The sequence below is a fragment of the Malus domestica genome, chromosome 15 (genome assembly GCF_042453785.1).
Source record: "Malus domestica chromosome 15, GDT2T_hap1".
Classification (NCBI taxonomy): domain Eukaryota; kingdom Viridiplantae; phylum Streptophyta; class Magnoliopsida; order Rosales; family Rosaceae; genus Malus; species Malus domestica.
The window spans coordinates 7,314,401-7,436,197 of NC_091675.1; the positions used below are offsets into that span (position 1 = coordinate 7,314,401).

General features: G+C 39.2%; 14 protein-coding genes, 5 long non-coding RNA genes and 1 other non-coding gene across 35 annotated transcripts; 11 read left to right on the top strand and 9 right to left on the bottom strand.

Annotated features, from left to right (window-relative positions):
- Positions 1-3,803: 3,803 nt before the first annotated feature.
- LOC139192605 (uncharacterized) lies at positions 3,804-5,087 on the top strand. The gene is made up of 6 exons (XR_011576820.1): positions 3,804-3,930; positions 4,230-4,332; positions 4,416-4,513; positions 4,597-4,694; positions 4,778-4,875; positions 5,051-5,087. It is a non-coding gene; the product is annotated as an uncharacterized lncRNA (long non-coding RNA).
- Positions 5,088-15,004: 9,917 nt separating this feature from the next.
- LOC103410755 (uncharacterized) lies at positions 15,005-18,001 on the bottom strand. The gene is made up of 2 exons (XM_029093289.2): positions 17,716-18,001; positions 15,005-15,910 (listed from the first exon to the last, which is right to left on the bottom strand). The coding sequence occupies exons 1-2, from the start codon at positions 17,881-17,883 to the stop codon at positions 15,368-15,370; spliced, it is 711 nt and encodes a 236-aa protein (XP_028949122.1). The 5' UTR covers positions 17,884-18,001; the 3' UTR covers positions 15,005-15,367.
- A 10,548-nt stretch (positions 18,002-28,549) lies between these two features.
- LOC103431331 (protein SMALL AUXIN UP-REGULATED RNA 51-like) lies at positions 28,550-29,404 on the top strand. Its single transcript, XM_008369481.4, has one exon. The coding sequence runs from the start codon at positions 28,715-28,717 to the stop codon at positions 29,231-29,233; it is 519 nt and encodes a 172-aa protein (XP_008367703.3). The 5' UTR covers positions 28,550-28,714; the 3' UTR covers positions 29,234-29,404.
- A 10,342-nt stretch (positions 29,405-39,746) lies between these two features.
- Positions 39,747-40,847, bottom strand: LOC103424723 (uncharacterized). Of its 2 annotated transcripts, XR_011576200.1 has the most exons (4): positions 40,648-40,847; positions 40,514-40,565; positions 40,423-40,467; positions 39,747-40,061 (listed from the first exon to the last, which is right to left on the bottom strand). It is a non-coding gene; the product is annotated as an uncharacterized lncRNA (long non-coding RNA). The 2 variants fall into 2 exon arrangements; XR_011576199.1 differs by lacking the exons at positions 40,514-40,565; positions 40,648-40,847 and having other exon boundaries at positions 39,874-40,061; positions 40,370-40,511.
- A 168-nt stretch (positions 40,848-41,015) lies between these two features.
- On the top strand, positions 41,016-42,800 carry LOC103456068 (uncharacterized). Its single transcript, XM_008395697.4, has 3 exons — positions 41,016-41,266; positions 41,532-41,775; positions 42,178-42,800. The coding sequence occupies exons 1-3, from the start codon at positions 41,198-41,200 to the stop codon at positions 42,519-42,521; spliced, it is 657 nt and encodes a 218-aa protein (XP_008393919.3). The 5' UTR covers positions 41,016-41,197; the 3' UTR covers positions 42,522-42,800.
- Positions 42,801-43,057: 257 nt separating this feature from the next.
- LOC114821899 (small nucleolar RNA snoR77) lies at positions 43,058-43,183 on the bottom strand. The gene has a single exon (XR_003769736.2). It is a non-coding gene; the product is annotated as a small nucleolar RNA snoR77 (small nucleolar RNA).
- A 1,194-nt stretch (positions 43,184-44,377) lies between these two features.
- Positions 44,378-58,965, top strand: LOC103456069 (L-arabinokinase-like). Its single transcript, XM_008395698.4, has 29 exons — positions 44,378-44,844; positions 44,937-45,044; positions 45,394-45,462; positions 45,612-45,695; positions 45,840-45,916; positions 46,075-46,141; positions 53,168-53,225; positions 53,342-53,409; positions 53,494-53,556; positions 53,652-53,705; positions 53,797-53,899; positions 53,983-54,092; positions 54,496-54,615; positions 54,702-54,758; positions 55,029-55,195; positions 55,280-55,442; positions 55,638-55,721; positions 55,943-56,068; positions 56,324-56,454; positions 56,528-56,609; positions 56,746-56,833; positions 57,003-57,046; positions 57,143-57,238; positions 57,335-57,411; positions 57,543-57,740; positions 57,892-58,057; positions 58,156-58,227; positions 58,434-58,637; positions 58,710-58,965. The coding sequence occupies exons 1-29, from the start codon at positions 44,737-44,739 to the stop codon at positions 58,833-58,835; spliced, it is 2,970 nt and encodes a 989-aa protein (XP_008393920.3). The 5' UTR covers positions 44,378-44,736; the 3' UTR covers positions 58,836-58,965.
- Positions 58,853-60,572, bottom strand: LOC103400209 (AIG2-like protein D). Its single transcript, XM_017323117.3, has 5 exons — positions 60,161-60,572; positions 59,986-60,058; positions 59,806-59,898; positions 59,470-59,553; positions 58,853-59,221 (listed from the first exon to the last, which is right to left on the bottom strand). The coding sequence occupies exons 1-5, from the start codon at positions 60,316-60,318 to the stop codon at positions 59,078-59,080; spliced, it is 552 nt and encodes a 183-aa protein (XP_017178606.3). The 5' UTR covers positions 60,319-60,572; the 3' UTR covers positions 58,853-59,077.
- Positions 60,573-60,779: 207 nt separating this feature from the next.
- LOC103456070 (proteasome subunit beta type-6) lies at positions 60,780-63,134 on the bottom strand. The gene is given in 8 exon segments (XM_008395700.4): positions 60,780-61,109; positions 61,238-61,312; positions 61,640-61,713; positions 62,257-62,368; positions 62,462-62,534; positions 62,625-62,680; positions 62,779-62,855; positions 62,944-63,134. Coding segments are annotated over 8 exon segments (714 nt in total). The 5' UTR covers positions 63,056-63,134; the 3' UTR covers positions 60,780-60,974.
- Positions 63,135-63,595: 461 nt separating this feature from the next.
- On the bottom strand, positions 63,596-71,567 carry LOC108169300 (transcriptional corepressor LEUNIG-like). 2 transcript variants are annotated; one of them, XM_070813743.1, is made up of 13 exons: positions 71,445-71,567; positions 70,622-71,205; positions 67,610-67,714; positions 67,202-67,435; positions 66,823-66,912; positions 66,535-66,703; positions 66,020-66,137; positions 65,355-65,464; positions 65,012-65,161; positions 64,584-64,739; positions 64,363-64,479; positions 64,037-64,243; positions 63,596-63,852 (listed from the first exon to the last, which is right to left on the bottom strand). In XM_070813743.1, exons 2-13 carry the CDS (start codon positions 71,194-71,196, stop codon positions 63,709-63,711), a joined length of 2,175 nt encoding a protein of 724 aa, XP_070669844.1. In that variant the 5' UTR covers positions 71,197-71,205; positions 71,445-71,567; the 3' UTR covers positions 63,596-63,708. The 2 variants fall into 2 exon arrangements, with proteins under 2 accessions (XP_070669844.1, XP_070669845.1); XM_070813744.1 differs by lacking the exon at positions 71,445-71,567 and having other exon boundaries at positions 70,618-70,813.
- Positions 69,807-70,102, top strand: LOC139192184 (uncharacterized). The gene is made up of 2 exons (XR_011576116.1): positions 69,807-69,946; positions 69,978-70,102. It is a non-coding gene; the product is annotated as an uncharacterized lncRNA (long non-coding RNA).
- Positions 71,568-71,616: 49 nt separating the features above from the next.
- LOC103415480 (disease resistance protein RUN1-like) lies at positions 71,617-76,101 on the top strand. The gene is made up of 5 exons (XM_008353807.4): positions 71,617-72,282; positions 73,077-74,169; positions 74,361-74,636; positions 74,750-75,313; positions 75,398-76,101. Exons 1-5 carry the CDS (start codon positions 71,765-71,767, stop codon positions 75,821-75,823), a joined length of 2,877 nt encoding a protein of 958 aa, XP_008352029.3. The 5' UTR covers positions 71,617-71,764; the 3' UTR covers positions 75,824-76,101.
- A 460-nt stretch (positions 76,102-76,561) lies between these two features.
- Positions 76,562-80,122, bottom strand: LOC139192183 (uncharacterized). The gene is made up of 3 exons (XR_011576115.1): positions 80,022-80,122; positions 77,416-77,465; positions 76,562-76,738 (listed from the first exon to the last, which is right to left on the bottom strand). It is a non-coding gene; the product is annotated as an uncharacterized lncRNA (long non-coding RNA).
- Positions 80,123-81,344: 1,222 nt separating this feature from the next.
- On the bottom strand, positions 81,345-83,996 carry LOC103424725 (gamma-glutamylcyclotransferase 2-1-like). The gene is made up of 9 exons (XM_008362821.4): positions 83,714-83,996; positions 83,067-83,190; positions 82,875-82,951; positions 82,701-82,757; positions 82,429-82,485; positions 82,262-82,308; positions 82,070-82,141; positions 81,870-81,949; positions 81,345-81,734 (listed from the first exon to the last, which is right to left on the bottom strand). The coding sequence occupies exons 2-9, from the start codon at positions 83,173-83,175 to the stop codon at positions 81,556-81,558; spliced, it is 678 nt and encodes a 225-aa protein (XP_008361043.3). The 5' UTR covers positions 83,176-83,190; positions 83,714-83,996; the 3' UTR covers positions 81,345-81,555.
- A 3,704-nt stretch (positions 83,997-87,700) lies between these two features.
- Positions 87,701-90,414, top strand: LOC103456072 (trihelix transcription factor ASR3). Its single transcript, XM_008395702.4, has 2 exons — positions 87,701-88,791; positions 89,826-90,414. Exons 1-2 carry the CDS (start codon positions 88,299-88,301, stop codon positions 90,302-90,304), a joined length of 972 nt encoding a protein of 323 aa, XP_008393924.3. The 5' UTR covers positions 87,701-88,298; the 3' UTR covers positions 90,305-90,414.
- Positions 90,415-90,978: 564 nt separating this feature from the next.
- LOC103456071 (uncharacterized) lies at positions 90,979-93,580 on the top strand. The gene is made up of 3 exons (XM_008395701.4): positions 90,979-91,981; positions 92,308-92,740; positions 93,084-93,580. The coding sequence occupies exons 1-3, from the start codon at positions 91,235-91,237 to the stop codon at positions 93,218-93,220; spliced, it is 1,317 nt and encodes a 438-aa protein (XP_008393923.3). The 5' UTR covers positions 90,979-91,234; the 3' UTR covers positions 93,221-93,580.
- A 2,011-nt stretch (positions 93,581-95,591) lies between these two features.
- LOC103400212 (uncharacterized) lies at positions 95,592-97,698 on the top strand. The gene is made up of 2 exons (XM_070812647.1): positions 95,592-96,479; positions 97,393-97,698. Exons 1-2 carry the CDS (start codon positions 95,754-95,756, stop codon positions 97,696-97,698), a joined length of 1,032 nt encoding a protein of 343 aa, XP_070668748.1. The 5' UTR covers positions 95,592-95,753.
- A 5,479-nt stretch (positions 97,699-103,177) lies between these two features.
- On the top strand, positions 103,178-106,918 carry LOC103456074 (probable LRR receptor-like serine/threonine-protein kinase At4g31250). The gene is made up of 4 exons (XM_017323030.3): positions 103,178-103,853; positions 104,616-105,209; positions 105,564-106,272; positions 106,450-106,918. Exons 1-3 carry the CDS (start codon positions 103,178-103,180, stop codon positions 106,232-106,234), a joined length of 1,941 nt encoding a protein of 646 aa, XP_017178519.3. The 3' UTR covers positions 106,235-106,272; positions 106,450-106,918.
- A 666-nt stretch (positions 106,919-107,584) lies between these two features.
- Positions 107,585-116,957, bottom strand: LOC103424734 (uncharacterized). 12 transcript variants are annotated; one of them, XR_011576127.1, is made up of 11 exons: positions 116,459-116,957; positions 116,032-116,117; positions 115,286-115,343; positions 114,893-114,951; positions 114,578-114,699; positions 114,299-114,409; positions 113,924-114,102; positions 113,597-113,708; positions 108,379-108,625; positions 108,088-108,222; positions 107,585-108,008 (listed from the first exon to the last, which is right to left on the bottom strand). It is a non-coding gene; the product is annotated as an uncharacterized lncRNA (long non-coding RNA). The 12 variants fall into 12 exon arrangements; XR_011576118.1 differs by having other exon boundaries at positions 113,924-114,126; XR_011576120.1 differs by lacking the exon at positions 115,286-115,343 and having other exon boundaries at positions 113,924-114,126.
- A 515-nt stretch (positions 116,958-117,472) lies between these two features.
- LOC103424733 (uncharacterized) lies at positions 117,473-120,567 on the top strand. Of its 3 annotated transcripts, none has more exons than XR_011576129.1 (10): positions 117,473-117,725; positions 117,815-117,874; positions 117,957-118,058; positions 118,170-118,246; positions 118,368-118,491; positions 118,798-118,862; positions 119,444-119,524; positions 119,656-119,731; positions 119,873-119,966; positions 120,238-120,567. XR_011576129.1 is itself a non-coding variant. In XM_008362830.4 (10 exons), the coding sequence occupies exons 1-10, from the start codon at positions 117,677-117,679 to the stop codon at positions 120,361-120,363; spliced, it is 843 nt and encodes a 280-aa protein (XP_008361052.3). In that variant the 5' UTR covers positions 117,473-117,676; the 3' UTR covers positions 120,364-120,567. The 3 variants fall into 3 exon arrangements, 1 of the variants encoding a protein (XP_008361052.3); XM_008362830.4 differs by having other exon boundaries at positions 119,444-119,513; XR_011576130.1 differs by lacking the exons at positions 119,444-119,524; positions 120,238-120,567 and having other exon boundaries at positions 119,873-119,967.
- Positions 120,568-121,797: the final 1,230 nt, after the last annotated feature.

Consider the following 121,797-nt stretch of genomic DNA (forward strand, 5'->3'; position numbering starts at 1 on the left):
CATGCTAACAACTGAGTTGGTTAGACTCGACATTATAGGCTGTGATAATGAATATACTGCACAACTGCTCAGTTAACACCTGAACACTCGCTCCAGTAACCTTTGCTGAATCTAATAAACACGCATTGCTGCTTGTTTCTCTGCTTTGCCCCGGCACACTGTTTTGCCTAAGATGCACTGTGTTGATGCACAAAATCAGCGAAGACTTTGGTACAACAGAAAGTGTCAGGTTTTGTGACCTTCGCTTGGTTGCTTGGTTGCTTCAGTCACTAGTGAGGATAAGTACGTAAATGAATAGAGACAGAGAAGCAAACACAGGATGTACGTGGTTCACCCAGATTGGCTACGTCCACGGAGTAGAGGAGTTCTTATTAGTAGTGAAGGGCTTACACAAGTACAAAGGATCAAGCTCTCAATTTAGTGAGTTCTTGTGAATGATTTAACACAAAATGGCATTAGGCCATATTGTGGGGGAATGACCCCTATTTATAGAAAAACTTGTAGCTTTGTCACATTGACATGTGTCATGTTATGATTGGTTCTTGATGTTGACACGTGCTGCGCTCTGATTGGCTTCTAATCTTGACACGTGTCGAGTAGTGATTGGCCTCCTGGTCGGAGGGGAACTCTTCTGGGTTCTTGACAGTATAGCGTTGGCCGGTGCTCGGTAGTTTCGGGATTGGTCAAGTATGGTACAAACAGTGCTCCCCTAAGTTCCCGAGTGAGGGAAACTCCTCGGTTGGGGACTTGCAAGATCCAATCCCTTGAGTAATCACGAAACTTCTAAGTACCGAAGTGTGGTCTGATCTTCATCTGCCCTTCTCTGGAAGTACTTTTCCTCCATCCGGGAATGGTGTATTTAGCTGATGTTGACGCACAAGGTAATGTATCAATTTCACTTGAAGCTTAGTTGTAGTTTCGGGCTTAGTCAAGTGTGATACAAACCCTATAGTAGGAGTCCCCCAAGTCGCCGAGCTAGGAGATCTGCCGAAAGAGGTGACAGACAAGGTAAGCAGTCAAACTTCCAAGTAAGCAACCCAGGATCAGAGGTTTGACTTCGGCTTCCGGTTGATTGTTCTCATTCTCCTTGTCTCTCATTCAACTGCCAGGATAAGGAGAAGCAAATGGATAAGAGATGATATGAGATACTTTTGCTTTTGAAGAAGTAACTTTCCACAGGCTTATTCTTGAACTGTGCTGGAGGGTTTTCTGGTGCCCTTCAGAGTATAAGGCCGACTCAAAAATTTGAGGGTCAAAACAAGTCCATCAAATCTAGAGTACGTTCGACCTTGATGATATGGGATACTTTTGCTGTTGACGGAATAATGAATGTGGTATGGAAAGGTGTCGTGCTGTAGTGATCTGTTTCAGCTCACCGTTGAACCTTCTGCTTCAATCTTTTGCATGGCAGAAGTGGTGTGCAACCTTTGCATTTAAATGGTCCTTCAGAACATTCCTTCATAGTGACTCATCCACGCTTGGCAGCTTCAGTGTAAAGAGCCAATATCTGATCAACTGTCATGAGGTATTTGCCGGTGGAATTCGTGACCTTGACAGCAGTTGAGGATGAGTACTCGAGAGCAATGCTAAGTAAGCAACCAGGCAAAGGCTCCAGGCAGTCAGTTCCAAATTGGAGGTTTGATTTCAGGTTCCGACTGACTGCTCTCTTTCTCCTTGTCCTGCAGGTGTGGACAAGGACAAAGACAAAGATAGGGAGAAAGCATGATATGGGATACTCTTGCTTTCGACCCTGATGATATGAGATACTCTTGTTCTTGGTGTGGCTTATTTGCTGAGGTATTATCGGGGGGAAATAAAGCTGAGTATTTCGAGAGGTTATGTTGAGGGTGCCTTTTCGAATGCGAGAAAGGGTTGAGCATTTTTGCAGGTTTGCCTGTCCGTTGAGGAGGGAGGTCAATGTATATAGGGATTTCCCAATAACAAGTAGTAATGCTATTCCTTTACCCTTCTTGGTCACAGCAATGTAGTGGGAGCTGCCAGCTTCACGTGTTTTAATTTTGTCAGAGCACTTTGAAAAAGTGGTATGTGGTATCTGGAAAGCTGATGTTACGTGTGAAGATTACAGACAAGCTTTATCTAAGGAAATCTGGCTCTCGAAGTTCTGAGAGTTGTGCCTCTTCGGTTTTCGAACAAGCAATCCCGTCGAGGATCTGACTCTCGAGATTCGGAAAGCGGTGCTACTCCGGTTTTTTAGAAAGTAATTATGTTGGGAGTCTTTTCTCGAATGTGAGTAAAGGTTGGACGTTCTTGCCAACCTGTCTTGCCGCAAAACCCGGAGGTCGACACACATAGGGACTTTCCAGTTGTCAAGCAGTGGTGCTGTTCCTTTACCCTTATGGGTAATAGTAGGGTAGCTGGAACTTCGAAATTCTCGTGCCTAAACTTTGTCAGAGATCTTTGACAAAGTTATATGTGGTACCCGAGGAGTTGATGGTGCATATGGAGAGCGGTGATTGAACAGTAAGATTCACGTGCTTTCTACTTCACCAGAAATCTTCGACAGATTGCCCGTAATTTCCGCAAAGCTGAGTGTGCATGTGACAGGTGCTGACGAGGCTGAAAAAGCAGGTGCTTCTTCGATTTCTGAGATCGGCCCTCGTGGTCTCTGAGCAGCCCAGCTTTTGAGAAAGCAAACGCCTCTTCGATTTCTGAGATCGGCCCTCGTGGTCTCTGAGCAGCCCAGCTTTTGAGAAAGCAAACGCCTCTTCGATTTCTGAAGCTCCGTCGAGTGCAGATTTTTATAGAGGCTGGCATTAAGTTCCACAGCACACTTGAATCTCTACCAGTAGAAGCTCATTTCTTGCACTTCTAAGATCTTGATTTGTCTGACCTCTTCCTTCTTCAACACATTTGAAAATGTCTGGACCCTCCGACCGTCGTTTTGACTTGAACCTTGGAGAAGAGACAGCCACGCCTTCTCCAGACAACATATGGCGCCCATCCTTCATATCCCCTACTGGTCCTCTTACCGTTGGGGATTCTGTGATGAAGAATGATATGACCGCTGCAGTGGTGGCCAGGAACGTTCTCACTCCCAAAGATAATAGACTACTTTCCAAACGGTCTGATGAGTTGGCTGTTAAGGACTCTCTGGCTCTTAGTGTTCAGTGTGCAGGTTCTGTGTCTAATATGGCCCAACGCCTATTTGCTAGAACCCGCCAAGTTGAATCATTGGCTGCTGAAGTGATGAGTCTCAAACAGGAGATTAGAGGGCTCAAGCATGAGAATAAGCAGTTGCACCGGCTCGCCCATGACTATGCTACAAACATGAAGAGGAAGCTTGACCAGATGAAGGAATCTGATGGTAAGGTTTTACTTGATCATCAGCGGTTTGTGGGTTTGTTCCAAAGGCATTTATTGCCTTCGTCCTCTGGGGCTGTACCTGGTAATGAAGCTTCAAATGATGAACCTCCAATGCCTCCTCCTTCTGGGGTTTTGTCAAGTACTGAGGCTCCGGATAACCACCCTCCGGTGCTTTCTCTTTCTGGGGCTCTACCGACTGCTGAGACTTCCCCTAAGCAACCTTTGTGAAGGCTCCCTTTTGTTTGTTTATTTTGACTCATGTATATGTACATATTTGTGGCTTATCGAAAATATTAATAAATAAGCTTTGCTTCATTTCAACATATTGTGTTAAATACACCAAAGCCTTCTTCATAAAGCTCTTTGAATTTTTGCTTTTGTTGAAACCTGTATTGTTGAAGCTTTGTGAGTGAAGCATGTAGTTTGAGGTAGTGTTCCCTTAATTTCCCGAGTGAGGAAAACTTCTCGGTTGGAGACTTGAAAAATCCAAGTCACTGAGTAGTCACGAACTTTTGAGTACCAAGGCGTAGTAGCATATGGTGGGAGTCCCCCAAGTCTCTAGTCGAGGGAGTTGACGAATGAGGTGTCTTGCTAATAGTCCATGTCGTAAGTACCAAAACTTCATTCTTTTGTTTTCTAAGTGGTAGCCCCAGACTTTTTCTTCATAGATTTTGTTTATGAAGGTTGCTAGGCCCGAATAAGTGGAATTGCAGAAGGTGTAACCGTTGGTGCATTAACATCATAATGGAAGCATCACAATGATGGAAGCATCACAATGATGAAAGCATCATAATGATGAAAACACCATAATGATGAAACATCATAATGATGTTTCTTTGGTGGAATTGTTTTTCATTTCCCCTAACAACCGGAATTGTTTTTCAACATAACACCATCATCTGTAGGTCGAATCACAAAGTTGTCTTCATGAAAGTTGTTCGTTAATTCCTTAACTACAACATATCCAAATTGGAGAGCCATCGGAGCAGTACAACTCCAGAAATCCAGGTATGATGAGTGACTGTTTATCATTTGTCTGTCAACCCGTCAGATTTGTTGTGAGCTTTGAAACTCTATTTTCTCTTGCTCAGATCAGCATGCTTTCTTCATTGAAGTTGTTCCTCAGCTTGTGAACTACAACATATCCAAATTTGAGATCCCTCGGAGCTGTATAACTCAAGAAACTCAGGTATGATGAATGACTGGTTATTATTTTTCTGTCAACCCGTCAGATTTGTTGTGAGCTTCGAAACTCCATTTTCTCTTGTTCAGATCGGTATGATTTCTTCATTGAAGTTGTTCCTCAGCTTGTGAACTACAACATATCCAAATTTGAGATCCCTCGGAGCTGTATAACTCAAGAAACTCAGGTATGATGAATGACTGGTTATTATTTTTCTGTCAACCCGTCAGATTTGTTGTGAGCTTCGAAACTCCATTTTCTCTTGTTCAGATCGGTATGCTTTCTTCATTGAAGTTGTTCCTCAGCTTGTGAACTACAACATATCCAAATTTGAGATCCCTCGGAGCTGTATAACTCAAGAAATTCAGGTATGATGAATGACTGGTTATTATTTGTCTGTCAACCCGTCAGATTTGTTGTGAGCTTCGAAACTCCATTTTCTCTTGTTCAGATCGGTATGCTTTCTTCATTGAAGTTGTTCCTCATCGACTCTTTCATAACATATCAAAAATTCAGGATGAACTAACGGTTAAATATTTCCAGATCTTCGAAACATCACAACAGCTTCGAAATCTGCAAGAATCCGACTGTCATGTTTGGAGCTTCAACACTTTAATTTCCGTCGCTCAAACAGAAATGGTTCCTTCTTGAAAGTTGTTCATATGCTCAAGAACTATAGGGTGTCCAAAATTCAGCTCCATTGGAGAAGAGCAGAGGTTGCAGAAATTTGATAGATGAAAGGAGGCGGAAGAGGGAGAGAGAGAAAAAGTCTCTTGGGTTGGATTTCTATTTTGGGGCAGATTCCAATTTTTGTAGCACCTTCATTATTGATGAATTGCTTGTACTTTTGTCCATTATGAAACTTGGGACTTTGGCTTGTTGTTGGATCTATTATAATATGTTTGGGAACATATATAAGTGAATAAATAAGAAGGAAAATTTTGGGCCCTTGTGGGTGTAAAACAAAAAATGTTTATGTTTACCCAAGTGTTTTTGTACAAGTTCAAGGGCATCTTGGGTTTTGTGAACAAAATTTGTTTATTTGGAGCAAGGTTTTGTGTTGAAGCTTTGTAGGTGAAGCTTTGGTGTTGAAGCTTTGTAGATGAAGCTTTCGAGGTGAAGCTTTGATGGTGAAGCTTTGTAGATGAAGCTTTCTGGGTGAAGCTTTGATGGTGAAGCTTTGTAGATGAAAGTATGTAGAGGGAGCTTTCTAGGTGAAGATTTTTTAGGTGAAGCTTTGTAGGTGAAGCTTTTTTAAGTGAAGCTTTTCGGGTGAAGTTTTTTTTTGGGTGAAGCTTTGTGGGTGAAGCTTTTTAGGTGAAGCTTTGTGGGTGAAGCTTTGGAGGTGAAGCTTTTCGTGTGAAGCTTTTTGGGTGAAGCTTTTTAGGTGAAGCTTTGTGGGTGAAGCTTTGGAGGTGAAGCTTTTCGTGTGAAGCTTTTTGGGTGAAGCTTTTTAGGTGAAGCTTTGTGGGTGAAGCTTTGGAGGTGAAGCTTTTCGGGTGAAGCTTTTTGGATGAAGCTGTTTTTTTTTTTTTTTTTTTTTTTTTTGGCGCTTGACACGTTCTTCATTTGCTTGTTTTGTAATGACTGTGGAAGACGGATTGCTTTCTGATTGAGAAGGGTTCCGGCATCGCTTGCTATGAATGTAAAAGAGTGAGGGCTGAGTTGGCTAAATTACCTCTTTATTGAATTCATTGCCAAATGGCCTTCATTACATAGGATGCCAAACGGCTATAGCTCAACACTTGTACATCGTGAGTCTATTTGTAGTAGTTCTTCAAGTGATCAGCGTTCCATGGATGGCCAAGGGTCTTGCCATCAGAGCTTCTAAGTGTGTAAGAGCCAGGGCGACTGATGCCAATGACTTCATACGGTCCATCCCAGTTTGGACTAAGTGTGCCTTCACTCGGGACTCTGTCGCAGAGTAATCTTTTCTTTAAGACCCAGTCTCCTATTTTGAAAGAACGAGGCTTGACCCTAGAGTCATAATAGTTGGAGATGCGCTGCTTGTAGGCGACATTCCTCAAGTGAGCTTGGTTTCTGTGTTCCTCGACTAAATCCAAGTTGAGGGTGAGTTGTTTGTCATTTTCACTTTGAATGTAGTTCTGGACTCGGAATGTTGCTTGCTCGAGCTCAACAGGGACAACCGCCTCTGTGCCAAAGGCAAGTGAGAATGGAGTTTCTCCTGTTGAAGTCCGATATGAAGTGCGATATGACCAAAGAACTTGGGGTACAAATTCTGGCCAACAGCCTTTAGCTTTGTCCAAGCTGGTTTTCAAAGTGCGCTTGATTATTTTGTTGATGGCCTCAACTTGTCTATTAGACTGGGGATGAGCTGGAGAGGCAAAGCATAAGTTGATGTTGAACTTAGAGCAGAACAACCTGAACTTCTTGTTGTCGAACTGTCGCCCATTGTCAGTGACTATCGCATTGGGAATGCCGAATCTACAAAGGATGTTCTTCCATACGAAGTCTTCTATCTTTGCCTCAGTAATGGTTGCCAAGGGTTCTACTTCGGCCCACTTTGTGAAGTAGTCCACTGCAACGACTGCGTAACAGACTTTGCCCTTCCCTGCCGGCATTGGGCCGATCAAATCAAGTCCCCACTGGGCGAAGGGCCAAGGGCTGATCATAGGAGTAAGAGGCTCTGGAGGGGAATGAGGAATAGCCGCATATCGTTGACATTTGTCACATGAGCGGGATACTTTGATGGCATCCTGGTGGAGTGTTGGCCAGTAATATCCTTGGCGAAAAGTCTTGTGTGCTAGGGACCGAGATCCAGCATGATCTCCACAGACTCCCTCATGTATTTCCCGAAGGACGATTTCCGCCTCGGCAGGCGTAAGACACCTTAAGTATGGCAGGCTAAAACCTCGCTTATAGAGTTGATCATTGATGATCAGGTAGCGGGTAGACTTGTATCGAATTTGCTTAGCCTGGACTTTATCATTTGGGAGGGTGCCATGAGCAAGGAAATTATAGATCGGGGTGATCCAACTATCCCCCTGTTGTAAGTTGCATACTTCTGCGGCCATGGTGCTTGGTGTTGCCAACAGTTCGACATGAATTTTTCTTCCAATCTTGTCTTCCACAGCCGAGGCGAGGCGAGCCAGGGCGTCTGCATGACTGTTTGCCGCTCGAGGAACTTGGGTGATCTGGTAGTGGAAGTGCTTGAGCAAAAGTTGTGTTTGCGCAAGATATGCTGCCATGGAGCTGTCCTTAGCATCAAAGTTGTTGGTAACCTGGTTGACCACCAATTGGGAGTCACTGAAAATATCAATTTGTTTAACCCCGAGGTGTTTGGCCAAACGTAATCCTGCTAGAAGGGCTTCATACTCGGCCTCATTATTTGATGCCTTGAATTTGAAACGAAGAGCATACTCCATTGCTACTTTGTCGGGTGTAGTCAAGACTAGTCCCGCTCCACAGCCCTGTTGGTTGGATGAGCCATCAACATACAGACTCCATGCTGGGGTTGTTGGTTCTATCTTCTGAGCTTCCGGGGGTAATGAAGCCACTGCTTCAGGTGTAGAAGCAATGTCAACCGGATATGTGAAGTCGGCAATGAAGTCTGCCACTGCTTGGCCCTTCTCAGCTGGCTTTGGTTGGTAGGAGATGTCAAACTCACCCAACGCTATTGCCCATTTGATCATTCGCCCTGAAGTGTCAGGACTTTGGAGTATCTGTCGAAGAGGATAATTGGTAAGCACGATGATGGAGTGCGCTTGGAAGTACGGGCGGAGTTTTCGAGCAGACATGACCAATGCCAGAGCCAATTTCTCAATGTTAGAGTACCGTGTTTCCGCATCTTGTAAGGCTTTGCTAGCGTAGTAGACAGGTCGCTCAATATTCCCATCCTTTCGAATGAGAACGGAACTTACGGCTGAAGCTGATACCGATAGGTAGATAATGAGAATGTCTCCTACCTCGGGCTTGGAGAGTAGAGGGGCTTTACTCATGTACTCCTTGAGGTTTTTGAATGCCTCGGCACATTCATCAGTCCATGTAATGTACTTCCTACTTCCCTTAAGTGCTTTAAAAAAGGGAGCACATTTGTCTGTGGCCTTAGAAATGAACCTGGTTAAGGCTGCCACCTTGCCAGTAAGGCTCTGGATGTCCTTTGAAGTTACCGGTTCCTTCATGTCGAGGATTGCTTTGATCTTCTCGGGATTAGCTTCAATGCCTCGTTGGCTAATCATGAAACCTAAGAATTTGCCAGAGCCTACGCCGAAGGCACATTTGTTGGGGTTTAACCTCATTCGATACCTCTTCAAAATAGTGAAAGTTTCAGATAGGTTGGTGATGTGTTGGTCAGCATGTTTGCTCTTGACTAACATATCATCAACGTAAACTTCCATGCTCTTCCCAATCTGCTCGGCGAACATTGAGTTGACTAGTCTCTGATAAGTCGCTCCTGCATTCTTTAGGCCGAAAGGCATGACTTTATAGCAGTATAGTCCTCTGTCGGTAGTGAAGGCTGTGTGTTCTTGATCCGAATGGTTCATGAGGATTTGGTTGTATCCTGAGTAAGCATCCATGAAGCTCAGGAGTTCACACCCGGCCGTAGAGTCTATAAGTCTGTCAATAAGAGGAAGAGGGAAGCTATCTTTCGGACACCCTTTGTTTAGGTCGGTGTAGTCAACACACATTCTCCACAAGACCTTTTGAAGCAAAAGACTTTCTTTGGTCGGATTTTTCTTAACAAGGACCACATTTGCTACCCATGTCGGGTAATTGACTTCGCGGACAAAGCCTATGCCTTTGAGTTTTTCAACTTCTGCTTTCATTGCCTCGTATCGTTCAGCGTCATAAGATCTTCGCTTCTGTCTCACCGGCTTGATCTTGGGGTCAATACTCAAACGATGACAGATGACATCGGGAGAGATGCCTGGCATGTCCTCGTATGACCAGGCGAAGACTTCAGTGTTCTCTTTCAAAAAAGATATCAATGCTAACCGAAGGGGTGGTGACAATGTGGTGCCAATCTTCACCATGCGATCTGGATAATCTCTTGAGATAGGTACCTTCTCCAACTCTTCAGCAGGTTGGGCTTGCTGGGTGAAAGAGTCATCTCGAGGATCATCGGGTTGATTGTTGCTATCAGGAAGATCCAAGTTCGCTTCATCTAGGCTGGTCTTTGTGACTTGGTCATGTACAGACAGGGTTTCCTTGGGTCCGGGCAAGTGTTGTTGCTTAACTGAAGTGTTGTAACATGATCGTGCACTAAGCTGATCTCCTCTGATGTAGCCGTTGCCATGGGGGGTTGGAAATTTCATCAACAGCATATGCGTGGATACCATAGCCTTGAGATCATTGATGCCTGTGCGCCCAAATATGACATTGTATGCCGTTGGGCAGTCAACCACTAGGAAGTTAGTGGTAATGGTAGCCGTGTAAGGGCCTGTACCAATAGTAAAGGGTAAATGTATGCTCCCTAAGGGTTGCACGATATCACCGGAGAAGCTTATCAGAGGAGAAATCGAGCGATCGAGCAAGTGTTCAGCTACACTGAGTGCCCTGAAAGCTTCGGCAAACATGATATTGACCGAAGCCCCTGTGTCTACGAGGATTCGTCGAACATCAAAGTTGGCTATGTGAGCCTCCACGATCAATGGGTCGTTATGAGGGTAGATGATGCCTCTTTCTTCCTCAGGGTAGAAACATATCGGATCCCAGTTAGGCTTTTGATACTTCCCTCCCCTGATGTCTTCCACGTGAAACACTTGGTGACCAGGCCTCAGAATTCGTTCACTGTTTTTCATGGCCCTATTGGAAGATTCAGATATGGGTGTGCCGCCGCTTATGGAATATATGACATTCACCTGGCGTTGGTTACGGTTATCCCTTTGAGGGTGAAGGAGGAATTGATCAATTTTTCCTTCTCGTGCCAAAGCTTCAATACGATCACGGAGGATGATACATTTCTCGCTATCATGGCCGTTATGCTCATGGTAGCAACAAAACATGCCCGCGTTATTCGGGGGCGTGTAATCTGGGTGCCTCGGCTTTGGCTTTGGTATCAGGTGAGCTATGCTGGGGTAAATGGCCGCGCATGTGGCATTCAAGGGCGTGTATGTCTCATACCTTGGGGTAGGGGGTATCTTGACGCGGGTTTGACCCACTGCATTGACTGCCTGGGGGCGAGCGTTATTGTGGCGATACCCTTGGTTATCGGGATAGTGTCCCTTACTCTTTTTACTGAAAGGAGAGTGGTGAGGATGGAAATCCTTCCTCTTGCCTTGAAATTGATATGTCTGTTGATTCGGTGAAGCATTATGCAAGGCATGGGGAGGTGCCACTGCTGTTTGGAAAGTAGAGGTCTTCTCATTTAGGTGAGTCTGGCTTCCACCTCCCACTTGTTGATAAAGGATGGTTGTAGGGGGTTTCTCCTGATATGTCTTTGCCTCGGCGGAGGCATGGTTATAAGCCTGCGCCATCACCTCAGAGTAAGTCTTCCAAGTATTGGCATTGATCATGTATTTAAAGAAACAATCACGTAGGCCTGCCGTGAAGGCTTTGAGGGCAGTCTTGTCGTCTGCCTCGGCACACCGGGAGTATTCATGGCTGAAGCGGCCAGCATACATACGTAATGACTCGTCTGGCTTCTGGCGGATAGTGTACAAGTCATCTGCAGAGTGCAAGCGATCGGTTTGGAAAATGTGTTGGGAAACAAATAGTTTCCTCAATTCCTCAAATGAGTCTACCGTCTCAGGTGTAAGACGACAATACCAATTTAGAGTTCCACTAGAGAGGGTGGAGGGGAAGAGAAGACATCGCTCTTCGTCGGTGTGCATCCGGTATGCCATGGTGGACTCAAAGAGGTTAAGGTGCTCAATCGGGTCCTCTTTTCCAGTATAAAGTTGCAAGCCAAGCTTTTGCTTTGTCTTTGCTTGAAGGGGGGTGTTGAGGATCCTCCTTGTAAGAGGGCCAGGCCTGGGTTGGTTCCAGTCAGGTATTTCAGCCTGACGTTCAGCCTTCAACTTGTTTACTTCCTCAAGAAGTTGTAGGACAAGGGGGTCCTGAGCGGAGTTATGTGTCACTGGAGCTTTCTTTCGTAAATCTCCATCTCCTATTGGAATTAGGAAGGTTTGATCAAGGGCATGTGATTTTTCCCTGGACTCGCTGTACTGGCTTCCAGAGTATGTCTGTCGGAACACCTCTGAGTCCCCTGTACCCTCATGTCTCTCTAGGACTTGTTGCCCCTTCCCCAAATTGGTGGCCGGCTTGGGCCGTGGCAGGGGACCGAGTCTCTCAGAAATCCTTGGGTCATTGATCTTTGAGCTTATATGGATGGAATTCTCTCGACGTTGCTTCAGGAAATCCCGACAATCGCGAAAGACGGCTTTCGATCCTTCTGCCCCTTCAGCAAAGAGGTGTCTCCCTCCACTTCTCATGGTTCGGGTCGAAGCAACTGGGTTAAGAGAAGCCTCATGTTGATTATCAAGTCGAGGGGTAATCTGTTCCCTATCAGGGATATCTATGTCGAATGCATGTGACCCTCCATGTTGGAGGGCACCCAATTGATGGTTGACTTCCACGGGGGCAACAAGCTCTCCCACGGGGGCAATAAGCTCGCGTGTCTGAGCTTGCCTAGCTTTGTGGAGTGTCTCGAAGAGCTTCTCATATTGCTCCTGGAGGACCTCATTCCTCATTGCTATCTTGTTGTTCTGAGCTTCCAACTCATCGACTTTAGCTTGAAGAAGAACTCGTTTTCCTTCCTTCTTTCGTTGTTTCGCACTATGTGCAAGGGGGGTGTCATTCTGTGTGCTGTGGCTTCCTTCGCTTCCCATGTTGGAGAGGGATGCCTGATCAAAAGAAAGTGTACGAATGATAGAAACCAGCTTGACACAGCTGAAGAGAGTAGGAATAAGTGTCGTTTCCCACAGACGGCGCCAAATGTTGATGCACAAAATCAGCGAAGACTTTGGTACAACAGAAAGTGTCAGGTTTTGTGACATTCGCTTGGTTGCTTGGTTGCTTCAGTCACTAGTGAGGATAAGTACGTAAATGAATAGAGACAGAGAAGCAAACACAGGATGTACGTGGTTCACCCAGATTGGCTACGTCCACGGAGTAAAGGAGTTCTTATTAGTAGTGAAGGGCTTACACAAGTACAAAGGATCAAGCTCTCAATTTAGTGAGTTCTTGTGAATGATTTAACACAAAATGGCATTAGGCCATATTGTGGGGGAATGACCCCTATTTATAGAAAAACTTGTAGCTTTGTCACATTGACATGTGTCATGTTATGATTGGTTCTTGATGTTGACACGTGCTGCGCTCTGATTGGCTTCTAATCTTGACACGTGTCGAGTAGTGATTGGCCTCCTGGTCGGAGGGGAACTCTTCTGGGTCCTTGACAGTATAGCGTTGGCCGGTGCTCGGTAGTTTCGGGATTGGTCAAGTATGGTACAAACACACTGAAATGGGACTACCAGTTTCAGGAGAGTTTCCTTGTCCATTTCTTGCAACATCACTCCACTCACAAAGATCGGAAACAATGGCAAGCTGCTGAGAATTGAAACCAGCACCTTGCAACCCATATATGTGGAGATAAGAATTTTCTGAACAAGAAATTACACTTCTCATTTTTGTACAAACCATAAACTTGGCTATGCCAGAATGCAAGAATGCACACCCACACATTCTCATGCATCGTCGTCTTCTTCCCAAAGTCTCAACCTTTTACAAGAATTAGTACCCTAACAAACTCCCCTGATCAGGCACATGACTCTGCGGGGTCAACTGTTGCAATGGAGACTTAGTCCCACATATTATGGATTGAGATTCACAAACACTCATCAGCATAACTCAGCAAATTAACCTGGACGGAATCGATCTCCAAGACATCGTGCACCAAATCAAATATCCCAAATATCACAAACACTAATCTTGAAGTAATGACCAATCTTGAGTCAAAATATCCCAAATATCGCACTAATATCCCAGGAAAGATTCACAAGAAAGATGAACACCTGATAAGAACTTCAATCTTGACCCAAATAACGCTAAGGAAGCAAACCAATCAATCTACCGACCAGCAGCAACCATGGCTTCCCACCAAAGAATTCAGACAATGATTTGAGCAAACCACCAAGAAGAAAGAACCAAATCTCCAGATCTCCGATCTCCTCGCGGCATTTAGTTTCATTTAGACATTTTCACAAACAACAAGCAGAACCCCAAATTCGATATTGTACAATGTAGTTGGCAAAAGAAGATTAACCCAACAATCGCCGAAAAATCAACCCAAGAACAATCGCGGAAGCACCGAAAAAGTAATGGAAATTTCTGAAGAAAATCTGAAGAGAAAATAAAACTAGAAAAACCATGAAATCTAATGAAAAACGGAACCACCAGAATCCATGGCGCTGATACCATGTTAACTACATTGGAGAAGTAGCATAGATGAACAATTATAAAATCAAGAAATGAAGTTTTACAGAGAGAAGAGAATTGTGAGAAAGAAATGAATGAAGTTTTTGTATTAAACTCAATGAACTCACTTTACTATATATTTACAATAGCTATATATAGCTGACTAGAGAACTAACTAATTCTTTCAACTAACTATTACATCATCCAATCCTTTACAACTGTTTTGATGAGCTGGCAGAGATGAGTTGGCAGTGATATATTCAACACTCAACAGTCCTCAGGGAATTAAAGAAGCAATTCCAGAACAAAACCACGGAGGTGGAAAGGGAGACTGACACAACCAAGATTCGATCTCATGCGTCTTCTAGAATCCGCTATATATAAAGCTGCAACTTTTTTACATGGGATATACAAGCGTTAATTTTGTTCGGGTTCAGTAACAAGTTTATAGTTAAAGCTCATGCTAACTATTGATCTTTTGTTATCGGTTCGAGTTCTAGTGATGATTTATAAGAAGGGGTTTGCCTACGTTAACCGCAAACTGAAACATGATGAGACCATGTACGATTTGAAGAAGCTGGAAAGATAGCTCCCAAGGGTTAAGGGCGCCCTACATGGGATGAATTTGGTGGCTGGTGAAGATGAAGATGAAGATGAAGATGAAAATTTCTCAACTCTTCAAAAGTGGAAGCATGCCGGTCGTCATGTTAAGCTGTTTCTCTGTGATTTTGGCTTGAAAGCCTTCTTCGTCCTCGTGTGGGCCACTATATATGAGCAATTATATGTTCCATGAATGAAAAATGATAATGTCTTTTAATCTGTTGTGTAATGACTTCTCAGGATGCTAAATAGTTTAATTAAGGATGAATTATGTTTTCCTTTTAAGTTGGTTCTGCATATATCGTATCTGTGTGGATCAAAGTTTTTTTTTATGATTACACATGAAATCGTCCTCTGTCGCCATAACAATTGAGAAGTGATGGAAGACATGAGGCAATGGCTGGAAGGAAAGATCCAATGTCTCATCCTTTCGTTTTGAACTATTTTTAATAGTTACTTATGGTTGTCAACTTGTTCAGGCGAGAAAAACTTACATGTAACACATGTGTTAGAAATGCATTTCTGCAAGTAATCAATCTAAATTTATTTCCATCCCCAATCTAAACATATTGATTGATCATTCAGCTTTCCAAACCAAACATATGATAATTGATCATTTTATCAAATTTACGGAAGTATAACATATGTAAAACAACTTATAGTCCAAATTTTTTTGGAGTGGACCATCTCTCTCTCTTGCCCAGATGATGGCTTCCCTTCTCTCTATACCTCTCTTGCATGCCACGGCTGAGGACACGGCAAAGGGAGATGAAGTAAAGGAGGCGCCGACAAGGTGTTGACAACTCTTGGATTTAATTTGCACAATGTTTTCAGCCGTGATTGAATCACGCACCATCTTCACTTTGGACGACTATGCCCAATTCATACAAATGCATCCCCATTTTCATTACCAATATCCATTTTTGTCTTTTCAGTGCTACTGCTAGACACAAAGTCCAAATTGTAAAGCACAGGCACCATCGTGGCAGAACACAAAAACACCAAAACTGGTCCAAATATCCAAAGCACGAGAGGCAGTGCTCCATAAAACAACCTGTTCCCCGCAGTGTTTAACAAGTAACCCCTTTCCAAAAGCGCAGACACATACTCTGGAGTCACCAACGACGTGGGTTCTTGTGGACTGTTAATTAGGATGTTCACTTGGTTTATGAACCTGATTGAAAGCGAGTGACACATGAACGAGAAGAGGAAAATTGTGAGTAGGGTAACGTATTTTAAAGCAACCATGAATTCCCCGTGTGCCCCGTAAACGGTGTCATTGAGCGGTTTCTTCACACTGTATGTGCTGCTGATCACAGCTGCTAGGCCGGAGCATAGGAGGATTGATGTGGTGGCCATTAGGGTTGATCCCATGATCGTGTTACGAAGGGTTTGGACGGCCAGGATGTTCTTCTTTTCATTGTCCTGTCAAAGATAAGGGAAAAAAAAACATGTAATCATTTAGTCATCGACAAGTTAAAACTATTTACTACTCACTTATCTTACATATTATGTTAATACTATGGACTGTAAATCTGAAACCATATATCAATAAATAAGATTGACAATTAACGAATAATATCAGAATGTCTGCATAAGACCAACTTTATCAATATCTAAGTTGCAGCCACATAATATTAAAGGTTTGATATAAAAGATAAACATTTTTTTAATGATTAAAGCTTTATTCTACCAACAATATTTTATGCTAAATTTATTTAAGTTATGGCGAGAGAATTCAACTTAAGTGTAAAAGAAAGAACACAATGCTGGAGTTAACATGTGATGCAATATATAGGAGTTAAGTGGGTTCGTGAAGTGTAAGAAAGAATATATGCATGGTGGCATGCAATTAATCTCACTTATCCAACATAATGTTGTTGGTCACTTTGATCTCCTTAAATTACTGTGTAATATACTAATTCCGTAGCATAAAATAAAAGTGAAGCATGCGATGCGCAAGAAACCATTTCTAAATGGTTTTTATTATTTAAGATTTTACTCGTGGCTAAAAATGATAAACGAAAGATTAGGTCCCCACAAATAAGCCACCTTTTGTATGCTTGGCTTGTTACTTCTCACTTTAAAGCAATGAAATGTGCATATTCTTTACGTTTTGGTATCATTCTGTGCTTTGATAAACTGCATTAAGGAAACTACGTATATTTAATTTGGACGATCAAAGACTCAAATGGAACATTCTTTTTGAAGATCACTCTATAGATGGCAGACCACAGTTAATCATCTTTTATAACATACTAATGTACCTATTTATAATATGAAAGATATATATATATATATATATATATATATATATATATATATTATTTTTCATCTGGGAGAGCACACAAATAACACAGGTGTTTATTAATTGAGCTTTATAGTCGGAACCACATTGAACAAAATAATGCATCTATCTATATGTTAGAGTACTTGTTTAATGAGTTCGTTGTTTTCGTTTGATTTATTTAATTTGATGATCAGAAATGAAGATGTGTGTGTGAGAAACAAAAAAGGTGTGAGACAAATCATCTCCCTATATAATGCACCTACTATTTATCTATGGACCTAACTTTCTTGTTTATGATTAGCATAACTATTTTTCTTTAGCTAAAATGTATAGAAAAATTGTAATGAACAAATTACGTTAGTTTGTTTTACGTATAAAATAAAAATTGTTAAGATGTTAATGGGTAGGAAGTTATGATTGAAGAATTGCAGGGGCTAACATGTAACTAAACCTAATTAATCTGTTATGCTTTCATAGTGAAGATAGCTGCATAAGATAACATAGAGGTTGGAGGACTGTACCGTTCGTTCTCTTTTTTACTGTTTCTCATGTTACGACTGTCAACAACATGAACATCACAACTCGTACAACATATGTTTTTAAGTGATAATTAATTAACATTCTACACAGATAGGAATATCCGGTAAAATTAGAATATATTTATGAGAACTTTAACGAAAAGCTCCAGGTACTTTACACTAAAAAGTCAATATTGGTACTATTCACTTTACCATTTATTTTGTCCTTAAAACTCAAAGTTTTCAAGCCATTTTCATTAGTTTTCCTTATATTTAAATGCATGCACACAACTTGTAGATTTTTCTCTTTGTATCAACTATTGATTGGTTAAGATGATACGAACAATTTTAAAGCAAATTAAAATTCATCCGTCCTCTACGATAATTTAGCATAGTATGCAAGTTAATCGTGTTATACGTACCTTCATCATCGCCGAGACCCAGAATCGTCGTCCGCTGGTGTTTATGCCGATGATGGTAGATCGTGGGTCGGTCCGAACCTTATGCCATAACCAAGCATGATACGAAGCAGTCATGAGGAACCCTAGTGGTACAAGAATGACATCCAAGTAGCATTTTCTCCATTCCATCTCTTTCTCTCGTAGTTTTTCTCACTCTGTCTCTCTCTTTGCCTTTCTTTGTTGAGGGCTTTGGCTGCTCCTTAAGTAGATCTTATAATATTATTAACTCTCTCCACTCAGGTTCCTGACTCCTCAGCACTCAGCAGCTATATATAATAAGTTTACAGAAGGAAATGAATGTGGACTTGATTAAATGCGCAATACAGTGCACAATCTAAAAAATCCATGGGCAGCAAGGACAGAACGAACAATTAAAGTAGGGAAAGCAAATCACCCACTAAAATTTTAAATTACAGATATGAGCTTAATGTGGATGTGCGTTATTTTCCAATCTGCCAACCTTCTTTGTCCCATGTTTTTTTTTTGTTGACTTTTTTCTTTTTAATTTCCCGTAGAATTTTTTGCTTTTTTTTTTCCATGGAATTTTTGTCAGAACCCGATACGCCAGTTTGGTTTAGAATGTAAGCGATCTGGAGGGATGTATAGTCCAGATATGTTTCTTTGTTAGTTGCTCACAACTGGTGAGGTATGCGTAATCGGCATTTGGACGCAAATGCTGAATTGTCACAAAAGAAAGCTAAATGGGTTCTGAATTTGAAATTGTATAGTACTCAATCCTTGCATGTGTGACTGAATATATAGTAGTAACATACTAACATGGCTCAAATCCTTGCATAGTATCTTGTATGTTTTGCCTTTTGAAGTAATAAGTTCCCATATTGCTATGAGCACCAAGTATTCTTGGCATGCATCCCAATAAAAAATAACTAAGACTAATTAAAAGAATCAAGAGGGTTAAACAAAATTTGGGTTGTTAATATATTTCTAAGAAAACTAGGGCAACTCAACCACTTATAATGATGAAACTGCATATTCTTGGATACGTGTATAAAATTATCAAGTGGATTTTTGGTGTAATTGTCAATTAATTTTTGTTTCAAGTAATGCTATAAGTAGACTAATTAGATCACATTTGCAAATTATGTGATGTACATGCCACCAATAGGAAATAAGTACCTAATCAACACTGAAGTAATAATTCAATCATCAACAACTATATCATATAGTTTACAAAATATAGTTTAAAGTATGACCTAACATTACCCTTCTGTTACCACACAAATTAGAAGGTATTAATGGTATTTAGACCTAAATGGGATAACCTGAAAGAGTGGGAGGGGCAGCATGACATTGTGAGAGTCTGACAAGGCGCAGGAGAGAAAAAGAAATTATAAATGGTCAACTAACGAAGAAGGAAAGAGCACGCCTTCCTTCTTCATGAGTCATGATGAGGAACTGTGAACGCACTGCCCACTAATTTCAGGGATAGATTGTTATAAGAGCCCTTTCCATTCCTTCCAACTTTGATACGTATGGTCTACTTCTTAAACATGATCATAATCATATGCTAATTCACATCAAGGTTCATAACAAGTTAACAACTAACATTAGTCCTTTTCAAATCTATGCACGTGGATTGGTGAACTTTATACATACATATGAGTTTGATATGGTAAACTAGCTATTAATCAAGGGAACTTTAACGAAAAGCACCCGGTACTGTTCACTTTAACGAAAAACCATATTTTTACACTAAAAAGTCAATCATGGTACTATTCATTTTACCCTTCATTTTGTCCTTATCATTAAAACTCAAAGTTTTCAAGCCCTTTTCATTAGTTTTCCTTATTATTTATGCATGTCTTTCTATAGCGTGCAATATTAAGATTAGTATTTATCATTGATCATGCACCTAAATTTTTATTATATTTTGATTGATTACCAGTGGTCAAGAATTGCCAATTAGGATGGGTTCGAAATACCCAAAAAAAAAAAAAGGAACCAAAAAAATTGAAGGAAAATAAAACCCTAAACCGTAAATAAATTGGGCACCGGACATACATGCTGATGGGACAAGAAACAACATATAAAGATGGGAAGAATGGGGATAAAACTCAATACAACTTGTAAATAATGGTTTATGTTAATTATTCTAGCCGCGAAAGATTAGGAATGATCACCAATGTACATCTAATTTACAGGTTTTTAGTGGAGGACTAAAATTACTATTAGTTATATATAGTCTTTTAACACAATGGAGAGGTCCAAACTTGTGAGCAACACGCGACTTGTTTCAAATAAAGTCGAGATAAATATCACTTGATTAATAAGAAAACTAATGAAAAGGGTTTTTCGTTAAAGTGAACAGTACCGGGTGCTTTTCGTTAAAGTTCCCATAATAATATGCTGGGAAGAGGAGTGTTGCTAAAATATGATTAGGAAATTCCCAATTGCAATGTACTAGTCTAAATGGAAAAGGCTAGGTTGAATTGTTTACGAATGTCCTATTACATTTGGCGAACGAAGCTTAGCAAGGAGCTGTCCAAACGTTTGGTAGTGGGATATGAGCATGATTAACTTAGGAAAATAAAAAGAGATTCAAAAAGCATTGGCTGCATGCATAGACGTTCTTAGCCATCATCAAAATCAAAGCCTTTTAACTTGCCGCACGCACTTATAATTAGTGTTTGAAATTTCTTCAATACAGTCGATATTTCTGTAGAAGTATCGGAAAAATCAGATAAAGATATGAAAAAGCAGGGGTGAAGTCTAAACTTCGCCTCTATAAGAGAATAACTCTTAAATTTCGGCTAAAATCGACGGATTTCGTCAATATTTCCGATATATCGGTTAAATATCCAAAAAACTCTTATGTTTCGTATTAAGTGTTTGACATGCCTAAAGTTTCATTTTAAATTTCCTTATTTCCATCGAAAGCAACCGATATTGATATATCCATCAATATTTCCACAATTGCATATCGATATTTCTACATATACGGATATTTAAATATTACCTATAATATGAAACCTATACATTACAAAAATATAAATTGAAAACAATTCCATGTAGTGTAGATATGGAATTCATTTTCCAATGAAGACCAAGAAGATGTCAAATCAATAAAATATGTAATGGGGTGCCTTAAGTAGTGGGGGTGGCCAACAATACTTTGAAACTATTGGCTATGTGACTTATGTCATCCACATAAGACCACTGTATATGTCTAAGTAGTGCTCTCAGAAGACACAACATGGAAGAAGCAAATCTGCAGGTTCCTACAACACCCCTCGCATTGAAAAGAAGCTTAATAACATGGCCTTTTTGTTAATTTCTTCTCATAGTTATCTTTCCGTGGTTTGTACATGTGTAGATAACCATTAATATATTAGTGCTCCAATACATATTTTACCTAACTTGGAATGATGTTTGTCGGCGTGAGTTGATTAAATTTATTGTGTATTTTACTGACTCGATCGAGCAATGTTTGTCCGAAGTTATGTGCTTTGTTTATGTAATTAGGTTTCATTATATCTCTCTCTTTTTTTGCACATAATTGTAATCCTAGTTATATATAATTTAACTTTAGCAGTTTCTAGCTCCAAAGTTTCACGTGTGGCACCCATTTAAAAAGAATAATATGCTATTTGAATTTTTTTTTAAATATTCTTATTCACGAGTGGAATTTAAATTTCGAGAAGTTGAGTTTCTATGGGTTATATTCCAAAAGGGTTGTACTTGTGAAACAAGCTATGCCAGAATAGAATCCTGTATCTGAATTTTGAACTAATCCATGTAATCATGTCTTAGTTGTTGTTAGTATAACATATATGTAAAGAAGTTAATAAGATATGTATGCCTTGTGATGCTACCCAATATGCATACCAAATGTTCTTAGGCATCATTCATGACTATGACAATAGCTTTTTGCTGGTGATTCAGTTTCTCTGATACCTTTAATTAACTTTTATATTGGTTATTTATGCACAAGAGAGATAATCCAACTTTCTTGTCTTATAATCGTACGTCAATTGTGATGAGGTTTAAATTTAGAATATCTTCCAAAAAAAAAAAAGAAACAGAATATTACAAAACCAAATGGTTACTACTTGCTGGGCCAACGATCATCTTCCACTGAAGATTCAAGTATGCATGTCAACATGATTTGATTAGAAAAGTAACGCCACTGAGAATATATCTTGATTGCAAGAGGGAATTTCTTGTACCTAAGATGCCCTATTAGAACTTAAAACGTGGGCATTGTATGCATTGGCGAAGCTACAGAGGAGCAAGGAGGGGCGGGCACCCCTCCGGTCATTGGAAATTGCCACTAACAGTGAGAATTTCGCCCTTCCGATCTTCTAAACCTGCTGGTCTGGGTGCGTTTCGCTGCTGGGTTTTGGTTTCAAGGGAAGACGACCTGGTTTTGTTTAGACGGCGTCGTTCACCTTTTATAAAAGGGAGTTTTAATGAAAAGCTCAAGATACTGTTCACTTTAACGAAAAACCACAGTTTTACACTAAAAAGTCAAACCTGGTACTATTCACTTTACCCTTTATTTTGTCCTTATCGTTAAAACTCAAAGTTTTCAAGCCATTTTCATTAGTTTTCCTTTTATAAAACTCAATATTCCTTTATTGAAACGGTGCAGTTCGGTGGGCTCCCTTAGTTTCTTTTTAATTTTTAATTTTATCGATGTGGTTTTCTTTCCCAACCGCACTACCAACCCACCATTTTAATTCTCTTCATGCTCTCTCATTTGTTTAGACTATTCAAAAACAAGGGTTGACGTTTGTAATTGTTCTTTTTTAATTCTTGTTATTATTTCCGGTATTTAAAATTATTTCATCTTATTTTCTTTTAATTCTTGAGAAATGATGACTTTGAGGGCTTGTTTCAAATATACAAAAATTTTGTGAGGAAAATATCATTAGTGTTCCTATTATGTCAGAGTGTTTTTGATATTACTGAGAGATATGTTTACATTGCGAGAGATGTAACAGTTGTGTGATAGCTTGATTGTTTATGTTGAGAGGGATGTTTTTGTTTTTATTGACAATGAGTCTATTATACGATGTTTCATGACATGAAATCTTGCCAACAATAATTACAACTTGTTTGTATTGACAAACTGTGAACGACATTAAATATTGCCCACTATCTAAAATGATTTGATTGTCAACATTTTTGTAGAACCTATTACGCTTTTAAATTTTGCCATTTCTTCCGAAAATTCCTAACTTCGCCACTGATTGTACGACTTATTTTATATGTAAGTCTTCATCATACTACCGATCATTCTAATTTAATTACAAAATCATGCTACTACATCTACTCGCCATCTTCAACCAACGATTTGGCGAACTAAATATGTAACCTAATTGCTATGGTACATGCGTTTTATACAGTTTCCAGACCGAACTGTATTTTGGGCCGTACAAAGCTTTATCTGAGTTTTCAGCCCAAACTTCATGCTTTTATTAGGGTTTTATCTTTATAATTAAACTGAGATAGGGACGTGATTTGCTACCCATCTGTTAGGGTTTAAATCTAAATCATCCCGGAGAGGGCTTCCCGCACTTTTTTTCTTGGTTTGTTTGTTATATAATTGATCGAACACTTAAGCTATCATACTTTCACCTAACTTCCAGCCCTCTTTCACACTGGATATATTTATAGAGAACTGAGGTCATCTCCAACCGAAGGCTGGCCAGAGGGCTCGTTTGAGCCCTCTAGCCCTCCAAGATTCCCCAAGATATTAATATTTTAATGAACAGTACAGGGCCATATTTGCCTCCGTCTCCAACCGAGGGCCAAAGGGCTCGTTTTAGCCCTGTCACAAAAAACCGTCTCCAACCGAGGGCCAAATGGCCATAGGGCCAAACATAATTTATTATTTAAAAACTACAATTTAATGTTGTATAAATGGCCTAGGAAGTTATACGAAAAAAATAGAATTGAAAAAAAATATGAAACAAATCTTGTGAAATAAAAGTTATAGGAAAAAAAATATGAAACAAAATTTGATTCATATGAAAAGGAAAAAAAAAGGGAAAAAAGAAGTTTACATTCATTAAAAAAAAAGAAAAAAAAAGAAGTTTAAATTCATTAAAAAAAAAGAAAAAAAAAGAGGCCTAATAATACAACGGCTACTAGCCGTTATATTAAAAAACATTTCAAACTATTAAAAAAAAAAATAACTTTAATGCTGTCGGCTATAACCGACAGCAATAGGAAATCATTAAAAAAAAAATAGCCAGCCCGGGGCTGGTTGGCTGGCCGAAAGCAGCCAGCCCTCCAGCCCTCTCCGATCTCGTGGGGCCCTCCCAGATTCCAGAGCCCTCTGGCCTAGCCCTCGGTTGGAGACGGTTTTAGGGCTATTTTCGGCCCTCTGGCCCTCTGGACCCTTCGGTTGGAGATGACCTGAATATAGGACTTTGGACCTCAAAGTGTAGAGGGCTAGCTTATTCTTAACGACTTCAACTACAAGTCTTTTGTCCTTCATCGGACATTTGTTTGCAAAATCCATGTCGATTGCCAAAGTGTCGTTGGAGAACCAAGTTCCCAGAAGGCAGAACAAGCAAAATTACGGAGGGATGACCACGAGCAGAGCAGCATGAGCTCTCCAAGATTGGTTTTTTTTGTACAGTGGCACTAGCTGAACCAGCCAATATATAAATAAAACCATTAGATTGGTGAAACGTATGAAAATAAAATAATTTGATTGGATTGCTTAATGAGAAGCATGAAGCACGGCCCAGATGAGTGGGAGCAAAAAGATGAGCCACATGTGCCTGTAAATTGGATGCATTTAATTGAAACAGACATCTGAATCAGAAATGGAAGCTACAATTAATGACTTCTAAACCCCCAAGTTAATTATCTGATTAAATCGCTTATCCATATTTCTAATAATTATGATCGATAATAACAATAATAATTAAAAGTCTAAACGCAAAAATCTGAAAGTTAATGGGGAGAGGGATCTTATATTATTTCAAAAGAGCTTACATTCTTGGTGCAGTATGAAAATAAATTATATATAAAAATAAAAGTCAATATATTATGCTATGTAGCAGAAAGTTAAAAAAAAAAGGATTATATTATCCTAATTTGCAGATGCAGGTACATTCTAGGGTTCTAGAATATAGAAGCCAGCTAATTAGTAATTAACTATGGTTCAAGCCAGCTAATTAATTGGGTAGCTAGCTGGGTTAAATGGATTATAATGCACAGTTCTCTGAGAAAGGTCAAGAAGTTTTATAAAATTAATTAAATTGTGTATGTGTTAAAGGAAGACCCATGAAGACTTTGAAAAAAAAATATAAACAAAGATATGGAATACTTGAAACTAGCTAACGAAAAAATTAGCGTGAAACTGAGCGCAATGATGTTTTATGATTCATACAACTAACTCCACTTATTAGGATAAACTTGATTGTTGTTGTGTGCGTGACAGGAAAATTATCAGATGTCGGTTTTAATCATTGGATGCTATTATTCTTGGACTGATATGATTTAAGGAGGCCTTTATTTATACTGTGCATTCTGTTTAAAGTTGAATAACATAAAAGAAAAGAGACAACAGACGAATCTTTATAGAATTAAATTGTGAGAAACTGGTGAGTTGTTAATTTTTTTTGAATTCATCATATTGTTTTGAGTACTAACCCTAAGCTGGCTTTTTGAACCATCAGAAAGAATACGTGAGAGGAAATAAGTAGGTCGGCCAAACTTGGAGGGCACAAGGTTGACCATGGCAAATCAACTTCGTCATGCACTGAAAATCTAAGACTAAGAGTGCTACCATGTTGGGAAGATCATGTACATTCTGATTTGCGAGATTTTAGTTTTCAGTTTTCAATTTTTTTAAACTAACAAATTTTACTTTTTATGTTTCAAAAGGTGAAATAAAAATTGAAAACGAAATGATTATCTAATGAACTTTTAGTTTGTATAAGAAGCCAGAGCAACTGCATGTCTGTTTGTTACTCTTCTTGGATCCAATTTTTTGTTTAAGAAAATTATGAGTATAGAGTTAAATTCCTTAATACTCATTAATTGTAAAAACTGAAAAGTGGATCAAAGAAGGGTTATCAAACAATCCCTAGTATATACAGGGTTAGGATATGTGAACACACATTTTTGACACACAAATTGGCATCCATTTTCAGGGCTCAATTCATAATATATTTCAACGATCCAAATCGTCTATATTTTAATACATCATTCAAAGATTATCCTTGCAAAAAATTAGACAAAACCAAAACCATTTAAACATTCATTTATAGTGAAAAAAAATGGACGACTAGTATTTTACAAAGAAACACTAAACTTAATTCAATGATCATATGGTTTCGAATTTGAGTGATTCTTCGTAAAAATGATATATCAGGGAAGATCTAAACGATAAATGGCTCAGATCGTTGAAATACATTACAGAGAGTAAGTCCCACAAAAATGTGCGTCAAAAGCGCGTGTCCCTAAATCTTAACCCATGTACAGAGATATACATGTTGATGCTATACCTCCTTCGTATAAATGGTTTCAGAAAGGGTACCCTTCATTTTGTTTGTTTAGTTTCCTTACCTAAATAAAAAATGAGAAATTTGGAAAAGTGCTCTGTTTACTTAGAGGCTAGAAGGACTTTTGCTCCACTTTTGTAAATTTATTAGAATTTTATTATTTTTACGTGTGAAAAGACTTACCTAGCCCAAATTGTATTCAAATCTGTTGCCTAGTTCCGATTATATACTCGAGACCCTCTCGAGAACGACTAGTGCCAATCTCAACACATCTAGAGTAATACGACGTTAAAAAAATATAACACTCGAAGTAAGAGAGATGGCTCAACAAGCATTTGAGATGGAAGCAAGTTGTTCTCGAATTTAGCAATTATTGCAGATTATTAGTGGGGATCACATCATATTTTCCAATCATGATATGTACATATGCTTAATCCTACTATTTGTCACACTATATTTGTACCTTTCAATGATCACGCACCTTTGCTCCAACATGCGAATTACGCAATGTAATTAAAGCTCACGTACACTACGTAAGAAGAAAGTAGTTAAGAATCAAATACAAACTATTCGTTTGTTTGGTGTTATGTTTCTCTTTTCGACACTAAAAAAGATCATAAGCTCGTATTGAATTCTTTCTTTTTAGTTGTCAACAAATAACGCTTATTTTAAAGACGATTATTTCTCTAATGTTAAAAAATGTCACAAGATGGTCTAAGGCTAGTTGCAGTTCTTTTTTTTCATATTGAAAAAGGTCTCAAGTGTATCGAGTCGAATTCTCCTTCCTTATTAGTACAGAGAAAAATAAATTTAAAAAAAAAAAAAGGAAGCAGGGACAATGGCTGAACATCTTGTGAAATATTCTTCATCATTCATTTGAAAAGTGGAGCACTTAACTTAATCACGGTAATTACCTTCACTTCACATCACAGATAATGGCATTTTGCCTCTCACTTTCCTGGAACACAAGAAAATTATTAATAAAAATAATCACGTGATCTCGTCTTCAAGTCTTGATGTCTGAAATATAACTTAATTTGAGACCACCGCAACTGTAAATTCATAAGAAATAAATAAGTAAAAATATCTTAGCCAAAAAAGTAATTTTAACGTTACGAGTTCCCGTGAGTGTTGGTATTGGTCATTCTCATTCCGCACACTTTGATAAATTTCTATTTTTTACTCCTCATAATCAGTTACATTATATTTCTAATTTTAAAACTCAAACATGTATTGGTGCGGAACTGTAAACCCTAAAAGCTGCAATGGGGGACAAAGACAGAGATCAGTCTTCACGTATTTAACGGGTGTATATAATATAGGACCTGCAAAGTTATTATGTGGTATTCAAATAATGTCTTTGGGCCCTGACCACATCCTCACGATTTTGTTTATAAGAACTCACACGAGAACTTCCCAGTGGGTCACCCATCATGGAATTACTCTTCGCGCGAACTCGTTTAACTTCGGAGTTCCGATGGAACCGAAGCCAGTGAGCTCCTAAAAAGTCTCGTGCTAGGTAGATATGAGAATATACATATAAGGCTTACATGATCCACTCTCCTGGGTGATGTGGGATCCAACAATCCACCCCCCTTAGGGGGCTGACCTTGTCGGCACACATCTGGACAGAGATTGGCTCTGATACCAAATTGTCACATCCAGGCCCGGACCCCCACCACATCCCGGACTTGACTCCGCCGTTGAACGATATTGTCCGCTTTGGGCCCCGATCACGCCATCACGGTTTTGTTTATGGGAACTCACATGAGAATTCCCCAGTGGGTCACCACTCATGGGATTGCTCTCACGTGAACTCGCTTAACTTCGGAGTTCAGATGGAGCTGAAGCCAGTGAGCTCCCAAAATGCCTCGTGCTAGGTAGAGATAAGAATATACATATAAAGCTTTCATGATCCACTCCCTTGAGCAATGTGGGATCTAACAATAAGTTTGTATGTTATAATACGAGTGTATGAAGTTGTATTTTAGAATATAGTATTAATAAGAATCCATACGTATTGTTGGGACAAACAAGCTGATTATATGATGCGGCAGTGTTTAAAATAGTAACAAACATGTGGATTTAGTACTAAAAATATGAACTAATTATTAGTTTGTTTGAAAGTGTTTTGAAAATAGCTGAAATTGTTTTTGATGAATATATAATTGCATGAAACCATAATAGCCCATCTCAATCAGTCCCGAGACTTGGGCTTCTTTGTATATATATACGAATCTGTCAACCTTCTGATAGGTTTGTTACATAACTATATAATATATATACATCTAAAAAGATAAGAATATCTAATTAGTTTATATAGAAAAATGTACATTAAATATTCATAATCTTAAAGTCCTCAACCGCTATAAATTGAAAGCACCCATCTCAAATGAACAAAAAGGAAGCAATTTCACAAAGCACTTTCACAAAAAGCTAGCTATCTACATTGACAGTTTGGTTCAAGAGTAACAATGAACAACACCATGGATTCAAAGACATCAAACAAGATCAGAGACATTGTCAGGCTCCAACAGATTCTCAAAAAGTGGAGAAAGATTGCTAACTCATCAAAAGCAATATCCGCCGCCACCACTACCACCTCCACCAGCAAGAGCATCAAGTTTCTGAAGAGGACACTTTCTCTGTCTGAAAAAACAACCACTTCATGTGAAGCCTCAAACAATGCTGCTGTCCCAAAAGGCTACCTTGCTGTCTGTGTTGGGGAAGAGCTCAAGAGGTTTGTCATCCCAACCGACTACTTGGGTGGGCCAGCTTTCCACATTCTGTTGAGAGAGGCGGAGGAGGAGTTTGGGTTTCAGCAGACCGGCGTTTTGAGGATTCCATGTGAGGTTTCTGTGTTTGAAGGTATTCTGAAGATGGTGGAGGAAGACAAGGACTTGTTCTTCAATAATATGGTGGGAGATTGCTCAACAGCATCAGATGGCCAGCTCAACTTTTCTCACCACCCAGAAAACCCAATGTGCATATAGGGTTTTGATCTTCTTCTTTTTGTTTTTCCCTTTTCTTTACTCCTCAAGATCTTATCTTTCAGATGAGAAGGAGGTGAAAGAAATCTGAAGTTGAGTTACGTAAATTATCTTCTGATGCATTTTGTCAGGCATCCAATCCCAATTCAACATCTGATTTTCTGAGGCATCTAATCTACTATTTTGGTAGCAGAACTGCTACCATATAGTACTATACTTACAGCTTATATTAATAATACATTTATAGACTAGCACTAAGCGTTAATCAATTAGTAAGATAATACGATACTAATCACTCATACGGACATCCAATCGAAGCAGTCATAGTCAATAAGCTAAGATCATCCATTAGATTTAGAAATCAAAAGGTATCTGTGGAGTCAAAAATATTCACTAGGCGACACGTGGACTTTTGGACAAAAGAGGACAAAAATACCCTCGAGGCATACCGGGTTTCCTACACGCGAGCAATGGAGAATCATCCATCAACCAAGTCAGGAGTACCCAAAATGGGTAACGATTCAAAACCTATTTCATTCCATATATGTTTTTACCTCATTTTTTATTAGCCAATTATACAAAAAACCACCAAAACATTCATTTTATGTTTAATAGCCAAATAAATTGGCTAATTAAACCTAAATCAAACCCAAAAAACCCTAGCCACCTCCTATCCTTATAAATATACTCTCATTTCTCACCAAAAAGCCAATTCCAACACTTTGGCAAAAATCCCAAAATTCTCTAAACACTCTTTCTCTCTAAATTCTAACTTTGACATCGGAGGTTCTTCGGCCAAAGCCCCCCCCATTCATCGTGGGCGCGTGAGGCTCTTGGCCTTAACCTAAGGTGTTAATTGTTTTGTAGGTGCAAAATCGTCCAAGATCGAGAAGGAAGAAATTTGCATCCACAAATTGGTGCTTTCATTGAGAGTTGAAATCCATACTCGTAGAAGACTCTCGCACAAAAAAGGTTTTTTCTTTATTTTCTAGTCCATTTGAATATTTTTCATACGTTCTTATTATTAGAATTTTTTATTTGCAAAGGTTCTTTGATAAAACGTATAAGCAAAATATAATGGCTAGAAATTTAGAAAATTCCATAAGTGAAAATTCTAGTGTTCAAGAAATGGGAGTGCGGAGATCCGTGAGGCAAAATGCGACAATAAGGGGAGCGGCATCACCACCACGAGTTTCCACCATGGGAACCACCGCGGTGGCTACCTCGGTAGCCACCCACGGCGAGGTCCATGATGCCTTCACCACGGCCACCATGGGAACCACCGCAGTGGCTACTTCGGTAGCCATTCGTGGCGAGGTCCATGGAGCTTTCACCACGGCCCGAGCCGTGCCATCCAAGGCTCATGGTACCAAGACCATGACCCAAGCCGTGCCATCCAAGTTTACATGGACCCAAGCCCAAGCCTCGCATTCACATGCACCGCGCGTTGAGCAACCCACTCCCGTGGCCCAGCCTGCTCCTGCCAAGCAGCCTGCTCTCGTGACCCAGCCTGCTCCCGACGAGCAGCCCACTCCCGTGGTCCAGCCTGCTTTCGTCAAGCAGCCCACTCCCGTGGTCCAGCCTGCTTTCGTCAAGCAGCCCACTCCTGTGGTCCAGCCTGCTTCCGTCGAGCAGCTCACTCCCGTGGCCCAGCCTGCTCCTGCCAAGCAGCATGCTCTTGGGACCCAGCCTGCTCTCGACGAACAACTTACTCCCGTGGTCCAGCCTGCTTCCGTCGAGCAGCCCACTCCCGTGGCCCAGCCTGCTCCTGCCAAGCAGCCTGCTCTCGTGACCCAGCCTGCTCCCAACGAGCAGCCTGCTTCCGTCGAGCAGCCCACTCCCGTGGCCCAGCCTGTTCCTGCCAAGCAGCCTGCTCTCGTGACCCAGCCTGCTCCCGACGAGCAGCCCACTCCCGTGGTCCAGTCTGTTTCCGTCGAGCAGCCCACTCCTGTGGCCCAGCCTGCTCCTGCCAAGCAGCCTGCTCTCGTGACCCAGCCTGCTCCCGACGAGCAGCTCACTCCCGTGGTCCAGCCTGCTTCCGTCGAGCAGCCTACTCTCACGGCCCAACCTGCTCCTGCCGAGCAGCCCACTCTCACGGCCCATCCTGCTCCAGTGGCTTTCCAAGCAGCCCAAGTCGACCCAAGACTATCTCAACCATCCGGACCTACCATCGAGCCGGGGGCATTCTCACTACATTTTTTTCACGGATTTGACATTTCCCAATTCAAATCTCGCGCCCGGAGTCTACCACATTTCCAGGCGCATTCCTTCCAAGCTCTTCCAATCCAAATGGCGAACAACACTTGTCTCGACAAGTCATAGAGTTGACGAGCGCCCTTGCACAACAGACAACTTTGGTGAATCAATTTTTGCAACGCATTGGGATCCAACGTGCCCCGGACGAGGTATCCCGAAGTAGGACAAGGGCAGACAGACATTTCCAGCAGCGTCCCGGTAAGCAGCCACTCGACCAGCCACGAGCCGAACGTTTGGGCAGTGTACATTCTCGTCTTAGAGCGCGAAGGAGCATGCACTCTCGACTAGGCCCACGGAGGAGCATACATTCACGGTTGGGGTCATACTCCGATAGTCAACATGAGCAACCTTCCGGGCAAAGTGTCTATTCGCAGCTAAGCCCACAAGGAGCGTCATCCACCTCACATCAGAGTAGGCAGCACGACGGACGGAGAGAAGCAGTTACTCAATCCAGCTCAAGTTCAACCAGCAGCCTGCGAAGAACTCGCTCGCCTACTAGGAACGCACCACATGCACTGCATCTGCGGCATAGACGAGCCAAACACATGGAAGAGCAGCCTAGACCAGCAAGTCATGACTGGGGGCAGCCGAGAGCTCCGCTACCCCAACAAAGGCAAATTCAAGAAGAAGTAGAGAGACTCTTGACCAAGCGATTGCATGATTTCCAACGCAACGAGGTCACCGACGAGGCACTACGACGGAACATAACCAACATAAGCAGGTCACCCTTCACGGAGGAGATCGAGCAGGCAGAGCCTCCACGCAAGTTCAGCATGCCACATTTCACATCTTTCAAATGGGATGAAGACCAAGAGAGACACTTAAAACGTTACCAAAGTGCAATGATCCTTTATCGAAACAACGATGATCTCATGTGCAAGATATTCGCCATCACTCTACAAGGCGAGGCGCAAGATTGGTTCTACACCCTGCCGCCACAATCCATCCGGAATTTCTACGAACTTTCTTTGGTTTTCACCAAAGAATATTCATCCTCTCGCTCGATCAAAAAAAAGTCTGACCATTTGTTCGACGTCAAGAAGAACCCAAAGGAGTCGCTTCGCGACTATGTGAGGAGATTCAAAGTAGAGAAGGCAAAAATAGTCGGATGCAACGACTCGATATCTAGAGCAGCCTTCCAAAAAGGAGTTCCAGCAGACCACCCGCTATTCGGAAAATTGATCATGAAAGAAGATCTAACTCTGGCAGACTCTTTTGCTTTAGCAGAGAAGCATGCACTTTGGGATGAGGCTCGCCAATGCACATTAAAGGACTTGAAGAAGTACCCGACATCACCTCCATAGAAGCAGCGGAGGACTTATTCACATGTTTGACGGTATCTAAAGTAGCAATAAGCTTTACCATAATGCGAGAAGAGATGGGGGCCCGACTACCTGTATTCTACAGTTCAAAAGCTCTCCTCGATGCTATTAAAAATTCAAAAGCTAACTTTGGCAATAGTTGTTGCAACCCAGAAGCACAAGTTTTACTTTCAAACGCATGCAGTCATCCTCATGACGTACTATTCTGCCCAATCCAGACGCGCGATGATAAAGGCATAGACCCCGGCGGATGTAAAGTTTTCTGACGAACGCAACACTGGAAGGACACACTCAGAAGCAAGTTTTGTCCTCGTCACCCTAAAAGATTCTACATTGGAGCAACATGTACCGGCAGTTGAGTACCACTTCTTGCTGCACACCACACGGCCCTAGCCGACCCTTGCTCAATGATTCAACTCTAGAGTGGCCCAATACCGGCAGTTGTGCATCTCCTGCTGCGTATGACATGGCCTCATCTCCACAGCTCCCTACTGCGCCTTCACGCCGAGCCTAGGTGACACAATAGAGCGGCCCAACGATGCATCAGAAGTAGCCGAGCACACTCTAGTCGCGCCTACTCCACCCGATGGAAACTTCTGGCATTTGCATGTCGACGGCGCAGAAAAGCCCTCATCACTGCCTGCAGAGAAGGATCCAAAAAGACGAATCTCATCTGGGAAGGTTTGTACAAGATCAGCAGAGTAGGCGGTAAGAGTAATTACACCCTCGCCACCATGAAACGGTAAAAAGATTGAAAGGCAGTGGATGGCCTAAAATCTGAAGAAGTACCATGTGTGACCTCCCGCTACATCAAAACCCGAAGACTCAAGAAGCTCGACGGGCACCACCTCACAAGCTGAGGATTATCCAGTTGTTATGCAGTTCTTACCTTACAGCTAAAGTTATCGTTTGTTTCACTCGTTTTTTCAATGAGGAATTTAGAAGTAATCATAACTTGGCTTGGCTTGGCTGCATGCTTACAACAACTAATCACTCATGCACTTCAAAAGAAGACTGCCCCCTTCTTAGGGACTCATCGCAAGAATTGCGCCCCCCGAGGGACCAACCATGCTCTTCAGTGTGAGAGGGTAAACCAATTCCCCGACACCCATATGGGTTAGCTCTCCAAGATGGGAGGATAAACTTTACACTCCGAATATCCAGACGTGGATGAGCCTGGCTGCCCTAGTATAACTAGATGCACGATGGCTTGCACCGGGATTCCTAGAAGTAGTCGCAATGGTCTTTTTCAAGGCTTAGCTAATTGAAGGATTTTGGGTCTCCTGGCCTAATCTGTGGGGAATCGGGCCCTAGAGACGGAGATGGCACATTACGCAGTACATCCGATGGACGGCTGCCCTGGAATCCTAAAGCTGCTACCGAGTGCACTAAGGTAGCCTACGGATTCCGGAAGACTGCCTACGGCTTGCCCTTCGAGCAGTAAAGCCGTGTTAGACTTATACAACCGCACATTCTTGTGAAAGGTTAAACAAGCTAGCGCGCATATACGAAGTTTTATCCACTGCCGACATGCTACGTAGTCAATAAGCTTCACCTCTTCCAAGCGCGGAACAACCTACACCAAGTCTTAACGTGTTGTGATACTTGCTACGCAACCTACGGAATTGAAGAAAGTCAAGGTTAACAACCTATTGGTTACGCGGACTTGTCTGCTTCTGTAAGTAAGGCATCCAGCTGCCAACCTTATGGCTAACAACTTTGCAAAGTTCTACACCAACATCTTGTTGGAAATGTGCCCTAAAACCAATCATATGATGATACTTTACGGACATTTCAAATGTTAAACTAATCTAGTTTAACATATAAAGGGCAAAGATTATTGTTTGAGCCGTCTCATATAAATGTTATATGCTTAAACGATAAAGTCCAAGGAATATGTGATTGGGAGAATGCAATCTAATGAAGTTAGATTAATGAGACCATTCTTTCGTAGACACATCCTAAATGTTCCTGATCATAGGATTACCAATTGGGCATTGACAGTCCGTTAAGATCAGTACGTACTGTGTCTTCTCTTAGGGAGAGTGACTAGTCTCGAGTCATTGGTGTGTGTGACATCAAGACAAGTACGTAGGTGCTCAATAAGAGAATGAGTTCACTGAACGTGATCAACGAAGAGTTCTTATATTCCATGTCACATGAGAACTCATGGTTGGGATAATGCAAAGTAGTCCTTTGACCTGAGGCATCACAGTTGTCTTGTGGTTAAGTCCTTAATCTTTGATTATGTCTAATTCACCCCCTCGGGGTGTCACGGCATCGTTGGGGTTAAGCCACTTAGCTATGGAGACAAGTGAATGCGCAACAAGGGATCTCTAACCTTCAAACAGTTGAGGGAGAATACTCTATGATATGATTTGGAATCTCTGGCCAGAGTATGAATGAGATTGGGGAATGCGTTCCAAATCACATTCAAGGAAATCATATAAGCAAACGATTCACATTGGATAGTAGACATGAGTAAATAAACTATCATACCAAACAATGTGGTCAAGAGTATTAGATTAGAGAAGGACCGTATTGCATTTGTAATCCCGAACTGAATAGGTTCTCTAACCTCTTCTGATTAGCTTGGGTAACCATGACATGCTGCTAGGCGTCAACCATGGTTTGTGGAAGCCCTATACGTGTATAACCACTAAAGGGAGAATTGAAAATTGTTTCAATTCACAATCGATGTAAAATTGTTTTAATCGCCCACTGCCTCGATAAAAGGAACCTAATGGATCGCACACCATAAAAGGTAGAGATTGAAGATTAAACGGAAATGAGTAAGAATGATTAAATGGTTTAATCATTTATTTATGGCAAGGATTAATTAATATGTTAATTAATCAAACGAATAAGTTCGTTAAAGACTTCGGGATAGTTTTGGACCTTAAGGCCCAATGGGCTTCGAACGTCAAGCCCATTAACTTAAGTTGTATGACAATTTAATGAATAAAGATTCATTAAGGCCCAAAAGCCCAAAACTCCCTAAATGGCCGGCCATATGTGTATGAATTAGGGTTTTGGTTGTTTAGGTCACTTAAAGAAGTGACTATATAAATGACTTTATAGCCAAATATTCATTAATGTGATTAAGGGTTTATTTTGGGTGAAAATGGGTGAGAATTGTCTCTCCATTTTCTCTCTAAAGAAGCTAACACCTTGGAGGGTACATCTAGCAATACTACTACTCCAAGGTCACTCATTTCTTCTACAATCAAACCTTGGTGAAGAGACTTAGAGGTTCCCTATTTTGGGAACTTGGAGAAACCTATTCTTCCATCCAAATCCATGGATCTAAGAAGCAAGGAATGAAGGCCCCTATCTCTTTGGGTGATTAGCCTTTGCTTATGCAAAGAGGAATCTACAAAGGTATTAATTTCAACTCACTTTGTTTTGAGTTGATTATTGGTTCACCAATCTACTAGGCTTTGAATTTCATGGGTAATGTTTTGTTTTTGAATGCATACAAGCATGATTCCGCCTTTAATTTGTTAATTGCATGCCATATGATGTTATTCAAATGAACATGTTTTTCAAAATAAATCCTTCACATCTACGGCTGCATAGGCTACGCGAGTTTGTCTGCTTATAAAAAAGTAGCATGCCTGCCACTGGTCTATCAAGTCTAAAGGTTAGGGCATGAACAAAAGAAGTGAAGATGAATAAAAACGAAGGAAAACATGTTTATAAACAACTAGCAAAGGCCGAATGAGTTCAAGCAAAACAAGAGCTACAAGGAAAAACAAAGAAAATCCTAAAGGCTACCTAAAATACTACACTACAGCAGCTTGGACATCCCACGACTACTCGGTCGCCATACCTTCAACAGCCGTAACGCTCTTAGCAGCGGCATCATCCGGCGTTTCACCCCCGGCTGCCCTAGTCTGGGCACTAACTTCTCCAACTACTTCACCAATGGAAGCCTTAAAAGTAAAAGCAAGCAAGTCTTTCGGAGAAATAGAGAAGGTCTTAAAACCTCAAGCCCATCCTTCTCACCTTTCAGCTGCTCATTCTTCTTAAGCAGACTAACACAGACGCGCTGCAGCTCATCCACTCCCTTCTTAGCATAAGCAGCGAAACGAAGCTCAGAAATTGCAAGCTTAAGATCTTGAATCTGAGGCGAATCAATCTCAGCAGCAAATGGAGCAGGCTTTGGTGTCACTTTAGCAGCAGAGTCCACCTTACCACTCTTCATAATAGCAAGTCTCTACAAAGGTGAACCGGACTTGGCTCCCAAAGAACGTCCTGGTACAGACTTCAGCACTGGGGGCATGATAAAACCTTTACGCTGAGTAATCTTATCCACAATTGTACTAGCCATTCTCAACATGGAAGACGCCACATGCTCAGATCTAGCAGCCTTACATTTCTTCCCATTGGAAGAAGTCATGTCAATCACATACCTCTCAGTAGCAAGCGGACTCTCATGAGCAGCAGAAGAAGTCTTCAGTTTTTCTTAACTGGCATCTCATGAGCAGGCGGGGAAGATCTCTTCTTTCCATCTTCATTCATAGTAAGCTCCACGACAGCGATCAGACGAGCCAATGCATCCGCCTTGATCCTCTTTACCTCCTCGTTCCGGAGCAGCCCACATTTCTTTCAGCAAAGAGGACTAAGCAGCCAACGACATTCATGGTACTCAGCAGGGGAGCTCAACCCAGTATTCCAGCAGGCAGGAGGCCTGTATGCCCAACATTCCAGCAGCCCATGAGACCCGCAATCTCCTTATTTCTCTCAATCGCCAGCCTGGCCCGAGTCAGGTCCAAGAGCCCAAAGGATATGAGCCATGCGGCTCGCCTAGCACTGCGCCCCAGCGCCACAATCCGCGACCCTAGTTGCACAAGCTGCCTTTTGGCTCAAGCCAAGCCAAGCTGCCCAAGCAGTGGTCCCTGCCACGACATCTCCTCGACCCATGCCGAGCCAACTCCTGGCCCCTGCCAGCCGATGTGCCGCACCACCCCGACGGCTGCCCCGCAATAACACTATCCAAGAATAAGGCAAGAAAAATTAAATTTTTCTTACATCGGTGCGGCACGAAGAAGACGAAGAAAGCAACGAAAGACGGTCATTTGCACGGGCAAGATGTAGAAGATTGCTAGAGGAGGGAGAACAAATATCCTCTAAGCTATCTCTCTCTTGTAGGGTAGAATAAATCACTCTCCAAAGTTGATTTAATAACCCACTTAAGGTGGACTTAAATAGGCTTTGAGAGAAATTTATTTCCCTTTCCTAGAAGGATCTAATTTCCTATTAAAGAGAGAATCAACATCAAAATAGGAAGCAGTCTTAAGTTTCCTAAAGCAAGAAGATCTCTACACCTGCTGCCCTTTTCTGCGAGCAGCCCAACAGGTGTGGGGGCATTTGTGGAGCCAAAAATATTCACTAGGCGACACGTGGACTTTTGGACAAAAGAGGACAAAAATACCCTCGAGGCATACCGAGTTTCCTACACGCGAGCAGTGGAGAATCATCCATCAACCAAGTCAGGAGTACCCAAAATGGGTAACGATTCAAAACCTATTTCATTCCATATATGTTTTTACCTCATTTTTTCCTTATTTGATTAGCCAATTATACAAAAAACCACCAAAACATTCATTTTATGTTTAATAGCCAAATAAATTGGCTAATTAAACCTAAATCAAACCCAAAAAACCCTAGCCACCTCCTATCCTTATAAATATACTCTCATTTCTCACCAAAAAGCCAATTCCAACACTTTGGCAAAAATCCCAAAATTCTCTAAACACTCTTTCTCTCTAAATTCTAACTTTGGCATCGGAGGTTCTTCGGCCAAAGCCCCCCCCCCATTCATCGTGGGCGCGTGAGGCTCTTGGCCTTAACCTAAGGTGTTAATTGTTTTGTAGGTGCAAAATCGTCCAAGATCGAGGAGGAAGAAATTTGCATCCACAGTATCCAATTAAAAAAATGAAATGTTGGGAAAAAGAGACTGGTTCAATCAAAAGAAAAAAGAGGCTTGGTCAATATTTCTCCTGGTGACACCAATAAAAAAATGTTTAATCACGTCCGTCAGGACAGTTTCATGAACTTTGAAAAAGGATAATAGCAGGAGATTAAATTTGTAGATAAAATTTATAAATAAATAACTTGTCACCAATAAGAATGAGCACGTTTATCAATGCTTAAGTAATAATTCAATACTTTCACGTTATTTAATTTTCAAATTTAATTTCTCTATCATTACTTCTTTGAAAAATACCAATAGTACTAGCAAGTGCTATTAACACCGAAAGTGTTGTCAGATAGTAAGAGCCTCTAGATTTTCAATACTTGCATTCTACGTAAGTTTGTTGTCAGCAAACCACTCGTCTGAGTTTGTCACCTATATACTAAATTATAAGAAAATATTAACTCAAGTCATGTGTACGCATATGTAGATTAATTCAGATCGTTCATATTTGTGGAACTCATAAACCAATAACGGTCGTAACTAGACGTACAGAGATCGTAGCATGGTTTAAGTATTATTGTATATACCCTCTACAGTTGGTATCCTATGTCTTTGATGCAGAAAGTCGGAAACAAAATGCTTAGTTTAAAGACTTTTGGATGCGTAAAACAATACTATATTGCAGACATTTTGCACTTGCATCAAATAATAAACACCGAAAATCTAACATTGGCGGATTTTAGTTTCACAATTTGCTCGTTCATGTGCATTCTTCTGTTTCAAACTTGAGGAAGCAAAGCCATGTGTCAATGGTGACAATCAAGCCAAGGAAAATGTAAAATATGATGCAGTTTGGAGTTAAAAAAAATCCACAGTAAGATCCTGTAAAACGGGCTGAATTTTCATGAAAACCTGGGGTTAGAGTTGTTACTCCAATCAATCTCTTGAAAAACTTTGGAAAAAAAATTCTCTTACAAAACCATTTATCTCTGGACGAAGAAAGAATATGTATAAATTTACATGCACAACAAAAACCAGAAAATGGTTTTCTCATTTTTCACTTGTAAATTGCTTCCTCTCAAACAAAACTACACAAACATAAAACATGAGAACCTGAAAAATGAACATAAGCTGTACAAAAATTGGAGGAATTCGACAATCATATCACATTCATGTATTGGCGGAAGAAAGAATCAAACTCGAAATTTCGGGTGCAGCGTCTTTGATACAAGAAATTGGAGGCTTAAATAGACACCTTCTCACCATCATTGTAATTTGGGAATGTGACACATTTGAATGCCTTGCACTTTGAACACAACACCTGACCAATCTGCATTCACATAAAATATAGTTTATTAGATTAAAAAAACACCCCGACAACTTCAAGTTTTACACTGAAACACTTCAAGAAAGGAATTGAGGAAAACAGGTCGTCTATTCACGTATCATTCTCTAATTGATTATTAGTTGTTGAAACCTTTCTCCCTTATCAAGTTAGTCAGATTTTTTTTTTAAATTATTACGTTTGAAGTGTTTTTCTGAATTATAATTTTTCAAGCAGTACATGTAAAACAAAAAAACCTAAAAATAAAGCACCAAAAATCAAATATTTCTCTTCAAATTCCATAAAAATCAAACCTCTCAAACAAAAAATTATTGGGTTTTGTGAGGAGGAGGAGCTCAAAACTCACAGCTCCGCAAGATGGCCATCGAAGGTAGAATCAATTGGTCTCGGACTTCACATTCGTTTTCTGCCCTTTGCAAAAATCGCAAAGCAGCCACCCTATCCCGTCGCAATCTTCGCAGAGAATCGCCACCTCAGCCTTGCAAAAAACTGGAATCAAATCAGTCGGACTGTAACTAAGTATACACTTCTGCGGTTGCAGAAAACCGACTTGGAGTTTCAGTTTGCTTGCCTCTTGTTGTTGTTGGACGATAGGGCGAGCAATGCGGGGGCTCGAAGAAACGACTTGTCGCTGGCGGCGAGGAGGGAGAAGTACGTCGAGGAGTGAGGTTCCGGGCGGCGACGAAGGACGTCGTCGTCGTCTTCTTCGCCGCCATTGGGATTGACTTGCAGCTAATCTTCTCGATATCCGAATAGCAGAGGTGTAGTCTGACGTGGCTACTAAATTACAAGATTGCCACTCCACCAATGCAAATTTGAAGTGGTAATTCAAATTGTTTGACGATATCAATTTGGGCCTTTTCCGATACATGGGCTTTCATTGGGGCCATCGACTTGGGCCTTTTCCGTATATTATGGGCGGGAAGTGTTGTTATTAGTGAAAGAAAAGATATTGGAAGAAGGTTGGAGAAACCCCCAGAAGAAACCACCCACCATAACCAAAACCAAATAAATAAAAATAAAAATAAAATCCTAAAAACGAAAATCCAGACGGTGCGAAGCACGGGAAGCTGACGGAGAGAGAGAGAGAGAGATTGAATTAGGGTTTTTGAATTGCAGAGATGAAGCGCAAAGACTATGAAGAATTAGACGACGACTTCTTCTCTCCTTCCTCAAAATCCAGGAGACTGGTACGCTCTCTGCGCTCCCGATTTTTCCTTTTTTTATTTGTTTCAATTCCCAATTTCCCAGCAATTTAGGGTTTGTTCCCGCGCTTTTTCTTCACTTTTATTCAATTCTCAACAATTCGTTACCAAAATTTTATGTTATGGTTATGGACTATTAATTCGTTACCAAAATTTTATGATATGGTTATGGACTACTACCCACTTTCTGTTTCTCAAATTTGTTGCAGTTTTTTATGTAAGTATTGTTTTTTGTTGTGGAATTTTGAAGGATGCTGGGTTATTTGCAACTTTGAATGAAGACCAAAGTAGTGCAGCTCAGGTGTTTGATGAAAAGCCAGCACCAGAAACCAGCGTTGTGATGCAAACGGATGATTTGCCAACGGACCCTTTGCCTTCAGGGGATGAGAGGGCTCTTGTGCTCTATAACCCCACGAATACGCGGATTTTCAAAGCACCCGATTCGCAGGATTTCTCTGTCATTGTGAATTCGGACTTGATTCCGGGTTTAAGGGGTAAGCCTCTGGATATCTGTATTGCTGTTAGTGTTACTCTTTAAGATCTTTGTTTTAGATATGTGGCAAATCATTGTGGTTATATAATCTAATCTCAAGTTCCTATCATGTCAAATGTGTGTGTTATCTTTTTGCAATGTGTGTTGATATTATCAGTAACCTTTTGATGGAGATGACTAGGTGGCTGCTATGTTTTGTTTAAATCTGTTTTGTGTACCGTTGTAAGCGTATTCTTCGATGTAATCATATGTCAAAGTTCTCATGTTTACAATTCAGAAAAACATGAAAAAGGGCGATTTGTTTTCGGTTCTAGAGCGAACAGATATTTGTGGTATCCATCTGAGCTTTACTTGAAATTGATCGGTAAATCGTGCCTTTTACTAACTGAATTGTTTCTGGCAGATCATATTTATTCATGGGGATATTCAAAATCGCTAAAACCGGTAGAGGATCCTGGGTCCGATGAGGAAAACAAAGAAGTTTCAAATAGGTGTATGGCTGTTGTTCCCTGGGTGGCACCTAACTTCCCACCAGCATCAAGAGATGAGACACAGGCTGCAAGCCAGTCAGAATCCATGGAAGTTGAAATGATGGACACCGATGATAATGGTTACAATGGGGCGGAAGCATCGGGGTTTGGTGGAACAATGATGGAAGGACCCGGTGGGATACAATACTGGCAGCAACAGCAGTTACGTTGGATGGAGCCACAGCTCTTCCAAAACAATATTACTCCGGTCACTTAATATATAACTCACATCTTACAACTTTGGTTGAGCTGTGCTTTCTTTACTTCTTAGAAGACACCAAGTACCAGTCTAGTATTTTGTTCAAACTGAATGGTTATGCTGCTGATGAATTCTGCCACTTCAGGGGAAATTTTATAAATTTAATCCGTGGAAAGTCCGGGTTGCTTTCGGTTTCATCCCCAGTTTAGTTTTCGGGGATCCCCAGTTTTGAGATAAATCGTGTATTGTAGCTCAATTTCGGGATAAATCTCAATGTTAAAGTTAATTTCTGGACCAGATCCTGTTTCATTTGCCTTTGATTTATTCAATCGAAAGTATTAAAAGTGCGAAAATGACTTCTTATCGTAGAAATATTGGTGCTGTAAATACATGTTGAACGCCGAAAACAAAGAGGTATAGGTGCTGTAAATACATGTTGAACGCCGAAAACAAAGAGGTATAGGTGCTGTAAATACATGTTGAACGTCGAAAAAAAAAGTGCGATAATCACTTCTTATGGTAGAAATATTGGAAAATTTAGAAAACAATTATGAAATGTACTGATGCCTACTAGACAAGCTTCAAAGATGGAAATCTCAGCTAATCTGAAGAGCAAAAGCAAATCGATATACGAGCAGTTAAACGCCTCCCAAGCTATCGTCATCGCAAGGGGGCTGCCTGAATTACCACTCGATTCCAATACCAAAATCCATAAATTTGAATTTAAATAAATAAAAATGGGGAAAAATACCAAAATCCATGAATTTGAATTTAAATAAATACGGAAAAATGTATCAACCTCAACAGAAAAAATCGCCAGAGTAAATAAAAATCGTAGCGAAATTGGGTGAAAAGGTTGAGAGGTTGATGTAGGGAAGCTGCATTCATCTCTATGGCACTGTTGTAAATAAGCCAAAGAGCCAAACTCCAGCCCCATAAAAATCATAATTCAATTCGCCTAAATTTAAATTTCACAAAATCCAAGATGGAAAACATAAACCCAGAAACCCTAACCCTAAAACAGAGAAACAGGAGAAGCAATTAGGGATTCGGCTGAAAGGGAATTGTAGGGTTGTTCGAGCGGCCGGTATATAAAGGGAGGAGAAACCCTCGCGGGGATACGAAATTACAGATATGTACATTGAAATTTGGTTTCTTCCAAGGCCCAAACTAACTTCTTCCGTCAAAGTAGTGGTCCAAAGTTGCACTTGTCTTTCATTTTTCCTGGGCCCGGTTTGAATTTTGACAAGGACAAATGGACTTCACCCACAACAAAGGGCAAGAGTGGATTAGTGCGATGCATGCGAAAGAGAACATTGCATGTTAGGAGAAAGAAAAAATTCTTGTACATCAAGTAGTATGTTTTGCTATTTAGTACTACGGTCTAATAATATTCCTTTTCACTTGTAAGTAAAAGATCTTAGATTCGATATTTGCCAAAGGGAATTTGAACCATATTTTTACCAGCCCATTATGAGACTTTGTCCACTATGTCACCCCTTAGTGTAAATAATATCGTTTGATAAAAAAAGTAGCGTGTTTTAAAAGATTGGATGTTGAGATGAGATTATTTATCCGTTAATTTACTGGATTAATACAATGCAATTTGTTAAAATAAGTCAACAGGAACATAATAAATGTATTGCATTACTTTCATTAATACAATTGATAGTGTATCTGTATCATATAATTTCTTCATACAATTTACTACGAATATACAGTCATACATTCGATTCCAATCATGGATGGTTGCTTGAGATTCCTCCCAACAAATTGGGCCTCAATTCAGGAAACATTATTGTAAAAAAGTTATTCGAACAAACCCCCAACCAATTATCCCCTTTATCATCCTCTCTTCTCCGAAAGCCCAAATCATTGTTGCCCGGATTCTTCGGAAGACGGTGCTGTTTCGGATTGTACGACATCGGAAAGCGCGAAGATCGCCCATCCTAAACTGACGTGGCATTGACGTGGATTATTACCTAACTCTAGCCGCGGAGCTGAAGAAGGAAAGAAGAAGAGGATAAACATCAAATCAAAACCGGCAAAAACCCGCTCTCGATCCCTTCGTAATTATTCCAAAAACGACACCGTCTCTATCTTCTTATCCTTAATTACGTAATTACCCAAACGCTTCTTCTTCTTCCTCTATAACTGACATTCTCCTCTCCTCCTCCGCAGCAGCCACCAACTGCTATTTTCTAGAGAGAGAAAGAGGGGAGGGAGAGAGAGAATGAGGATTGACGAAGAGATCGAAGGAGTGTCGGCGTCGAGGAAACACCTGGTTTTCGCTTACTACGTCACTGGCCACGGCTTCGGCCACGCCACTCGCGTCGTCGAGGTCAATTTCTCACTCCGATCAGTCAAACTTTTCAAATTTTTTGTGTCGAGTTTCCATTGGCTGTTGATCAGCGCCGCATTCTGTGAGTGTAGGTTGCGCGGCACCTGATTCTCGCCGGCCACGATGTCCACGTCGTCACCGGAGCTCCAGACTTCGTCTTCACTTCCGAGATTCAATCGCCTCGCCTCTTCATTCGAAAGGTAACGCTTTTACAAATTCAGGCTCGCAATTTGCATGTCTGCCGATGATGATTATTCATCAAAATTACAAGTTTGTAGAATTATTTTATAATTTTTGATAATTTAAGCTTGCAATTAATAATGTAGCAGTGGAAACTCACTAATTTATGTAATGGTAAACAAAATTATGATAATTTATATGATTTTTGATATTTTAGCTTGAAATTAGTAGTTTTGCAGTGGAAATTTTAGTAATGTAATGTAATGGTAAACAAAATTGTGATCATTTATATGATTTTTGAAGATTTAGCCTGAAATTAGCGATGTAAAGTTGAAATTTTGGTAATTTATGGAATGGTGTGGATATTAGGTTCTTCTGGACTGTGGAGCTGTTCAGGCAGATGCTTTAACAGTTGATCGTCTTGCTTCCTTGGCGAAGGTAGCGACTAATTTCTATCTGCTGTTTTTTTAAATTGTATTTTTTATACCGGCAATGAAGTAATGTTGCTTTTCGATTTTGTTTTTCAGTTATTACTAAATTTTGGGTATTTTTGTTGTGTTTGCTTTTCTTTTGCTTGGCTGTGTTAGTATTCGGAGACGGCTGTGGCACCTCGGGCTTCAATCTTGAAAACGGAAGTGCAGTGGCTGACCTCCATCAAAGCTGATTTAGTGGTACTTAAAATGCTTCTTCTGTGGTTTGTTATTCATTGCTTTTTAGTCGGTTAAGCATGAATTGAAGGGAACTTGGATTTGTGTTAATATTTCCCTGATGATCTCGACTCTGATTGATATCTTGTTCTACTTGTACAAGAACAGGTCTCTGATGTTGTTCCAGTTGCGTGCCGTGCAGCAGCTGATGCAGGAATTCGATCTGTTTGTGTCACCAACTTCAGGTATCTTGCTATTACTAGCATTCGATTTTGCTCCAACTCTCATAATTTTGAAGTGTAAAAGCATATCTTGAAGTGATAGTTCCAGTTCTGACTTTTGATGATCTTGAGTTGTCCAACCATTTTTTGAAACTCTCTCTGCTCGTTCTTGCTCTATACAGTTGGGACTTTATCTATGCAGAGTATGTTATGGCTGCTGGAGATAATCATCGTTCAATCGTTTGGCAGGTGACCTTCCTGTGCTTTAGACTGAATTATTTACTTTAAGATTTTAGTCATTTGCGGCTTACGACGATATGTATAAACGACTAGATACCAAAGAAGGAGAGTTGGATATCTATAAACTATCTAGAGCAAGGGAAAAGAAGACAAGGGACCTAAACCAAGTGAGGTGCATCAAGGATGAGGATGGAAAGGTTCTTGCTACAGAGAACGCGGTTAAAGACAGATGGAGAGGTTATTTTCATAATCTTTTCAATGAAGGACATGAAATGAGTGCTTCTTTAGGGGAGTTGAGTAACTCAGAAGAGTGTAGAAACTACTCTTTTTATCGTCGAATCCGGAAGGAAGAAGTGATTGTAGCTTTGAAGAAGATGAAGCATAAAAAAGCAATAGGCCCAGACGATATACCAATCGAAGTGTGGAAACTTTTGGGAGAGACAGGTATAACATGGCTCACTGACCTTTTCAATAGGATTTTGAAAACGAAGAAGATGCCAAATGAGTGGCGAATGAGCACTTTGGTGCCTATCTACAAGAATAAGGGCGACGTACAAAATTGCATGAACTATAGGGGTATTAAGCTAATGAGTCATACAATGAAGCTCTGGGAGAGAGTCATTGAGCATAGATTGAGGCAAGAGACACGGGTTTCGGACAACCAATTCGGGTTCATGCCAGGGCGCTCAACCATGGAGGCAATCTATCTCTTACGAAGATTGATGGAAAGATATAGAGATGGGAAAAAGGATTTACACATGGTCTTTATAGATTTGGAAAAAGCGTATGATAGGGTCCCAAGAGACATTCTTTGGAGGATTTTAGAGAAGAAAGGAGTACGAGTAGCATATATCCAAGCTATAAAGGATATGTATGAAGGAGCAAAGACTGCCGTAAGAACTCATGAAGGACAAACCGAAAGCTTTCCCATAACTGTAGGATTACATCAAGGCTCATCCTTAAGTCCTTACCTTTTTGCGTTGGTAATGGATGAGTTAACACGACATATTCAAGATGATATTCCTTGGTGTATGCTTTTCGCAGACGATATAGTGTTGATAGATGAAACTCAGGAAGGGGTAAATGCAAAGCTTAACCTTTGGAGAGAAGTGTTGGAATCTAAAGGTCTTCGCCTAAGCCGATCAAAGACAGAATATATGGAGTGCAAGTTCAGTGCAAATGGAGGCCAAAACGAGTTAGGGGTGAGGATCGGAGATCAAGAAATACCAAAGAGCGACCGTTTTCGTTACCTAGGATCTATCTTGCAAAAGAACGGAGAATTAGATGGAGATCTCAACCATAGAATACAAGCTGGATGGATGAAGTGGAAGAGTGCATCCGGCGTGTTGTGTGACCGCCGTATGCCACTGAAGCTCAAGGGAAGATTTTATAGGACAGCAATAAGGCCGGCGATGCTGTATGGCACAGAATGTTGGGCGGTGAAACATCAACACGTACACAAAATGGGTGTAGCGGAGATGAGGATGCTTCGTTGGATGTGTGGGCACACGAGAAAGGATAAGATTAGGAATGAGGATATCCGGGGTAAAGTAGGAGTAGCCGAAATTGAAGGAAAGATGAGAGAAAATCGGTTACGGTGGTTTGGACATGTGCAAAGAAGGCCTACTGACGTTCCGATTAGAAGATGCGACTATGGGACAGAGGTTCAGGGCCGAAGGGGTAGAGGAAGACCTAGGAAAACTTTGGAAGAGACTCTAAGAAAAGACTTAGAGTACTTGGATCTAACGAAGGACATGACACAGGATCGAGCACAATGGCGTTCTAAGATTCATATAGCCGATCCCACTCAGTGACTTGGATTTTCCAAGTCTCCAACCGAGAAGTTTTCCTCACTCGGGAAATTAAGGGAACACTACCCCAACCTACATGCTCCACTCAGAAAGCTTCAACATACAAACTTTAACAAAAGAAAATTCAAAGAACTTAGCGAAGAAGGCTTTGGTGTATTTAACACAATACGTTGAAATGAAGGAAATCTTATTTATTGATATCCCCGATAAGCTACAAATATGTACATATACATGAGTCAAAATAAGCACACAAGAGGGAGCCTTCACAAAGGTTGCTTAGGAGAAGTCTCAGCAGTCGGTAGAGCCCCAGAAAGAGAAGGCACCGGAGGGGGATCATTTGGAGCCTCAGTACTGGACAGAACCCTAGAAGGAGGAGGCATCAGAGGTTGATCATTTGGAGCTTCATTACGCGGTACAGCCCCAGAAGACGAAGGCAATAAATGCCTTTGGAACAAACCCACAAATCTCTGATGATCAAGTAAAACCTGACCATCAGTTTCCTTCATCTGGTCAAGCTTCCTCTTCATGTTTGTAGCATAGTCATGTGCGAGCCGGTGCAACTGTTTATTCTCATGCTTGAGCCCTCTAACCTCCTGTTTGAGACTCATCACTTCAGCCGCCAATGATTCAACTTGGCGGGTTCGAGCAAATAGGCGTTGGGCCATATTAGACACAGAACCTGCACATTGAACACTGAGAGCCAGCGAATCCTTAACAGCTAACTCATCAGACCGTTTGGAAAGTAGTCTGTTATCTTTGGGAGTGAGAAGGTTCCTGGCCACCACCGCAGCGGTCATATCATTCTTCATCACGGAATCCCCAACGGTAAGAGGACCAGTAGGGGAGACGAAGGATGGGCGCCATATGTTGTCTGGAGAAGGCGGGGCTGCCTCTTCAACAAGGTTCAAGTCAAAACGACGGTCGGAGGGGCCAGACATTTTCAAAGGTGTTGAAGAGAGAAGAGGTCGGACAAATCAAAATCTTAGAAGTGCAAGAATGGAGCTTCTACTGGTGGAGATTCAAGTGTGCTTTGGAACTTAATGCCAGCCCCTATAAAAATCTGCACTCGACGAAGCTTCAGAAATCGAAGAGGCGCCTGCTCAGAAATCGAAGAGGCGTTTGCTTTCTCAAAAGCTGGGCTGCTTAGAGATCACGAGGGTTGATCTCAGAAATCGAAGAGGCGTTTGCTTTCTCAAAAGTTGGGCTGCTCAAAGACCACGAAGGCCGATCTCAAAAATCGAAGAGGCGCTCGCTTTCTCAAAAGTTGGGCTCCCCAGAGACCACGAGGGCCGATCTCAGAAATCGAAGAGGCACCTACTTTTCCAGCCTTTTCCAGCCTTGTCAGCACCTGTCACACGCACACTCAGTTTTGCGGAAATTATGGGCATTCTGTCAAAGACTTCTGGGGAAGTAGAAAACACATGAATCTTACTGTTCAATCACCCACTTCCCACACGCAACAATAGCTCATGGGTACCACAGATAACTTTGCCAAAGTTGAGCACGTGAAGCTTGCAGCTCCCACTACATCGCTCTGACCAAGAAGGGTAAAAGAATAGCAAAGAAACAGCACTAACAAAGTTTAGACCCATAAATTTTGAAGGTCTAGCTACCATATTATTACCCACAAGGGTAAAGGAACAGTACCACTGCTGGATAATTGGAAAGTCCCTGTGTGTCAACCTCTGTGCTTCGTGGCAAGGTAGACTAGCAAACATGCCCAACCTTTACTCACATTCGAGAAAACACTCCCAATAAGATTGCTTGCTCCAAAATCGAAGAGGCACCGTCCTCCGAATCTCGAGAGCCAGACTCCCAACATGACTACTTTCTTAAAAATCGAAGAGAGGGTAAAGGAACAGTACCATTGCTGGATAATTGGAAAGTCCCTGTGTGTCAACCTCTGTGCTTCGTGGCAAGGTAGACTAGCAAACATGCCCAACCTTTACTCACATTCGAGAAAACACTCCCAACAAGATTGCTTGCTCCAAAATCGAAGAGGCACCGCCCTCCGAATCTCGAGAGCCAGACTCCCAACATGATTACTTTCTCAAAAATCGAAGAGACACTGCTCCCCGAATCTCGAGAGCCAGACCCCCAGCATGATTGCTTTCTCAAAAATCGATGAGGCATCGTTCTCCGAATCAATCGAAGAGGCGCTCGCTTTCTCAAGAGCTGGGCTGCTCAGAGACCACGAGGGCCGATCTCAGAAATCGAAGAGGCACCTACTTTTCTAGCCTTGTCAGCACCTGTCACACGCACACTCAGCTTTGCAGAAATTATGGGCATTCTGTCGAAGACTTCTGGTGAAGTAGAAAGCACATGAATCTTACTGTTCAATCACCCACTTCCCACACGCAATAATAGCTCATGGGTACCACAAATAACTTTGCCAAAGTTCTCTGCCAAAGTTGAGCACGTGAAGCTTGCAGCTCCCACTACATCGCTCTGACCAAGAAAGGTAAAAGAATAGCAAAGAAACAGCACTAACAAAAGTTTAGACACATAAATTTTGAAGGTCTAGCTACCATATTATTACCCACAACTGTAAAGGAACAGTACCACTGCTGGATAATTGGAAAGTCCCTGTGGGTCAACCTCTGTGCTTCGTGGCAAGGTAGACTAGCAAACATGCCCAACCTTTACTCACATTCGAGAAAACACTCCCAATAAGATTGCTTGCTCCAAAATCGAAGAGGCACCGTCCTCCGAATCTCGAGAGCCAGACTCCCAACATGACTACTTTCTCAAAATCGAAGAGAGGGTAAAGGAACAGTACCATTGCTGGATAATTGGAAAGTCCCTGTGTGTCAACCTTTGTGCTTCGTGGCAAGGTAGACTAGCAAACATGCCCAACCTTTACTCACATTCGAGACAACACTCCCAACAAGATTGCTTGCTCCAAAATCGAAGAGGCACCGCCCTCCGAATCTCGAGAGCCAGACTCCCAACATGATTACTTCCTCAAAAATCGAAGAGACACTGCTCTCCGAATCTCGAGAGTCATACCCTCAGCATGATTGCTTTCTCAAAAATCGAAGAGGCATCGTTCTCCGAATCTCGAGAGCCAGATACCACAGACCACTTTTTCAAAGTGCTCTGACAGAGTTAAAACATGTGAAAATGGCAGCTCCCACTACCGTGCTATGACCAAGCAGGGTAAAGGAATAGCATTACTACTTGTTGTTAGGGAGACTCCTATATATGTCGACCTCCATCCCCAACGGACAGGCAGACCTGCAAAAATGCTCAACCCTTCATCATATCTGAGAGGGCACTCCCAACGAAGCCTTTCGAAATATTCAGCTTTCTTTCCCCCCGATAATACCTCTGCAAACAAGCTATACTAGAGCAAGAATATCTCATATCATCAGGGTTAAAAGCAAGAGTATCCCATATCATGCTTTTTCCCTGTCTTTTCTTTTGGCCTTGTTTTTACCTGCAAGACAAGGAGAAAGAGAGCAATCAGTCAGCACTTGGAATCAAGCTTCCAGCCAGGAACTGACTGCCTGGAACCCCTTACCTGATTACTTACCTGGCATTGCTCTCGAGTACTCATCTTCAACATCTTATGTTTCCAGGGAAGATTCCGCATCTGCTTGAGGAACAGATAGGGCAAGTGCGAAGGATACAAGGAAGTATGTGGAGACAAGCGTAACAGCACACGTGCCGATACATTCATTACTCTGTCAAAAGCAAAAGTATCCCATATCAGCAGGGTGGAACGTACTCTAGATTTGATGGACTTGTTTTGACCCTCAAATTCTTCAGTCGGCCTTATACTCTGGAGGAAACCAGAAAACCCTCCAGCTCAGTTCAAGAATAAGCCTGTGGAAAGTTACTTCTTCAAAAGCAAAAGTATCTCATATCATCTCTTCTCATTTTTCTTCTCTTTATCCTTCATGCTGTTGCAAGATGGGGAGAAGGTGAACAATCAGTCGGAGCTCTGATTGCTTACCTTGTCTGTCACCTCTTTCAGCAGACCCCCTAGCTCGGCGACTTGGGGGACTCCTACTACATGGTTTGTATCGCGCTTGACCAAGCCTGAAACTACAAGTAAGCCTCAAGTGAAATTGATACATTACCTTGTGCATCTCCACCAGTTAAAGATACCACCCCTGGATGGAGGAAGAGTACTTCCAGAGAAGATGCCACATCTACCTATGAGACAGATAAGGCAAGTCAAGACGACACCACACTCCGATACTTAGAAGTTTCGTGATTACGAGATCATTCTCCCACAATATTTTCTAATGTCATTTGTACTAAATCATTCACTTGTACTCACTAAATGAGAGCTTGAACCTATGTACTTGTGTAAACCCTTCACAATTAATGAGAACTCTTCTATTCCGTGGACGTAGCCAATCTGGGTGAACCACGTACATCTTGTGTTTGCTTTCCTATCTCTATCCATTTATATACTTATCCACACTAATGACCGGAGCAATCTAGCGAAGATCACAAAAAGCGATCGTTTTCGCTACCTAGGATCTATCTTGCAAGAGAACGGAGAATTAGATGGAGATCTCAACCATAGAATACGAGCTGGATGGAAAGAGTGCATTCGGCGTGTTGTGTGACCGTCGTAGGCCACTGAAGCTCAAGGGAAAATTTTATAGGACGGCAATAAGGCTAGCGATGTTGTATGGCACAGAATGTTGGGTGGTGAAGCATCAACACGTACACAAAATGGGTGTAGCGGAGATGAGGATGCTTCGTGGGATGTGTGGGCACACGAGAAAGGATAAGATTGGGAATGAGGATATCCGAGGTAAAGTAGGAGTAGCCGAAATTGTAGGAAATATGAGAGAAAATCTGCTCCGGTGATTTTGAACATGTGCAAAGAAGGCCGACTGACGCTCCGGTTCGAAGATGTGACTACGGGACAGAGGTTCAGGGCCGAAGGGGTAGAGGAAGACATAGGACAACTTTGGAAGAGACTCTAAGAAAAGACTTAGAGTACTTGGATCTAACGGAGGACATGACACAAAACCGAGCGCAATGGCGTTCTAGGATTCATATAGCCGACCCCACTTAGTGGGAAAAGGCTTTGTTGTTGTTGTTGTTGCTCATTGCTTCTCACCCACTCTCTCCATTTGATATGATCTGGTCTGTGTCTCTCTATATATCAATGTAGGATGTGAAACATACTTAAAAGTGATAATAAGTTCACTTATGGGTTCTTGATGTTCCTATGTAAATTTTCTCTGTGTCAATATAGATAGCAGAAGATTATTCCCACTGTGAGTTCCTCATCCGCCTCCCAGGATACTGCCCAAGTATGTTGCTTTCTACCCCAAGACAGTGGCTTCCTTGTCTTTATTTATCATCGTTCTCTTTTTGGTTCAGGGAATTGTTGATTAGTTTACCTCATATTGTTGTTATGACTTTGCAGTGCCTGCTTTCCGTGATGTAGTTGATGTACCTCTAGTTGTGAGGAGGTTTCGCAGATCCCGCAAAGAGGTTTTCATCCATATATCTTTAACAAATCACTTTCATTATTGATTAAATTGATCGCATTGATTTTTCATTCTTTTCCTGGTATAGGTGAGGGAGGAACTTGGAATTGGAGACGATGTAACTCTAGTCATCCTCAACTTCGGTGGACAGGTGAAATTGCTGTTTTAGTCATGTATTTGGTTTCACAAAGAAACCACTTTGTGAGTATGTCTATTCTTATTGTACTTGTATTTCTCTATCTGCAGCCAGCAGGCTGGATGTTGAAGGAAGAGTTTTTACCCCCTCGATGGCTGTGCCTGGTATTTTCATAGCATATGTCGTATGTTTTCGTTCTGTTTAATGGTGCTCAGATATTTTATAACAAAAAAAGGTTTTTGTTTTTCGATTCAGGTTTGTGGTGGTTCTGACACCCAGGAGCTTCCGTCAAATTTCATAAAGCTTGCAAAAGATGCTTATACACCTGATTTTATGGCAGCGTCTGACTGTATGCTTGGTAGAGTATGAAACTATTTTGGTGGGAAGCTTATGTTGAAGGGATAGAGATTGAAATTTTTTTTTCGGTTCATTTTATTTCAGGAAAAATTGGATATGGCACTGTGAGTGAAGCTCTTGCGTACAAGTTACCTTTTGTCTTCGTACGCAGAGATTATTTCAATGAAGAACCTTTCTTGAGAAATATGCTTGAGGTATGAATATGATCCCCTATCTTACAAAAGAATAATATTAATTTCATTTGTTGAACACATGTCATGTTGAACAATGATGTATACACAACACATGTCCTGTGCACAACGCATTTATGTTCAACAATGATACAAGTAATTTAGGGCTCGTTTAGTATCCTTCTTGGATTCAATTTTTTTGTTTTTAAATAATTGATGAATGCAGTTAAATTACTTAAGACCCATTTGTTTCAAAAACAAAAAATTTGTATCCAAGAAGGATACCAAACAACCCCTTATATTTTGTTGAAGTCTGTGACCCATTAATTTCCGATAGTAAGCATGATTAAGAATCTCTTTCTTTCCTCTCTTATATTCTTGTCAAGAATCTGATACTAGTTGGGTTTAAAATAATCTCTTATAACAGTATTATCAAGGTGGCGTTGAGATGATTAGGAGGGACTTGCTCACTGGTCACTGGAAACCTTACCTTGAGCGTGCAATCAGTTTGAAGCCATGCTATGAAGGAGGTATCAATGGTGGTGAGGTACCTTCGTTGTTTCTGGAATCGTATGATTAGTTATACACTTGTATTTTGCATCTGTGTGGTAATGTACAATTTGAAAATTATAGGTGGCAGCTCACATCCTGCAGGAGACTGCTATTGGGAAAAACTATGCATCAGATAAGGTAATTGAACTTTCAGAATTGGTAATTTTAAGAAAAAGAGTATAAAATCAACTCTTAGATTTCAGAACTCAATACCAAATAGTTTTATTACCACTATCAGTCTGACACAAATTCGTGTGGAAACTAATTAGCCAAACTGTGCAAAGCCAAAAATAAAAGGTCTAAGGTTGGTTGGCAGAAGACTCATTTGAACAATTTGTCAAAAAAACTACTATGTTTCAATGAAATAAACTCACATTTTGATTCCCCTTTTCTCATACTAAAATGTAGCTAAGTGGGGCAAGAAGATTGCGTGATGCCATAATTCTTGGGTATCAACTACAAAGGGTACCTGGACGAGATATGGCAATTCCTGAATGGTATGCAAATGCGGAAAGTGAACTTGGAATTGGATCACCTACTTGCGAAGTGAGCGAGAAGAGCTCCCTAATGAACTCGTGAGTTGCATCTTCTATCACTCTTGTTTTTATGCAAGAATTAATTGGATACTTCATATAACATCAATGCAACTCTATTTGTAGATGCACTGAAGACTTCGAGATTCTTCATGGAGATCTTCATGGTATTTCAGATACAATGACTTTTTTGAAGAGCTTGGCAGAACTAGATTCTGTTTATTACTCTGAAAAAACTACTGAGAAGCGCCGGGAGCGCAAGGCTGCAGCTGGACTCTTCAACTGGGAGGTCTCACTTGGTTCAACTAAAATCTCATAGGCTTTGTCTTAAGTTTTAAATTTTTTATAACCATATCAGCAATGCCAGTATTGTTTAGAAGTTTGGCTGAGGAAAATTGTAGATGTTTTTCATATTTTTTTTCAGAATCTGAACTGTTTTTACAATGATTTTTCTGAGTAATTGTAATTGATTTTTGGGACACAGGAAGAAATTTTTGTGGCAAGAGCACCTGGACGATTGGACGTAATGGGAGGGATTGCTGACTATTCAGGAAGCCTGGTCTTGCAGGTTTGTCTCTGTATTTGATGGATATTTGTTGTTCTGCCTGCTAAGCCTACTCTTGCCACTCGGTGCAGCGTACACATGTGTGCGCACTCTCACTGGCACGCAGACACACACATCTGTGTACACATATTGTTGAAAACAGAAACCTAGCATTCAAACTAGACTCATGGGACAAAAACCTTGTCTTTCCTCCTGACGGTTTCTTCTGATGTTTTCTCTCACAGATGCCGATAAAGGAAGCCTGCCATGTTGCTATACAACGAAATCATCCAAGTAAACATAGGCTCTGGAAACATGTCCTGGCCCGGCAGCAGGCAGAAGGACGAAACCCAACACCTGTCCTGCAAATTGTAAGTGTAAGCATTAAGAGTCAATATGTCTCTTAAGTATAGCAAGTAGGGTTGTCTTTATCTTTGGGAAGTGAGAAAGGTTTAGACTGTCGATATAGTTGCTCCTATTGACACAATAACATCTGGTTGTTAATTTTCAAAGTCATCCCAACAGCTTATGGAATGATGCCTGTGTGTAGGAAATACCTTATTTTAAAAATAGAAATAAATATAATTGTCATTACCATTACCATTTTCATATATTGGTTGTATCAGGTCTCATATGGTTCAGAGTTAAGCAACCGTAGCCCAACGTTTGACATGGATCTTTCTGATTTTATGGACGGAGATAAACCAATGTCATATGAGAAGGCAAAGAAATACTTTTCACAAGATCCATCCCAAAAGTGGGTCAATCATCCTTCTTCAATTTGTCTGTATCTGGAACTTTGTAAACTACTTACATGGTTTCAATTTCAGGTGGGCAGCATATGTTGCAGGTGTCATTCTGGTTTTGATGATAGAACTAGGTGTACATTTTGAGGACAGCATCAGTTTGCTGGTATGTGTAGGCATTTTTGTTTAGAATACGTTGATTGTTCAGTTGATATATAGCGTACTCTAAGGTTGCTTACAAATAGCTTACTGTCATATATTATGACCATAATGTTGCCATCTCCACTTGCAATAACATACAGGTTTCCTCCTCAGTCCCGGAAGGCAAAGGTGTCTCTTCTTCTGCTTCTGTGGAAGTCGCTACCATGTCTGCCATAGCTGCTGCCCATGGTATTTTCATTATTCAAATTAGCTTTTTTTAGCTATTCTAATTGTGTATTTAAAAACAACAGAAGCAGTCCTTTTTAGGTGCTTACATAATACTCATTATGTTTTAAAATTTATTATCATATAAAGCAATGGAAAACAAAATGACTGAAACCAACCCTGTGCTTTGTAGGATTAAGCATCAGTCCCAGAGATCTTGCTTTGCTTTGCCAAAAGGTTGAACCTTCAGCACAGTATATAATTAGCGTAGACTGTTTTTCTTTTGATATTTTCATTGTGTTCATAATTTTGATTATTCTAGTTGTATATTAGGTGGAGAATCATATTGTTGGAGCACCATGCGGTGTGATGGATCAGATGACATCTGCATGTGGTGAAGCAAACAAGCTTCTTGCGATGGTGTGCCAGGTATCCGCTATTGATGTTGCGGAGAACAACCATCTTGCTGCATTTCTAATATAGAGATATTATGTCATTTATTTTTTTGTTTGATTCTCCCTACAGCCTGCTGAGGTTCTTGGACTTGTAGAAATCCCTGGCCATGTTCGCTTTTGGGGAATTGATTCAGGAATAAGACACAGGTTGTCAATGACACATCGTCTTATATATATCAACTAAACTGTCTTTAACCTCATTACCAAAATCATACTTTTTGGCCCTAAAATCAAATAAGGAATTGTACTTGAGTCTTGCCGGTTTTCTTCTTGTATAGTGTTGGAGGTGCGGATTATGGATCTGTTAGAATAGGTGCCTTTATGGGTCGGAAGATGATAAAGTGCGCAGCATCTATGATTTTGTCTCGATCGTCATCAACTGCATATGGGACAATCAATGAATTGGAGGATGATGGTTATGAACTACTTGAAGCTGAGACTTCATTAAATTACTTGTGCAACCTGCCACCTCATAGGTAATATTCTCCACCAGGACTTTTAAGAAACTCGTTAAATATTAAGGTTCACTTACTGGCCAAAAAACAAGGGCGAAGTTTTTAGCTAAATACCTTACATCTGTATTAATCATGTAGAAGTTTATTTATATTTTCATAACTTGAATTTCAGATATGAGGCTCTTTATGTTAAGGTCCTTCCTGAAACTATACTTGGTGAAACTTTTCTTGAGAAGTATGATGATCACAACGATCCAGTTACAGTAATTGATCCAAATCGTAGCTACGTAGTGAGATCACCTGCTAGACATCCTATATATGAAAATTTCCGGGTTAAGGTTAGTACCGGAATATTATATGACGATACTTTTGTTTCTTGTTTTATGGACTACTATTCAATCATCTAAGTTATTTTTGGTATTTACTTGACGTGTAGACCTTCAAAGCACTGCTAACATCTGCAAATTCAGATGATCAGCTTACAGCTCTTGGAGAATTACTGTACCAGGTATGTACAAGTTTCTGATTTTGCAAGATGGTTGATGAAAACTTGGAAATTAATGCGCTAAAACAAGTTCTAGTTTGGGCGAGTTGAAAGATCATTTCTATATGCCAGTTACCTGCTCGTGAAATAAAGAAAGAACGAGATGCGCACCCATAAATCGGCTTGTACTAGTTAGCTAGCCAGTACCTGAACATAATCTTCTTTTGCAGTGTCACTACAGCTATAGTGCTTGCGGACTTGGCTCCGATGGAACAAATCGGCTTGTACGGTTGGTACAAGAGATGCAATATGCTAAATCATCTAAATCCGACGATGGGACGTTGTATGGAGCCAAGATTACAGGTGGAGGTTCCGGTGGAACGGTTTGTGTTGTTGGAAGGAACTGTCTGCAGAGCAGCCAACAAATTTTGGAGGTAATTCTATCAGGAAGAGATTTTGTTATTAGGATCATTACTGCAGTAGCTGATAGATTTTGACCTATGCAGATTCAGCAGAGGTACAAAGATGCAACAGGGTATCTGCCATTTATTTTCGAGGGCTCGTCGCCTGGTGCCGGCAAGTTCGGGTATCTAAGAATACGCCGCCGTGTCTCCCTCGATCCAAATGAGTAATGTATTGGAGTATAAAATGTCTTGTAATTTGCCTTAATTTAAGCCTTCCATTCAAGGATCACATTTGGTACAACTCTCTTGCGGACGTATAAGATTATTCCAAGTCCAAATAATAGTTGTTCTTGATCAATGCCTCAAACAAGTACAGAAACTTACTTCAATTATTACGATATACACTGAATACGGATCATAGAACGACAGATGATGTTTATACGGATTAGAATCTACAACTGAGTCTAGGATTATGACGCGGGCGGATTCTCGCGATCCTGCTGAAAGAACGACTCGTATGTTGCAACCCTTGGCTTTGCTTCGGGCAGCTCCAGCTTTTCCATAAAACCCGAAGTCATCTTGACGAAATCTTTCATGTGTAGTTGTTTCCATTCCTTCTCATTTTAAAAGGATCAAACCAACCAAGAAAGTCAGACAGAAGTAAAAGAGAGCGCTAATGCTAACCAAAATCGATAACATTAGAACGTTGTATATTAGGTTCTCTTAAGGGTCGTTTGATAACCATTTTGTTTTCAGTTTTCAATATCTATACACGAACTCGAACAGAAAAGTAACTTTGTTCCATTTCGTTTACTTATTTTGTTTCAATCCTCCTAAGAAGTAAGAAGAAAGAAGAGTTTACCTCGAAATCCCAGTCTCCGTACAAGTTCGGATCATTTTTGTTGCTCCAAACGTATGTTTGAACAAGCAAACTCTCAGAAGTATCCTGCAGAAAAAAAATTGCCGCCCTCCGTCAAATCCATATTTTTAGGACCAATTCTTAGTAAAAATGCAAGCGAAATAGCACTTTTAAGTGCTTTTGGAACCCAAAAACGTTTTCAGTCAATTTAAAAGCGTTTCCAAATGCCCTAAACCTTTCCCAAGCAGTGTCTTCAATCTGATATTCTCATAGCATTGTATTGTATGCAAGTAAATATTTACAATCGAGTAAAAAGTTGAAAAGTGAAAAAGCGAATACCATCAAAGAGACCTCAACAGTGCTTCTTTCATACTCAACATCCTCAAATTCATCTAAAATATGTAATTCAGGATCTGTGATGCCCAACAGCACCTGCAGAAAACACACACAAAAAACAAATTTTACCTTAATTATGTGATTAATTATGTCATCTAAACTTCATTAACAACGGTAACTTGCCTTGCCGGCAACTGCTGTATTCTCGACGGGTACAATCGCCGGATAAACTCTTCCTTTGATGCTGTACCTATGACTGCACGTTCATTTCCACATCAGAATCATATCATCTCATCGAATTATATTTATCTGAGAGAGAGAGAGAGAGAGAGAGAGAGAGGGAGAGAGAGAGACTGACTAGCCATTGAGGAGGGCAGGGGAGGATTGAGGGATGCGATTTAAGAGGACACGGCAGACATCCTCCGCCATGAGGCTGCCGTACACGAACACCTTGTGGAGGCTCTGCGACTGACCACCAACGTTCGCCACCACTGAACTCATCGCGCCACCACTCATCTCTCTCTCTCTCTCTCTCTCTCTCTCTCTCCCTCTCTCCCTCGAATATTGGAAGTGTGAAATTCAGGTGGTCAATTTTTCAGCTCATCATAATTATTCACCATAGCATATTACAACCACTATACGACAATGATATCATTAGTATTTTTATTTAAAATTTTTAGATGCCTTTTGAGAATAAATACGATTGGTCGTCATTTATATGATGATAATGATGTTTTCTACCAAAAGCATATGTTATATTCATATTCTTTAGGATCCGAGTCCCATAAACCCAAAATACAACCGTTAAATGTTACTAACCACTATGAGTCAATTGCGGATTACATAACATTTTTAATGTGATACTTTTATGTTTATGAGACAAGCGCGTTAAGACGCTTTTGGTACCGGAGATTCCATTGTCAATTTAAGTAGTTTCGTGAAAAAGGAAACGAAAGAAACAAAAGCGAACGAGACAATGCACGGACTACAATAGTTACAATTTAAGCATATGTAGGTCGAAAGGTCGAACCAACGTACAACAACTAAATAACAAAAGATGAGCAATTTTCCAAGATAGGAGTTGAACACCAGATTCCTCCTTGAAAACAAGAGTTTGATGAGTTAAAGAAACTAATGGAAAGTAGCCGGACTCCTATCGGTTAGCAAGATCTTCATTGTGTGTTCATCGGCTCAGGACTAGCGGAGTTCAAGATGTCCAACAACGAGTTTTGAGGCTCCAACTCCTCATGCCACAGTGGAAGTTTGTCACCAGGATAGTAGTTTCTAGTCACTCCCTCGGAATTGATCTGCAAAACCGCACAAATGAAACGGAAAGAAAGGGACTTAGCCAATATATGGTCTTGTATGTTCGAAACAAAAATGCTAATCTGATTGCCTAAGTCTCAAATAGAGTTGAGGGGGAAAAAGAACATACAACTACAGTACGGACAACACCCCCACTGGCACCATCTCGTGCAATGGCAAGAGAAACGGCCTTGACCACCAATTGCTGCAATGGTGCCACCAAAGATTCGTAAACAATAAAGCTCAAAACCAAACTTTACATAACGATAGCAATCCTTTTATTTGTCACAGGGAATGCCTGAATAATATCATCACCAACTACATATTATATATGATGGAGCCATAAAATGAAAATCCTAGTACTGATTTCCTTTCCAAGGGTAAAAGCTTGCTTGCAATATTGTAGCATTTAAGTTATTTATTGATGCAAAATAGCAACCAGGTCAAGTCCCATGGAAAATTAAAACTTTTCATGACCAATTTGTTCCCAAGTACTAAATTTTTGAATCTGCAAACATGAAGAAATACATACCTCGGCTTCATCCTTGGTCATTCCTTCTTTCCATGCTTGATCGAAAAATCCATACAATTAACTGGAGCCAGATCCTACAAAACGAAATATTATGTTAAGCCAAACTCTAGGGAAACACTATCAAACTGAACATCCTTGGAAGGCAAAATCACATTTAAAAGTTTAAAACTTCCAAACAGAAACTTCCAAGTTTTCAAGCTACAAAATATGATATGGAAACCAATCGCAATGATGTGGGGATAATAGGGATATCATATCTGAACATAACCCTTGTTTTGGCCGGTATATATATATGTTGTTGATCCCTCAAATTCCATTCATTGACCCCAAAATGAATTACTGAAATGTCATTGAGGCACATCCAGCATTACCAATCAGTTTCATTCTACTAAATCGAGTTTGATAATTGCCCAAAAAGTATCTCGATTATGCGTGTCCATAAGTATCAAAGAAGACTTCAAAGCCAAGTCATAAGTCACTAAAGATCCTATTTCAATCAAACAAATCCTATGACTTTCTTTTTTGTACAAGCGGTGCAATTTCATCCCACAACTATAGCAGCTCAGTTAGAAACACAAATTTGACACTCAGTTGGAAAAAAATCCAGCATAACATACCTCCAATGGCAAAGGGCAGCTCTAGCAGTGTGCCACCAAGAGGAATTCCATAAATCTTACCGCCTTCGTACTTGTCCCAGCCGCCAACAATCAACCCAGTTTCCAACATATTCTGCCAAATCCAAAACATCACAAGACTACAAACAAAATCTAACACAACAATACCAACAAACAAGGAACTAAAACAGTAAAATAAAAAACCAACCTTGTTGCCATAAGACAGCAGCCTGACGAGGTTTGCACAAACTTTCACAGTCGCAGGTTGGCCAAGCTGAATGCTGAGAAAACACAAACCCATCAGGAAAAAAAAATCAAAGGAGAATCATAAAAAGGAAAAGAATTGCAGAACAAAATAAGGAAACACTGACGTGTGCTGATGGAGGAAGTAGCGCACGTAGTCGGAAACAACTTGGGAATCGGCAGCCTGGGAAACCCAAAAGGGGAAAACGTTGGAATAGTCGAAAAAAATTAACAAATTGATGATATTGAACTGAAAGGAGTGAAATTTGACAATATGGGTACCGATCCAGAGCGGCAGACGTAGACATTGTCGGTGAGCTGGGTGATTTTGTCGGAGGCGCGATTGGCCACGTACACTCCTGCAAGAATCAAAAGGCGATTTGGGTGAGTGTTGAAAGTGAAAAATCAGCTTAGGGTTTTGGTGGAGGAGAGAGTGAGGAGATTTACCGGTGCTGGTACGAGAGTCGGCGGCGAGTACGACGCCCCGGTCGTAGGTGACGCCAATGATGGTGGTACCCATGGAGTGAGGGGCGTTGAGATCCATGTCGGAAGAAGCCATAACGAATCAAAGGTTGGGTTTTTCAGAGGAAATTGAATTTGCAGACTTAGTGCACAAGTTGTTTGGATTTTCAATATTATGTGGGTTTTGGGTCATTTGGCCCAACAGAATGTTACATTTGGGCTTCAATATCTTTATCGAGTCTCTCTACCTTTATGATCGCTTTATAAGTCCTCCGATCAGGTGAAGAATATATCTAGAAATTAACTCTGAATAACTCTCTGTGAATGCAGTTCCAATTTGAACTTTTTGGGTTTGTCATTGAACTGGTAAATTACAAAGATTGAACACCTTTTTTATTTAGAAGATTTAAACTTTTATTAGAAGCATGTATCAGCGGCTGGAATTGAATGTCATCAGCGAATCGATGATCAAAACTCTTGCTCGGTGAATATCTGGTTCCAGGCTCCAAATTAACCAAAATTTACAACTCCCTGGAATTTAACATTACATTATCTGTTTTGGTTTCAGATTTTTGTATACAACAAAGGAAAACGGAAGCATAAAAGTATCTGTATTTGAAGCGTTACAACAAGTCCATGAAGCATCAAAATAGATGTTTAATTAACTTTATTTTGTTATAAAGTAACAGGAATACAACAACAATAATAATACAAGTCAGTCAAAGTTCTTTGATCAGAGTAACAACCATTTCACTTCCAGATCTTGACAAACTTATCGTGACTAGCCGAAGCAATCAAACCTGTAACAGTTGACACCGCCAAAGAATCAATGAGTCCTTCATGTGCTTGTAGAGTCATTGTCTTGTTCTCTGTCATGTTCCATAACTCCAGTGTCTGCAATTATTTTCCCCAAATAAAAATCAAAATATGATATCTTGCAGCAACACTAGTACCAGTAAAGGATTGTTTCTCCCGTGTAAAATCGGAACAATTATCCGAACGGCTTAAGAGAGTAGTGGTCTCCAAGCAAAAAATGTAACAAACATTATATAAGAACAATAATGCATAATTGACTTGCCTGATAGCAGCCAATGACCAGCAGTGAAGTATACGTAGGATGGAAAACGCATGAATGAAATTTATTTCCGTTGCAGATCAACTCATGAACGCATTCCCCTTCGCCTCCCGCTCCAAGTGTCCAAACTCTTACAGAGTCCTCGCTGACAGATGCAAGGAATTCGCCAGAAGGATCCCAACACACAGAATGGATAGGCTTAGTATGCCCCTGCATTCAAATCCAAATTCCAAGTAATGCAGTTGAGAATTCACATGATAATATTACATGATCCGTTTAAATTACAACTATGAATGAAAAATTACAGTGAGACAAAATGTTAGACTGACCTGTAAAGAATGCCGACAAGTCTGAGTCTCAACATCCAGTATAGATACAACATTCTCTGCGGCTGCAGCAAGAAATCTTCCAAGACGGGGTTGAAATCTAATTTGTGCCATACCACCCTAATACGTTCAAGCATATCAGAATCACCAAAACGTAAATAATATGAAAACCACCACTACCCCACCCCCATCAACTTCCTGCATCCCAGAAGACAAGATTCTACCTTAAACACGCGCGACCAGCCGCCATAGTTAATACTCCAGTAGCGTATCTGACCTTCCCCGTCACAAGAACAGATGAGGTCATCTTTATTTGGGTGGAAATCTATTGACATAACAGAGGCCGAATGTCCCCTAAAGTTACGGAGAGAATAACCAGGCTGCAGAATAAAAACATAAAGAAGGCTTGATACAGCATGTCACAAAAGATAAATCATCTTTTTAAGAATAGAGGCACAAACTCAGCACCCGAGCAATGAAGCATATAGATGAACTCATAATGGCAAAGATTACAGAATGTATGATAGAAACCAAACTACAAGTATGTATACTTAGTTTGATTACTCAAACAAGTCTTCAAATCTCGAATCAATAGGTTAAAATCAGAGTATAAGCTAAGTAGATGATAAGGACAGAAGAATTTTTCACTAACATTGTCCGCATCCCAAATCCTGATAGTCTTGTCGAATGAAGACGTTGCAAGATATGGCTTGCTCGGACTAAAACGAACATCAGTTATCAAAGCTGAATGTTCTTCTAGCGTACTTTTTAGCTTTAATGTATCTGTGTACCACAATAGAGCCTGCATAATACACATGTCAAGAACACTCTAAATAAGTACAAGCATCAACCAACAAAGTAAACGTTTTTAAGAAGTAAACTAAACAAACAATTTCACATGTTAATGTTCGGGAAGAATCAATTAGCCAATATGTAGCAGCAGTTCTGAATCCTCCCACAGAAGTTATTAGCAATTTCAACATCCATTCACTCACCTTTTTATCATGGCCCCCACTAGCAAGAAGCTTCCCATCTGATGAGAAGTGACAGCTTGTAACCTTGCTTGCGCTTGCTTTAATAGAGTTTACTTCCGTAAATGTGAACCCTGCAGTCAAATTCAAATTCTGAGCCCTCGAAGTAAACAATAGTAGCTGCAAAGAACCAGTTTTACTTATTTTAATTATTTTAAAAAGAAAAAAAAAACTATGATGAACAAAATAACACTTACAAATGCAATTCCCTGAAACCAAGTACATGACCTAAAAGATGTAGTTGAAAAGTAAGGTTGCAGAAAAATTGGTTGACAGATTTTTTATTTGTTGACCGTATGCTAGTTACTTCCCATGATAAGTTACATCTACATTCTCTCTTTTGAATGTTCACGAAGATAAGAAGAACGAGTACACTGTTTGTGTGTTTGTGGACAACACAATTATATATGCGAGATAAAAATTGACAAAAGAAAAAAGACAAAGATCATTAATTGAGACTTGTGAGTCAATACCGATGACTTGCAGTGTCCTGGTTTTTATGAATGTATATATGTAATATTCAAGAAAATAGGAAAGAATTGCATTGTAGGTGAGAAAATACTGGCAGATACTACGTTCAGGATGATGTTAAACAAAGAATTCATTCAACTACATGGCCCCCACCGCACCTACATCCATACATCGACCAACAGCATCTCTACGGTGAAGCTGATGAAAGGGCTGGGGAGCTTGTATGAAAGCTTTCTGTTTCTTCTGGAGAAGTCCACGGTGAAGCTGCTCCAAACCCTAACAAGGAGAAAAACAGTTGCAGAGTATTAATGGGTGATACTCTAAGCTTCGGAAATGCAACCAAATAGACGATAGAGATTTTAAATTTAAACGAACATTGGTCGCTTCAAGATTCTAAACTTTAAAAAATAATGTAAATATTGTTTAATGTTTATTTTACGATAAAAGAAATTCATTTAAATTCGTCTAGGTGCATAGCTGTTAGGTCTAAGTTCAATGTTTGATTAGTGCCTAACATTTTATAGAATATAATTCTAGCCAATTTAAGCTTCTTACATTGGCTTTAATATACCGCTTACAACTATTTTGGTAAAGAAATTATTTTTTATTATGAATATTGACTCAAAACTTTGTATTTTTCAATATAAAAGCAACAGCTTCAATTGAACCTTACACTTATTTGAACTTTATCCCTCTCTTCGACAAATCCTGGCGTCGTCGCTCTGCACACGTGCCCCCCTCTGTACGATACGGTCAGCATCGCTGGGTCATCCGGGTCGCGATCCACCTGTTTTGTGGCCGTGCACCCCTGCGTGCCTCTGTATATGCACCTGTAATACGATCTGATAAACAAAAACAATTAAGCAAACATCAGATTCAATTCTCACCGTTGGATAATATCATTACAACCTCCTATTTTTCATTTGATTACAAATCTACGATTGAGATTTAAATTCAGTGCCTTGGATGTGACGAGCCGAGCACATCCTTTTGACCGTACTTGCGCCAGCTATACCCGTCTTCAGGACGATCCGCCGGCACCCGAACTTTGCTGAATTACCAAAAATCACAACAATTAATTACTATTCCAATGTGGAATTTCTAAAATACGCCATAGTCCGTCGACCCGAGACACGGACCGGGTCCATTAAGTAAAACCGAGTTGAATCGTTCGAGTCAACCCGCTTGCTGGGATAGTCGAACCAATTTTCATGGTTTGTTCATCGGGACTACGGAAAAACCAACAAAATTCTATCAACTCAGTAACCGTGAGAGAATGCGTATTTTAGCTGGGGAGAGGAATAGTAAGCTAAAATGCGCTGGTAGTGAATGACGCGTACCATATCTCTAAAAGCTTGCGTGAGGTACGGTCAGAGCGGTCGGGTTCGTGATGCGTCTTTTTCAACGGCGCCAAAGAGAAGGGAGAGTTGGCGCTAGACACGGAAGAAGCTATATCTGTGTGCTCGGTTGAATCGATATCTTGGAGCTTGGGAGAATCTAATCTTTGAAGCTCGGAAGAAGATGTTCCAACTGTGATCCCGGCAATGATTTCCCTTAGGAACGTTCCTTCGTACCTGGTAGGTAAATTTGAGAATGAAGCAAAAGTACGTAAGATTTATTAGCAACTACAAGATTAAATAAACTAAGGGCAAGCGACATCCACACTAAGGGCAGGGGTAAGGGTTTGAATCGTGAATCTAGTGAGTTGTTGAAGAAGGTCTCAACCACCATGGCAATTCACCACTTACCACTGACTATCTTGGAGCTTGGGAGAATCTAATCTTTGAAGCTCGGAAGAAGATATTCCAACTGTGATCCCGGCAATGATTTCCCTTATGAACGTTCCTTCGTACCTGGTAGGTAAATTTGAGAATGAAGCAAAAGTACGTAAGATTTATTAGCAACTACAAGATTAAATAAACTAAGGGCAAGCGACATCCACACTAAGGGCAGGGGTAAGGGTTTGAATCGTGAATCTAGTGAGTTGTTGAAGAAGGTCTCAACCACCATGGCAATTCACCACTTACCACTTACTATCTACTAATTTTTGTTTTCATTTTTTATGAAAATTGAAAACTTGTTTTGTAACTAAAAACTAAAAACGAAATAGTTATCAAATAACTCCTAAGTTTTGTACTACAGTGTTTAATATCAAAGATTTCAATCCATACTCACAATCATTTTATAGGTTATTCATGTGGGCAATTAACAACCTTCTTTTTTAACGTGAAATGTTAAGCAGTTTTATTAGAATCTTAAGGAAATGTACAAAATTCAAAGAGGTAATTTTGGCAATTGGTTTGTAACTTAGTTGGTTAACAACATTTGCCTTTGCACTCAAGGTCCATGTTGTGTGGTACAGTTCAAAATTAGAATGATGTAGAAATTAGTTTTGTGCTACCTATCTCATTTTGGTGTGCATTTGGGTTTGGATTTGACTTCTTGGTTGGATTTTCTATTTGGTAGAAAGATTTTGTTAATTACCTATTTGATTAGGATTTGGATTTACATCCAATTACGATTAAGATTCTCATTCTAACCTAAGTCCTATGCATTATAAATAGGACCTTAGGGTTTAGTTTATTTTGTGTGCCTTCACCATTGGTTTAGAGAATTTTCTCTAATTGGGTTTTGGGGTGGAGGTTAGCATTTGGAGTCATGAGTGCAGGCAAACGTCATGGCACATTCGTTTGGCAGTTCGTGAGAATCAATTTGCGAGTTAGAGAATGATTTGGGAGAATCTTCTCGGTTTGTTTTGGGTTCTCTACTCGTTTGGTTTAGGGTTTGTAATTTGTAAAATTTGGGTAGTGAGAGTTACACTCATTTGTAATCTTCGTTTTTTTAGTAAAATGATAAGCAATTTTATTATAATCTTAAGAAAATGTACAAAATTCAAAGAGGTAATTTTGGCAAGTGACTTGTAGCTCAATTGGTTAAGAGTATTTGCCCTTGCACTTGAGGTCTCATATTCAAATCCTCATTTTCGTAAAAGGTAATCCTGAAGTAAATTTAAAGGGTCCTCAAACAAAAAAGGCTTCAAAGAAAAAAAGAAGGTCAAATTGGCCAAACTAATGGCCACCATATTGGCATCAAATTTATAATACGACAAAGCACGACAAGCAACAAAAGAACACATTCATCACTCAAAAGTCAAAAGAACTTCAATCTTGGAAACTAAAAATTCAATCACGTTTTATACAACACACCACATTAGAGATTATGCACACAAAATCACCAACAAAATTAGCAAGGGAACACTCTTTGCATAAAAAAGCACCGACTCCAAATAGAAATGCAAAAGATACAAAAGATTCTTCACGCCCCTAACCGCCATTGAAACTACTGGTTACATCAGGTTAGAGTCAGACCGCACCAACACCAACATGAGATACTAACAAAAGACACAAGTCCAAAAGAGTAAAGACAAGCCGCACTAACATCTATAAAACTCAGACTACAAAAACCCAATCTTTTACTAAGCCCACACTACTAAACAACCAAAACCCTAAACAAATCTAAAAGTTAGGTCTCGTTTGACATCCCATATAAGGCATCGAATAGGATAAATAATACGTTCTGGGTGTTTGGTGTAATTGTGTACTAAATAGTACTCGTATAATTTCTACGGTTCCACTTTTTAGTCCAATTCACACCTTATTTATCTCTCGTTCTCTCTATTTCCTTCTCCAATTTGTCTCATGCGCATCAGAAACACGAATAATCAGCTACCCACCTACCTCGTAGGTGACGCTGAGAGCACCATCCTTTCCCTCTCCGTCAGCCTAAACCCAACTTCTCCCATCCCAAGATCCATTCTCGTCCTCACACATCGACATCGGCTATGAATTGAACCCATTCCTCCTCATCTTTCTGACTGTGTTCTTTCTCATCCGTCATTCATGCTGTTCTTGTCAACCCAGTCGCAACACTCCGACAAGAAATGTGGCTAGCGGGATTTCCTCTTTCAGATCTACTTTGAGTTTTGAGTTTCAATTCTTGGTAAAGATTGAGCAACTGCAATTTTTGGTTGTATTTGAGTGGAGATAGATGAGTTGGGTTTGAATTTGGTTGGGTGAAAAGCAAAGGTGTTTGAATTTGGTTGGGTGAAAAGCAAAGGTGCTGCGAGGAAGATGGATAATTTTTGGCTTTTCTGTGTGAAAAGCAAAGGTCTGGGCAAATCTGGAAGTATCATGGCAGAGTTTTTGTTTTGGATGAAATTAATCAAAGTTGAGGCACCCAAATTTTTATCTAAAATTAGATTTATAATTTATCTTCTCAACAATTATCTTTTTAAAATTAATTTTGTATAAAAAATAAATACAGTATGATTATCGGCACAATATCAAACATTGTATTAAAAATTTTAATCTGGCAAACCACCAAATGCCCGACTAATATAATCAGTACTATTCGATAACTAATTATCCTATCCGACTGAAATAGTCAACACAGTCTGAACTGAGGCTTAAATCATGAGTGCCACCACCCCCATGTGAATAAGCGCAGCTATCAGGCCACACACATCTAGAAGAAACAATTGGAGAACAAGCTCATATATCTTCAGAAGGCTTGAACTCTAGCAATTCAACTTTGACATTAAATTTAGAGAAATTGATGAAATATAAAAGGAGAATTTCGGGAGAAGAATTGGATTGAAAAAGAGATAAAAAATAATGACAGCGAACTCAAATCTAAGCATGACTGTTAATGACGATTTAAAGAAATAATGAACAAACAAACAGAGAAAAGTACGTACTTACCCATTAGTCGTTCTGAAAACCCGGGCTGCCAAACCTGGAGCTGCAGTAAGAGCATCTGTCCAGTCTGTCAAACCTGCAGCTGCAGTAAGAGCATCTGTCCACCGCAGTAGCTTTTCTTGTATATCTGTATCTTCATGGAAGCGCTCTCTATGCTTCTGAAATGCTAGTACAAAAGTAGCTATAACATCTGACGGACTAAGATCGTAGAATATTGGCAGAACCATTTGCTTCAGTGTTCTTCTGCACTCTATGATCTGCACCAGCTCCTCAAGACACCAGATGGAATCCGCATACCTACTTGAGAAGACGATGACCGAAATCTTAGACCCTTCGATTATTTGCTTCACTTTGTCTGATATATTTTCCCCTCTTCTTATTGAATCGTTCTCCTCCATAAAGAAGTCAATTCCGGCGTCTTTCATTGTCCAGTAGAGGTGGTCCGTGAAGGTTTTGCGCGTGTCTTCGCCAAAGCTCAAGAACACATCGTAGGGTGAGGAGGATGAGGTGGTGGAGGAGGAGGAGGAGGAGGACGGTGAAGATGAAGGTGAGGCTTCAAGGGCTGTACTTGTATCCATAACTGCTTACTGCAAAATTAATGATTAATTCAAGTCAAAGTGCACAGATCAGTCCACAAGAAAAGAAGTGCTTCTCTATCTACATAATTGGATCGAAGTGCGCTGATTTGCTCGCCCAAGGGAAATCGAAATACGATGGCTTTTCATAAAAGCAAATAAATCTGGATAAGCAACACAATAGAATACAATGCCCAACTAATATCTAATTGAGAAAATAAAGACTAATAATCGAAAACAGAGGAAAAAACCTGCATGATCCTTCATCCACACCTAATTCCCCAATTTACAAGATGAAAGATTTGAAGAGGAAGGAATAAGAAAGAGGGAGAAGAGTGTAGAAAAATTAGAAGAGGAGAGAATCATCGTTGACGTTTAGGTGGTTTGTTGACCCTTAGGTGGTTTGTTGACTTTAATTTAATTATGAGGGGTAAAGTTGGATTTAAAGCTGTGGATGGAAAAAACACTTTCCCTTGGTGATTTAGGGAGACTGAAGGGTCACCGAAGCGAGTAGTTGACTTGGTATTTGCAGATCAGCTGGGAAAACCACAAGCTCTGTCAACAACAATCCATGGATACTACCATCACAGCTGTCGATCCCTCCTCTGCATCTTCACCCTCCTCCTCGAAACAATGGAAGCACGACGTGTTCTTGAGCTTTAGAGGCGAAGACACCCGCCGGACCTTCACCGACAACCTCTACTGGACATTAAAAGACTACAAAGTCAACGTCTTCATTGACGAGAACGAACTTCCAAAAGGAGAAAACATAACAGATGAACTGGTGGAAGCGATCAGACTGTCCAGGATGTCCGTCGTCATCTTCTCGAAACGGTACGCGGAATCCCGATGGTGCCTTGAGGAGCTGGAGAAGATCATGGAGTGCAGAAGAACACTTGGGCAAATTGTTCTGCCAATATTCTACAACGTCGATCCGACGGATGTTAGGAACCAGACTGGTAGTGTTGCAGAAGCATTTCAGAAGCATGCAGAGCGCTTCCATGGAGATACAGATAAAGTCCAGAGGTGGAGATCTGCTTTTACTGCAGCTGCAAATTTGTGTGGTGGGAACCTTAGAAACACTGATGGGTAATTTCTCTGTTACTTTTTAACTTGCTGTTTTTACTTACATAGCATGTATTTTACAGGATGATGTATTACAAGTGTGGAACCAGAAATTTTTACCAGGGTGGGCTAGCAAATTGTTATAGGGTGACTTGTTGGTTGCTAAAAAGAATTTTCGACGAAAATTCAAGAGATAATATGGAGAAATCAATAAACCATAGAGACTTAGGATTAAAAACTAGAGTCATGAAGGGATTGTTTTAATAAATTGAGTAGAGATACAAATTAACTTGAGCTAGGCTTAATTTGGCTGAATTACACTTTAAGATATGTATTGATATGCGGATTATATTCGAACTTTTCACGAAAAAGCTACCTGGATTATAGCCCGTGTTCGCCATCATGCTAGTTACGATGTTGATGTATTAGTTTCGGTTTAACAACCTTTAATTGCCAACTTCATGTGTTGACTTTTCTTAAGCCTCTATTACAAAATGTCAATAAACTATAAAATGATAGGGCTTAGAACCTTGATCAGTTTGCACATTGTAATGCTGCTAATGCAAAGATAAGAAACCTGATGTGTGTGTCTCTGTGTGTGTGTGTGTGTGTGTGTGTGTGAGAGAGAGAGAGAGAGAGAGGGAGAGAGAAAGTATTTCTAAACGCTTGATCTATCAGTTTGATCGAATTGAGCTAATCACATGGATCAATATAATGTGCCATTGTTTTTGTTGTTATCATGAAAAAGTTATTAGTTGAGTTTAATCCTGCAGTTTATGATTCTTACTTCTTCTTACTTTTTAAATTTTTGTTAACAGGTATGAAGGTAAGTTTATAAGGAAAATTGTCAACGACATCACTAGAAAACTGAACAACACATACTTAAACGTAGCTGCCAAAGAAATTGGAATAGATTCTCGAGTGCAAGAAATCATCGATGATTTAGATGTTGGAGGATCAGATGATGTTCGCATTGTTGGAATTTTGGGTATGGTCGGAACGGGGAAGACAACGGTTGCAAAAGCCATTTTCAATAGAGTTAATCAAAGCTTTGAAGGTAAAAGTTTCCTTTCAAAGGTGAGGGAAGAGAGTATGGTTAAACTGCAAAACCAACTTCTTTGTGATATCTTGAAACCGGCCAACATAGAGGTAAGTAGTGTGGATCAAGGAACCAAGGAGATACAAAAAAGACTTGGCAGCATAAGGGTACTTGTCATAATTGATGACATAGACTGTGTGGGACAACTAGAAGAGTTAGCTATAAAACACGAGTCATTTGGTAGAGGGAGTAGAATTATTGTAACAACAAGAGATGAACAATTGCTAAAGTTCATTAGAGTCGATAAGACGTGTTTGGCACAAACAATGAATAATGAAGAAGCTCTTCAGCTCCTTAGTTGGCGTGCCTTCAAGAAGAGTCATCCTAACGATGATGAATATCTCGAACTCGCAAAAAAGGTTGTTGATTACTGTGGAGGGTTGCCACTAGCGCTTGAAGTTTTAGGTTCTTATCTAAGTTCAAAAAGCAAAAGAGAATGGAGAAGTGCACTGCGCAAATTGAAAAGAAAGCCACACGGGAAGATTTATGAAAAGCTTAAAATGAGCTATGATGGACTAATTGACGATGATGTGAAGGCTATATTCCTTGACATATCTTGTTTCTTTATTGGAATGAACAAGGACTATGTCATGACAATATTAGATGGCTGTGACTTCAACCCGGATATAGGAATTGGGGAACTCCATGATCGGTGCCTTGTAACTGTTGATGAAGGAAACAACCTTATAATGCATGATTTGCTTCGAGATATGGGCAGAGAAATTGTACGTGCAAAATCTCCTACCATCACTGGAAAACGTTGTAGATTGTGGGACCATGATGATGTAAAAGACGTATTGAGGAACAAATCTGTAAGTACACTTGCACTCAAATTGTATTATAAGAATGTATGCAATGAAGGATAAGTGTATGCATATCCCACATACAAATAACCCTTTTCTTATTTAGTTCTTGATGGATCCAATTCATGGCTTTGCTTCATGTGTATAAATCGTCTTTTCGCAGCCCCTTTCTTACCTAATTTTGTTTTCTTTTCTAACAGGGAACAGAGGATGTTGAAGGTCTCACTTTAGATTTGCATGAATCTGACGAGCCTAGCTTCAGTACAGAAGCACTTAGAGAGATGCGGAGTCTGAGGTTGCTCATACTCAAAGGTGTAAAGTTCACTGGAAACTGCACATATCTCTCCAAAACGCTAACATGGTTGTGTTGGCCTGAGTTTCCTCTAGAGGTCATGCCAGAAGATTTTAATCCACCAAACCTAGTTGATGTCGACCTGAGTCATAGCCAAATGCAAGTTTGGAAGGACCCCAAAGACGTACTGCATAATTTCAACCAAACTATTGATTCTTTCTTCTAGGTTTTGTACTGACATCATGTTTTCTCTCTTCTGTTTGGATTTTAATTTATGTTTTCGTTTTTGTCTTACAGACGCTGAAGAAATTGAAGTTTCTTAATCTGGGTTATTGCTGTCGCCTAAAATGGTCACCAGACTTTTCAAAACTCCCCAATATCGAGAGATTGATACTCAGAGACTGCACGAGTTTATCCGAGATTCACCCGTCCATAGTACAACTGAAGTGCCTTAAATATCTCTCTCTTGCGAACTCCAATTTAACTAGTGATGCATTTCCTGAGGATCTCGGGTCTATATCTTCTTTAGAAGTTTTAGATCTAAGAGGCAATGATTTTACAGCACTACCCATCCTCACTGGCCTTTCCAAGCTTCAAACTTTACAGTTGGATAATTGTACAAAGCTTCAGGCAATTCCGGATTTACCAACAAGGTTGGAAATTCTGGAAGCGAATCAGTGTATTGCATTGGAAAGGATGCCTGATTTTTCGGAGATGTCGAGACTGAGAGAATTGCATCTGAATCACTCCCCCAAACTCACTGAGATTCCAGGCCTGGATAAGTCTTTAACCTCCATGACAAGGATTCATATGGAAGGGTGCACCGATCTCAATGATGCTTTTAAGGAAGCAATCCTACGGGTCCTCTCTCTCTCTCTCTCTCTCTTATGTATGCATACATGCATGTATTAATTGCTCATACAGATCTTGCTGCGCATGGTACAGGGATGGAGTGCGAGTGGAAATGGTGGCCTTTTTCTTCCTGGACCTTCATTGTTTAGGGGTGTCCAACCTAAGGAAGAAATCAATGAACATTCGCTTGACTGTGAGTCCATGTCATATTCAAGTGAATACAAGGAAGGCAGAAATGATAAGGCAGCAAGACCAGATGATGACTCATACGATGAGAATAGATCTCACAAAAGAATAAGGTTTGATCTCAGTATAGGAAGCAATGCAGAAGAAGAAACCATTGCCGGGGAGTATAATTGCATTATAGTTCAAAACCACAAAGGCTGCACGGAAGCTGATGCAATCTTTGAGGAGGGGGGAGACGGTGAGGATGAAGAGGAGGCTCCAGGTGCTGTACTGGTATCCGTTAATTGTTCTTCAAGCGGAACTGATCAGAAGTACAAATTCGGAATCAGTTGATCTTCTGACTTGAATGTCGTGTTGTGAGCATTACTTTGCTCGGCAGAGGTTTGGTGTTGCACTTTGCACATATGGAGATTGAACTAGCAAAAGTAAGGTTCAACTCCACGTTGTTTCGATTCACAAAACGAAGTGTAAATACGTCCTCCTATCGGTGAGAGTGCTGAGACGCAGAGACACAGCGTTCTGAAACACGAATAATTTTGTCTGTTCATAAATTATTAGATTGAAAAGATTGATCTTTGCCTTTATGTTAATGAATTGCTCTTTCCGAATGAGTTCATATATCACGATAATCCTACAATTATATGCAGCTGAAGAAGAATAATTAGATTATAATCTATGAGACTTGACTCATCTGCCTTCTGTAGATCATCTTTCTCAACAAGTATAGAATTGATATATCTCTTCTTAGTATCATCGGATTTCCCACAGTTTAGTTCTTCTGTCACCGTGATGGAAGCTTTGTTCGACATGTAACTTGATAGGAAAATAGTAAGAAAGCTTCGCTTGTTGCAGAGCCTCCACCGGCCTTAAGATTGTCTCTTGAAGGCCGGACACCCTAGAGGCAGCGGCTTAAGTTGTCTAGTGAACTCGTCACTAGACAATTTGACACGCCCCGATCCCGATATCCTCGGGATATCAGGATGGTCACGTGCTGGCCGACACCCGAGGGTGACGAAAGCCATTTATTGAGTGCAATTGCTGAAAATAAAGGATAGATAAAATTTATAAATGTAAAAGAATAAGGAATATGCATTTAAGGAACGTGTTCAGAGCATACAACTAACTAGAACACTAAAAGAATGATATAAAATGGAATGAATAAAAGAATGAGTCCCACACCAAGAGGACTCGAAGATGCCGATGCGGAAGTGCCTTGATTGTCGGGATTGTACGCATCGATCCTAAATCCTGAAGGGGGTCGCAAAACAAACATGAGTGGACCAAGTTGATATATATATATAATAAAACAGTTATCAATATACTAACCCCCAGGTTTATGAAAACAAATATATAATGATGAACATAGGTTTTCCGAAACCTAGCATGATGTACAGTATCTCAAATCATAACTCATATATAATAATCACTAGTGAATTGTCCGATAACCTGTAGGCCCCATGCCGGCTCCCCGTCTCTGAGCAGACAGTCAGAGGAAAATACACTTCAGGCCCCATGCCGGCTCCCCGTCCCTGTGCTAAATAGCCAGAGGAAACACACTCCAGGCCCTATGCCAACACCAAACCGTCGCCCGGGACGGACCGGAATCTATCCCTACGTCCCGTAGCGGAAAGGACCACTAGGTAAGTACAAAACCATTGAACATACATATATTGAAAAACAACTTCATAGTATAAAGTCATCCATCATCTATACTATAAGGAGGTGTTCGAAACATGTTCTAAATATCATATCGTCATCCATCAGATATTCTATAAGAACACGGGTTATAGGAAAAATAGTAATAATTCAAGGTAGCCTCAGTAAGCATGTTATCTCAAAACGTTTCATAAAACGTAATCATTAAATCATGCATTTCATGTATGCATTTCTACTATTAAAACATGCTTTTGAAGGGGTCCACTCACAGTACTTAGCCGCCGAAGAGCCACGCAAACTAACGTCACCAATATTGCCCCTAAGCACATAAAGGGTCCAATTAATAAAACTATATAATAGCAATTGGATTTGGGAAAACGGACGTTGGAAACGGATCCAGAACGTCGAATTACCCTAAGAAGGGTTTGAATTAAATAAAATAGGGAATTTGGAATTGGATGGGTTTAGGGTTTTAAAGGACTTTAGGAACCTAGGGTTTTTTGGGTTAAAATTGGTGGTTTGGGCCACACAACCAACACACACATACACTACATAAACACACACACGGGGCCTGCACACACCCACTGTGCAGCCCAAAACACACCTCACACACATACATACATACATGTACAGCATGCATATGCATGCATGGCATGCACACACACACACGCCTCACGGCATACACACACACAAAGCACAACACATACACAACCAGTGGCGAAGCTACATAGGCGCGAGGAGTGGCGTCTGCCCCTCCCCTCACCGGAAATCAAGCCTAGGAGCGGTGGTTCCGCCCCTCCGGTCCCGTCGGAAGTGATGAAGTTCTGTGTTTTCTGGGTTCATTGTTGCTGTGCACAGTGGCGGATTTATATAGGGACCTGGGAGGTCCCAGGACCCTTCGATGACCTTGACTCTTTGCTTGAAACTTTCCGGGGACCCCTCGTACTGGAAGAAGAAGGCATGTGCAAGCTGCAACGTCAGCGTCTTCACGAAGAAGACGACTGCACGAAGAAGAAAGGGATGTTCTTTTTTTAACCCTGGCCCAAAACGCTCGTTTTGGAAATTTGTTTTAATTTTTTAAAAAACATAAAGATTAAAACAATTGCCAAAATGTTGTTGTTAGTCCTTTTTCTGTTTTAACGCCCCAGGCCCCCCAACACGTCCCCCATAGTCCCATCCTACTTTCAACATCCCGATGCCCCCATTTTTACATGTTCACCTATTCTCCATTTCCCCAAAATTCTCAAAATTCAAGTTTGTTTATTGGTATTCTAATCTAATCTCAATTAAATTATAATATATTAATGGGGATTTATAGTCTATTATTGATAGTTTTATATTTGCATACTCATTTGATTATTGGAATTTTGTTTATTGGTTAATTGGTATGTGTTTTTTTTTTATTAATAATGTATTGTAGAAATAAGAAAATAGGAGATCAATGGTTGAATGACAACTTAGTTGTTTACATTGAGAAAATATTTTTTCATGTATTGGTAATGAAGCTATCGTGGAATATTTTCAGACTATGAAATCTCATCATGGACGCTTGAATTAGGATTTCATAGCTCGTAATGTTGTTGTGCGTATGATCTATGAATGAAATGTGCTATAATTTAAAATTTAAATATTATTTTTGTCTATAAATTTTTTGACTTTTACTATTAGGACCCCCTAAGTTTAAAATCCTAGATCAGCCACTGGCATGTGCAGCTCTATTGCACGCAAGTTCCTTTTTTATTTTTGTGAAATCCAGGCCAAAACGACGTCGTTTTAGTACTGGTTAAAAAAAAATTTAAAAACTCCCTTCAGTGGGACGACATCGTTTAGGTTATTGAGTTAAAAAAATTAAATAATTAAAGGAGACCACTATCCCAGACCCTATTCTTTCCAATTTCAAAACAATCGGAGAGTAACAGCTCCCCAAATGCTAGCCGCAACATCCTGTTAGCCTTCCCTGCTTCCAAAGTTCAAGCCACCTCCCTGCACCCTGCTGCCAGCTTCCAGGGCCCATGCGCCATCCTTTGGTTTGGTTGGCCACTTCTCTCCAAATTTTTAGATGAAATCTTTAATTTCTAAATTTATATTATCCCTAACCCTAATTCATTATTTAATACAAAATGTTGTTTAATTTATATAGAATCATAGAGTAGTTGATCAACATGGTTAAGGAATATTAATTATGGATTATTGATAAGAAATTCTATAATTATTGATTAATGAAATTGTTATTTAGGGTAAAAATTGATTTTTTTATATTATAGATTAATTGATTATTGATATTGATTAACTGAATTTTTGTTTATTGAATAATTTATATGATTATTAGTATTGATTGGTTTATTAGTTATTAGTTATATAGTATATTCAACTCTAAGACTAAGAATCTAAGATTTTTTTTTCTTTGCATTATACAGTTAATTAATAAAAAGATATTATAATGAGCCTCTTATGCGAAATTTTTATGGTATGAAACGTTGTCGGTAACTATTGTAATGTATATTGATAAAACCATGGAAGATATTACTATAAAAGGATTTGATCGTTGTCATTTTTTTGAATCTTGCACTCTTTAAGTTCGTCCCTCCCCCTAACAAATCCTGGCTTCGCCACTGTACACAACACACACATACACATACAGGGCCCATGCAGGGCACGGCCCAAAGGCCAAATAACCAACAGGGGATTGGGCTGAGCAGGGAAGGCCCAAGGGCTTGGGTTTGGTGGGTCGCCGGACCCAAATGGGAGAGAAAGCCGGAATTTAGGCCGGAAATGCACACTCACTTTAAACGGCCATAACTTTATCAAAACTCAACGAAATCAAGCGAGATAAAAATGAAAGTTGTAGCCCTCGAAGAGACGAAGAGAATGGTACCTCACACGACGTCTAACTCGCCGTGGTTTGGCCGGAAAACGCCTCGAAAGCCGTCGGACTCGCCGGAAACGGGGTAAGATTCAAATGAGTATAACTTCTTCAATACTCAACTAAATTGAGTGAAACCAAAAGGAAAGTTGTAGTACTCGACAAGAAGAAGAGATTGATATCTTGTACGCCGGCCAAATCGCCGTGGTTTGGCCGGAAATGGCCTCGAAAGGCGTCGGTTTGTGTCGGAGCTCGAGTACGGGTTTTGCTGTCCTTGCAACAACTGAGAGAGAGGGAGAACGAACTGATGATGATGATGATGACGCCGTTGACGTCAGAGAGGGTGGTGTGGTGATGGGTATGTGCTCGAGGGAGGACGAGAAGGAGGGAGAGACGAGGGAGAGGGAGCTCGGGTGAGATAAGGGAGAAGAGAGAGCTACGGGAGGGAGAAACGAAGAAGAAGAAGAGAGAGATCTGAAAACATAAAAAAATAAACAAGGTGGGCCCCACGGGCTCACCAATTAAGGCTTTAAAACAATTTTAAAATATAAAAGAGGGTTGGGATGTTTCACAATTGAAGCGAATGCAATGAAGGCGGTGTAAGATTTTGAGTAAACATAATCACCATAACGATAAGACTATATAGCACATAAGTCAGAGAGTTTTGTAATGGTATTTTATATGAAATGTGAAAGACATTAATCTAAAGGACGTTATTGTAATTAATGATGACTTATTTAGATACCTATTGTATTTAGGTCGGACATATTGATAAAGCATATGAAACGTCCGTTAAAGACATTAATGTAGAGGCTTAAAGACTATAAAAGTTTGGTCCATGCTCTCTTAGAAGACGGTTAACCTTACGAGTCCTGTTGAGAGCATAAGCAATTTAGTGGGTTGTTCGTGTAGAAGACAATCTACTTGTACCGGAAAATCACATCTTCACTTGCACACACAAAAGATTGAACTAACTTAACTTCTTTCGCTGTTTACTGAGGGACAAAATGACCTTTCTACCCTCAACAGTTTCTAATGCGACACCATGACTCAAGGTTGGACATACAAAATGTTGGATAAAAATTCAAAAATCTAATGACAAGGAGGAATTTGACTAATTATAAAAGTTCTGAGGTAACTTGACACACTAGTGGATAGGTAAGTTACAGAATTTGACACTCAATAATTGAAGCGAGATTTCGAGCTCAGAGATAAATGCTCTTACCGTAATATAAAAAAAGGATGCAACTTTTTCTTGCATGAATATATAACATGGTAAAATAAAGAAAGGAAATTGCGTATTTAAGCTTGGAACTGGAAATAAAAACATCAACATCAATGTAAAATTCCTTAAATTAAAATAAAAGAGGGAAGAACAGCAGTTAGTTTTTCCTCGCACCTAATCTCTTCTACGGCATCATCAAATGCCTCTGAAAAATAAGCTTGACCAAAACAAGGGGACTGAAAAAAGCCGAAAGGATCTTAATCTGAAACTAGGGAGATACATATATGGGTTAGCACTCTGCAGCTTCATCTGTGTCAAATGTTACGAGTCCATGGCGATGGCTTCCGGGAGCGGATGCAGTTGGAGAGCCGGGACGTTGGACTTGAGCGGGTGGTGGGTTGGCCCGGACAACTTCTTCTCCTTTGGAAATCCTTTTCCGGCTATTCCAAGAACCTTCCTCACCTCATTTGCTAGCTCTATCACGTAGTCCTCTTCATGGCCTGCTCATGTCAGAAATTCTCTACTCAGTATTAACATCTACACGAATTTAATAAAGAACTAATAAACATCCGGTCATGGACCTTGCACAGATAACTTTGATTCGTAACAGGAATGTGGGTGACGTGTTTGCTCACCTATGTCGAACATAGCCTTCTCCAACAGAAAGAGATAGTCTCTATTGTTTCCGCAGGGCCCAAAAGCTGTTGCAATTTGCCTGAAAGAGAAATACTTAACGATCAGTGGAAGCCGTTGAGAGATAATAACTTTATTGCAAAAATAATTACAACCATCATTAATACCGCTAAAACCAGAAACAAATTGCAATCTGCATTACCTTGCCATGTCCTCCAATGGAGCAGGACCAAGGTAATACTTGTTTGATTCTTTGTCTGGAGTGGACGTGAAACTGCAATATCATGAACAAGTTAGGTGAGGGATACTTGGCACAACACAGCATTTTGAAATTTTACGTAGGATAAATTTAATGAGGTGCAGGAAATGAGGGATCTACAACAAAATGACTTACACAATAACTCCTGTCAAGGAAGGCTCAGTCTCAGAGAACTCCCCTTCCTGTACACAAAGAAAATAGATATTATTGCAAGCAGAACAAAACAATAACAAAAATCCCAAATGTAAAGAAAACCGGCTAGTCCAGGCGTGAAGGTGGAGTAATATTCAAGCTACTCTTACCTTATAAAAGTCGACGAGAGTCTTTGAATCATATTCACATTCTCTCCTTTCCAAGTACTGCAAACAAAAAGAAATGAATCAAGCATGACCATTAGATGAATAGGGTAAGACAGCGACCGCTAGTTTCTAGTTTCACAAACAAAAATGCCGAATAAAAATGTCAATTTTATCTCAAGCCATTTTTTCCTACTCTATGCAAGTACGTCCGACACTCTCAGCTGAGCTGACAATCTATCACCACAAGGATAAATGTTACAGTTGAATAAGCATACCTCCATTGCCAATTTCTCCCTTTCTGACCCTCCACGAACAGAATAAGCAGCACCCCACTGTTAGAAACACTTTGAATGTCAGAACGAAACACTAATCGCATGAACCATACAACAAAAGCTAAAAAATAATCGAACGTTTAACGGGTATCTGTACTACTGTAGAATGTTACTTACGCAGACAGCTCCTTCTTGGTACTCCAAAGTGCAAGTCCGAGCAGGGTGCTCAGGTGTACCTCTGTGATCAATGCATGCTTCACAATTCAAAAACATTATGACCACAATCAGTGACAATCAAACGACGTGTAACGAATCGAAAGTACAACAATACATCCAATTTCTTCCAGTCCAGAGACTAATGACACATACCAAGATCAAACACACGCCTGTAGTTCTTGATGTAACCTAGCACTTTCTCGTCATACTCGAATCCTGGGTTCCACACAAGTGAACCATATCCAAAGACCCAGAATACCATGGTTGCGTTTGACTACTGCAAAGAGTACATTGGTGTAAAAATCCCAAGCTCTGATAAACCAGTCCAAAACAATGAAGTTTCAAAATATAAAACGGACTTTCAATTGCAGAGCTCAATGATGCCTTACTTTATAAAAATTAATATTACTAAAATTAAAAAGCTTCAAACTTTATTTTCCTTTTCAGGAAAGGAGTTAATTAATTTCATAAATCACCCAAAAATTAGAGATTTGATAATTATATAAATCGTTGCAAATGCGGAAAGTTTTGAGCTTTTTTTTTTTTTTTTTAAATCTCACAAAACCCAAATCATTATTAATGCTCTCGACAATTTTGGAGCTAAATGAATTGATTTTTCCATATATGTGAATTTTCCAAAAAGAGAAACATAAAGTTCGAACTTTTCCAATAATTTTCTCCTTTTCCTATTTTCCGAGCATCCAAACAGAAACTGCAGATCATGGCGCCATAGAATAATTTTAAAAAATGAGAAAAATCAGCGGCATTGTCATCCAATCGACAAAATATTCAACACTTACAGAGGGATCGGGAGCTTTCAACGAAGAACGCAGAAATTTTCCGAGAAAATAAAACGAGATGAAGCGTTTGAAGAAACCCCTGGGGCGGTCTGATTCGATAGATCGAGAAAGCGAAAAGAAATCGACGGTGGTGGTCAGTGGGAAGGAAAAAGAGAAACGAAAAGAGAATGAAGCTATACGCCGCGTTTCTCTCTTCTGGTTCGTTTGTCTCTCTCTTTCTCTCTCCTCGCCTACTCTTTCTCTCTCTTCTGGGTTTCGCTGGGTGAGGAAGGAGGAAGGCGACAGCCCACCGTATTTATATATCGAGCGGAAGCGAAAACCCGCGTGGGTGTGCAGCGCGTGATTTGCCACGTGCGCTAGAGTTGATACGCATGTTGTTGTTGTCATTTAATTTAGTTAATTTGATAATAAAAAAAGAAAAGGCGTAAGAAAAAAAATAGTGAGTGATTTTATTTCCTTAAATATACTTTAATTTTTAATAAGAATGTAATCTGATTGGATAAGGTAAAAATAATAATGTTGCATGAACCTTTTGTTTTGAACTAATAAAATAACAATGTAACATGATGGGATAAGGTAAAAAAAACAAGTGAGAATAGCTTAGGAGACAAACTAAAAGGGTTAGGACAAATTCCAAGTTTCTAAATGTTAATATTTCAATTCAAGGTTGGAATCAAATTTGTTGACTGATCAAAAATTAAGAGAGGACGGTGGTGTCTAATTTGTATGCAAATGTGATTCATTTTTCATATGCGTTTCTTGTTTTTCGTAACTTATTTTAACTTGTAACTTCGTTCAATAATTTTATATTCTTGTCACAACTTATTATATGTACGTAAACGAATGCCTAGTTACTTGATGTTATTAAAATATCAAGCCTTTTATTTTCTAGGACGAATGCTTTAAACTCATTGTATTGAAATTAAATCATATGTGTAAATTTCACTACCACAAAATCATATGAAATGACAAGAATCTTTTGTAGTCCATTCACGATCTTATCTTATCTTTTTTGTCTTTATATGATAATGAGTATGTTATAACTTGTGCGGTTATAGTACATTCACATTTTTTTGAAAGAAAAACAAAAGATTAACAAATAAAATATTTTTTTTCAAATACTTTGTCCAATTGTTATAGTTAAAACACAATTTATTTTTCTATTTGATTTCAAATACTTTGTCCAATTGTTATAGTTAAAACACAATTTATTTTTCTATTTGATGTCTTTAAATAAATAAACCTAGACTTCACTATCTATTCCTATTGCCAAAATTGTGTAATTGTTCCAAATTTGCATCCATATTCCATACCATACATGTCCATCCCATCTAATCATGATGTACGTCCACATCCATTTGCCATGATGTATGTCCACATACATAGCCATGATGTATGTCCACTTACATAGTCATGATGCATATACATAACCATAGATTGTTTTTTGGTCTAAAACGTGAGTTGTGTTTGGTGTAACGTAACACTAAAAAGGAAATTATCCAGGTTCATTGAACCTGGACAGGTTTTCACGGCTGTTATCGTGTTCCGCGTTGTCGAATTAGTGCCTTAACTCCCGATGCCTGCAACTACCGCGAAATCGTGTCATAGAAGTCATCAACAAGGAAATCAACTGATTTCGGTTCAATGAACCTGGACGCTAACTCGGCATTAAAAGTAAAAACCCTACAGCTCCTTCGTGGTTGGCAGGGTTTTTTGGTCAATTTGGTTGGCGGGGTTAGGCAAATAGGCAAGGAAAGGGGGATTCCAACTCCGAGGTCCCGTGGATTTTGATTCCTTTGTCACTTGGATTCAAATTCCAAATTTATGGCTGGTTTCCTGCTGTTTTTGTAGGATTCCATCGAGGAATGGTGGGAAGATAAGAAGAAGATAATGTGATGATTGAAGTGCTTTGTGCCAACAAGCTCTGAGAGGTTTCTATTTATGGGAGGATAATGTGTTTCTTGATACGAGGTTGGGAAGCTTTGGAAGGTTCTGATTCTGTGTGCATATCGGTTTCTCTTTTGATTTATCTTAATTTAATTATTGTCTAAAAAATGAAATATTATCAGGATTTGACTGTAAATTTTAACGTCGATGTTTCTTTTGATTTATTTGAATTTTTTTATTTTTTTGAAAAAGTGAAGTATTAGAATTTGACTGTAAATCTTGACCTTGACATTGAGGATGTAAGGGTGAAAGAGATCGTTGGGCTCATTCATATTTGCACGTCAATTTGTGAGTATCAACTTACTCTTTTGTAAATTTTTAAACTATTGATCATTTTGCATGAAAAATGTACGTGAGTTGCATGCCAAACTTACGAGTTGTGCATGCAAAGTATACGTATATAAGTTTTGATTGCACGAGTATGATGTTGCTAATGAAGAAAACAAGTAGTGTGTGTTTCTTGCGAAACAAGTAGTGTGTGTTTCTTGCGAATGGTCTGGGAAATTGACTTGCTTGTACTCAACAATTTATATATACACGTACTTGTCATGAGTTTCTACAAATTGGGGACATAAGATGGGAGTTTGAATAAATGTGACTTTAAATTATTTGTATGATCTTGAAATCATTGTGTAATGTAAGTCTAAAGGTCAGTTAAGTTCCATCAAACCTACTTTGATCATTTTTCTGGTAAGTCACGAGATTGACCTAAGTACATATGGCAACGTATTAACGGAGGTGTGGGATTATCAATGGAACAGAAGTACCACGTTTATGTGCAGTCTTTATTACGATAAAGGACGGCATTATTAATTTTTATTATTAGTGATCATAGGTCAAAATCTTTTAAACTATTTTGACTAAAGAAATCATGTATTTTATTATATTAAGGACAACGATGAATTCATCAAAATTTAAATGTCAACCATGGCCAATGGATTTACCTTTTAGGCAGCCGGCCAACATACTTCTCAAAAGGCACATTAGATTTATTTGTTATCGACCTTTCATCCTCACAAGGGCCACCCACTCATGCATTCAACTTTTATCAGCAGATTGTTCCATTTTTATCTCGTTTCACGCGTTTTTTTATTTTAATACAATGAGATTCCAAATCATTGAAGAACATTACATTCAACATTCAACATTCAAGTATCATTGTTTGAGACTATCTCTCGCTTTACGTTTCTCATAGTAAAGTTAACTCCGGCAATAATCAAAATGAATACGTAGTAACTAGGTGGGAGAGAAAGAGAGAAAGAAATAGGAGAGAGATGAATTGTGTTGATGCAAATTTTCACCGTCTTTAGTCTTGATGAAAATGCACTTGTAAAACAATCAACACCTTTGATCAAAGATCTACACCTCACGCGCCCACAAGGTGGGGGGTTAGGTCAACGGATCTTCGATGCCTAAGTTAGTTTTTTTGAGAGAGTAAAGTATTTAGGGCTTTTTTAGGGTTGCAAAAGCTCTCCAAATTTGGTAGAATATGAGGTATTTATAGGGATAGGGCCGGCCATATAGTGTTTAATGGAGAGATATTTTCTAAATATTCCTAATATATTTAATAGGAGATAATATATCGAGATAATGGGGTTTTTATTCCTAATTGATTTAAATTAGGATTACTTACTTGATTGGAGTTAATCTTCAAATGGGAATGAATTAAAGATAGGATTTGGGTAATTAATCCTTATCTTTAAATCCTTGCCAAGGGCAGGTGAACTATGGGCAATTGTGTTCAGCTGTTGAGTCCTTCAGGGATGTGAGAGCATATGAGAAATCTGCCTATTTATTGAGGGCAATCTTGTATTTCTTGAATAAAAATCTACGTTTCGCCTCTAGAATTTTTAGGATTATTTTTTGCTCTACAAATTGGGTTTTAAGATAGAAGAAAAGCGTGATGCTCTAGCTAACGTATTAGCTGACGATCAGTGGAGGAAAGAGATGAAAGAGAATGGGTTCAAATTTTCGATACTGCTTTCAACTCAATTGTAGACTTTCACTTTTTATAATCTGATTCGTATAATGAATTCAACTATCATAATAGTTTAACTTCGCACCTACACCCTGCACAAACCTCTTACTCTAGCAGCTTGGTTGGTTCACAATAGCACGACAAGCTCGACAAGTATTGCATTTATCAAAAATATTCTTCTTTGTCACCAAGTGGTGAAAGAATACAAAAACTTTAACGTAAAACTTTCAGTACCGTTTATTTTAACGAAAAATCATATTTTTACACTAAAAATTCAATTTTGATATTATTCACTTTACCTTTTATTTTATCTTTATTGTTAAAACTCAAAATTTTTAAATATTTTTCATTAGTTTTCCTAAAAATATATGATCACTCGTCTTTGAATTAAATGTCTTTATATTAAATACAATGGTAGAAAATAAATAAATATTTTTTAGTTTTTTAATCCATTTTCCAAAAATTTAAAAGAAAAATTAACCCAAACTAGAAAAAAAGGAATTTTTTCAGAGCAAGTTACTACACTCCACTGTGGTTTTAGGGTTTGCACAGAGCCATCGATCCCTCCGAAACGACTGCCAGTCCTGGGTAAGTCGATTCGACACTCACCGCCGCCCAATTTCCAAAAAAAAGATGGCATTTTGAGCACAAATTTCGAAAATGAAACCCGAACAGACCCCGTCCCAGCTCGACCGATCTCACCGTTCTTCCGGCAACCGGCGCAGCACGCGTTCGCAAGCAGCACCGGACTGGAATCCGACTGACGAGCTCATCCTCGTGAACGAGGTCGCCGCCGTAGAGGGCGACTGCCTGAAAGCGCTGTCGTCGTTTCAGAAATGGAAGATCATAGCTCAGAACTGCTTTGCTCTGGGCGTGTCGCGGACTTTGGACCAGTATCGCCGGAAGTGGGAGGCTTTGTTCGGCGAGTACAAGGGGATCAAGCAGTGGGAGGCGAAGTCCCGAGCTTCCGATTCGTACTGGGTTTTAGGAATTGAAAGAAGGAAGCGGAATGGGCTGCCGGAGAATTTTGACCAGGAGTTGTTTAGAGGGATTGAGAAGCTCGTGAGAGTGAGGGGGAACCAATCGGATACAGACCCAGATAGTGATCCGGAGGATGAGGCGGAGGAGGAGCCTGATGTTGATTCAGAGCCAGGTATGCTTGTTTTTCAGCCACAAATGGAAATCTGTATTGATATATATTGCTGCATTGTGATTAATATGCAGTTGCTTGTTTTGTTTCACATTTTTCGTGCCGCATATTTTTGGGTTGGCATCATTGGTTGCTGAATGAAAGTTCGCATTTTGGATTTGATTGCTATATGGATGTTTACATTGTGAAGTATATGAGCTCATTATCTAGGAAAATTATTAATGAAGAGGGAGGGTCCAATCGAGCACCCTTCGTATGGTAAGATGTTAAAATCATCACTCACAAATCGCGTAAATAACGGATAGGTGCAATATGCAAGGGGCTTGTTGCTCAAGTGGCTAAGAACGTTTACTCGTGCACCTAACATCGTGTGTTTGAATCTCTTATCCCCTATATACAAAAATAACCTGCAGATGATTAAGCGAGTATGGGCTTTAAAATTTGGAAAAGAACATAATCTTATTTGTTAAATGCAATAAATGTTAAATATAAGTTGTAAACAGAACTGGAAAGTTTCTTTTTTAGTTTGTTTATGATTTTTGTAGATGAATCGTTAAGTTCACTCCTTAAACAGTTTATTTACTCACTAAACACAAATTGAGACTTGAATCATAAGGTTAGAATGTTGATGTACATGAATGTTTTATAAACAAGGGTAAGGTGTGATATACGACAGCTTAGATATGCATACCCACTCAGTAGATAATTCTCCTATTTGTGAGATTGATTACTCGATAGCAGTGTGAATACCAATTCAAGCTTCTATAAATTCATGATTAGTTGAGTCCCCCGCTACTGGTATTATTTCTGGAAGTTAATGGTGGATGTCATGAAAGGTCTAAGGTGGTTGAATTTGCAATGTGAAATTTCTTTAGATAGTTTTTATAGGGAAACTGCATGTGTCATGCTGAAATTTTGATTAATGGGCGAGTAAATGAATGGATTGTAGTTAAGCATTACAATCAGGTTGTTTGCGTAAGTAACCCTTGCACCATAATTCTCAACAGCTCTTTTCTTATAATTTTCTTGTATGCTAGAGTCAAAAAGGAGAAGGCGTCGATCAACATCTAAGAAAAGCTGTCCTAGAGAAAATTCAATTAGAAGCTGCAAGAGAGAAAAGCCTCAAGAAACCCATGCAGAAGAAAAACCTCAAAAAACCCAAGCAGAAGAAAAACCTGTAGGAAGTGGTTTAAAAGCAATTCCTCCGAAGAGCCTGGCAGAAGAACATCCTCAGAAGAGCTGTGTGAAGAAAAAGCTTACAAATAGTCAAAGAAAAGAGGAGGCAATCAGCATTGAAGAACAGGAGAAAATTGCGGCTATGAAATTGCATGAAAGTGCAGATTTAATCCGTGCTATCGTTACTGAGACACCTGACCATAAGGCTGCTGGCGTGAAGAGCACCGGGGACCTCCAAACTGATTTTGTTAGGTGCCAAGGGGACCGGGTCATTGCATGCCTTGGCGATATTGTGAAGACACTCGACCAGCTCCGTCATCTTGTCCAGGAATGTGAATAGTTTTTCCCTAACCTTTATTTCTTTTGAACTGAATGTGAATATTTAAATGGTTAAGAGTTTGGTGTTAATGTTTATCTTTAATGGTAGATGCAATGTTGGAATTAGCTTCACTACCGTGCTGTTTGCGTGTGGAACACCCAGTTTAGGCGTGAATGAGAGTAGTTCCCGGTCTTTTTCGCGCTATAGTCCACTCTGTCTAGTCGAAATTGCAAGGCTAATTTGTCATCCTAGACACATTAATATTAATCTCCTTTAATTAGGTGAAACTTCATAATAGCCAATAGGGCGGTTACCACTTACCTGCGGTGATTGTCAAACTTTGATGCATGTAGATCTCATTGTAGACGGTATACATCAACAATTGACGACCACCACCATACACGTAATACACGTCTGGACGACCGTCAAGAACAATCCTATTCCTATAGGCAACAAGGCCAAGTTGTAGTAGTACTGTATAATGCTGTCATGGGCTTTCACTGATGTTTTAGGACTCGGACTTCTTTTGCTTCTTTCTTAGGAGCCTCACGTGTGGAAGTTTGAGACCATTAGAAAGCAATAACTATCCTTATATCTGGCAATGGACCCGTGATTGCCAACTGTGCAAACGAATACGCAAAGACGTTGAACATAAAAAAGGCTAGGGTGGCAAGTAGACCTCTCACGAGATTTCGGACTTTGGTTTGGTTCGGTTTTTTGGAAACCTTAACTCTTTGATTGTCAAAACCGAATCAAACCGCCACTTACGTTTGAATATGCTGGTTTGATTCCCGCTTATGGTCCTTTGATCCTCGAACCATCAATTCTTCATCTTCCGTGCAAACACAAAAGGCCTCTTCCTCTCCCAACATTGTAGCTGTCTTCACAAACTGCAGATTGTTTTACAGACTCCATTAGCTCCTTGATTTCCAACACTCACAAAACCAATCCATGGACTCCTCCACTTCAATGAACAACCAAATCAATGTCAACTTCACCAGCCAGAGCCACTCCGAAATTATATCTCGCCACCCCCTCAATGACGACTCAAACCAACCCGACATTCCCTTACTTCTCCAATCCTCATATGAGCTATGCAGCTTCAGAGTCAGCCTCAAATGGTGGGCACTCGACCACTCCTCGTGCCTTGGAAAATTCGTATCTTATTTCACCTTCATCTTCTTAACAATCCTAGTCCCTATCGTGACCTCCCTCTCTCTAAATACCTCATCTGACCCTATCTCGTTCAACAAGCTAGTCCAACTTCCTGAGTCCGGCTTGGCTGCCATTGGCTTCATAACTCTGTCCGGCTTCTTCAGGAAATATGGCCTAAGACAACTTCTCTTCCTTGACGGTCTTGGAGACGACTCTGGCTTTGTTCGTCGCGAATACACTCGCGAGCTCAATAAGGCCTTCAAGTCCCTTGCTTGCATACTACTGCCTTCATTCTTCATTGAGCTTGCCCACAAGATCATATTCTTCTGCACTGTCAAGATCTCACTGCCTCATATTAGTTCAAGCGTCCCACTCAATTCCATTATGTTTGTTTTCGTTCTGGCTTCTTGGGTTTATAGAACTGGCGTGTTCTTGCTGGTTTGTGTTTTGTTTCGCTTAACTTGTGAGCTCCAAATACTTAGGTTCCAAGAACTACACAAGTTGTTTGAGGGGTGTGAATCCGATTCCAGCATCATATTTAAGGTATGCTTTGAAATTTCAATAATTTCTTCGCTATTTTCTCTTGAAAGAGTGTGATAGGGGTAGTAATTAGTTAGCAGGTTACTAGATACCAATCTATGGTACTTGGTACTTCGTCGGTAATTGGTCAATAATCTGTGGATATTTACAAGATATCAACAAAGTATCGATAACATAACGGTGAAGCAGAATATCAATGATGAAGCAAAAACTGGTACCTGATACCAGACAATTTTCTCTCTTTAACGCAACATTTTGTTTTCCACATTTTTCGTGCACATTTGAACCAAGATTTGATATAATTTCTCTCGATATTTCTGTCTTTTCAGGAACATGTAAGGATAAGGAAGCAATTGTGGGTTACCAGCCATAGGTACCGGTTCTTTATCATCGGATGCTTGTTTACAATCACCGTGAGCCAATTCGGGGCCTTGTTGCTGGTTTTGGCATCCAAGACGGAGAAGACTTTCCTCAACTCGGGTGATCTTGTGGTTTGCTCTGCCGTTGAGCTCAGCGGGTTGTTCTTGTGTCTAATGGAGGCAGCAAGAATAACTCATAGAGCTCAAGGAATTGTGGCAATTGCAACGAGATGGCACATGTTCTTGACTTGTCCATCTGCTTTATCAGATCAGCAGTGCAAAAAATGGCTGCGCTCCGAGGCTAGCGGACATCATGGAGAGAGTGACTCTGAACATTTATCCGACGTTTTCTCTTCAGTTCCTCAAGAGGAGCCTTCCTCATTCCAAACCAGGCAAGCTCTAGGTCAGTATGCTTATTGCTTTCTAAGTTTCTAAATTCCTTGCTTGCTAGCTAGTAGCGTAAAGCTACTCATAGTAGTACAACTACTTTGGGTAACAAGAAAAATTTGAGACCTAACTCGGATACAAAGGCGTATGGAAGACTCTGATACTTGTAGTGACCTGCAAATTTGTTAACCATGCGTATCAGGTAAACCCGAATGTTTTTTGAACATGTGAAAACTCGAACCTAGGACAAGAGTAGTACCTCAGTTTTTGCCTAAACTCGAACCTAGACTCTATACATGCTTGTATTTTATGGTTGTCGTATGGATGCATGCGGATAACTGGGGTGTGTGTGTGTGCAGTGGTGTATTTGCGACACAACAATGGAGGGATCACGCTGTACGGATTTATGCTTGATCGGGGGTCGCTTCGCACACTGTTTGCATTTCAGTTCTCTTTGGTGCTGTGGATACTCAGCAGAGTGGTTGTTTTGCATTAAAACAAAGTTATAGGAATTTTCAGTGAAGATTCCAACACCAACAACAACAATGCTGGGGCCTTGATAGTTTGGTGTTATGGCTTGAAAAAAAATAAAACAAAAACCAAAAAGAAAAATAAATTGAAAATGGAGGATTGGTATAACGTTACCGAGGCTCATCCGGGGAGCATCAGTAGTTTTCTACCAATCCTCTCATGCTTCGATTGTTTCCTTAGTACGTTATTATATTTCATTTGAGTATTTTTTTGGTTTTCCTTCTTTTCTTCCTTTTTATTATGTAATTGGTGTGATTATTTGTTTCTTCACAAATCATATGATGTAATTTTTAAGGTATGTAAATGCTTTAAATTGTTCCTTTTTTTTTTCGGTTTCAGAACTCATTTTTCACAGATAATTCTGTCATTCATTTTCATTAATTTGAAGATAGCTTAGGTTATTTTTAATAAGAATGATCATGTCACTCTATTTGTCTCTGCATGTTCAATTTATGTGAGCGCTAGTCGACATCTCCAAAGTAAGAATTTGTAACCCTTCGACGGCCTTCTTGCTTTTTGCTCAAAAGGATTACCTTCAAGGTTCTAAATTTCCTTTTGAAGTCCAAAATTTTCAATAAATTATGCACATTCTAATAAGCAATGAAAAACCATTATTAATGAATAGACAAGAATGAACAAATGGTGTGATACCAAAAGGTGGTGTAACCCGTGACACTCCCAACGAATTTTGGCAGCGTAGGCGTTCCGCGGTGTGGCCATTTTGTTGCAAGTGAATATTCTGCGACCATTAGTACTACCGTAGCAATCCATGTTGCAACTTCTGTTGTGGGCAATATTGCATAGGAGGATTGTTGATGGTCCCCCAGTCGCACAACTATTGTGTATCGGAAGATCAAAAGATCCAAGTTATTGATTCTCGAAAAATCACAAGCAAAGTGATGACCACCATGTAGGATCACTCTTATTACTACCCCTCATGCAATCATCTATGTATTTTGAACACAAAATATACAATGTTAATAATGTGAAACATTTGCATTTGTGAGTTAAGCTAGATGATCAACACAATGTGTCTGCCTCTTCTCCGTAATGCCTAGGTTTGAAGTTGAAAATTCACATCAGTTTGGTTTTTTTGTTTCCTCTCTTCCTGCTGCAGGGCATTGCTCTATCCGTTGATAAAAAATTTGGTGAATTTAATGGCAAAAAAATAGATACGAGTTTTTTGTCCATTAATATTATAATACATGGCAAGTGGTTAATGGTAGTCAATGAAGTGATTATACATGAGTGATTGATCGTCGTTAATGCATGTTTTATTTATTTTTTTACTAAAAAGAATATGACGGTATTGTTCACCGTTCATCTCTTAATCTTACTAAAATAAAAAGAGAAATACAAATAAAGGAATGTGTATACATCTCATCATAGATACTTACATACATCAACAATTAATCACCACCACTAGCGCGGATGCATGATTGTCGAAAATATATATCTAGGAAACAATGCCTAAACTCAAACACAATTGACATAGATATTTTAGGACTCAAGGACTTCATTTTCTTCTTTCTTCTTTCAGTGTCGCAAGTTGAGATCATTGGAGAGTAATAACTATCTGCCTATTGGCAATGAACCCGTGATGTTGGGTCGAGTTATCTTCCACCAAAAGCTTACTATTGTACCTTAATTTGGCACAATATACATAATACAAGTGCTTAAATACTAACTAGTTAGTAAATTAATTGGCACATTCCACAAAGTAAATAAATTATTTTTTATTTAAGTAAATTTTTACATGTATGATCTTTCAATGATAATCTAAAAAATGATCGGTTTAGATTATAAAAAATATTATGAAATAACTAACGATTGAGCAGCTCTCTCTCAATATACATTTCAATATGTATGTATGGCATTGATTTGTTTCTCAGTAATCAAAGAATATATATACAACATGTTAAGAAATTAATATGAAATGACATGGAAAACCAAAAAAGCAAGCTCATCTGTACTCTTCACTCCACTTGAAACCCCAAGTTGAAGAAACCTAGGGTGGTGAAGAGACTCTCACGAGAAAGGGCAAGCTCTTTTGCCTTTCCTTAACTTTCCAACTTCCGTTTTGTTCGGGTTTTGGATCGTTTCTAATTTGATGGTCCAACCTAAACTCAACTGATGTTATGGCTTGAATCGTCTGATTTGACGTCCACCCTAAGTTTATAAGTTGGCGTGACTTCTCGGACTTTTATTGGTCAGATTATCGAAGCAGTCGTGTCTGCAAATGAGTGGTCCAAGTGGCATTGAAGTTAGCTGGCAATAGAAAATTATGATCTTCCAAAAAGAGGAAATTAGCATGAAAAGTGTCTACCACAACAATCATTGTGAACACTTGCTTCATCTACCCTCCAATTACAAAGGGACTCAAATTTTTACAAAGAGCGTATTACTCTTGCCCAAATGCCAAGCAAAATCTTTCTCAATCTTCCAACAGCGTTGCTTCCATTGACCCCTTTACTCTCCAACACTCACAGAACCAATCCATGAACAACCAAATCAATGTCCACTGCACCAGCCACCCACAAATTTCATCTCCCTGCGGCCAGAATGACGATGCCAACCAACCTAACATAGCTCCCTTACTTCTCCAATCCTCCGATGAACTCTGCAGCTTCAGAGTCAGCCTAAAATGGTGGGCACTCGACCACTCCTCATGCTTCGGAAAATTCCTATCTTACTTCACCTTCATCTTCTTAACAGTCCTAGTCCCAATCCTCACCTCCCTCTTTCTCAAACTCCCATCCGGGGACCCCATCTCATTCAACAAGCTAGTCCAACTTCCGGAGTCCGGCTTAGCTGCCATTGGCTTCATTACTCTTTCTTGCTTCTTCCGAAAATATGGCCTGAGGCAACTCCTCTTCCTTGACGGTCTTAGAGATGACTCTGGCTTTGTACATCACGGATACACTCGTGAGCTCAATAAGGTCTTCAAGTACCTAGCTTGCATACTACTGCCTTCATTTTTCATTGAGCCTACCCACAAGATCATATTCTTCTCAACTATCCAACTCTCACTGCCTCATATAAGCTCAAGCGTCCCAGTCAATTCAATTATGTTTGTTTTGGTTTTAGCTTCTTGGGTTTATAGGACTGGGGTGTTCTTGCTGGTCTGTGTTATGTTCCGGTTGACTTGCGAGCTCCAAATTCTTCGATTCAAAGGGTTGAACAAGTTGTTAGAGGGGCGTGAATCTGAATCCTGTTGTGCTAGGGTAGCACCAAACCTTTATGGAAACAACTCAAGCTAATCCACAGGAAATATATTAAATGAAATGCAAGAACAAAATATTAAAGACACCAAGATTTTAACAAGGTTCCTTAACAGTCAGTGTAACTGGAGTACGTCATCGGAGCAGTAGGAGCTCACCCAATAATCCACTATCAACCAAATGAAAGTTTACAAAGTGTTGGCAAGCTCACAACCCAAAACTCCAATACAACCAATAGCTCACACACCAAAGAAACAAATAGAGAGAAATATAATGAATAATTTATTCTCTATATGAAGCTCAAAGCTAATACACAAATACAACTTTGATTGAGTGAGAATTAACCAATGAAAGAAGCAACAACTTATCCTTCTCTGAAATGGGGCTGCGGCAGTGATTTTTTTCTTCTTTGTGCTGCTCTCTGTTTCAGCTGCTATGCGGCTGCCTTTTCTACTCTAATTTCCAAAGCAACAATTGCTGCCAAATAAAACCCTAAGTCACCCCGTGACTTCCACATGGACCAAAGAAAAAACTTTAGACAAAATGCACTTTTCTTTTCCCCAAAACAAGGAAGAAACATAATCATGTTGTCCCTTTTTTTTCTTTTGATTTGTTTAATAGCCAAAAGTTTTTTTTGTTTTGTTCTCCACTAGGCCACTTGCCACTTATTCAACAAATCCAGCATCATATTCCAGATATATATATGGTTTCAAATTTCGATAAAATCTTCAATATTTCTCTTTTTAACAAGTATCCTAAAGCCAATTTAGTTGTTACAGTATTGTGTACCAATCTACAATATATGATACATAGTCCATATTACTTGCTGTAAAGTACTAGATATATCAATAAAAGATCAATAATAATGCACAACACTTTTCTTATACATTTGATAAAAAAATTCATATAATTTCAGGAACAGGTAAGGATAAGAAAGCAATTGTGGGTTACGAGCCATAGGTACCGATTCTTTATCATCGGATGCATGTTTACCATCACGGTTAGTCAATTCGGGGCCTTGTTGCTGGTTTTGGCATCCAAGGCGGAGAAGACTTTCCTCAACTCTGGTGATCTTGTGGTTTGTTCTGCAGTCGAGCTTAGTGGCAGATCAGCTCAGAGACTAATAGACGCTGTGGAGACAGTAACTCCGAGCATTTATCTGAAATTTCCACTTCATTTCCTCCACAGGAGCCTTCTTCATTTCAAACCAGGCAAGCTCTAGGTGAGCATGCGTGCTTTCTAAGTTTATACACCCCTTAACTTTATGGTAATGCAATTATTTTTTGGATAATCAGAAAAAATCAGGACCTACTTATTAAATAAAAAACAAAGGGTAAATAAACTCCATATATGTGTAGTTACTTGCAAATTAATCAACCTCACGTATCAGGTAACCTCGAGTGTTTTTTAACATGTGAAAACTCGATCCTAGTACAAAGTACCTCAATTTGTGCACCCTCTATACATGCTTCTATTGCGCAGCAGTGATATGGATGCTAATGTATAGCTTGGCGTGTGTGCGTGCAGTGGCATATTTGAGTCACAACAACGGAGGGATCACACTGTATGGGTTTGCACTTGATCGGGGGTTGCTTCACACATTATTTGCATTTGAGTTCTCTCTGGTGCTGTGGGTGCTCAGCAAAGTGGTTGTTTTGTCTTGAGGTATTCAGCTGGATGTTTGTGTCAGGTGCTCTCGAAGAGAATCCACTACGATAAATTATTTGCTGGCAATGTTTTGTCAATCTCCTGTGGAATATACAAGGTTGCCAATATAAGCTTCCTTTTATAGATGTCCATTGACGATTCCTGGACCATGAATTATGGCTTTGCGTGGTAGCACATTGAACGAAACAGGTGTTCATTAACTTTTGTGTATTTCACTTAAATCAAAATAACAAGCGATCACTTAAATCAAAATAACAAGTGATCAACTTGTGCTTAGTAGTGCGCCGTAATAAACAAAAGACCAAAGTGTGTAGCAATTAAGAGACTAGTTTTATATAAAACCTACACATTAGTTTTCGTATGAGTAGTAAATTTAACAATATTATGCAGGATACAAAGGGTTGTGTGGGAAGCCCCTTGCGCCATTGAAATCTGATGCAGGAGCAAATTAAGGAATTATTTCTTATTTTGTATTAAGTTTTGTTATTTATTTTATTTTTCATAATTACTAAATCGACAGAGAAAGAGGTCGCACTTGGTGCGATGGCAAGTGCCTTCGCCCATGAGCGGTAGGTCTCGGGTTCGAGACTTGGGAGCAGCCTCTCCATAAATGGGGGTAAGACTAGCCGACATTCACCTCTCCCAGACCTTGCGTAAAGCGGGATTCTTGTGCACTGGGTACGACTAAATCGACAAAGAAATTAAGTACTTTTCTAATGTATTTTTATTTCTTTGTAGAACACTAGGTTATTTTCTTTAACTATATAAATACAATGTAATCTAGAATTATACAAGGTAATCTAGAGTTAAGGAGGACTTTTGGATTAATACTATTGAATATTTTCTTTGAACGACAAGAGAAAGTTGATCAATTTTTTGAGTACGAGTGAAACTACCACACTAAGTTATGATAAGATACACTTTGAAGTGTAATAAGTTTCAAACTGTCTATTGCAAACTCAAGTATTTTATTTTGCTCAAAGAAGCAAGAACTATTCTAGTAATAAATTCTACTGAAAATATGACTTTAGCCCCTGAAACTTAATTTTCTCCACATAAAACCCGACGTAAATTTTTTGCTCAAATAAAACCCATTGACTAGACTCCACATAAGTAAATTCATTAATTATGTTTGACTTTACCCATTTAAAATTTTTTGGATGCCTAAAACACCCTTATTGAATGTTTAATGTACACAATTAATTCTATGCAAATTGTAAGGGAGAATTAATGATTTTACAAAAATAATATTTTGCATATAAATGTAGGGATTTGTTGGTTAGTTTGGCTCTCGAATTCCAATTTACCATTACAACGTGTCCATATTATATATAGATAAATTATTGTACTTTAAAATATATAAAAAAATTGTTGTCAAAGTAAAAATATATAAATTAAAGGAGATAAAAATTGCAGGTAAATTAATTTTAGGACAAAGAAAAAGAAAAGAACCAACTATAGGTAAATTATTTACATATACAGTCTAGATATTTGATTCACATAAAAAATGTAGGTAAATCACGTGTGCATAATTTGCCTACCATTATTGAAATTTACCTACTATTATATTAATTTACCTACTTGCATAATTTAGGAAAAATGCCAACAAAACATGAGAATAGTATTTGCATATATCATAGGTAAATTGCCAAAAGAAATATGAGAATATTTTGTTTATATATTGTAGGTAAATTACAGACTATAGGTGTCACATCCCGATCCGGGTCCACCACATCCGGGCCTGTTCCACCATCGTAACACGATATTGTCCGCTTTGGGCTTACCACTCCCTCACGGTTTTGTTTTTGGAAACTCACGAGCAACTTCCTAGTGGGTCACCCATCCTGTGAGTGCTCTGGCCTCCTTCTCGCTTAACTTCAGAGTTTCTACGGAACCCGAAACCAGTGAGCTCCCAAAAGGCCTCGTGCTAGGTAGAGATGTGAATATACATTTAAGGATCACTCCCCTGGGTGATGTGGGATGTTACAATCCACCACCTTTAGGGGTCCGACGTCCTCGTCGGCACACTTTCAGTCAGGGATTGGCTTTGATACCAATTTGTCACATCCCTGCCCGGGTCCACCACATCCCGAGCCCGTTCCACCACCGTAGCACGATATTGTCCGCTTTGGGCTTACCATCCCTCACGGTTTTGTTTTTGGGAACTCACGAGCAACTTCCCAATGGGTCACCCATCCTAGGAGTGCTCTGACCTCCTTCTCGCTTAACTTTGGAGTTCCTACAGAACCCGAAGCCAGTGAACGCCCAAAAAGCCTCGTGCTAGGTAGGGATGAAAATATACATATAAGGATCACTCCCCTAGGCGATGTGGGATGTTACAATAGGGCGATATTATTTATATAGGTAAAGTAGGGACGTTTAACTATTATATACAAGGAGAATAATTACACCAATAATAATGTAGTCCTTATCTATATATATAAAGTGAGCACCCTAAAATGGTGAAACATTCAAAATACCATTGATTGTCCTTTAAGAATTTCATAAATTACAATTGAACCAAAAGAAGCTAAAGTATTTAACCATATTTTTATTTTGAATGAATTTAATATTTAAAATTATAGAAAAAAAACAAAAAAACAAAACCTCCCACAATAGTGGGTGGTTTCACGTTTTTAATTCATTTCTTCTTTTTTTTTTTAAATAATTTTTTAAAAATATGTAAATTAATTATTTAAATAAAAGATATATAAAAATGTCAATTGCCACACGCGTATGCGTGTGGCAAGAGACTAGTTTAAAGTAATGCACTAGATTGTTGTAGAAATTAAAAATAAATAAATAGAAAAAAGGTCAGGATGATTAATTAGATTTTAAGACCCACCCTTGATTGAAGCTAATTTTCAAGTGTGGGTTGTGGCAAAAATTGTAAATAATTAGTATTAGTAGGTTACTTATATTCTTATGTGGTAGTTTATTTGACTTTTGGGTTTTTGTTGGATGTTTAATTATATGTGGGTTTATGTTTAGAAATCATGAATTTTCAGGACCAATATCTAATGAACCCTAAATTCTAACAAGTTTACAAACAGTAGAGGGATCTGTTTTGCTATTTTCTTAATTATCGATGTTATAAAGGTATATATCCACTGCAATTTGAGTATATATTTTAAGGAACTGCAATTTTATATAGTTTTTTTACAAGGTATTTTATATAGCTTATATACGCAGAATATGTATGATTTAAGTATGTCATAGCAGCGTTGTAACAAAATTACTGTTTTTTGTTAACAGAATTACTGTTTAGGACAGGTAATAATATTCTTAACTATTAAAGTAATAGTTTTTATAGTGCACACAACTTTTTTTTTTTGAACAATCAATATTATCTACACTAAGGGGAGAAGATGGTCTTAGCCTCATCATGAGTTAACAATAATGTGGCTTAAATTCACCTTTGACGAGAATCGAACCTAACTCCTCTCACTAACCAATCAAGAAGAATACTACTGTACCATAGTACTAAGAAGAATACTACTGTACCATAGTACTAAGTGGCCATACAACTCATTTTTTAAATAAAGTACATGTAATTACTTGCAAATCACGTACGACGTCTTATATATAATTATACAAGTATACTACTTGGAAGTGAGTTACCGTCTACATTACATAGAAGTTTGGCTGAACCAACAATGAAGTTCGCCGTCGTCATTACAAGAACAAAGGAGCAACGTAGCTGGCTAAACAGCACAAACCAAGGTGGAAAAATTATTAGTATAATAAAGAAATTAACGTTGTGTTTACTTTTACACACTATTCCAAGATCCAAATAATCCCAAATAAATTAAAATTTTAATAAGACAAACACGGTCCATTTGATCAAAAAGGAAAATAAAAATAAAAAACAGACAAAAAGAGCAGTTGTAGCTAACCTGCGACAATTACAAATCTTGGATTTTATGGGGCGGTCTAAAGTTGGTCCTTTCAACAGATTATGCTCTCTTTTTAAAATCTTAAATGTCCCAATTTATATATCTATAATTAATGGACCCATGTTTCATCAGAATATTACTTTATCATACTTAAAATGTATCAATTTTTTTTAATGTAAGATATACCTATTTTTTTAATGTAAAATATATTATTGTTTTCGGTATAAAAAAGTTAGAGGGAAAGGGAGGATACCACATCCCAGACTAGGGCATACCACAAATTTCTGACTCGAACCCAAGTCTTAATATAGCAAAGAGAACGATCCTTACTAACTCAATCAACTCTCGTTGGCTATAATATACCTATATTTATGAAATGTTTCATTGTTTACCATATTTAAAATAAATAAATAAAATTACCGGATTTTCACAGTATATATGAGGAAAAAAATCTCTTCTTGATACTAATCTTTGCCCAATTTTAGGGAGAATTATTAATTTTCTTGATTGAATTTCTTAATTAATATTGAAATTTAACATTTATCTTTCAATCAAAATATTCAAACCAATTAGGTTAAGTCTAAGATATTGGTCAATTAGGGACTAGAACCAAAGTTTTCCGTAAGTAATTGGTCGACATGTCAAATGATGTTATGGTCACACGAAAAATTACTCTTGTATGGTCAATATCTAATACAATTGAGAAATTATAACTAATTGAGGGAATGAAGTAATTAGTGAAAGTGATATCGTTGCTAACATAAATCCGATCGGCTGAGCCAACAATGAGATACAATTTCCCCAACACCATTAACAAGAACAAAACAGCAACCCAACGACACACACCAAGCTAAAGATGAATAATAAACAAACACGCTTAGTATTGCTAAGGGAAAATCAAATCGAAATCTTTTAATTAAAATATTTATGCCGGCTCTCAACCCAGCTCATGATTCCCGATAGGGCACAATGAACCTCGTCATTCTCGCACCCCTCTTCTTCTATTTGTACCTTTCCAGCTTCCCCTACTCTAGTTCTTTCACCACACCAACTTAACCTTAACCCCTTTTTATTCAATCCCTTCATTCTTCTTCTATCAAAACCTACTTTCCAAAACGAAAAACCCTATTTTTTATGATGGCTCATATTCACAAAGCATATGATCACCATCACTGGCTTTTCATGCTAATTTTCTTAGTATTATCGTACGTTGCTTCATCTTCGGACCCGACGGAGGCAGCCACCCTCCTCAAGTTCAAGTCATCTCTATTGAACGCCACTGCTCTGGACAATTGGACTAATGCCACACCTCCATGCAACGGCACGGACAACTGGGCAGGTCTGTATTGTGATCACGATGACAATGTGTTCGGGTTGAATTTATCGAAGATGGGTCTACGGGGGATCATCGATATAGACGCACTTTTGAATTTATCTGGCCTGAAAACCGTAAGCGTCATGAACAATAGCTTTGACGGGCCTATCCCTAGTGTGAACAAACTTAGTTCACTTGTGTCATTTTACTTGTCGTACAATAACTTCTCTGGTGAAATCCCAGAAGACTTTTTTGTTGGGATGAATTCCTTGAAGAAAATTTATTTGGATGGGAATGAATTCACGGGGAAAATACCAAAGTCGTTGGCTGCATTGACTAAGATTGTGGAATTGGATATTCGGGGAAACCAATTCAGTGGGAAGCTACCAAAATTTTCACAAAATCCAAAGGCATGGAAAACTATGAATGTGTCATACAACAGACTCGAGGGTCGTATTCCGGCAAGCCTGAGAAATTCCGACCCAAGCGCTTTCCTCGGTAAGTAATCAGTTCAAGAATTTCATTATTTCATTATTGTCCATCTTTTAGTTTAGAATTCTTTATTTTTTTTCAGTTTTCAGCTAGTACAGAATACATGATTTTCCTTTAAATGTGTTTCTAAGTTCAGAATTTGACAATAAAATTGTGCTTTTACACATCCACTTATGGGCGAACTAGCAAATTGATGTGCACGATTACTCTATTTCTTTGTCGCAGTGAGAACTTCTTTTTCAATAGTCTCTTATTATGAGATACGATTGCAGTTGTTGATATGTATGTGAATTTCACTACGAATTAATATACATCAACGGTTGACAATCGTTCATGCACGTGTAAATAACTATCGTTAACAGTCACTTAAAATGTATTTAGTTGTGTATTTGAGTGTGAGAAGGGGAAATTCGGTCTAAATGTCATGTTAACTAATGAAATATATTAGAAAAAATGTAATCGCATGATTTTGTACTTTCATATTAGAACTAAAAGTTTGAAACATTAACAAAAGAAGGAAAATCAAGACCTTCTAATCAATTTTAAGTAGAAGAAAAAATTGATTCGTTGACAAAAACATTTAGACATGCTCCTTCATCATTGAAACTTGATCTCCTCAAACACGATTTTTTTTATATAATGGAAGCACGTCGATACAATGTCATTATCTTTTGTTTATTAAGCAAATTGCTTTTATCAAACAAAATGGGTTCTTTCCGTTTTTAGTTTCTTGGGCCTAATTATGGGCCTCTTGTGTTGACCAAACAGGAAACCTAGACTTGTGTGGGAAGCCACTGGCTGCGTGCAAGTCATCAAAGAAGAAACTCCTCCTAATCATCGCCGTCACAGTCATCTCAGTGGCTGTAATCTTGTTCATTGCAGCATGCCTCGAACGACGCCGTTCAGCACAATCAAAACAAGTAACAAGAGTACAAGACAAACTAGGGGCTCACCATGACACAGGTGCAATGGAGGTCCAATTGGCAGCTGAAGAAGAAAATAACAACTTCCATAACAATGCTGAGAGAGGAGGAGGAGGAGGAGGAGGAGGAGAGTTGTATTTTGTGCAGCAGGACAGAAATTTTGAGTTGGAAGAGTTGCTGAGGGCCCCAGCTGAGGTTTTGGGGAGTGGGTCCTTTGGGTCATCTTACAAGGCAGGGATTTTGAGTGGGTCCGTGGTTGTGAAGAAGTTTAGGCAAATGAACCAAGTGAGGAAAGATGAATTTTATGACCACATGAGAAGGCTTGGGAGGTTGTCACACCCTAATTTGCTCCCACTTATTGCCTTCTATTACAGGAAAGAAGAGAAGCTCTTGGTTCATGCTTTTGTTGCCAATGGAAGCTTGGCTAGTCACCTCCATGGTATGTTCATAACCCTAACATTGCATTGCATATCATTACATTACTAATCACACATTTCACAAATTAAGTTGAGCTTCAAGTAGAATTTATATGAATAAGTGGGTATTATTTATGTATGAGATAAGATTAACAATGTGATTAGTGAATGTGGTACATAATATTATCTGTTTGTAGATAATTATATAATGTAATAATTTGGTATCTATCTTATTCTTGCTAACGTTTGCTAGACTCGATCAATTAGTACAATATTGGCCAACTTTCCAACCAATTAGAACTCGTTTGATCACATTATTGATTACATTTCAAACACTATTGCACTTAATTAACTTGATGTTTTCCATGTATTTTCAGTTAAGCGAGAAAGCGGGCAGCCAGGATTGGATTGGGCAACTCGGTTGATGATCATCAAAGGAGTGGCAAGGGGCTTGGCCTACCTCTACAGAGAGTTCCCCGGCTTAACCGTACCCCATGGTCACCTCAAGTCTTCCAACGTGCTCCTAGACAACAACTTCAACCCCCTCTTAGCAGAATATGCCCTCATACCCTTAATCAACAGAGACCATGCACAAAAGTTCATGGTGGCCTTCAAGTCCCCGGAGTTCTACCACACCGAACGCACGTTGAAAAAGACCGATGTATGGAGCCTAGGCATACTCATCTTAGAAATGCTCACCGGAAAATTCCCAGCAAACTATCTCCAACCGGGGAAGCGAGCGAATGCAGACTTGGCGGCTTGGGTGAACTCGGTTGTGAGGGAAGAGTGGACGGGTGAAGTGTTTGACAAGGACATGAAGGGGACGAAGAACGGGGAAGGCGAAATGCTGAAGCTGCTAAAGATTGGGATGTGTTGCTGTGAGAGCAATGTGGAGGGGAGGTGGGATTGGAGAGAAGTTGTGGACAAGATTGAACAGTTGAAGGAGAGGGATACTGATGAAGATTACTCTTCTTATGCTAGTGATGGGGATGCGTATTCTTCTAGGGTTATTTCTGAGGATGACTTGTCTTTCTCTGTCACTGCTTGAGGGAGGTTTAAGGGTTTTTGGTGGGGGGAAACAAAAAGGTATTAATATTTAATGGAAGTTAATTAGGAGGATTTACGTATGCTTTTGTACTGTGTTTTTTGGTAAATACAATTTGCACTGCTAATTTGAGGAACAATGAATAACAATGGCCAAAGAAAAAAAAGAAAATGCGGCATGAATTTTTTCATACTCTTTTATCCTATTCTTATTTGAAGGCTTATTCTTAATTTGCAATCTATTTGCATTTCTAAGAGGGAGAGAATTGCTGAAGGCAAAGAGGACAACAGAAAAGGAGCCATTACCTAGTCACAAGTCAATTTTCTTGTTCAGTGATCTTCCGCCGAAATGTTCCAAATAATTCAGTGGGCAACCACCGAAATTCCAACTTCAGCCCACCGAACACATCCGTAACACAAGGAATTGGCTTTGTTCGGTGAAGGAAAGCAAATAGTGCAACCAAAGTGAGATTATAGTGGAAATGAGTTCATTTTATGTTCGAAGTTTTCCTTATTCAGGACTTGCATGTACTGGGTTCACATATGTGGCGGTAACAAAAGGTAAAAAATCAATAAAGCAATTTTATTTGAAGAGAGGTTTGCACATGACATTGTATTATTGGTTTGGAACGTCACTGTGACCATAATTAAGAATGTAAAATGGTATCAATTGATTTCGATTTAAATGACCTTTCGTTCTAGCATAATTTCCGAACATCTTGTGACATCTTGTGCAAGCATCGCTGTGAAGTAATTTGATTTTCAATTGGTTGGTACTTTTAAGTGTCTAGTATTTTATCATGTCATTTTAATATCTTAAGAAAGTGTCTTCCAAGACGTCTACTCATTGGGTTTTAAGAGGGCTTCAACCATTAACATCAATTTTAAAAGTTCTAAAACTCGTTTGGAAGTATTTTTAAAATTATTAATAACGTTTCTGGTAAAAATACTTTTTATACCAATATTTAGAAAAAATACAAATTAATCTTGAAAAAACAAAATGCTTCGTGCAAGAAGCAAAAGCAAAGCAACGCTTGAGATGCAGAGGTAGATAATAGTAGTCACAAGGAATGTCCGTCGTCCGGGATTTGGAGTGCTCGATGCATTGTTTGGTGTTTTAGTTGAGGTTGGAATGCTTGAGGAAGCGAGTGTTTCTTGAGGATGAAGAATTTGAGGTTACCAAAGCCAGGGAAGGACGATTTTGTCAAGTTTTTCGAGGATATGCTTGGGTCTGGGATTAATCCATCAGTTTTCATGTACAATATAATGATTGGTTATATGTGCAAAGAAGGCGATTTGGATGCTGCTAGTTGCTTGTTTGCACAAATAAAACGGCTGGGCCTTGCACCTGATGTTGTGACATAATTATCTCATTGATGGATATGCGAACTGAAGCTGGTAAGTGAGCTGTAACAATGGATCTTGAGCCTTCCAATTGACCGTGACCAAGTGCTCCAGCATCCACAATGAAGCATCATCAAGAACTTATGAAATGTTATTACAAGAGGGTAAGATTTTTACTTCCAATTGACCGTGACAAAGTAATATAAGTAAGGAACAACAAAGTAGCTGAAGAACTCTGCTCAACAGTGCTATTTTTACTTCCAAGGCATCCTTGATCTGCCAACTGAAAACATTGTTCTTTTTGAAATAATTTCATGGTTAAAACTCTGGTTTTCCCTGTGTTCCCAAACGTCCAAGTATAAAGGTACTTCTCTGATAAAGGCTAATCTCCATTTCCTGGTCAGTAACTTCAAATGGAAGATCCAACTCTCTACCTGCTCGGTCAGACAAGAAGTGATTCACAACACCAGATGACAAAGAGTAAAACTTCATGAGCAACAAACTCTCACTGACCTGTGAATTCTCAACGTATCTTCTACCATCAGAAGCGTCACCAACTAAGTCACTCTCAGCGTCAGTGTTGCTCGGATCCTTAAACCGGGGGGAATATCCAAATCGGGTGGCCAGCTTTAAGGAACTTCCAAATCACTATTCAAATGACAAAAAAGCACAAAAATTACTTGAGAATTTCAAAATCAGGAAAAGTTTGTATCTTTATATGACTACAGAAAGAAAGCATTCGCTGCTGCTATAAATTCACGCATGCTTAGAAAAAGAAAAAGCCTAGAATGCCAAACAACATACCCCTCAGGACATGTCTCATTGCAAAGATTGATGAAACCATCTGTATAAAACGATTTGTCAATATGGGGATATCCTCCAGAGGCAATATGTCCCAAATCTTTAATACTTGAATGTATTTCATCTCCTTCACAATGTCAATTGAGCAGACAACATATAGACCTTCAACTTCATACTGCCTCAAGATTGCTGATGAGCCTCCACTAATAGTCTGTACATTTTGCTTCCTTGGTCTCCAGCCACCAGAAAGCTTAAGTAGAAGATTAAGCACCGACTTCAGAAAATTATCCCCGAAAAGTACCCAAAGATAATAGGTTGGGGGAACAGAAAATTATACCAACAAAAGCTTTTGAATTGACTTGCACTGATACTTCAAATTATGACATCCGAAACGATTTTGCTACACTTGGAGCTATGGTCTTTTGGATTTCTCAAGACATTAAGTTAGAGGACTATGGATATCAAGAGTTTCAACACTTGTTTTCATTTAAGACTTACGATATAGAATTCCTGCAGATCTTACTATTTTCCCTCGCTCTCTTATTTTCTAAAATGAGAAACCGTTACTGCCAGTGCACTTATTATAAGTTCACTGGCAGCGGTCCAATTGACGATGATGGGAGGCATTCTGCATCTATATCTCTTATGCAAAACTTTTTGATTGCCCAAGGGGTTAGTCCAACTCACAATTGAAAAATCGGTCTACAACTACCTATTGGACAAGCTAAATATAATGATTGGACCAGCATGGTAATCAAATTTTGCAACTTCAAGGAAGACAGCGCCTGGGATTTCCTAAGATTTAGTCGAATTTTGATGGTCCACACCCGCGACAAGGTATTTTACATGTCTTGTTTGTTGTTGAACTTTAAAATTTTGTTTAATATTTTTCCTTTTTTAGTTGTCTTTGATTGACATTGAACTTGACGTAGCCTTGAGTCAGGCTTACCCTGGGTTCTTACATGTCATTTTCGAAGTAGTTTTCCAAGTCAAACAATACCCAGTGGAGTTTACGTCAACGTGGAGTTTCAAGTAAGTTATTAGATTCATGTCATATTCTTATTATTATTTTACATAACTTAGGGAATAGAGTAAAATAAAGGTGGGTTTACTGTTTCTATTGTTACAGGGACTTCGCTATCTCAATGGACAGTAATGAATTCGAATTAGCTCCGAGCTGCCCTCCATTTCGGATGGTGAGACGAGTAAAGACTCTCAAGTAAGAGGATGAAACATTTGGCGAAAGCTTTGAGGACTTGAACGTGTAATCAGTGTGGTTTAGTTCCAAAATCTTATGCATAAGATTTTCCGGAGCCTATTACAATGCATATGATTTTGGAACTAAACCACACTGATTACACGTTCAAGTCCTTAGAGCTTTCGCCAAATGTTTGATCCTCTCCTTGAGAGTCTTCACTCGTCTCACCATCCGAAATGGAGGGCAGCTCAGAGCTAATTCGAATTCATTACTGTCCATTGAGATAACGAAATCTCTGTAACAATAGACACAGTACATCACTTTTACTTTACTCTATTCCCCAAGTAATATAAAATAATAATAAATAACTAATAATAAGAATATGAGATGAATCTAATAACTTAGTCGAAACTCTACGTTGACATAAACTCCACTAATATTGTTTGACTTGGAAAACTAATTCGAAAAGGACATGTAAGAACCCATAGTAAGCCCGACTCAAGGCAACGTCAAGTTCAACGTCAGTTAAAGATAACTAAAAAAACAAAAGGAAAAATATTAAACAAAATTTAAAAGTTTAAAGTTCAACAACAAACAAGACATGTAAAATACCTCGTCCCGGGTGTGGACCATCAAAATTCGACTAAATCTTAGGAAATCCCAGGCACTGTCTTCCTTGAAGTTGCAAAATTTGATTACCATGCTGGTCCAATCATTATATTTAGCTTGTCCAATAGGTAGTTGTAGACCAATTTTTCAATTGTGAGTTGGACTAGCCCCTTGGGCAATCAACACATTGTTCAAAAAGTTTTGCATAAGAGATATAGATGGAGAATGCCTCACATCATCGTCAATTAGACCGCTACCAATGAACTTAGAATAAGTCCACTAACAGTAACGGTTTCTTATTTTAGAAAATAAGAGAGTAGGGAATATAATAAGATTTGCAAGAATTATATATCGTAAGTCTTAAATGAAAACAGGTGTTGAAACTCTTGATATTCATGTAACGGTCAATTGGGAAGAAACTCTTATTTTATGTATATCTTTTATGAAAAAATATTTGAGAGATATGTGTACCACGCGAAGTTAGTTCCACCAATAATTGGAAAGACAGTTTCAAAAGGCAATTGGGTTAATAATTAAATTTAGCATATTCAAGGTGGCCATGAGAGTTTCTATGATTCAATAGAATAATGATTATCCATATTCGTGACCAGTTATGTTTTATGTGCGTTTGAAGTTTTAATAACCATAATTTAAAAACTTAAAACGCACATAAAACATGTAAGCATATCTAGTCATGAGTATGGACGACTATTATTCTACCAAATCATAGAAAATCACATGGGTCGATTGCCTTAAATTTGCTAAAATTAATTACTAATGAGTACATTCGTTGTATTTAGGTTCTCTAATCACCTTTTTCAAACCATCATCTTTCCAATTATGGGTATAACTAACCCACAAGGTACACATTCCTCAAATATTTCTGCATAAAGAATACACATGCAAAATGGTTACCGTCGTCATTTATTGGTTCACCTTCGATGAACTTAGAATAAGTCCACTAACGGCATCTATTTCTAATCTTTGAAAATGAAAGGCCAGGGCTAAAAAGTAAAACCCTCCCGACGAGGAGTTAGTTTGCTCCGGCATGATCACAGACGATTTGTCTCATGTAGACACAAATTGTCTCATGTAGACACAAATTGTCTCATGTAGAAGAGAAGGCAAAATTTGCTATCTGAATATTTCGAATGATTTCATCTTATACAACCCTGACCATGAAACATTTGAACTACCATGCCATGATACTTCAAAATTTAACATTGATGATGATTTTGATGGATTTAAAACTATAGTTAATTGGATTTCATATCTTGAAGGCATTCATTTAGAGGATATTCATGAGTTTAGTAATCTCTTTTCCTTAACAACTTACAATGATACAGACTTCCTGTGGGTTTTGATGTTTGCCCCAGTCCTTTCATTTTCTAAAACGAGGAACCGCTTCTCACAATGGAGTTTTTCAAAGTTCACTGGTACTGGTCCGATAGACAATGATGGGAAGCACTCTGCTTCTGAATCTTTTGTGAAAATGATTTTAAACAACCAAACCACAATTGGAAAGTTGCTTTACCTCTTTGGTTATCAAATTCAAGAATTTCAAGGACGACAAAGGTAAAGCAACTTTCCAATTGTGGTTTGGTTGTTTAAAATCATTTTCACAAAAGATTCAGAAGCAGAGTGCTTTCCATCATTGTCTATCGGACCGCTAACAGTGAACTTTGAAAAACTCTATCGTGAGAAGCGGTTCCTCATTTTAGAAAATGAAAGGATTTGGCAAACATCAAAACCCATAGGAAGATTGTATCATTGTAAGTCTTTATTACTGAACTCATGAAAATCCTCTAAATGAATGCCTTCAAGATATGAAATCCAATCAAACATAGTTTTAAGTCCATCAAAATCATCTTCAATGTTAAATTTTGAAGTATCATGGCATGACAGTTCAAATGCTTCATGTTCAGGGTTGTATAAGATGAAATCAATCAAAATATTCAGATAGCAAACTTTGTCTTCTCTTCTACATGAGACAATTTGTGTCAACATGCCCCTATAAAAATAAAAAAAATAATTCACAATTTACACAAAATTACACATAACAAACCAACCATGAAACAGTGAAAATGATTACCTAAGTATGGATTTAATAAGATACTTTCCATTGTGGTTAAACCTCATGTCCAACACGCAAGGAGTTTTGAGTAAAACAGCATCCGTTGGAGTTTACGAAGACGTTGAGTTTTGAGTAAGTAAATTAATGTCATATTCTTATTATTAATTATTTATTAGAATTTTATATTGGAAAACAGAATAAAATAAAAGTGGGTGTACTGTTTTTATTGTTACAGGACTATGCTCTCTAAATGGATAGTGATGAATTTGAATTAGCTCTGACCTGCCCTCCATTTCAACTGATGACAATGAAGACTCCTAAGGAAGAGGATCAACCTTTTGGCGAAATCTATGAGGGACCACGACACAAGAAGAACATATACAAAGGAATTTTGATGCATATTTTGTGACTTTATCACAGACAATTGCTTTAGTATAAATGTTGTGGACTATTTGGTTACTAAGAAATTAGAATTAGAATTTCTTTTTTTATGTTTGTTATTATCGGCTTGGCTTGTTGGATGTTTTATGCCTTTGTTTTTTCTGTGTTATGTTTCACAATTGTTGACACTTCTCCACCTACAATTCAGGAGCTAAACGTTGAGAGCAAAATATATTCCCCAAGCAGTACCATATTCAGTAAATTTGTTATTATGGCATCATATAATTAAATCTTAGATTCAAAATTTTCTAACTATGGTACTCCCTTGAACAAAAATATTTGATAAGTATGAACTTATCAGGTCCAAAATCTTCAACCTGTTAATATGGCATCATATGCAGGAGAGGAACTCCTATAATATCTGTTTGTTATTTGCCAGAGTACAATTTTCCAGATTGAATATATTAAAACACACAAGTAAAAGTAAAACTGAAAACTGGGTTCATGAGAATAAAACAAAACCTAATACCATCAAAGATTTAACCGTAAGAAACCCCCAGCATTCCCAATGATTAGAAAAATCGAATTTGATAACATTGTACCTTTTTTTTATTTTTTATTTAACGGTAAAAGGGAATTCATTTCACAACAAACCAAAACATAGAAGTTACAAGCCAATTGCAATCATATGAGAAATTGGTATCTCTATAACAATGTAATATTTGAACTCCAATTATCGAAATCCAACTAACAAATACACTAATATCTGTACACAAATAAAATAACCCAATAATTTAGCAAGAATGAAAAGGAAGTAATATGAACAGAGAGAGATGTATAAAGACCCAACCCCTGGCATGAAACTAAATCCCACGCCTACTCAAAAGACACAAAGCAGAAAATTACTCAATTTCAAAATCCAAATGAGAAAATAAAACCTCACCGTTTCTCTCGCTCACCTCGTCATCTCACATATCTTCTCTTCATATTCTGATAAAAGACCTCTCTTCAAGTCTGGTCTCAAATGGTTAGTCCATCTCAGCCTGCAACTTTTCCACACCTTTAATAATCCTGCAATTCAAACCAACCCACCACATCTATAATCAGTGAACTGTTGACATTAAAACATATGAAATTACAACCCATTTGATAGAAAGATTTTGTTGTTTTAACAGAAACACCGAAAAATGAACATTTCACAGCGAATAACTAATTTTTCATTATTTAAAAATTAGTCATCAAATTTCATAAATAAATAAATCCAAAAGAATGCAAAAAATTGGAACCTTTGGGCTTGGAGAGCGAGACACTGGACTCGGTGGGTGTTGGCGTTGAGGAGGAGATCTGAGTTAGTGACTGAGTCGTCAGTGATCCATACTCCTCACCCTCCCTCCCTCTCTCTGTCGCTCTATCTCCTCACCCTCTCTCCCTCTATCTCTATCTCTATCTCTATCTCTGTCTCTATCTGTATCTCATCAAAGCGGCATAGCTTATATAAAAAGCCAAAATATAAAATGAAGTAAGTACTGGTCATTTCTGATTGACTATGATAAAGAAATCTAGTTAACCATTTGAGTTTTGTACAAATATGATAAAGAGATCATATTTAATATATATTAGTAATTAAGAAAATTTAGAGCAATGAATGGGTATATATTAACTGTTTTGCAGCGATGCAATATGGTTTTAGATGCTTGGGGAATCTGTTATATTTTTTGTTGGAGCCTTTGGAGTAAAAGTTGTGTCTCATATTTCCTTTGCAGCAACATCACCTGTATAAATATAAAATAGAGGAAAATGAAAAGTGTTAGTAAACATTGAGTGGTGTGGTACTTCGAAGTGTTAGTAAACATTGAGTAGTGTGGAACTTTGAACCACGGAAAACATATGAATTTGATACAAATGTTTGTGAGATGAATGAACTTGAGATGAAGATATACATGTTATATTTTGGGACCCGTAAGTGTTTCCGAAATTGCTTGGGGTTGCTTTGGTTTTCAGAGAAATCATCGGGGGCATTGTCGGAAACCGAGTCAGAAGCTGATGCCCTTTTCTATGGAGGCTTTCCAGTGGGAGTTGTGGCATCACACAGATGTAAAACAGAGGAAAAATAAAGGCATTAGTGAACATTGGCTAATGTGGAGATCAAAATTAAACGCATTAGATAAATGCATAATACATTGTTAGAGGAGAATGTTTCAGTGATTGAACTTGAGGAAAATTAATGCAATTTAAACTACAATGATTTCACTTACAAATTTTCAAAATCATTAGGCACTCTCTTCAGAGGACCAAACGATAGATATTGACGTTTCTAATCCAGGAAAAAAGAAACGAACATAAACAAACAGCGCAAACTCGTCAACCAATATGATAGGCCGATTGCACGATACAGAAGAAACTGAATGGAGATTTTATTGTTCAAAGTCCAAATTCTATAAAACAAATCCTAATTAACAACCAACTAATAATGGATCATTGAAATTAAAAGAACAACATAAGGACGGGAGAGAGAGTAATGCAAGATTAAATAATTGTATTAGATATAACTCTACCATCCAAACATTTATCACTACAATTTACAATAAATCAAACTCCCAATATAGCTATCAAAGTATAAAAAATAAAAATAAAAACGTTAGCAACACCTGATGAATCCACTGGAAAGCATGGTAGAGGAGAGAGAAGAATTGATCGTTTCACCATCTGGCAGTAACCCATTTCACAAAACAAATTACTTTCACAAACCCGCTTTGCAGCAAAAATAAAGAAAAAACAAACACTTAGTATGTCTTATGACTTTAATTCCAATTGCCTCTTCAAGCTCCCTAGCTTTTGAACCATCATGCTTATATTCATAAAGCCCTAACCATGAAACCAAAATTACTACCTTGACAAATAAACATAACCAACAACAAAAACAACTAAAATTTTCAAATGGGCACTGCCAAAAATTACCAGCCGAGTTACTGAAGACAGTGATATCAGGTCCGAAAACTAATTTCCACTATTCCAACGAAGATCCAACAGGGTCCCAAAGCGTCAAGGAATAAGGTGCAATGATAGTATTATCCTTGTCGAACACCCTATCTATGTAATTCAGGCCAATCAATGTACCTAATATGCACATCTATTGCCTTTGATTTTATCCTTTTTGAATCTGAAAAGGAGTATGCAGTAAACTGAATTCTTTTAAGAATTGTATCCTTTTCAATAATTTCAACATAAATCCCCAAAATCACAAAAATGAAATTTCAACAGAAAACCCATTTAGAAAGGAAATTTACACATCTACACACATAATATTTAAACCACAAAAATACCCACCCCAAATCAGCTGAAGAACTCAGCGGTAAACGCTACCTTTTCAGGGCCAAAACTCTAAATTGCGTACCTTGAGTAGAGAGAGCTTCAGAAAACGACGCCGTTGGAGAACCAGCCCTTGATGCGGCTGCGGCACATGTGGCGGTTCAATTTCGCCTGATTCACAATACAAAAAGGGTGTAAATACACCAATGAAACAACTTTTATCAGTAAGATTAAGACTAAAATTGCTGTATTTTAACATATCACGTACAACATGAAAATCACACACAATATTTTGTATGATTAACTACAATCAATTACTATTTCTTAATTTTGAATCCAGTAACTCTAGAACTTCAATTAAAACTAAACTCTGAGATCCAAATATCATCAAAATTCATCAAAACCAAAATTTTAAGCAAATTAAACAAAAACCCAAATCTTTATTCAGCAAAATCCCCTAAAAAATTTCCAAAATCGAAAACTTTTAGAAAATTAAAGCAAAACCCACTAACCTTTGTAGCTACATTCCTGAGAAGCACAACTATAATATGCCTGGTGGAGTCATCAGCTTTCACCAGCAACACTCGCATGTTCATCATCGGCAGTAGCTTCTACCACCGCATCGTCCCGACAGAAGAATCGCATTTGCTGCCGTTCTTCTCCGGAGAAAACAGAGAGCCACAATGTTTCAGTGAAGCTGGAGAGTTTGGAAAATCTCTCAATATCTTCTTCTCATCCTGATATTAGCCCTTGGATCTCGTTGGAGTTGACAGAAATCAACGAAGCCCTGTGCGATTTCATCGTTGTGAGCTGTGAGAGAGAATACGATGGTCACATCACGATTTTATCACCTAAAGGTCATGGGATCTGGGGAGGAAGAGAAAGAGAGTGATGAAGAGCATGGGATCTGGGGAGGAAGAGAATGGTAAAGTGACGATCGCACCCTGCCTTTCCACGATCATCAACACGCGGGCATTATGATCAACGGCAGAGAGAGTCAGTGACAGCCTCGTAAATAAAATGAAATTACTGTTTATTTCTACAGTGCCATTTCCCATGCTTTCCTTAGACAAGGAGGGTGTATTCAATTGAGAATTTAAGAGATTTTAATGGATTTATAAATCCATGGATTTTTATGGAGTTTAATTGATTTGTAGAGATTCCATGTAAAATTTTGATTCAATTCTCTCGAAATCTCTTGGGGGAGGTGAGATTTGTGGATGCTCAAAATACACTACGAAATCTCTCCAATTCCCTCTAATTCCTCAACTTTCTCAAATTCTTTAAAATCAAATTCTAATTGAATACACCTAGAATGTTATAAACTTCTTTAAAATTCTAATTGAATACACCCGGATTTCTAAGGATTTTCATAAACTATCTTAAAATCTTGATTGAATACACATTGAATTTCAGAGAATCACTTAAATTCCTGATTGAATACCCTTAGATTCATTAAAAGAATTAAAATCCCTCAAAATCCTAATTGAATACACCCTAAAGTAATAGCCGTCAAAACTTATCATTTGTTGAGGAGATTTTTTAACATGTCCGGAACACGAGATAACACTACTATGTCATTATGCATTGATAGGGTTCAACCATGTTACGTTTATTAGCTAAATGAAGGCCTTGACACTTCTTAACAAACCCCGCGCGGTTTCTCTTTTGTTTCGTTTGACTAGCCTTCATTAACAGCTAGGGTTTAAGGAACGGAAGCTTACACTTGAATGGCTTGGTGGGAAGGCTCCGACGAAACCCGTCTTCTCATCGCAGCAGGTAAAAACTTCTACCCCAATCTCTCGTTCCCAATTTTCAATTTAATCCTTTCTGCGCACAATCCCTAAACCTAAGCGCAAAATCTACAGATACTGCTGAAACCGGAAACGACGCCGGGCAATTGCTTTCGCTTCGCCATCCCAAGTCCGGTATTTCAAAATGCACGCATTTAATTTCTTGAAATCTTGGAAATTAGGGCATTTTTCATTTTTTAATTCATTTTTTTTACAGGAAACAAAATGTGCTGCCTTTTTGTAAATGAGGTTCTTCAGGAACTTAATTGGTTCAAGCAATCCTACACTTCTTGGTTTCTGGGTGATTACGTTGCTGAAGGTTGTACCTTTATTGATTTTCCTTTTATTCTATTAATTTCTGATTTTTTTTTTGTGAAATTTAATTGAATTATTCTGATAATTGGCTAATTTCTGTTGCAATTCCATATAGATGGTGGATTGTATACTGCCACTCCAGTTGACCCTGTGTTCATTTTCTTGCCCATTTTCGAAGAAGCTAGAATGAAGGTACGAACTTCCGTGGTGCTTTAATTCCGCAACCTACTTATGAATCTTGTTTGAGTATTTTTGTACATTATGTTTATCCCATTGATCCCAGCGGTTGTTTCATTGATTTAAAAAAATGTAGAAGGGGGATGATCCTGGGAAGTTCAGGCTTTTAGATGATATAATCTTCATCGAAGGCTATCCTGGATATCATAAACTACTGTCCATTGCGGAGAACTGTATGCAATTAGTTTGCGAAATTAAAGGTGGGACACTACCCATGCACTTGTAGTTCAGATTTTAAGTGGAAGCTTGCAAATTGATCAATGAACATGTACTGCTGCATCATGATTGCATCTTACATTGCTTGTGAAAACACGGTTTCAGTTTCTAACAGAACTAATGACCAATCATTTAAGGCGCTATTGTTAGCCTGAGTTTCAGTGTGCTTCTTTCGTTGGAGTTTCTAATAGAATGATTTGAATTCTAACAACTTTTAGTGTCAAATATTAGAATGGACTGTATTATAGTATTCAAGCGGATATGGTTTTTGTTTCCCTCTTTGTGTGCAGAAATTGGATCCTCGAAATTTTTTAGGCTGGATGATTCCAAGGTTCTGGCTTGGTTGTACCACAAGGTCTGTCTACTTCTGATTTCACTCAAATTTCATGTGTGATGATTAATGATTGTTGATGAATTACTCCCCATACTCCCTGTTTTAGTTAGTTTTCAGGTATGGAAACCTTGTTGAAAAACAGTATGATCTATAAAATATGTATTTGACAGACCTCACCTTTCAGTTTAAGAACTGCAGTTGTACGTCGTTCACGCATCAAAGCCATATGTTAAGGATAAGCATGGATGTTTACTTTTATCCGTTTAGCTTTTTTAAATGGAAGGCACTTTATATTACTTGCTGCGCACATGACATGGATGACCATGAACTAGTTGGTTTACTTATTCCTGCTGGCGTTGTCAAGTTAGTCTTGTTTATTGTGATAATTTAATTTTTCTTTTCCAATCCATGGCCTTTGGGGACAGTAACACCTCTTCCCCCAAATAATATGGTGGAGGGTAAGTTCGGGGGTTCAAGCAAGTGCAAGTGTTTGTAGCGTGTTGAGATTAGTGAAAATATCCATGTATAACAATGGAAGACTATCTATGTTATCCATAGAACGTCGTTCTAAGTTTTTTATCATTTGTGTTCTGTGGTGCCAGGTCTGTCAGCTAAAACAGAGACTATCCACTTTGGACCATAATTATGCTGCACGGGAAGAGAAAGACATATGTACAACTTCAGTGAGAGAACAAGTTTTTTTTGACCTTTTTATTTCTCCCCACTTGATGGTCAAAGAATGACATTTAGGCAAGACTATTATGGGATGGGCAAAGTGAAACATTTTGTAAACTCACCTCTGTTACTGGTGCAGTGACTGATGCAGTTTCAGTATTAGGGGAATACGTGAAGGATGAGCCCTGGTTGAAGCTTTTGAGTGACCGTTTGAGGTATTTCCTAAAAAATGGTTCTAAGTCGTAAATCTTGTTCTGTAGAAATTTGGGAACAAGCATATTGAACATCTTATTGTCGGTAATTGTGATGATTCTTCTTAAGATGTATTAAGTCTGGGTTTCTGATTGTGTATCCAGGATAGATTTTACAGAAGCAACAAGAAAAACGTCAGATATCGAATTTCTCCCAACTGCCACAGGGAGTGACCTGGGGCCTTTTAATGGTTTACAGGTATGACCCCCACAGTCCCAGACATAGGGCACTTTTCTCTACAAATTGGAAAAAGGAATAAATTCACTTAGTTTCAGGGTTGGAGCCAAGATTCTTTCCTGCGACCCAAACACACACACACACACACACAAACTCAAATGTTTAACCTGGAGTGTTTCTAAAGTAAATAGTTAGAGTTGATAAATGCTTTCCATATCTCATGACTGGTAAAAATTTGGATGAATTCTGATCGGTCTTTAATCTTTATACCCCCCACGTTATAACTTGCCAGGAAAAGAGTAAGAGCGAGAATAAGCCTACCCGATCTGGAAGGCAAGCGAAGAAGGCCAAAGTGGAGACGGAATCACATAACATCAGAGATATGTTTACTAGGGCTTCTTCAAGAAGGAAAAAGTGAACCATGAGTGTGAATCATGAAGTTCCTTCGTGATTCGGTTTGCCAATTGGAACCGACTTTGATTAGCAAACAATTAAAACATCAGCATTGACTAACATGCTGCTGCCTTGTAATGCGTGACTCTATCATTGATTCGTGTCACAGTGATTAGTAACTTGTTTCTCAAGTTTGATAATGTTCAATTAGTAACATCTGAGTTTGGCACATCATGATGTATCGTGCACAACTTTGTTTAGTTTGTTGAATATGTACTGCAAATTTCTGTTCGGAGGAAAGCTAAGCACAGTAGCCAACGTGCGGGGATGGGTGACTCTTAGTTGTTGGACGGACGAACGTAGGTCCCACCTTGGTACCAGTGTCCATTAACGGTTGACAGCCCCTCACCATGGAACCTGTGTTCGTTAATGCTTGACAGTCACCCACACGCGACCTTGCTGTGGTGTCTTGCAATACAAGTTGCAATCTCAATTGCGCTCCACCCGTTCGGCCCATGAATTTGTCATGCCGTTGGTAGAGTCGGGCCTTGAAATTCGTCGACCATATCTGATCGTTTGAATGTGACTATGAATAGTGTTTTTTTCTTTCTTTAAATGTTAGGATTTACTCTCTTTTTTTTTTTCTTTTTTTTTTGCCCAGCCCTTTCTCTGAGGAGTACTCTCTGTGGCTTTTATTCCTTGGAATTTGTATAAATATATTCGAGGCAGGATTTCAGGAATAAAAGTGTAAGGTACACTAGTTTGCCTTAATTTTGATTCACTTGAGGATTATTTTTTCTGATTTATAATTAGGTCTTCCATAAGTTTTGTTTCTGTTCATCAACACTCCGACCAGATTAATAAACGTAATCTACAGATTTTCATTTATGACGGTGGAAATTTTCTAGGTTTTTCATGTGCATGTTATCCGTTAATGCGTTTGTTGAATTTCTTATGCATGCATCAACAGTTGACAATTGCTGACACAGATGACGTTGATGACTATCCAAAGCATAGCTCTTTATGAAATACTAGTGTTTATGTAGTTGTAAGGACTACTAGGGAGCATTTGCCTTAACTCAAGTTCGAATTCTCCCTCCTTTTAGACTCTTATGGTCTAATTCTGCCCGGTTGCAAGTTCTTTATTCCACTTTATGTGACACACTTGACTTGAGGGCTTGTTGCCTCATAGGATGGTAAGTTCTAGCTCCTCTTGCTTAAAACGTCATCTGCAGAGCATCTCTCACAAAAACATAAGACTATATTTTGTCAAATGGACCTACCGAAGTTTTTTGCCCTCCTTAGTGAGGAACCATTTGTTGGAAAATTCCTCTGTCTAGATGCTCAAAAGAGTTGCCAGATGAACCATACAAGCTAATAAGACAAAGTATATCCTCTGTTCTTTGATTTATTGGAGAATTATAAAAGAGAGAATAACTAACAAGCCAAGGTTGACAAT

Coding starts and splice junctions, on each gene's coding strand:
- LOC103410755 (XM_029093289.2), bottom strand. CDS start 17,883: ATGGAATGGAGAAAATGCTACTTGGATGTCATTCTTGTACCACTAGGG. Junction 15,911..17,715: donor GGGTCTCGGCGATGATGAAG/GTACGTATAACA, acceptor TATCTTTGACAG/GACAATGAAAAGAAGAACAT.
- LOC103431331 (XM_008369481.4), top strand. CDS start 28,715: ATGAACAACACCATGGATTCAAAGACATCAAACAAGATCAGAGACATT.
- LOC103456068 (XM_008395697.4), top strand. CDS start 41,198: ATGAAGCGCAAAGACTATGAAGAATTAGACGACGACTTCTTCTCTCCT. Junction 41,267..41,531: donor CCTCAAAATCCAGGAGACTG/GTACGCTCTCTG, acceptor GGAATTTTGAAG/GATGCTGGGTTATTTGCAAC. Junction 41,776..42,177: donor CTTGATTCCGGGTTTAAGGG/GTAAGCCTCTGG, acceptor TGTTTCTGGCAG/ATCATATTTATTCATGGGGA.
- LOC103456069 (XM_008395698.4), top strand. CDS start 44,737: ATGAGGATTGACGAAGAGATCGAAGGAGTGTCGGCGTCGAGGAAACAC. Junction 55,443..55,637: donor CTGGACTCTTCAACTGGGAG/GTCTCACTTGGT, acceptor TTTGGGACACAG/GAAGAAATTTTTGTGGCAAG. Junction 56,069..56,323: donor CAACACCTGTCCTGCAAATT/GTAAGTGTAAGC, acceptor TGGTTGTATCAG/GTCTCATATGGTTCAGAGTT.
- LOC103400209 (XM_017323117.3), bottom strand. CDS start 60,318: ATGAGTGGTGGCGCGATGAGTTCAGTGGTGGCGAACGTTGGTGGTCAG. Junction 60,059..60,160: donor CCTGCCCTCCTCAATGGCTA/GTCAGTCTCTCT, acceptor ATGAACGTGCAG/TCATAGGTACAGCATCAAAG. Junction 59,899..59,985: donor ATACAGCAGTTGCCGGCAAG/GCAAGTTACCGT, acceptor TGTTTTCTGCAG/GTGCTGTTGGGCATCACAGA.
- LOC108169300 (XM_070813743.1), bottom strand. CDS start 71,196: ATGGATACAAGTACAGCCCTTGAAGCCTCACCTTCATCTTCACCGTCC. Junction 67,715..70,621: donor GTTTTCAGAACGACTAATGG/GTAAGTACGTAC, acceptor TTTACCTACCAG/GTACGAAGGAACGTTCATAA. Junction 64,480..64,583: donor GCTGGTCGCGCGTGTTTAAG/GTAGAATCTTGT, acceptor TGAACGTATTAG/GGTGGTATGGCACAAATTAG.
- LOC103415480 (XM_008353807.4), top strand. CDS start 71,765: ATGGATACTACCATCACAGCTGTCGATCCCTCCTCTGCATCTTCACCC. Junction 72,283..73,076: donor AACCTTAGAAACACTGATGG/GTAATTTCTCTG, acceptor TTTTGTTAACAG/GTATGAAGGTAAGTTTATAA. Junction 75,314..75,397: donor TTAAGGAAGCAATCCTACGG/GTCCTCTCTCTC, acceptor CGCATGGTACAG/GGATGGAGTGCGAGTGGAAA.
- LOC103424725 (XM_008362821.4), bottom strand. CDS start 83,175: ATGGTATTCTGGGTCTTTGGATATGGTTCACTTGTGTGGAACCCAGGA. Junction 82,952..83,066: donor CAGGCGTGTGTTTGATCTTG/GTATGTGTCATT, acceptor TGAATTGTGAAG/CATGCATTGATCACAGAGGT. Junction 82,758..82,874: donor ACCAAGAAGGAGCTGTCTGC/GTAAGTAACATT, acceptor TGTTTCTAACAG/TGGGGTGCTGCTTATTCTGT.
- LOC103456072 (XM_008395702.4), top strand. CDS start 88,299: ATGAAACCCGAACAGACCCCGTCCCAGCTCGACCGATCTCACCGTTCT. Junction 88,792..89,825: donor TGATGTTGATTCAGAGCCAG/GTATGCTTGTTT, acceptor CTTGTATGCTAG/AGTCAAAAAGGAGAAGGCGT.
- LOC103456071 (XM_008395701.4), top strand. CDS start 91,235: ATGGACTCCTCCACTTCAATGAACAACCAAATCAATGTCAACTTCACC. Junction 91,982..92,307: donor ATTCCAGCATCATATTTAAG/GTATGCTTTGAA, acceptor CTGTCTTTTCAG/GAACATGTAAGGATAAGGAA. Junction 92,741..93,083: donor CCAAACCAGGCAAGCTCTAG/GTCAGTATGCTT, acceptor GTGTGTGTGCAG/TGGTGTATTTGCGACACAAC.
- LOC103400212 (XM_070812647.1), top strand. CDS start 95,754: ATGAACAACCAAATCAATGTCCACTGCACCAGCCACCCACAAATTTCA. Junction 96,480..97,392: donor CTGAATCCTGTTGTGCTAGG/GTAGCACCAAAC, acceptor ATATAATTTCAG/GAACAGGTAAGGATAAGAAA.
- LOC103456074 (XM_017323030.3), top strand. CDS start 103,178: ATGGCTCATATTCACAAAGCATATGATCACCATCACTGGCTTTTCATG. Junction 103,854..104,615: donor CGACCCAAGCGCTTTCCTCG/GTAAGTAATCAG, acceptor TTGACCAAACAG/GAAACCTAGACTTGTGTGGG. Junction 105,210..105,563: donor CTTGGCTAGTCACCTCCATG/GTATGTTCATAA, acceptor ATGTATTTTCAG/TTAAGCGAGAAAGCGGGCAG.
- LOC103424733 (XM_008362830.4), top strand. CDS start 117,677: ATGGCTTGGTGGGAAGGCTCCGACGAAACCCGTCTTCTCATCGCAGCA. Junction 118,247..118,367: donor TCGAAGAAGCTAGAATGAAG/GTACGAACTTCC, acceptor AAAAAAATGTAG/AAGGGGGATGATCCTGGGAA. Junction 118,863..119,443: donor TGGCTTGGTTGTACCACAAG/GTCTGTCTACTT, acceptor CTGTGGTGCCAG/GTCTGTCAGCTAAAACAGAG.